This window comes from Brachionichthys hirsutus, unplaced genomic scaffold (assembly GCF_040956055.1).
Source record: "Brachionichthys hirsutus isolate HB-005 unplaced genomic scaffold, CSIRO-AGI_Bhir_v1 contig_769, whole genome shotgun sequence".
In the NCBI taxonomy this organism is placed as follows: domain Eukaryota; kingdom Metazoa; phylum Chordata; class Actinopteri; order Lophiiformes; family Brachionichthyidae; genus Brachionichthys; species Brachionichthys hirsutus.
Genome location: NW_027180320.1, coordinates 455,184 through 599,362, shown reverse-complemented (window position 1 = coordinate 599,362; position 144,179 = coordinate 455,184). Strand labels below are relative to the sequence as shown.

Below are 144,179 nucleotides of genomic sequence, written 5' to 3'. Positions count from 1 at the left end.
TCTTAAGCATATCCTAGCATGCTACAGTAACATGGAGGTATTAAACCTTCTAAACATTGCCATTCTTTTATTTATGACAAACAAAAATGTACATTCAGGCTGTATTCTCATCTGCGATGTAGATTGGAGAGGGATTCTTCCTCAGCTATTCCACATATTCTCAGTTCATATTAACTTCAACTTGCCCACTTAGAAATTAATAGTGATTAATTCCCATGATTGATTCTATTAGATCCTTTCTATGCTGTTATTCATTCACTATCTCTCTTTCCCTCAGTTTAGTATTTTTGCAGTCATGCATGCATCCTCTCATTGTCTTTCAGGATAGGCTCCCCAAACTTCATGGCCAGCAGGCCCAGTGTCGATTCCCCCTCCTACAGCAAAGCGCTCCTTGTGCGTTTTTGCGTTTTCACTTTCTTTTCCCTTCTGCTCCAATTAATCTCATTTCCACGCGTCCCTCTTTTTTTTGTTGACTCCTCTCTGAACTGTGGGCAAAACACTTGCATCTTCGTTATCCGCTGCCGCCGCTTCCACAGGCCTCGCCGCTTCCACAGGCCTCGCCGCTTCCCCTCAGCTTGAGAGGGGACCCCCTCTTTTTACTGGCTGCCACGCGTTACACACTGTGACACGGGATTGTGCATATAGATTTACGCACACACGCCGGCGCGCCGACTTCGGCGTATAAAAATATTCATCTGCATGGACGTGGTTCACTGCACTTATTCAGACTCGTCTGAATTGAAATCCATCTCATTTGAATAAGTGCACAATGTGGTCTTTTAAATGAATTTGCTTTCAATATTGAGAGGAGAGAAGCACATGAAATATACTCTCGTCTAAAGCGTGTGTGCATTAACTCCAGCCAGATGTCACACGCTCACCATCAGCAGCGCCGCATTCTCCTCTCAGTCGCTCCTGTTTGCAGAGACACTGGTGTAATTATCCAGTTTTACAGTTGGGATTACTGAGGGCAAGACCTTAAGGCAGCCCATCACTGCATCCATTCCCTTCCTCTCCGCTAATCTCTCTGCAGGCCTCATCCTTTCTCCTCCATCGATCTCAAATGGGCTACAGTGATGGCTGAGGCCAGCTGTGGCGCTCCATCAACTAAATGACCAGCCACTTCTTGCTTCTTACGTTTGCCGCCAGGGTATCAACGGCAATCCCTTGCTGTGTAATTGGCACAGTCACCCAAACGGTTCTTGAGAGAATGCTGTATGCCCTGCTTGACCCTTCACTCGCCCGCTGTGATGGGTTATTAACTGCCTCAGTGTTTAGTCTTGTTTGGACCACTCCAGTGTGTCTATGAGTAAGTGTACATTTGTGTGTTTTCTGTTGGAGTAGTACTCATTTTGCAAGTGCATCTATTGATGTGTTGTCAATACGTGCGTGTCTGTGTGTGTGTGTGAGAGGGAGAGAGAGAGACGCCAGGGTTTTTGCATTTCGCTACAGTGTGGCGTGCTCATCTTCACGGGTTCACGCGTTTGTTGGGTGGTGTGTGACTCCGGCCTGCATGTGCGAGTGTGTGTGTGACAGGTGGGGTGCAGCGAGTGCCATTTTAATTTTAATGATGAAGTCAGTGGAGTAGAGATAGTTCTAATTTGCTGTGGCCTCCCAAGTGGCCCAGCATAATGGACTGAAAATAGGCTCCAAATTAAAGTTCGTGCTTCCAAACACACCCAGGTGGACTTGGGAGTAAAAGCCTCATGCAACACAACACGCTAACAAACAAAGACCTAACAGCACGATCTGATATGAACAATACTGCAGGAACCATCAGCACAGAGTAACGATACTGATTGATATTATAATGAGCTCTGATTTATTATCTCAAACCAGAATGGTAAACAATTTTTTTTGCATCTAACTGTAAATTCTAATTTCCATCATATAGATAAGGCGTGATCTTGCATTATACATAACTATATCTGGTTCGTCATAATTTTGCATCCATTAACCTTTAGAGTAATTAACTTTTTTAAATTGAAATTTGCAGTCCCCTCTTGAGATGTTGTTCCAAATAGTACGTAAAAACAGCTATGCAGTGTAAACCTTACACATGAAAAAAAAGATTTTATTTCTTGAGAATTGCACTTACTGCAATGAAAAATGTATCGGCAACATATTGAATTTATTCAAAAGTGACTCTTTTTTAATGGAAATCTGAACGTGTTTTATTCTGGTAAACACATGAAATGTAACTCTAAATAGGGGTACATTATCTGCTCCTGAGTGTTGTTATAGCAACAATAAAGGGATTTTATGCATAGTGTTCATGAAGAAATGCTCATTAGTCCGTGTATTGCCTTTAATAAATCAGTGGTGGTCGGTACAACCCCCCAGTTTGGAGAGTTTTAAAAGCAAGGATGCAAAGCAGCGTAATACAATAATATTTTAACAATTGATAAACTTAAAAAATCAAAATATCTGCAAATTCAGAATATTTCTAATTTATGTATCCTGCAGTCAGACTGCTGTCTGCTTTGTCACCATACATTCACACTGTTCTGGTGGAGATCAGGTGTTCAGGTGAAATGAAGATGCCTTTATGAATCAGAGTATGTATAGAAGAAGAAGCTCTACAGGACAGAATTACAAGGAAATTCTCTGGTTATACTGGTACTGGATGTATGGCAAGTTGTTTTAGTATTTGGTTAAGTCTTTACCTGTATCTAGTACCTGCATTCAAAACAGAGTGTCTGTTTTACAGCTGAGATAATACAGCGCCAAAGAAAATATATTTCTTAAAGCAAGAAAAAGCTGTGAAAGTTCTAGATGCAGCATAACCCCCCCGCCCAACTATTCATATCAAGCATGCAGCTGACTCACAGCGGTGCTGCTGAGTCATGATCAGCGTATGCCCACATTGAGGCTTTGAAATCTTATTTTCACTCGGCAGTTTGAATTCATTCCTGCATCACAAACATAAAAATGAATTGTTGCTTCCTGCAAAAGTCCACACATTTAGCTGCTTTGGAGATAAAACAGCAGGATGTTTCTTTTGTTCTTCTCATCATGCCTGTTTGTATAATTTGACCACAAATCATTTACAGACACGTACGCCGGAACGGTTTGCACTCAGTCTCCAGTCCATCTCCAGTTTGTCAAGACTCAAATTTGTTCCTGTCAGATTTTGACCAAACCTGTAATAATGTGTCACATATGCCCTTTTTGAGTCATACTGACATATTGGAGAGACTGATGGACCCTATAAGGAGACACTAGATCACATAAAACAGTTAAAGGAAGTTATTCAGCTGCAGCCTAGCGTCTCCAAACAAATAAGATTTTCCTCAGTCCCAGTCAGAGCAGAGGGAAGGCGTGTGTCCACAGCGGCTAATGATTCGAGAGAAACCGAATCGGTGGGGGTGATAGGAATGCACAAACATATATCTTTATTTGTATTTACTTTCACAAGTCATGCTTTTGCGCACTCAGGGGAATCTCAATTAAAATGTTTTTGTAATCAGTTTTCACACATGAATTCTTGCCGTCTCATTATTTCCCCGTCTTGTCCTCACTGGTTTAGAGTATCTCACATCGGATGCATCAGTGCACAATTAATCACCTTTGCTGTAATTACAGAGGCAGGGGTGGGTGGGTGGAAAGAAAAGTGACTTGTGATTACTGCTCTTGAATTAGGTTATTATTGAGACACAGTTATGTTTGAGGAAGTATGGATAGGAGGGGAAACAGAGACTTGAAAGGAAAACCGCATCAAAGACAAACAAAAACATGGATTGCTTTTCATGATGCTAACCTGCGTATCCTGGCACCCTCTGTCCTCCCTCCGACCGGATATTGCTCACCTCTGCCATCATTGCAGAGGATCTTCCAGTCCCGTAAATGTATATTAACAGGACAGGGAGGAAGAAAAGAGGAAAGTTTCTGGAAATGATGAAAAAAACATTTGCATCCTTTGTAGAATGATTCAAGGGGATGGCAAAGGCTTGTTTATTCGAATGATCTCGCTGATCAGAAGGGTGAATGATCAGGCTGTTGATGCAATACAGGAACACTGCAGCTCAGCCTCGACTCGGACCTTTCCAGACAAGCAAGACACACTAACCAGGCTTCACCTGCAGTTATTCTCAGTTCTTCCAATAAACAGTTTAAACCTCCCTCTGGGTCTGAATCTGGACGTTAGTTATTTAGGTTTTGTAGGGGGGGGAAACAATGCAATTTTTTTGGCCTCAGTAGACGAAATGTTGTGTGAATTGCCCAAAGCGCTGTCCTTCGTCACTGAACAGCGTTTCTGAGAGTGGTTGTTGTGAGACTTCACAGACTTCACAATGTGGTTCACTTCCAAAAACTATATGGGCCAAGGAGTCCATAAGCCAGAAATGTCAGCCTGTGGACAAGTAATCAGCAAACCATTTATATTGATCATCAGTCCTAGCAGCCCAAGAGACATGAAAAACATGCTGTCTTAAAGGAAAAGGGATGAATGGAGATGAGGAAAGACTGATCACGCTGCCACTCAGTCATTCTCATTTGATCTTTATTGCTCTGCAGTAACTCTTATTCAGTTTGTCAGTTTGACACTCAGGACAAGGAATGCACAGATACAGGATGACGCGTGTAGACAAACACGACACGGCAGGACGACATGAAGACTCGTCCAACTTAATGATATCCAACAGCCCTGCAGCAAAAAACAATCTCTGTAAACACACTTTCAGCGCTCCTCATCCTTGAGTTCAACAAATGTGTTGAGCACGTTTCCCCTCATTTTAAAGCAACGGCAACAACAATGTGTTAAGTGTTTTGAATCAAGGGGATTTGACAGGCATGCTTGTTTGCATTCAAAACTCTCTCTCGACTCATTTGAGAGGCAATTTCTACATTTAGTAGCATGTTACCTCCACCTGAAGGTAAATGGAAGAGTGCAAACCCGGAGCAGGAGTGTGCATCTCATCATCCGCAGGTTTGCAAGCACAATATAAGCAAGCAGGGATTCACTCAGAAAGAAAGCGTCTTTAAAACGTGTCAAACTTGTGAAAGCACATCTCAATATACAAGTATATTTCATTAAACCCTCCCTACACTCTGTTCAATTGAATATGGTTAGTAGTTTTGCAATCAGTCACATGGCTACGGTATTTTATTAGCATTTAGAATAACACTGGCAGTATTTCTTAGTCAGATGTCATTGAAATGAGGTGTAAAAAAAAAGAGATGCTATAAAAGAGCAGCTGTCAATCTTTAATCAAAACCACATAAAAATCTATCATTTATGCTTATTTTAATATGAAGAAAGTCAGTCTTCTTACCTCTCAACTCAGCTTTTTATTTGTTTAAATATATTTTTAATCACTGCAATAAAAATTCAAGTTTGCATTCTTTAGGGAAACATTTATTAAGTCTCAATTTCAAAGCACTTTGCATTTTGCCTTTATTAATGCGCAGCTTTTCCATCTTAGTCAAGAAAAAAAAACATTGAACATATTTCAAGTTTTCCTTATTAAAAGTCCATTTTCTACTCACAAAATAAGAATGTATAAAATCTTAATATTGTATGACCTGTCAGAAACGGCTTTAGATGTAACACAATAATTTAATGCTGTGTCCTCAAGAAGGTTCTAGGTTCAAACCTGGAGTCTGTTATCTCCCAATCTAGATGGGTTCCCTCTGGGTGCTTCGTGTCAGCTGGGATTTGCTCCAGCTCCCAGCGATCCTGCAAGAGGGCTCATAGACAACAGATCAGATGGATGACGTGTTTATGACTCTTCCCTGAAGTAAATTGGAGCCATCCCCATAAAGACGATTTTAACCCTGCACTTTATATTATACAAATACAAAACACAAGTAAATCAAATGTGTATCAAAGCAGAATTTTTGAAATGGGGGGGGAAAAAAGAAAAAAGTGTTATTTTGTTGTCTATACCCAGGGCTTCTGTTCAAGTTCACTTTGAGGATAGAAGATAGGTAAAGATTTAAATCAACTTCTGTTCTTGTTTCACTCTGTAATGTGTTGAGTCGGCTCTTTTCGGTCATCACTGTGTGTCAATCAAGCAGAGTGGTTGTGTTGCCTGAACTGATCTGGCAACACATGTGCATGTCAATCAACACTTCCAATCAAAGCTAATGGAAAATAGTGCTCAGATTAAACACAACGGTTTGGTGGCGTTGTGTAATTTCATGCAAACATTTTTTTCCACAAATCACAAGTAATGAATGACCTCCCACCTTCACTTCAGTTAATGCTAATTAACACATTTTACAAATTACCATACTTGCAAGGAGTTTCTGTTGAGCATCCCCCCCTAATTAACAACCTCCCCCTAATAACTTATCAACATTTAAATATTTTACGGTTGGGCCTGCAACCTTCGTCTTCATGCTAATGATGGTGGTGACGTTGAGCAACATTAAGGATGGGAAACTCCCCGTGATTCTAATAAACCTGCTCTGCAAGCTGGCAAACTGTAATCTTTAAATCCCCCACCTGTGAACAAGCATGTTTCTTTTATCATTAGTTTGGTCAAGTCCTCATCTGGCAGCACAGACTGAGTTGGTGAACAGTAATAAAGCCAGAGTGGGCTAAAAGAAACATAATGAGCCACGGGGAGTGGGAGTCAGTAAAACCTTGGAAACATTTGCTATTAAAGATGTGAGATGTGAAGTGCTCCAAGATAGAAAATAGATCATCGGTTTTTCATTCTGGGGGAAAAAAAAATGTTTATTTCCTTTTTACTGCTGACAGTCATCATTGGGTTCTTTCATTAACCATGACATTAGCAATGTCCTATTCAAAACCATGTGCTTTTTATTGTCACCATGACAACACAGGTCCTCTAGGCTTAATAACCATCTTTTTAACACAAACCAAGCCTAATCATGTTGATTGTGTGGCCGAACATAAAGTATAGAATATGGGGGAAAGTCATCATAGATGCTTTTAGACTGGGTTCTTCCTAATTGGGGCGAATCCACTGGTTGCAAAAAGACGGTGGCTTTTATGCGAGTGGAGAAATAGTGAGCCAAAGTTTGATTTGATTTATGACTTCAGTAAACTGTTTGTGTTCTCAGCCTCCATTTAGTCTTTGTCAATACAACATGATGCTCATTTTGTAAATTATATAACAAAATAGGCAATAAATTCTGTCAGTCATTACTTGGATCTATAGGTGGAGAAACCTGTTTCTCCAGCCTCTCATCCAAATATGGTCACATCTGGCTCATCATATGGTGATATTCATAATGAATTATAATAACATATCATCATGATACACACAAATTCATGATGTCACAGTGGTTTTCACTTGTACTAAACTAAGCATAACATTGATGGATAGATTTATGTCAATTTTGACCATCACAAACAAATTATGTCATCATGCCATCATTTATTTTGACTAATTTCACAAATAGTTTGGTTGAAAGTCTGAAAAGATAATGGAACAAGATTTATTTGGCTTGGATGCTGGTATACAGACAAGTGCAGGTCATAATTTAGGAGAATAGTTTTTATAGTTTTTCTTGGATGTCATTTGGTCTTTGTTGGGATAATTGCTGAAGCACATGCAAAAGCTCTCTCTCTCTCTCTCTCTCTCACACACACAGCATGGCATGTCTGCAGCTCTCTTTCAGGGCAGCTGTTCGGCTCCATAATCAATATGTGTCAGAGAAATGCCAGGGTGGCCAGAGGGTCCTCATTCATTTTCACTCTCTCCCATTCTCACCTCCCCACTGCTGTCCTCTCCTCTTCCAAATGCAAGTAGAAAGTTTGCTTTGTAATAGTTACTCTCATATTCTCGAATTCTGCAGAATTCTAGAATATGAGAGTAACTGTGCCAGGAACGTATTTCATGTATTGGCTTACTCTCTATCCTTATATGGGATATGGTGTGGATGGATGGATATCTGCAGCCAAAGACTGGCTAAGCGATGATGTTTTTATGCTCGTAGGTGCATGAGATTAATCTCTAAATTGATGCTGCAGAAAATTTGAGGGTATCTACATCTACACGAGGGTCTCTTCAATCTACAGAATCCATAGATTTATCCTCTAGGAATTATGAATGCTTACGCCAAAGTTCATGGCGTTCAAACCAGTATTCGTTGAGGTATTGTTAGCATCCCAAAGTGACGAACTGATCCTGGATACATATTAGGATTTATTTTTATGCATCAAGTTATGTTTTGGCGAAAGATACAACAACTTATCATGATATTAGAGAAATCCCCATATTGGGACGTCAGAACGGATGTATTTCCGTGCCACTGAAGGTCCTTCATGATTTTTCTCTTGCCATTCATTAACAGCTGAATTATGGATGCCCGGCTGTTGAATTCAAGTTGTTCCACGGATGAAGCTCATCTTCTGTCTGCGACACCTGAAACTTTCAAATATTAATATTTAGGTTTTCTGAGGGGTTAATATTTGGGGCAAGAGTGTGGCAGAACATTTCTAATAGAGGCAGGTTCTACTGGGAATCCACTGCAGGATGAAACACATGAAGGTCAAAGTGACTCAGGGATGAGAACGGCGGTAGGGTGAAGACAATTAGAGACTACCGATTGCTTGGGGTTCATGATTAATAATGATAGCCTGCAATTTGATTGGATTTCAATTTGCCTTCAGGACAAATGTTTGTCTTCGTTCCAAAATATGTTTTCCTGGGGTTCGCCACCACACTTTTCATGAAAATCCAGTATTTCATGACAATGACAATAAAATTATAACATCATAAAATAAATATGATGTCATGGAATAGACCCTTTCAATATCAGCTGCGGCTCACAAGAGTGCTGTGGACTTGTTTCATCACAGCCGATATGAAGGTGATCTTTTCACCTGAGTTTGCCTGTTAGGTATTTTATAGCTTTAAAAATAAAAAAACATCTAATTAGATAATTAAAGGAAACAAGCCTAGATCCTCGAGTCATACATGGGAGACCAAATTACAACAAGTTGTGTGGCTGAATCCGTCCTGTTTCTGCTACTTTTCTTTTTTCACCCCAGCAGTGGCTTCACAAATCAACACCTTTCCCTGCATGGGCTCAGCAGTAGTTTGTCACCAGTTTGTATTTTCCATGGATGAAATAATTGTTTTTTTGATCGCCTCAGGGACTGACTGCCTCACATGATCCATGGCAGGTTTCTTTGAGAACAATAAAAAGGCATTTGTAGACATTTGTGGAATATATTGATTTTCACCTCATCGACTACGCTGCAAAAACTCCATCTCAATAATCAAATCTTTGAATTAAAATTGACATGGCCAATCATTTTTATCTTTTTTAAATGTTTTGTTATAGGGTGGCACAGTGACATAGTGGTTAGCGCTGTCACCTCAAAGTAAGAAGGTACCGGGTTTGAATCCTATCTGTGCGGAGTTTGTATGTTCTCCTTGTGTCCGTGTGGGTTTTCTCCGGGTTCTTCAGTTTCCTCCAACCACCAAAAACAGTAAATTGATTACTCTCAATAGTGTGTGAGTGGTGATGCATTCAGGGTGTCCCCCGCTTCTTGCCCACAGCGAGCTGGGATAGGCGTCAGCAACCCCCTTGACATGCGAAGTGGAAAAGCTGGAGAAAATGGATGGCTGGATGGATGTTTTGTGACACATTCTTGTCCTTCAATGTTTGAACGGCATCAAATCACGATTTCTTAAGGCTATTTTCTAAAATTTGAGCAACATTTTTATAATTTTTTTGCAATGCAAAAACTGGCTTGGCAGGACACAGAGCCCTCAGAGGAAAAGTATTATTGGTAAATTTGATTTATTGATTGACAAATAAACATTTTGCTTGATCTCTCTCTCTCTCTTTCTGTCTTTGCTTCCTACTCCACCAAAAACAGCTGTCATAATAGACTGAATGCAAAGATAACTTATCCTCTAACTCACATCCGACATGCATCTATCATCCCTGAAGTAAAGATGAAACGTGGCTGATGTTTGCTTAGGTTTTGATGATGATGTCAGACGCTGGCTGCAGCCACAGCAAGCAAAGTCTGCCAAAGCTGCAAAGATTTCTGGGAAGGACAAATCCAAGCACCTTCTGCCAGAAGAGATTTCAGAAAGTTTCTTTTTCACTCTTCCTCTATTTGGAGAGTTTATAGGACAGCAACATCATTGATTTCTAGTGTGGCCCATGTAGGTTTGGGATCTGTACCAAAATCAGCAGTCTGATTAATTGTTGGGATACAGTGGAGGCCTACTTCTATATGTGTAACTACAGTAAAGAAGATATTCATTCAACATAAGGGTTTTCCCATAAGGGTATTTAACCGGTTTAAATATATTACCAACTCTGCCTGTAAAGTACACCTACTGTATACTAATGAATAGATAATATCCTGATAATCCAGCCTGCTGCTTTTACTGTAGCACTTGTTTTATGTCTTATTTTTTATCAATTTTACTATTGCATTGTGTTGTATGTTGGATTTCTTGCTGCGGGTCGGATTTTGTTCAGGGGCAATGAAGTCTTAAATCTTGAAAACCTGTTTTGTGGCCGTGTTATTAGGCTGCATGCCTAGGGCCAGGCAACCGCTTATGACACATGATATTTGCAGAGCCGCTGTACTTCCACCTTCTCTGTAAAAGTACATTCAATTTGGTCCGGACTTGCAATGGCGATTTTATGCGTGCGAAGGTTGAGGCTTACATTGAACACAGTACAAAATAGTTTCACGAATGTTTTTGGTGGTTGACCTTGCTGGCTGAAGCTCTCTATTGTATAACAATACTGCTACAATTGTCGGATTTGAGTTTTTCCTGCATCTGTATTAGCATGTGCCATTTTTAGATTTTAATAGTTCTGTAGTACTCTGTAGTAAGAACAAAAAATTCCACAAAGATATTTGGCCTCTACAATGTTATTCAGTTGAAGCATTTGGTGACCTGTGTCCTTAAAAACATGAATGCTTGGTGAAAGCATCCCTTGGGTCTATGGAGGCGACCTCTTCACCGACAGGATGCCCACATCACTCTGCAAGACAACATCTAGAACCTCTGCAGCCAGAGGCACTTATCAAAAGCCTAAAACCCTGGATTAGCTAAAGGCTCTCATGCTCTTTGGGGATGAGGAGCTCACTTTCTATTTACTTTAGCCAAGAGGGTAATAGGAAACTTGCACCTGTAATCCAACTTGTGATCCCATATACCATTTGGTGAGGTTTGAGCGAACTGACGATGAAGGGCCTGGGACAGTGTCAAAAAAATACACCTGTGCCATTCGCTCGTCAGGCTTTGTGTTTTTGAGAGGGCACCTGTGGGTCTCTGGGTGAATGCATGTGTTTGTGTTTGCAGGAAAAGTTGCCTCTTGGAAGCATTTCATTTTTCAAAAAGCTATTGGGAGCTTTAGAGATAAATAGAGGGAGCAGAGGGCCACAGGTGGAATTGAACTGGCTTCACCATGCATCAACACAGTGCTTCCTGCCTCACAGGGAAACGTCAGTGCGGAATAAAGAGTTCTGCTTCACTTCTCGGTTCCGAGCATTGTGTCTACCTACAACAAAAACAGGATTATTTATATTTGCTGGCATTTGTTTTTTTTATCATGGAAAACTTAAAGGAATCCAGCAAACATCTCGAATGGGCTCCTAAAGTAATCAAAGTGATAGCCGGAAGCACGGGAAATCTGAGCTGCCCAATAAATAACTTTTGACGCTATTTATTGGCTCACTTTCATTATTTATTCACTCTATTTACATTCTCAAAATTACCTCACTATACAGTAGTTTTCATTCTGAGGAATCCACACACACAAGGAGATACCATCCGTTTTATTTTCTGCACGGGAACTGTCAGTTTTTCTTTCCACAGAATTCAAGAAGCTGCGGTGTAAAAAACCAAACACTTCTGACCACCAGTAATCACAGGTATATTCACATTGGCAGGCAGAGAAATCACAAGGTTTCTAACTTTTTAATAGGATTTTGAATCCAGAACTTTCACCTGTAATTTAGTGTTTATTTATTTTTGTCACTTTGCGTCACACTACATTGCCTCAGCTGCCGTTACAGTGATGCAGAACCCGATGGAAATATATTTGCCCACAGTTTTCTCATTTAAAGAATAATCTGGAAAGGATTATTTCAATTCCCTGCTGAGTTCTGCCAACGTCAACTCTAGCAGTAGTTATATATAGCAGTCAATAGTTGAAACTCAAATCGGCAACTAGCGGCAGATGATGCCAACATAAGCGCACACCAAGCGTAACGCCATCCTCAGTCTATCATTTAATTCAGCTACTACAGAAATAGACATAATAAACACACGTGCATGCATGCATTATTCATCACATCTTCAATTGAAAACACACAGACGTGGTAGCAATTCATTCACATATCCGCATCATTTCACAATCCACTGGCAGTGCTTTCTGCTAGAGAAAACGCATGCATGCTCATACACACACACACACACACACACAGGGCCACGGTAATAACAGTGGGGCTGATGGAAAGACTGATGAATGCTTAGCTGCTGCAGCAAAGGGCCATCCCAGCATGATTGCTGCCACCAGCAACCCTACACCAAGACACACACACACACACACGCTGCCTGCTACACGCCAGTCCTCCCACCACTCCCAGTCTGCAGCGATTTCTCATCCTCATCAGGGAGGAGGGAGGAGATGAAGGGAGACAACAGGCTCGTATTCTCCGCAGGGAACTTTCAGTAGGAAGACGGCTGAACATGTGGAAATGAAAGATATTGTGCTAATGGTATATTAGCACAGTTTTATTTTAACCTGTTGCAGAAGGTGTGTTGCATCTGAATACAACAAATGAATGCATTCCGTCCGAACGTGCTCTCGGAGCCTGCGTTTGTGGGCCTGTGCAAGGTCGGTTGTAATGAATCACTACACAACATCGGCCTCATCCTTCAGGCGAAAGCTGTATTGACAGTTGTTGTCAACAGGGGCCCTAATCCTGTTTGTATTTTCGCCAGTGGCATTTGTACCTGTGTGCGTGTGAGAGTTTATGGATGGATTTGTGTGCATGTTCTTGTGTCATTCCATGCTGATGTTTGTAAGTAAATTTGAGGGTTTACTAGCGAGTGCGTGATGCCTGCGGCGCTGCTCCCCGATTGTCTGCATGCATCTGCCTCACCTAAAATGGAATTTACCTTTTATCTATGATTTCACAGCAACTTAGACATAAAAAAAACGAAACAATACCTGATCTGCATTATTTAGAATGGGATTAGCAGTCAATTAAAAAAATAAACCCTAGAACAAAAAATATTGGTGTTTTGGGGTTAATTAAAGCCTGAGGGAGATTTTGATGATAAGCCTGGACTGATGCTCAGCATGAAGCCGCAGAGGAAAGGCTGCCCACAGCGTTGATCACTTCTTTGGGTTTAATTGCAATAAAGTGATAGAAACAGATAGAAGAGCAACCTTTCAGAACAGAAGAAAGCAATGTGTCAACAATGAGGTGACACAAATCTTTAGGAGATCTGTTTTTATTTATTTAACTTATTTAATTCAAAACATAGGTTGTTAACATTTTAGATACATTACTAAACACATTTACATATAATCACAGTGAAGTAGCTTAAAGCACATATGAGAATGCCGACTGTCGATGCATCGGTGAGAAAATATGGAAATGACATGTGACTGACTATGATGTCTTATACAATCCTGCTTCATAACTAATCAAGGGGAGATTTTTTTTTTTATTGGTAACAAAGTGTGTCGCACAAACGCAATGCCTTGGTCCGTTACTGTTGTCATCATGCTTGCAGCCGTTTGTGACATCATTCAAAAACACAAAGCATGTTTCTGTAGTTGTGCAGATGACACGCATCTATTCTTTGCTGCACTAAGTGCTGCTCAGCTGTAACTCTCATTGCCATCTCTTTTCGGCACTAAATAAAAGTTGAACTATTTGTTTTAAGGTACGTAATGTAAATTTAAACACATATTTTCAACCAATTATTGATTTAGTTAGTACTTGATGGAAACATGAAACTCGGCTTCCTTCACCACTAGACTATCCTGACAATGCATATTTTACTTTATTTAAAGTTTCATGCATACTTTTCTTAGCTGTGAGTATGTATGCCAAACAGATGCCATCATTTACATATACATACCTAACGCAATAAACTTTCAGTGGTGTAAATGTTGATTATTATGAGAGCTTGATGTTTTGGCACAACAACAGAGAAATAACGGCCCTGGCAGAGAAGATTACACTGTATGCATCTCATTTAATATTAAGATTGAAAATCTCTCTACAAATCAATAATCTAAATATCACAGAATAAAACAAGTTGTGGACCCAGAAATAATTGTAGGCCAAGCTTCTCATTAGATTTTGAATGGATGGATGAGAAATAATAACAATGAAGGTAATTCTTTTAACTCAAAATACTTCTGATTTGATGAAAATGAGAGTTTTTTGCAATAAATTATGACTTATACAAAGATGGTCATCATTAATTCAAGCGAGAGATATTTAATTATGGGCTGTTTGTACATAATATCCCAATATTTAGCGTAAGGGCAATTTGCATCTAGCTTAACCTTAAATGAACAGATATTTTTAAGTACCTGCATGTTGTCACTATTCCTTCAACGATTTTCTTTTTCAAATATCTCAACATTTTATTCACTTTAATAAAATGTAAGTTAAGTAAATACATGATGTCAGTGCATGTTCCTCTCTAATATGCTAGCAGAAGGAGGTGTTATGGCATGTGATGCAGAACTAAAAAGTGAGAAAATTGAATGTGAGTCTTTGAGGTGCCTCCGCATTATCGAAGAAGCAATTCTAATCCAACATAATTAAGGCACAACAATGCAATAACTGTCACCTCATTACAGAGAATAATAAAATTCACATCACAGTGTCACTCTCACAAATGCCAACTTCAGGCGCCAACTGTGATCATGCAGCCAATCCTATCCTCTTTAACAGAGAAATTACAATGGAGCTTTGGGTGGGGGCCCATCTGCTTTGAATCCTCGTCTCCCAGTCCTCTCTGATGCTGAGCAGGGATCGGTGAAATGAGAGGATGAAGAAGCACTGAGTGCGTGCGCTGACTATAATTAAAAACAGCCTAGTAAATATGAACAAATTGGGACAAATGCCATCATTTTTTTCCTTCGGGTGAAGGAATATGTCTTTCTCATATTCTCTTAAACAAGTTAAAAACTATCCTAATGCTCAAAAGCGAGTCAGTTCTCAACGCAGTCCATGTTAGCAGCAAAATAAACACGATTGCCGCCTTGTACACTAAACGGTTTGGATCCCCAAAGCTAATGCATCTATCCATGACAACCCAACAACTGCATAAGAATTTACATTTACTTATGTTGTAGAATTAAAGTATATTAATTCCTTTTAGCTATGCTTAATTAGGCGTGTTTAAGTGACAGTTTGCTACTGTCTGTTAATAATGACTTCTGGGTTTGTAGTTGTGTAGTTCTCACCTATATTTTTGCTTTTCAATACTAAGAGTGACAATAATGAGCCCTTGACTTACTGTTTGAGTTTAATATAATATATTTCCACAATCCAGCTGAATCTGGTTCAGATAATTATTTGGGGACAAATGGAAAATGCTGGTTTGACCATGGCACAGCAGCAATATGACTCTCTGCTACTTCCTGTAAAAGAAACAGACCAAGGCGGGGAGGGGGAGGAGGCACGACCTCTGGGAGCACATACAATTTAATTATGGCTGAAATCAATCTGATTTATAGGCGCGCACGCACACAAACACCCACACACACAGCAACAAAGGCTCTCTTTTCTTTAGTTTAAGCTTAGTTTTAGTTATTTTCACTTTGCTTCTTGTCTTCCTACACACATACACACACACCCATTGTTCTCATCAGTAATGTAATATTGCCTCAGCCGCTGGCTTCATCATACTGATGTAATAGGAAACTGGTATTTATGTTTATCAGAGAAGATGGATCGAGCCGGGGATAGAAGGTGTGAGGAGGTTAAAGCCCTGAACTGACTGGACTCTACCTGTCAGGCCTGAGGTGGGCGGAGAGGGTTGAGAGGAGTGAGGCAGCTGGGGAGATTGGATCAGGTGAGGTGGGGAGAATGGAAGAGGAGGTTGCAGGGTGAAAAAAGAGAGAATGGAGGAGGTGTAGATTAAACCGATTAAATGTAGACTTGTTTTTTTTATTTCATTTTATGTTGGTTTTACTTGTTTTGTGTGTGTGTGTGCACATGCGTGTGCACTTGTGTGAAAATCTTGGAAGGAAGGCTGATGATTCAGCTTCGAAATTCTTGAAATTTGCATACCCATAATTTATTCACCCACTGTGTGACCTCATAAGGAGAACATAACTTTTCAAAATAAAATTCTTAAATCTGCAGTAAATGTATCCTCAAGCAGGCATTTTAGAAAATGAAAATGATGAGTAACTTTTGTGTTGTCCTCCATGGAGGAATGAATGTTCAAACATTCTCTAGGTTTCCTTTCAGTATTTTCCTTTAAATTCATCTCAGTAATGCTGAATTGAGCCGCTTGAGATAATTTGCTTCTCTTTCTCATCGCTGTCATCTCTGCAGCTCAGCCTCGGGGCTATTTCTGCTTGAAATAGTTGTATCTTTGTTCAACATGGTCAGCATTTTCCCTTTTCATGCTCTAATCTTTGAGAGCGGCATTGCCCCTGGCCCTTTTTCATATAGTCTGTTCATTACACCGTGTTCTGCTATCGACTGACCGCCTAACACGCCACTGGCGGGAGGAAATTCATTCAGCAAAAACATGGCACGGAAAGCCAGGTATGTTGCCATGGACACTGCATCATCCAAACCAATGAAGGCAGTTCTTCCAATCGTGTTTTTTGGGAGACAGGGGTCAATCTGTTTTCTGAGATAAAGTGTCTTCAGGGTTTTTGTAAATGCATTATCTCATTCCTCCTGCTTATGTTTTGACCGGCTCCACTCCCTCCCTTTGCGTTGCTCCATCTGCTACAGTCACAGGCATCAGAATTTACAATGTTGAAGTCACATTCTCTAGTACGTGAGAGGCCTCCCTGTGCCTACATGGTAGACTTTGTGGTGATGCCATGACTGACCAATAAACTGACGGAAAAGGGTTTTATTGGAACGGAGCAGGATTTTATGATTTCATCCCTAAATGGAGTTTAACCTGCAGTGAAAACTCTTATCTAAAGTACAAACCATTACCCTTGTGTTGTCATCAGGTCAGAATGAACCACCAGCTTTTTTAAACTTTTCCCAGAGTGATGAAGTGAAACTTTATATTCATATTCCCATGAATGTTGTACAAAGATTGTCTTTCGGTCATTTTAGACCCAGAAAGTTAAAATCACAGTCACAGAGTTACAGATTAAGATCTATTAAGATTGTGCTCTGATTGATCTCAGACAAAAAAATAAAACTTTCTCCTGCAGGTGCAGCTTGGCCTGTCAGTGAAAATCCCTGGACTTCTAATGTTAAGATTACAACAAGGCATCTAGTTTACCATCTCCAGGAAATTGCCCCAATATTAGATATATAGTTGGGCCGTGTGGAGCGTCTGCCATACCGCTACAACCCTGGCCTGAAGCCTGAAGCAACAGCGGGCGCCATATTCCGTGGGAGGCAGCAATAACTTGCCATATGACTATTTTAACTCTCAAATCCTATCACAATTTTCAATCTTACATTTGCTATGTACAAAAATGAGAACAAATAAGGACCTGCTCAGTCCCTTATTATGCTATTTTATTCTTCCATTGTGTTGTTTTAGTCCATGTTTTCGCCTCATCCTTCCTGTTTACCTGTTTTGCCGGCTCCCCACTCATTTGCCGCCCACGCTCCATTGTCACCAGCCTTCAGCTTCTTCAGTTCTCAGCTGGACACCATCTTCTCTACAGCTCCACCAACCTGTCCTCCGACGTCACCGAGACTCGCCCACACTCCTTCAACCATCGTTTTCTATGTAATCTACCTCTTAATCAGGTATGGCTGCATGTGTGTGGCCAGCTGGGTCCAAATCTAGAATATATTCATCACAAAACAAGCCGTGCCATCGGCCTTACTTGCAGTTACACTATTAATTTAATAAGGTGATGCACATAGAGATCTATATTTGTCAAGTGAGCCAAAATATGAACACAACAGCTGTGGCCCCAGCTTAATAATTAGGCTTAAATGCCTTTTCTGTCTATATATAGCTTGATGTAATGGTCTGCTGCTACCCTCTTCGGGACAGGTTGCTGTTTCCCCATAATTATATAGAAACTAATGAGGCATCCCTCCAAACTCAACAAGGAAAGTTACTGGGTCCATAGCCAAGTTTTACTTCTTCCTAATCATTAAATTTGTCAATTGTGTAAACAAGAGAAGCAGCCGAGCCGCTGAGCACAACCCCACCTCCGACTGAATTGATGAACCAATCAAAGATGAGGGTGAAGCTAGCGCTGCCCCAAAGTGCCTGGGAAAAAATCAATTAGTGCAGCTGTAAACTCTGGTTAAGTTTCGGTAATTTTTTTTGGAGACATACACCTTGCGCAAAACTGTGACAAACTTCCTTTCTGCTTTACCACAGATGTGCAGAGGGTGGAGGAGGTGCTGGTGGTGGTGGGAGAGGGGAGCAGAGCAGGTTAAGCCCCGCTCTGGGTCATATGCTTGTCTCACTGGGGCAAGTAGAAGCTGGAGGCTTACAGAGCCACGAGTCAGAGAGAATAAACACACACACACACTTATGCACACTTATGGTGTTGATAAGGAGTTGGGTGCTTAAGCTTTCACACTTGAGCACTTATTTATTAGCTATAAGCACACCTAGTCCTGCAGCTAGGATCACTGTGCATTGTTCAGAGAAAACACCCCTCCACACACACCCCTCCACACACACACACACATACAGTATAAATAATTACACATGACTGAATGTTACACACACAAGAGAAACTCCTTTCATAGCAGCACTTTTACCACCTCCTCATCTCCGTCCCTTAATGAGGCTGTCAGCAGAGATCTGGTTAGGCAAATTAAAACTCAATTATGTTTTCATTTCACACTATTTTATTGTGCCTGATAATAAAAAAAAGAAATGGGATAGCAGCTCAGGAGCGATGAGTGAAAGCAAAGGAGAGAGGACGGATGGAGGAGGAGAAAGGGAGAATACAGAAGGGTCTCTAACTGTTAACTCCTCCCTTATGAGTTTCTACTCCCGGCTATTATACTGTCTGCTTCTGTCTGTGTGTCTGTGTGTGTCTCATTCTCTTTAGAAAAATAGCCACGAAGCCTATACAAGGCCATTACATTGAAGTATTAAGGCCATACAGCTCTGGAACGCCCATCATAAAAATAATGTATAGCTTTATGTGGCCTCCAGTGGAGACTACATAAAAGTACTGGATATTTGGAGTATATTTTATTTTTTTATTTTAGACAATTGCACTTTCAATTTCACTTTGGATTTTTCTGGATTTTTTTCATTTTAACCTATAGACCGTATAGATTTTAAGTTTGTAGATTTATAAATCAGGAATGCATGCCAACTAATAAGTATGAATAAAGGCTGACAGCAAATTATTTCTCTCCAAACATTTGAATGTTCTCCAACAATAAATATATTTAGCTGAATATGTAACCCATGTAACATTGAATGTGATTTTCAACCATCGTTTCTGGTGTCTTTCACGTCCGAACCTCGTCACCTGCCAACCATCCCTCCATCTTGGTGCGGTCCAGAAATGTAATGTGTTACTGAGTGAAATAAACTTTATTTACAATTGTGAAATAGTTTGATTAGTGGTGTGGTTTCCAAACCAGTAGAGCTTCCATTCATTCTCACCAGATTACTCACTGGCAATGGGAGAAGCATCCCATCACTGGTTAGAGTTTACAGACACACATTGCATTGGTGACATTAATAAGTAAACACACACACTCTGCTTTCATTCTACTGTTATGAAGTGGTGATCACACACACACTCTCTCTCACACACACACGCACACGCCGCTGTTGCCCTGCAGCGGACTGTGGTAATTGATTGATTGTACAAGAGAACACAACAGACACAATTAGCTTATCCTGGTCATCTTGTTAGTAATTCCCTGAGGAGCTTTTTGACATTTTAGACATGCACTTTTTCAAACACACACACACACACACATGCATACATCTTCTTTCCTTTACCTTCCTGTTCTCCTATTTTTTTCTCTCCTGCACATCCCTCATTCCAATCAAGCTCAAGGCTCTGCGTTCTGCCCTCCCTCTGCTTTTTGTCACACATCCCTTTTGCTCCCTGCCCCACGCCAACTTGACCCCCATGCGTCAATCAATCACCCTGAACCTCGCCACCCAACACCTACTCATCCTTACCTCCCTCCCACTGCCGTTGCTGTAACACGTTTAATTAGGGCGAGTTAAACATTACGAGCTTGGAACATAGAGTCGCTGGCAGGTTGGCTTTAATTGCCTTGTCTTGTAATTCCGGACAAAGGAAGGGGGGGAGGGGAGGGAAGATTGGAGGTGGGTCATTCTTTGGTGTCAAAAAGAGCGAGAGGGAGAGGGAGAGGGAGAGAGAGATTGACCTTCATATGACCTCCTTAATCAATTGACAGTCAATAGTGAGTAGTTGTAGAGCTCCACCCCTTATGCACTGTTCCTCAACATGCGCCCACACAAAAGGTCACACACACACAAACGGCATGATTCCTCATCGCCCGTCGTCTTGCTATGCATAAGTCACAGCTGGACCAACTACTTAACTAGTATGGGTTCACCAGTACCTCTCTTGGCCCGGTAATTAAAATGAAATCTCCGTGGCAAACGCCCTTGGACACCTTCTCTTTTTGATTCCAAATGCAGAAAAGCAACCCCCCCCCCACACACCGGCTTCTACTCCCAACCATGAATTCATAATGATTTGAAGTGATTTATGGCTCCACCCTCCCTCAGGTGCGCATCCGCCACTGGAACCACTCTGATATATTAAAATGGAGCACACCCCTGTACCACAGCCCTAAGTGGTATGGTTAGCCAGCCTAAACAAGTCATAAAGCTCTTCAAGCTCCAGTAGAGCTCAGCCTGTGGACGATCTGCAGCGAGCCGACTGCTTCACTCCGCCCATCAAAATGATACAGATATATTTGTGTCCTTTGCAGCCAATGTGCATTAAGATGTAGGTCGCTGTGGGGCTAAGTGGCTGTGTGTGTGTGTGTGTGCGTAGATGGTGACAGTGACAGAGATGTAAGCAGTGGTGGCATCTGACCAAAGGATCCATATAAGGATGACATCATCCTTGGATGAAAAACGGAGGACATGAAGGAGAAGGGGGGGATGGCTAACTACGATCTCAGAATATCAATGTGGTAGGACAGCTCTAAGCGGCGCCGCCACCGAAGCTCCGACCGTCTCCTTCCGCCACCCTCGCACCTCTCAGGGTCTATAACTCCTCTCTGACTAGCCTTTCATCACGGGGCCCTGACACCTGTCATTTTTCTAACCCTACCTCATGTTCGATCGTCTGTATCTGACATTCCAACTGCTAGCAGCTGCTCTCGTCTTTTTGTTCAAATCATAACGGAGTCACTCTCACTTCAGCTCCACTCGTTTTCTTTACTTTCTCCATTTGTTTCCTGAATCTTGCCTTTAGGCAAAAGTAAAGCGATCGCAAACAGGGCGGTGACATTATCCGGGATAATTGGATCCCAAGTAGACCATTAACTCATTCTATACCGAAACGCATATACGTGCCAAAAAATGCATACCTTCACGTCCGAAACTTATATATACGTCTAAACCGTGTTTTCGAGTTTGAGTCACAAAGAAAGCAACTATTTCTGTTATTGAAAACGAAGCGGATGATCACGGTGAAATCACGGAGTTCGGCGCTACCAAAGTGGACCAACACCCGCCGTTCAACTCGAATGAATTGAAAGTGTTTAGCTGTTGAAGTCTGACATTAACATTCATCGCCGCATCCGTCTGGAGTGCGTGAATGTTGTGTTCTGTGCATCACAGGGACAAATGAACACAATATTTTTAATTATTAAAAAAAAAGAAAACAACTTACATTTTTTGTTTTTATTCTTTTAAATGTATGTATTTGTGGGTTTTTGTGAATTATTCATCAAATAAACTGTTTTTTTCAAACATTCATATGCACTGAAAATGATTTTCGAGTCATGCATTAGTGAAAGTGGGGAATAATCTTTTCCAATGGTTTTGGGGGAGAGGAGTCAACAGACAGTAGAGGCCGGGAAAAATCTTCCTTCAACGCGTTTACTTTGCCATTTTGGTCCTTTTAGTCGCGTCGCTGCTGCTGCTCGACATTCATTCGCCGACACTCCTTCATTCTCCTCCACATCGAGGTTGATGCTCTTTCACCAGTCATGTTGCTTTCTTGTCGTTTCTTTTGATTGACAGTCATGCTTTTGGTTTTAAACATCCAAATATCATTACCAAATGAATTATTACACCTTTGTATAATTACCAGTAAACAAAACAGACATGGCAGCGAGTTTCTGTTCCTTCAGAAATTACGAGCGACACCACAAAGGAATGAAGAATGGCGCTGTCTCGTTCCACGCCATGAAGCCATCACACTGGTGTTCGGCGTTGAAGTCTGGAGACCGGTCGAAGCTGCCAATCATCTGGAAAATGGATTGTTTCTAGCAATTATGCCTCCGTCTCAGAGTTAATGTGCTGCTGATTTACTGGCGACTACGCGAACACCTTCAAGCTGCTTCACGTGGCTCTCTTAAAAGTTCGCTGTGAAGCGCGTTTGTTCTGCCTCCACCACTTCATCTCGCCTCCCTCCATCCATCTCTTTCCTTCCAACCATATCTCTGGCGCTCCATGCATCCCTCCCTCCCTCCCTGGCTGTTTGAAGGGGAGCTCTTTGAGGGTTTGCTGACTTAATTACTGTAATGGGGTTTTTGACACTTGAGACTATAGGAACTAAAAACTATGGGGGAAAGGGACTGGGGAGGGGGCAAACGAAGGGACGTTATTATTGGTTTCATATAAAGGCCTTAGCACATGAGCTAAACACAAAGTTGTCCAAGGCTCCACAGAGGGACATTTATTTAAAGCACTTAGTTGCACTTTTCATTACTCCTTGATTATTGTGGACGTTTGATTGCTAGCTCGTACGTGTTGGTGTGTTTGTGTGTCAGCGTTAGCTATTTTGTGTATAGCTTTGTTTATAAGCACATTTGCACAGCAATTTGCAATGTTTGGAAGTGTTCAAAAGGGTCCCTCAGAAAACGAGTTAATTAAGAGATGACCAGTGGGACATGTTCTGGCGTGTTATACGAGATTCTGGTTTTGCAGGTTTTTTATGGCAGAAGTTCTGAAGCGTTCAAGGATTTCCAGCGATCCTTGAGGGGATCAAGGTTTTTGTTTGTTTATTTGTTTGTTTGGAAACAAGTTTCCTGATTTAATTTGTTCAAAGGTTTGCTCAAAATCTTATAATTTCTTTCTAAGGAGGAAAACGCAAATGTTTTTTTGTTCGTTCCTTCTGCATAATGAAATGCCTGCTTGAATGAGTCAAAGACATCCTCTGGAAATCTGCTTTGGTGTGTTGGACCAGAAATTGAATTGACCCACGTTGTGAAGGCTATAGAAACATGCCTGGACTTGAAAAAAAAAGAGGAGCAGGAATGGGAAACAAGCAGGAAGAAAAGGATTCATAGAAGAAAAGAGGAGATGGGAAGACACAAGCTAAGGATGAGGAAGTGACAGCCAAGTCCTTGTCCGTCTTCATTTCGGGTAATTTCAGTCCTTATCAGTTACAGACATCTGGCTTGATGCACTGGCACACATGGACACGGACATTTAAATGAGACTGAATTCCAATATTTAAAATTTTAATTATGATTCAACAGATGCGCAAAACAAATCTGTCAATAAAAAAAGTCTGAATTTATGTTGGCTGTAATTATACAACTAGGAATGTATGGGAGAAAATGAATGTAGTAAAATGACAAACCCTTTGGAGATGCATTTCAGATTAAATTGACATTACGCTTCAGAGATGTGCATGAATATACCGACACATGGCCACTTTTAAGGGTATTTGCTATTCAAAGCCCCTTTGGAAGCATAAAAGCAGAGCTGTGTGTTGGCGGTGATGGAATTTACCCTCTCAGCTCCCCATTCATCTGTTTGAGGTGGAAATGGGGCTACATGGGGTGAGGTCAGGCTCAGGTGCTCAGCAGACAGAAGACCGACCATCTCCTTGTCCTCCTCCCTTTTAACCTTATCTAAGGCAGCGGCACCTTTTTAGACGAGCCACTTCCATCCATCTTCAGTTTGGCTCATCTTGAGAGCTACCTGGAGGCTACTTCTGGAATGCTATGGTCATACTGGCTTCTGAAATCAGCAGCCATTCCAGTGTGTGCACTTCAAATCGTACCATCCCTGCCTCTGATTAAACTTGCTGTGTGTGACGTCAGCTTCATCGGGGACTCAGACAAATGACTGAAGTGAACCAGCACAAAAAAAAGGATATTTTTAGATTCCTCTGGTTTATTTTTTTTTTTACTACAAAATAGATGTGTAGTCTGTCGTAGAGGGAAAGTAATTATAAGTGAGAACAGATGTGTGTTTTCTTGTAGTGTCATTGTTTGTTGTTGTTCTTATGTGTGTGTGTGTGTGAGCAGGACGGTGCTGGAGAGGGAGCTTCCTCATCTGTCCCAAGGCAGCAGGTGTGTGTAAATAACACCATAATAAAAATGAGCCTGAATCAAAGTGCTGAGGGACCGGAATGCCACTCATCCATGCACTCCCTCCCCCTGTCTTCATCAAACTCCGACATTGATCCCGGCTCATGTGCTCATTACGGATTTCCCCCTGGCTGTACAACCCCCCCCCCCCCCCCCCCCTCTGAGGTCTACTGGGCCACTCGTTATAATTCTGAGTCTGTAGGCCGTGAGTGTGCCGGAATAATTTTACCAAGTGTCCTGCCTCTGCTTGAGCGTGAGCTGGCAGCTGAACCCAATGCCGCTGCTCCAGTGAGCCGGATTATAGACCAGTGTGCCTGGTTTGCCTCGTTTCCCTCACTCTTGTCACCTGTTAGTATAACGAGCCCAGGAATCGCCCGGGAGCGCTGGGGAAAAGATGGCTCCATGTTAAAGTTATATTAACCAAGGAAATCACATCCAAGACAAGGAAGTCAAACACAGCGACAGCGAAGCCCTCTGCGACGTAAGGATAACATCAACTTGACACTAGATCGGTTTCTGTATAGCTCACACAATTATGCATTGCTAAATCTGAGGGCATAAATAGAAATGTCTCACCAGGTTGTCTGAATTTTGGGTTCAGCATCAGAGTTCGAATTATTTTAGAAATCGCAGGTGGGCGAGATTGATGAAACTCAATCGGAACTGAACCATTAAGTTACAGACTGTTGACCAAATATAATGAGCCAAAAAAACCCCAAAACAAATAATATTTAATAGAGCTGACAGTGCTGAGTCATGTTTCGGTCCTGTTTGTGGGCAAAATGACAGGAAAACTACCAGCCTGATCGTCGTGAAACTCGGTGGATTGTGTAGAAAGAAACCATTTAAGTGTCTTTCACTTTGGATGAGAGGGATTCAGATGGCGGTCGGCGCTTTCTCCCCAGTCCAGGAGAAGAGTGCCAGAGAAAGTGAAAGGTTGTTAAAGCAAGAATAAAACGCACCAACCCAGAAGGAAGGCGCTACATTGGTGATTTGCACTTGAATTCAGATGTTGAACGCAGCTTCTCCACAATCCGTGACAAGCGGACGAGACAGTGATGTAACCTGGTTGCTCCGCTGTAGCCTGGCCTCACACCCTGCATGCTTTCATTGGCTGAGGGCTACATGCCCCCTGACTGATGCACAGATACGTCCAAACACACCAAAGTCTCCTCTCGACTTCCCTCCGTAAAAGTGAAGCAACCTAACAAACACAACCACACACGTTGTCCGTCTTTATTGTGATGTTATGCTCATCCCTTCCAACGTGATGCTTCTGGGAACAAATTACATCTCTGAGGTGAACTGCTGTCTCTGTTTTGATAGACGTTTGTGTTTATTATGCGACCTTTAACTATGAGCTGAGTAAAGTAGGAAACGGCAGAGCTTTGGCTCCTCTTTCTGTGTTGCTTTGCGTTCTTTACTGCATTCGGTATTAGACTGTATGCCGGCTCAACAGGGGATATTCACATTAAAGTACCCTCTGCTCCTGCTTGTGCAATAGAGATGACATGCTGTTAAATAAAATAAAAAAATGTTTTAAAATCAGCTGTTTGGGAAATAGTCACAGAAAAAAATTGTTTTGTTCCAAAATCGGATCTACAAGTTCAATCAGCACAAAGTTAATAATCTCTGGATGACCCGACTATCCATCAATCTTTAGGAGGAAAGAAAATCACAAGTGTTTTTATTTCTAAAACAGAGTTGTTTACTGTTAAATGCTGATTTCATTTCACTTAATTTACAATTAAATTCTTTGTTATTTGGACAATTTCATGCATTTCTAAAGTTTGTGGGCCATATCCACTTCCTCCAACCTCTGACGGGAGTCAATGCACTCTTCATCATTCCACCTGACAGTTTCACACCTTTGCTCTCGCACAACTTTCTCTTATTATTCAAAATATGTTGGAAGTCACTCCTGGCTGTTTCCTGTGAAACTGTTGCCTCCTGCTGGAATTCTCACCTGTTTTCTGTTACCTGCCTCACCTGTGAAGCTCTCACTTTATTCCATAAAAACTCTAATAAGAAATCTAATAAGTGTCTATATGTGTCATCTTCCTCCTACGGAAACCACAGGCAGAATAGAAACATCAGCATTAAGCCATTTTTTGATTGAATTCCTTTTCATCCTTTTGATTTTTTTATGCATAATTTCTTCACTAAGGCAATCATGTGCAATTTGATAAATGGCACCTTCTGCTGTTCTTTCTATTTGATCAATAAATCGACTAGGAAAGGGTGAAAAAAGGGCATATTTGTGGATACAGTCTTCAAAATCCGCACACAATCCTTCTCTCACAAGCTCTTTAGTCTCACTGAACACTCAGGGTAATGAAATAGCCAGTTAGTTACTCAACTGATTTGCATAATAATATCAGTTATCCTTTTGGTTTGATTAGTTTATTTCCATAGCAAAATGTGTAGTGGCTATTTAAATATTAATTTCAATCTGGATTATGACCGAGTGAAACAGTGCTTTTTCTTTTCCCTGTGGTTTTGCACATTAAGATGTCATCTTTTGCTGTGGATGGAAATACATGGGAATGAGTTGTGGATCTTTTTATTTTATTTTTTCCCCTCGTGGTTTTGAATTAAACATCAGGGTCTCACGTCGCTCTTATTTCAAGGCAGTTATGTCAAGAGGAAGTAGTCACTCTCAAATTATTAAAAACAACCAATTTGAGAAAAATGTCGAGCAGAGCCAGTGGCTCCAACGATCGATGCCCATCGGTGTGTGTGCGCGGCTGCGCGCCTAACCTTCTAATGACTCACTTCCCCCACTCCAACACCCCTTCTCCTCTCTCTCTCTCTCTCTCCTCCATACATTGGAGGCTGCGAAGCTGCAGCGGCAGCAGAAGGCGGTGCGGATCCCCGTGCGTGTGGCGATCTCCGGAGGGGCCCCCCGATTATCCAGTCAGTGGAGTGGATCTCCATCTAACGTGCTCACTCAGAGCAAGAGCGCGTCAGTGTCCGTACCGGATTTTCTCAGCAGAGGTAAGGTCATTTTTCACAAGTTTGATTCGCTGTGGGTCAGACTACACCTCCAACACTGATGCTGCTCTTCTACAAGCCAGGCAGACGCGAATCTAAATGTTATATCATATTATTTTGTATTATTGTTATCACGATGAGTGAGGATTATAAAAAAAAAAAAAAAAGTAAACGGCTTAATTTAGAAGTTACATCTGAACAGTCGACACGTTTCTGAAAGGTGTCCGGTCGTTTTTTACGCACATGGTGCTTCAGTCGTTGCTCTTCTCCTGTTCATGAGCGGGTCTAAAGTTCAGTTGGCCGGTACAAAATAAGATGAGATGCATTCAAATGTATTCAATGTCTATGCGCGCTTCCCTTGTCGGGTTGTAAGTGACTTAAGTTTGCAGCTGATTGTACTTTTTCCAGAAGGATTTGCGTGGTTTATTCTGATACATCTAATTCAATTCTTTTCTCACCGTTTTCATGTGACTCGTTTTTGTCCTCCGTAATACGAATTAAAATAACACAGTAAAATATGAGCTACAGTGAGACTAACTCCTTAGTGTCCTGCTCGTACATCTGTTTTTCTGCTCTCTTTTTGCGCACCAACATCACGCTCCTCTGCGTCTTTACGCACCGGGAGTTTCAGTACCAAAGTTTGATTAAAGATTATAGCCGCTCTCTATATCAGCTGTCATCGGTTTTAACTCTGTGCAAACGCTCTGTTTGCTCTGTTCAACGCCAGACGCACGCTTCTCTCATTATTAGTGCGGTTGAACGCTGATAAGCCATTCGAACTCCTTTTTATTTGAACGCAATGATCACATATATAGAATGGTTTCCTAACAAGATTCTCTTAACTAGATGAATAAATATGGGAAGGGCTAATGTTTTACACATACATAGACATAAAGTTTTTATTTTAATTTTAAACAAAACAATATTTCAACTGTCGTGGTCACGCTGCTCTATCCAGTAAAGGAGATTTGGCTGAACAACTTACAGTGTGTGAGTGGTTTCCACTTGCTGTCGTACTGTGTGTGTGTAATAGAGAGAACAGATGTACTGAACAAAGGCGAGCTCCTCAGTTCTTCAGTCTACTTCTCCTTATAATGGTTAAATCTCTCCTTCTTTATTGAGACCAAAAAATATTCCTTGAAATGTCTTTTCATACTAAAGTGGGGCACTGATGTGGGAAATATTATGCGCACATGGCACTTTAATACTATTTAATGGCTCCGCTAATGAGGTTCTGCTCAGGTATAAGTCTATGAAGCATCCTGGTTCCTCATAGGACTCCTGAGCTGCATGTCCAAATCTGTAGTCTACACAAGCGTACCGTAGCACTCTACTGCAGCCTCTGGCAACCGGTGATAAGGCTCGAGGGGGCCGGCTCCCACACTGAAACCTCTGAGTGCTGTTAAACTTCTGGGGCCACGTTGATTAGGGGATAATAAATCCATTTCCAGGGGGGGGCTTTCAGGTGCCCCAGAGGAGCTAAAAGTTTGTCGCTGTGCCTTTACTTCTGATCACCAGAAAGTATTATCATAAGCTGCAGAGGAGAAGAGTAGGCTGCAAGTAAGTGTATTTCAATGCTGTACATCTGTCTGCAAAGCAATGGTAACATTCAGAATTGGGTTTTTTAAAGTGATGTGCGATCTGCTGATAAAGGCGTGTGGTTCCCATGCAGCATCACTGCAGGAAATGCATGGTGATATCCTGCAAATTAGGCTGCACAGCAGCTTTTTCTTGCTATTGATTCAACAGTAAATAATGCTGGCAGGTTTAATGTCCATAGATATTTTTTATGGTCTTTTATTGTGCCCTCTAGCAATAGCTGACAACCTTTCAACTAGATAACGTTGATCCATAAGCCAATCAACGGAATAACAGTTGACACGATTTTTATACAAACCATGAATTTGTTCAAACGTAATCAAATATTTAAGGATATGTAAATTTTAACTGGACTAATGATACCGAGTTGTGTTTAAACACACACAACTGAAAACTCTTCTGGCGTGACATTCAGAATTCTGCTTTCAGCACCACAAAGACAGCTAAAATTGCCCCAGCGATGGTAAAAAGGAGCTGCTTTGTTGTACCGTGATCTCTTACAGACGGATTCACGAACTGCCAAAAGCACTGAACGACCCCTTTTCTACACTTCCTGTGATCGTGCTCAACACTCAGAGCTCTGTCGCCAGGGAGGGAGGGGTCAGTATGAGTTAATGAAGTGACATTTGCATTGACGAGTGTGATAAAATCACTTTCATTTCAATACACATTTTTAGTCCAAAAAAAAAAAAAAAAGAATCTAGTGTTGCTTTAAAGTTACTACTTGAAGTTATTGTTGTTCAGATGCATTTAATAAGACACTTTTGTTCGGTACCATCTCCAGGACCGCTGGCGGTGCCACTGACCACACTTTGAGAACCCCTGCTATAATTTAAGCGATTGCTTATTGCTGGAAAGATATATGGGAAATGCTTTGCAACTGACACAATGCAATGTATCACCAGGGGTGTGTTTTGATGCACGCAATGAATGTCCATGCATGGGCTAACAGAGAGAGATAGGGGTTATGTGTGTGTGTGTGTGTGTGTGTGTGTGTGCGCGCGTGTGTGCGCGCGTGTGTGCGCGCGTGTGTGCGTGCGTGCAGCAGTCTTAATATAACTTTCAGTTAGGTCTTGTCATGTTTGGTAAATACCCATTCATCACCTGTGCCTTTTTTGTGATGATAACCACGAGATCCAATCCATTAGCGATACGCTGGTTGTCCACTGTGTGTGTGTGTGAGTGTGTGAGACTCTTAATTTATTATAATGCTCAAAGATTCATGGCGTATCAGATAGCACACATCCATTTGAAAGCGCGAGAGAGAGAGAGAGAGAGAGTGGAGGAGAGGGCAATCATACGTTTTGAGCAGCAATTCAATAACGTCTACATTGTGATCCATTACATGTAATCTCTGCTCGTGCATGAAGTGAGCGGGGCTCACAGTGACCAGATTCAGTTTCACACAGATGCAGAATGTGTGTAATCTTTGTGAGTGTAACGAGGTACAGGAGTGATGGATGATATTTTGAATTGACAGTGGCACCACACAGACACACAATCCTACCACCTCCCCCCGCCACAGTTTTCTTACACTGTAGTATTGCTCTGTCCCCTTTGCACTGCACTTGTCACCACTGCTACTGCTGGCATTGAGAGAGTGCAGGCAGACATGTGCTTTCACCAGGACAGGGATTTGCTCTCTCCCCTTCAGTTCTGCTGTCCGCTGTGCACAGAGCTGCACGTAAACAGCAGGAGGCGTCGGACGCTTCGTCGATATTGGTTGCAACGAACTCCGACCTGCGAACAACGAAAATGTTGGTGATTTAAATGCCAAATGTTTGTTTGGCAAATGAAGCACTTTTAGGTTAATGATTTGGGATATTGAGAGCAATGCAGCATGAAAGGTGAACGCTAAGTAGCTAATTAGTTGCTCAGGTGAATCAACAAAGTATGTAAATGTCACTTGGGTTCCGCTTTATTCTGGTTTGGTTTTTAATCTTAAATGCTACAAACAAAACGCTATTCCTCATAGTCCTGCATTAAAGCTACAAAGGCACCATGTTCAGTAACAGTGCAGAAATGAGTGTATGTAACCCGCAGCTTACTTAGCAGCTAACATAACGGCGAGGAAGTCAACTTTACTGTTTGTGAAAGAAGCCAAGGACGGGTCTTCATTGCAGAGTCTCTTTAAAAAAACAAACGGATTACTGACTGCTGCTCCTGAAATCAAGGCTTTTCCCCCGGATCACAGCCTGTCAGTTGTTGCAGACAAACAACACATGTCTGAACATAAAAGCGGTTTTCAGCCATTTCCCAGAAGCCTTCTATGACTTTGGAAAAAAAATAAATAGATTAAAAAGAAGTTTGTGATTCAATTTGTTTTTTAAAAATTAATTGAGATGCATACAGTAGCTACTCAGTCGCAGCAGAACAACATTAATTATTTTATTTTTTTATTAGTCTTTGAAAAAGACAATGATGTCTGTGGTGGAAATCCCTGCAGTATGGTTTTGAAAACGCCCCTTGTACAGGGTGTCCCCTGCCCCTCGCCCACGGCCAGCTGGGATAGGCTCCAGCAACATCCTGTGATCTGCAAGGTGGACAAAGCGGCTGTGGACGAGACAACTCGTCTACAAGAAAATGGAATAGCTGGATGGATGCATGGTTTGAAAACATAGACAGCAAGGAGCACACCGTATTCTTAGATTGAGAGATATTCAAGCTATCATTCATTTCTGACACCGCAGACATTCTGGCATGATGACAAATGTGTGCCTGGCAGAACCTCTCAGCGACCAAATAAAGTTGAATCCAGAGTTTGGCTGCTATCAGTCCGTGTGAAGGAATTGCTACTTCCAATATTGCTGCTTAAACTTTTTACATAATTATTCAATGTGAAAATAATTTCTAGGGATGTTACGAGGAGAACTCTTCTTGGCTTCTCAATTGGACAGTTAAGCCAGATGTATCACTGCACTCTAACTACCTTGTATTGATTCCTTGACATAAATGGTTTGCTGTATGATCGCTGATCATTCTTGTTCCAGCTCTGACATATATAGCCCAAAATGCACAAAAGTTGAGACTGAACCCCCCCCCCCCAAATAAATACCCAAACATCTGACTCTCCTCTGCCCCCTGCTGTCCGACAGAGATGTCGCAGGAGAGTTTTCACAGAGGCATAGTGCATCCAGTTGTCAATACTACTACCGTGCTTTTGGCTTGTCCCGTAAGGGGTCGCCACAGCAAATCAATGATATCCGCTTCACCTTTACATCGTCCTCCCCAACACCAGCCACTCTCATGTCCTCGCTCACTACGTCCATGTATCTGGATGTATGATGTCACTAATGCCGTCAATATAAATTATTCCACACAAATATGTGGTGGTGGGAAAATGTTTTATTATTATCCGTGATGCTAAAATGGATGGATGGATTATTTTGACTTTTGTATTCGAAGAAGAAGTCAACGTTGTTTTGTTTGGTTAATTATTTTAACGAATGTTAGGAATGTTACATTTCAAAGGATAATTTTTAACCACCCATGCATGACTGTAACCCGAAAGCATAAAGCTTAAACCCATTTACAATCCACCAACTTGTTTTGCTGTTCACCTGTAAACTCAAATAATTTTATTTCTGTATTGCATTCTTATCTGCATGCAGCATGTCTATAAGGTGAAGGAACACTTGTTAATTACATCAGTGAAGTCTATCCTCACACGAGATAACAGAGATCAATTTTCACAGATCGCCTTCACAGCATTCAGCCAGTTCACTGTGCCTAGCCAGTGAAAACACACACACACACACACACACCAGAACTATTTATGGGTCAGTTTCTCTGTCTAAATGCTTGCCATATTGCTTACAGCAGGAGCATGTGATTAAAATTGCATGAAGTCCAGTAAGTCAAGCGTCCCCCTGCTGAGGTCTGAATACTTAGATATCTACAAATAGGAGCTCATCCCTTTTTACCAGACTGAAGAAATCAGTTTACTTCACATTCTTATTTAAAAAAAAGCTTAGTAAACTATACATTAATCTCTTGATGGCTACATTTGCATTGTAAATAAGTTCGTTTCTGTCCATAAAAACATTGCATGTCCAATGGAGAAGTAGATAAATGGTTGTTTTGGGCTAAACAAATCTTAACAGTCACTTAAAGTTGTATGCGCATAGTTCATATTTTGAAAAATAAATCTTTTCTCTCTGAGAATATATATATAGAAATATATCTAGTGTCCGTGCATTTGTCTTGGTGTGTTTTGTAGCATGATAGAAATAAATGAAAACACTCAGGAATATATGCGCATATGATTAATATTTGGCAGCTGCTTGTAATCTGATTTCATCTTATTCCTTTAAAGTCTCCACTGAGGAGCAGCTGATGCTGTCTATGCTGTGTTGGAGGCAGAGGACATCAATTCTCCCTGTCGTCTGTAATAATATAAAGTTTTACATCTGTTTGCCCAGACACAAGCTAAGTCACGGTAATTGCCGCACGTCTCCATGTCCAGCTGATGCCCAAATCTTCACTCCTGTCTTTACTAATTTATCCAAAGCTGTGTTTCACGGGGGGGGGGGGGGGGGGGGGGGGTTATGATCTCTCCAAAAGAAGATGAACCAATCAAGACAACTTTAACAATAATGTGCCAAAAAATACACTGTTTTTGTCACTTACTGCTTTCTGCTTTTGTAATCGGAGATAGATTTCCTATCTCTCACTTGCTTTACAGCCATCCCTTACCTCATTTTTATTGTCTTTGACAGGTGACCTGCAACTGGCTGGAGAGAGGGAGGAGATGAGAACAAATGGAAAAGGAGCAGAGAGAAAGAGGATGAGAGGGAGAGCGCATGACCCATGAGATTCCATGTGCACAATGGGAGCCCCCCGCTTTGCTGCCGTTTGATTTGTAGAGAATAGAGTGTGCTTTTACGTAAAGAGGACCAACGGGATTTTGAAATCACTATTCCAGAATAGTCCACCTATTCGTCTCAGTGGGAGAAGCCATGGCTGTGTACTGACCATCGAATATATTGTCTCTACTATCTCTACATCCTCCTGTTACTTCTCGCCGGATTGCAGAACCTTTTGCCATGGAGAAGACATACTCACTGACTGCCCACTATGATGAATTCCAGGAAGTGAAATATGGCGGTCGCTATAGCAGTGACATCCTCAGCAATGGCATGACCCTTCACCTGGGGGGCAGTCTTGATCGACATATGGGCCGCACCCGGGGAGGCACCTGGTCGAATGGCCGAAACAGAGATCTAAGCAGTGGATCCAGCAGCAGCGGAGGGCTGCCCCGATGGAGCCGGAGAGAGATCTGCCTTCTCTCGGCCCTGGTCTTTGCAGCAGGCATGTGTGTCATCTTGGGCAGCATGTTGGCACTTAAGTACATTTCCCTGGAAGCCCAGCAGGACCCACAGTGTCGACAGGACTGCCAACGCAAGCGCTCTCTGCTGCGGGCGGCACGCTTCGTTCAGGCCAATATTGACCCGACCATCCAGCCCTGCCAGGACTTTTACTCCTTTGCCTGTGGTGGCTGGCTGAGGCGCCACGGCATCCCAGAGGACAAGCTCAGCTACGGCATCATCACCGCCATAGGCGAACACAATGAGGACAAGCTGCAGCGGCTCATGCTAGAGCCCATACGTAGGCACGGGCCCGACTCAGCAGAGCGCAAGGTCAAGGAATTCTATCGATCCTGCGTCAATATCCAGGAGATCGATGAACTGGGCTCTGAACCCATGACGGAGGTGATAGAAAGCTGTGGAGGGTGGGACCTGGCCGGGGCCCCTCCCGGTTCTGCCGGGTGGGAGAGAGAGGGCGCACCCCAGAGGCCGGACTTCAATGAGCTGTTGTACAGGACCCAGGGGGTGTACAGCACCGCCGTCTTCTTTTCCCTTACCGTCAATGTGGATGACAAGAACTCCTCCAGGAATGCAATCAGGGTGCGAGAAAGTCTGTATGTGGATGGTGTGTGTGTCTGAAGGCCATAAGTGTATTTGAATTTGCTTGTGTGTGTTTCCCAGAAATTGTATGCATTTTTGCAGATTCTCTTAAAAACACAGTCACAAAGAACAGTAGAGATATTCAGTTATCAGCGCCTTCTGTTAGAATAATGTGAGATGTGACGACATGCCAGAGCGTTTAACTACTGACTCAGTGTTTGGGTCGGTGTGCTTCATGCAGGTCGATCAGGAGGGACTCACCCTGCCTGAGAGAAGTCTCTATCTGGGACAGGATGAAGACAGCGTGAAGGTAAACATGCTTCCTTAACTCCTCTCCTTCATTTGACTCCCTTCAACCTCTCCTCTCCCCTTGTCCCCTTCCTTTTCAATCCGCTCTTTTTTCCTGTATTCTTTTATCTACTTCCTTGTTTGCCTCCATTCAAATTTGTCCTCCTATCTTTACTCTTTCCAACGCTCCTCCACATCGTCTTTTCCTTCTTTTATATCATACTTGACTTCCGTCGGCCCCTCTCCCACCTAATCTCCCCTCCTACTGACCTTATTTACTCCTTTTTTGTATAATCCTTCCATTCTCTACGTCTCTCCCCTCCATCTGTTTTACTGACTTGGCGCTCCCTCCTCTTCATCAGTCCCCGTGTTTTCCTCTGTCACATGCTGTGCTTTTGTTATCCTGTCCTGCCACTTTGCCACATGTCACTCCGGTCACTGATCATTACTAATGATGCCACAGTTCCTTCTGTCCCTTACTGCTGGTGTAATTGGGCTTCTCAGATCCTGGTGGCATACAAGGCCCTGATGGAGCGCCTGCTGAGCATGCTGGGAGCGCAGAACGCCACACAGAAGTCCAAGGAGATTATACAGCTTGAGACCCGTCTGGCCAATGTGAATAGATTGTGTGTGTGTGTGTGTGTGTAGGTGTGTGCATGCGTGTGTGCGCGCGCACTGTGTTGAGTAAAATTTCTTTCCCCTTTCCTCCAGATCACTGTGTCAGAATTTGATGACCAAAGAAAGGACATCAGCACCATGTATAACCGCATCACCCTCAAGCAGCTACAGCGTATCGCTCCCAGTGTGAGTGCCACACACACACATACAATCACACACACACACACAATCACACACATATTTCATCTAAATATTTTCAATTGTTTGTCAAGCGTGTAAGAGCACAGGCATGGGATTTGCACTAAACACACAAAAGTCAACATTTGAAAAAAAACTTTATTAATATAGTTTGTTCTTAAATACAAGTCACAATGTGCTTTAGATAAAATACAAAAGTAAAAAAAAATAACAGAACGCCTAATAGATCAAAGCACATAGTCACCGCAGTGCATTATAAAGGCATCAAATCTTTCAGTCCAATTAGACTCAGCTGATCTGATGAGGACGAGGATACTTCCTGGGCTGTGATGCTTGTGACGGTTTTGAATGATCACCTTTTGTTTTGACACATTCAGAAGGTTCTAATTCTAATCTCAGTGTTCTAACAGGTCAGTAGCTGAAGGAGGCACACGAGAGCTGCATCATAAAAAGCTCTATAAGTGATCAAAAGGGCCTTAAAAAGAGTTCTGTACTTGACAGGCAGCCACTGCAGTTAATATAGGTAATATGAAATCTCTGATTGCTCCTAGTTAAAAGTCTAGCTGTTGCATTCTAGATGAGCTTGAGTCATACCAGAGTGGTTTGACTCAAGCAGGTACAAAGACAGTCGTGAAAATCAAGGTGTGAATGATGCATTCAATTCAAAGTGGAGCTCAGTTTTGTCAGCATCGAGCTGTAAAACGTCAAGTGTCAGTGAGTCCTTCAACTGAGACTACAGTTTGCACAGGCTCACAAAAATTGGACAATGATAAAAATGATGCACGGTTACCTGGTTTAATGTGCCGATGTGATGACTATGAAGATAACCTCTCTAAGGCTATTCCTGAGGTATCAATGCGTGTTTGGTCTCTGTAAATCAGGATGTTTATTAAGATGGAATGACAAACGTCACAAGAACAAGCTGTGTGTCCTGCAGGGTGAATGTGAGATGGAATAAAAGAAGCAAAAATTAGATACCACTGGGAGGGGGTGCTGGAAATGATGGTAAAACTGAAAGCTCTTCCCTAATGACTCATAAACAGAAAAGAGTTGAGGCAACACATTATGAAATGGAAGAAAATGGTCTTTAAATGTGTGTACCTGTATATTGTTTCGTAAATATAAAACACACTGTATATATGTTGAAATGATCCTTCAGACACACAACGGGAAATGCACAGTTGTAGAAGGTCTGAGTGTTTTATTGACAATCCAGATTTACTTCTTTGCACAAATAATCAGGTCGGAGCTCAAAAGTGAGTCTAAGACTGCAGTCTGAGGTTTGAGGAAGGAGCACATAGAATGTGTAACCCTAACCCTAACCCTTATTTGGGGAGAAAAATTAATGGGAAACCCATCTGTCATGATGTCAAACTCTGGATAAAACTATCTTGCACTGATAAGTTAAAAAAAATATACATTAGTGTTCCAGTCGTTTTTTCATTGGGACAGTGTGACGGAACTGACATGACATTATTCCTCCACTTGCTGCAGCTTCACTGGAAGCGCTTGCTGGACAGAATCTTCCATGACAACTTCTCAGAGGATGAAGAGATCGTCGTGCTCGCCACCGATTATATGCAGCAAGTCTCGGACATCATCAAGAACACTTCAAAGAGGTAAAGAAAAAGAGGCAAGCCAATGAAAGTAGATGGAGATATTTTGGAATACATACTGAGCTTGAATCCCTGTTTCACAAGGTGTATGGGTTTGTTTCTGAGAGCCGCTGTTCACAGATTCCATGCACACCATTTGTGCATGTGTTTTAAAGTGAAACACTGTTGGATGGGATTCTAGTTCTGCTGCAGCTGATTATTATTGATCTGCACCCACACCCTTTCTGCCCCCCTGCACACTCAGACAGGGACACATGGACTCCTGGGACATTGTATATGTTTGCATGCATTGCTTATAGGCTTACACAAGAAGTCTCAACATATACCAAAAGTAACCTTAGACACAGCAGCATGCATACACACACACACACACACACACTTTCTTTCATCCTGTGGTTGAAAGTCTCCAAGAGGGCTGCTGCACGTCGGGATGCGTGTCACAGCAGCTGACAGCTCGCCTATAGTCGCTGTGCTCTACACAAATACACAACAGCAGCACGGCTGACTGGTTAGATGACTGGCAGGTGGATTACTTGCTTGTCATTTACGTATGATGTCACGTCTCTCCGTCTGTGTGGAAGCATACCCTATTCATACATTTTGGTATGGTACATTTTACCTTCTGCCGGGAAGGTGGAACCTGAGGGCAAGTGATAGGGGATGGGGAGCTCAGGGGGTGGCCTTGTGTGCAATCCGCCATCTGACCAGGATATGGGCTGAATGACTCATCGAACCAACTTGCAGCTGGTTTCCCTGCAACGTTTCCCTCAGGAAACTGGCGCACTGACTGTCACAGTTTCATCTGGTAAATCCACTGATTAGAGGTTTTGGCGCCAAAATGATCTCAGCCTATTCTCAAGCTTTCAATGGGTAAGACGCCCGGCTCCCTTTGGAACATGGTTCAAAGTAGATCTAAAAATCGGAACATGTTGCATGTCTGCATGCATTCCTTAAACTGAGATCATTAGACAGACACTTTCTGCAAAGCTGAATTATTAGTCATTCAATCATAAGAAATCAATGAAATGAGAGTTACAAAAAAACAAAGAAAAAGAAATCCTGACCAAAGCCATATATTGTAACACAAATCTCACTCAGATAAAGGAACACTGGGTCAGACAGACCAGACTAACATGTTTTAATGTAGGGGGGGGGGAAGGAATATAACATGTCATTTGTTTATTTGTTTGGGATGAAGCTATCATCGCCGTTACCTGTAAGATTCTAACAAGATTCTAACAGTTCCTATACACCAGGTAGCGCAGTCACCAGTCTGCTCATCAGCAAAAGACCCAGACTTTTCATCCAAAATAGAATAGCTTTTCTTTATTTGCTTTTAGCCTTGATCTGTGGCCTCATAATGGAGCAAAAGCTAAAGTTATTGTTCACTTAAATTTTTCAGTGTTTATCCTACTTATTTTTATCTGCCGCTGCAAAAGATGGCATCTTTCTTTTAGCAGTGATTTAACTTTGCTCCTATCAGTGTAAACAACTCATCCATATCACATTTTCTACCCTCTTTTCTGTGCTCCATTTTTTCTTATCTCTTTTCTCTGGTCTCTTTCTGCTCTCACTTCTTTGTAAAATGTGCCTTTTAATCGCAGCACTCCAGTATGAATACGCCTTGAGTAAAGGGTCGTATCAATAAGAGATTCATATTCTTCTTTGTAGAAGTGCAGCGACCGTCCCCTGTGTCACATCCATTAGCCCAGGTTCACTTCTCCTCAGGTTCCAGGCTCTATCTTCTCCCTTGTTGTTTACCAATCTCCTCATGGTCTGTTCATCCATACCCCCCCACCCCCCAATGGCTTTCGGAATAGATTCCACATTAAATTTCAATCATCCTCCCTCCCGCTTTTATTCCGTCCACCTGCATCTATCGCACATCCCGTCTTCTCTCCCTTTTATCAAGCATTCACTTATTCAGCTATTCCATTTGCCTGATAAGGACTTGATTTCTAAGCTGCACTCTGAAAGTTAAAATCAACTGAAAATCTCGAAGTTTTATTTAGAGCAGCGTTGTTGCAGAAATAAATCCCATGGCGGTACCATCTTAACCATATGACTACAAAATAATGACTGCATTTATCTTCGCAAATATGCCTGTTCAACCTCAACCCAGAGGATAAAATACACCAACGACACTGTGAAGATGAAAATCTGAATCTTACAGTAAATTAAGTAAATTAACCTTTATCTTGAAAATTGATCTCAACCTTTTCTTCTCTTCATCTCAAAGGTGCCACTACACCAGAATTTTACATTCTGATATACAATAAAAGTATAAAAATGACAATAAATAACTGTTTCAATCCTGTAAAAAAAAAAAGAAAAATTCCAGCAGTTTGTACACCTCAGAATATTAGAGGTCTATTTAATTGCCTGCTAACCCATTTTTTGGACACTATTAGAAACAGATAATAATACTTTACATCTTTTCTCATGACCTTGTTTAATAATTTAACTAATTTTAGAAAAAAAATATGAACAAACTATAAATGTCTTTCTTTTTCTGACAATGGATGGTAACAGCGAGGACTCACAATGTCTGTCTAATTCTTTCTGATTCAGTCTTTCCTTCTCTCATCCTCTCTGCAGTCTCCTGCTTCCCAACACTCTCCATCTGCCTCCTGTCTTCCCTTTCCTCCCTTGCTATATCGCTTCTAAATTTTGCATGCTAAGCCCCTCTCCCCCCCAATTTCTTTACTCAATCCCATTACCTCGCTCTTCCTGCACTCCTTCCACTGTTCTCTAATCAGCTCTGCTTCTGTCACCTGTCTAACTCCTGTTGTCATTCTCTTCCTCAGGTGTTCCTCTTTTCTCTATGATAAAATAGATATTTTCTTGGTCGCTCCAACATTCTCATCTTCCCTCAATCTCCAGTCTGTCCCTAACTTATTATTAGCCAATACCGTCGGTGTAAAATAGACATTATTTACAGCTAATACAGAGAGTCAACTTACTGACTAACAAAAATGTACAATATTTACCATAATCTACAAGTTAGTTTAACAACTTGTGCCGAGTTCATTAAACAGGAGTTTTTCTGGGCCCTTAGTATTCAACCCAGATTATGTGGTCATATGAGTCATTTACAGATGTGGTTTTAAAACACTCAAGCACAGACTCATCCAGAAATGCAACTTCTGGGTGACTCATTTATTATTTCTTAATGTTGGATATGGAGAGTTGGTATTTTTTTACAGATGCATCATAATTAGTACCGGTAGGTTTAATCCATTCTCATCCTTTGCACATGTGAACAGCTAACCTCACAGAAGGACAACACACACAATGCCATTGTTTGGGTGCGTCATGACACCTGTGGCATAGGTGTTGACCCATTGTATTATTGTCTCTGACCTGATGGAGAGGTTTGTTTCCTCTCTCAGACACTAATGGACCAGATAAAAATGACGTACTCTTTTGAACAGCAGTTTCCGACCAAAGTGCAAACAACACTGTCCATCTTGGACCTGAACAGACTGACAATCCTAGAATGTGTGGGCCCTTGTTAAAATGGAAGCATGGTGTGGAACCGCTTTCCATCTCTTGACTTGATTTTTTTTTGGTGGTTCTTGTAGTGAATTTTCATTTCTTGTCCTTTAAACATCTTCCCTTTGCATTTTTCTCACTTTGTTGTGTCTTGTCTTTCACCAGTTTTTGCCTTCCCCATGTTAAAATCACTGATGTTTCTCTTCTTCCTTCTCCTATATCACTTCTTTCCTCCTCCTCCCTTCTTCAATGTCACTTATTTTGAAGTTGCTTTTGATTGCTCCATTCATTCATCTATTTCCACTCGCCGATGCCCCCTCTGTGGGAACACGCACTCTCCATCTTTACAAGTATCTATTGAACAACGCCTTCTTTCGTTGTTATCTTCCCTCCAAACCATGTCCCCGCACTTCTGAGTTAACAATCAAATATGTCTACTGACAAGTGCGGTCACACCTCCATCCATCCTTTTACCCTCAAATGTGCTTGTCTGTGTGTGCGCAGTCTCCACCCACTGCGATGACTGCACCCAATCCCATTAGCCAGATGAGCAGCCCTCAATGGAGGGGAAAGCATAATGACCACATCGGCGTCTGTGTCACACGCTCTGCCTGGCAGCTGCTTGCTCATTCTGTCGTGTGGGAATCTGGTGTGCTGTTTCCCGGAGTGTCTGAGCTGTGCAATCAAACGGCGAGCCGAAGACTATTATTTCAGACGGGTTCTACCGCACGATATATATGTCTGTTCACGAGAACTCCAAAGACGTGAATCAGTCAAGGATTGGCTTTCTACTGGGTCCACTGCTTCTACATTTTCAGATGAGCTGCTCGCTAAATTTCATGGTGCTGTAGTTTCCAGGGTCGGGGTTTAATTCTCAGCAAGGTCTCCAGAGCTGAAAATATATGCGGCTATGCTACTATAAGGTGCTTTGGGTAAAACTCTAAACTTACTTTGTGATTTTAGGCCAGCGGGTTGAAAGCGGTTCTGTGTAGTGCGTCCTGTTATTCCACATTCACGTCATTGTATAACAGATAATAAAACTATTAAATAGCAGTCTTCAGGTTATTCCAGGTTTCAGAGAAGAGGAGTTCCTCTGCCCTCCATTACCTGCAGGGTCATTTACCTGTGGTAATGTGTTGATGCAGTGCACAGGGACAGTGTCTTTATCTTCCTAACTAGCCCCATTAAAATCCATTCAGTTAATGAGCCTTCACTCAGTCCTCGGGTGATTAAGACCTACTGCTTGATCTGAACAGCGCTCTCATCGACAGGCCCTCTGCCTTCATTTAACACTGTTCTAACACTATTACAGCTTTAAGCACACACCGGCAGAGCCCGTATGCCCGAATTTAATATGGATGAACATGGTGATCTGAGCTTTAGGGGACTTTCTAGGGAATCAACGGCAAATTAAGCAGTAGGTCTGTTCTTTGGAGGAGTCAATTTTCGTCACCATGTAATACACAGATCTGGGTCCAATGTCAAAAAATAATCATATGTATTTGTTACTGTGGTAAAAAAAAAAAAGTCCGTTTATTGAGGACTTTGAAAAATATGAAGTTCAAACACACGGTATTCCTTTTAGTTTCAGCTGATGCTAAACTAACAAGAAAACGCATGGTATATTTCAATTTACAGAGAATGCAGTAGTTTAGACAACTTCCATACATGTAGCTGGCTTTCTGTACACACCCACAAACACATACATATAAATGTTATACCTGAAAATCAAACAAAGCAGCCAATTAAACCGGTAAAACTTGTTGATTGGTTCGAGGGACTGACGATCAAGGACAATGCCTGAGTCTCATCCTTTTTTTTTGCCCTCCACTCCCCTACCTCCGAGCTTCTTCTCCCCTTTCCGTCAATTAATTTCACTTCACAAGAGCAACGCCGGCAGGGCCTCAGGGTGCTGTTTCCAAGATACTTTTGATTTAATATCTGCCATGAATAAGAAGGGGAAAAAAAACAATGGAGAGTGACAACAGCATGCCTTTAGGTTCACATGGAGCCTCACAGTAGGAGAGTAGGGCATTTATCCCTGTAGTGCAGATTAGATGTGTGCGCCCAGTGGGGGCATGAGGACACTCCAACACTCCATCGTCCGGGGGAGAAGGCACAGCGTGAATACATAAATGAAAGATGCATTTTTCCTCACCCGTGTGCTGCTTGGCTGCTCTGCGACTCTTTGAATTGGAGAGGGGTGTTCCCTTTCTGCTGGGCCCTCTTGACTCCTCACCACCCATTATCCATCACTGTCGCCCTCTTGTTTTCTCCCTAACTTTTCAGAATGTTAAGTGGCTTGGAGGGCAGATGGAAAAACAGAACTTTGAGCCAGATGGAGCAAGATGACATTTAGACACAGAATATATCAATTTACAAAACCCAACAATAAAGGGGCTGTGCTGTTGCACCAGAGCAAGTCTATCTCAGTTTCAAGGGTAAAAGCCATGGAAGCACAAGAACGGAACCCCACATATGAGCATCCCATTTTTGGGGGATCCACTTTAACATTGATTTGGCTTTTATTTGTTACATGTTCAACCCTTCTACCAAGCGTCATCAAAAATCCATCGGCACTTTTTTTTATCCTGCTTTACTCTCAGACAAGCCGGCAACAATGAATCATCATCATGAGACGTTATGCTTGTTCAACAGTTGAGTTCTTTGAAAAATAAAATACATTTTCTGTTCAACACATCCATGTTATCTGCTCTGATACGACCGGTAGCTTAGTGGTTTACGAGTAGCTAAAATTCAAGAACGTCCTTCAAGTCAACAATCCTTTGTGAGTTTTCTGACTTTGTAACTCTTGCCACTATTGTACTCGTGTAATAGTAATAGTACTTGTGTCTGCATGGACAGGTCAGTTATAATTTGCACAAGCCTAATTTCAGGTGCATTCACAAAGGTACCGTCAAAAGCTTTTATTTGGCGGAAGCAAGGCTCTTATCTGATTTCAATGACTCTACTGGATATTATTTCTTCTTTCTACTTCCTCCATCAGTCACATCGGTTTAGCAAAGCTGCTACAGTCAGTTCAAGTAAGTGACCCGGCCTTTCTTGTTTCGCCCATGCCAGAGTTCTCCATAACTACATGCTGTGGCGCATTGTGGCGGCGCTGAGTGAACACCTGTCGACCGCCTTCCGGAGCACCATCCATGAATTTTCTCGGGAGATTGATGGAACAGAACAGCAGCTGGAGCTGGGGAGGCTTTGCCTCACTCAGGCTAATAAGCACTTCGGCATGGCCCTGGGAGCGCTCTTCGTCCAGCAGCACTTCTCCTCACAGAGCAAGGCGAAGGTATGGATGGAGCTGGGCCGGCGGATGCTTGCTTTATCCTTGGATGCATAATTTTAAAGACCTTCATTCCACTTCGCTTTGGTGTGAGGCGATAGCGCTAACCGCTACGCCACTGTGGCGCCAATGCCTCATCACTTGTTAGTCATAAATGTATGCGGTTATTTATTTGAAATGCTCATCTCCTTCATTCAGAGTCAGCAGGACTGTGATCTGCTCAACACATCATCGACCCACCCACACACCCTACTCAGACAGCGAGAGGGAGAACTGACCTTGGCATTCAGTTGTACTTTTCGTGATTACAGCTATTACTGAAGCCATTTAAAATGCCTGCGCAATCAATTGAGACATTTCTGTGTTCAGAGTTTTGTTTTTTTACTTCTTAAATTTTGGTTCTTTACTTTTTATTTTTTGTCTCCATCCCATTCCTTCATTTTGGTCCATTCCACGGGGGCAGTGTGGGGAGGTGTGCTTTCTTTTTGACAAGGCCACATGATTCTGATGGATCCCTGCAACTGGACTCTATTCAGAATCTGAATTGTCTCCTTTCACTCACTGTTTTTTGCTCTTTGAGTTGGTCAAGCACTACTAATCCCTCAGATATGCCCCTTTGTCCTCTTGTCCTTTACCTTAATCTTAATCCTTCCTCCTATGTATTATTATGTCTTATTTTATGTCCATTTTAGGACTTGTGGATTTGGTTTCCAAAGGTTTTTCTAACCTCAGTATAGCCCCTTCCTTACTTTCATCCTCTTCTCCTTAAAACTTTCAAAGTCCACCCAACATGACTTATCTTGCTGCCTTTCGTCTTCTCTTGCAAAGTTTGGAATCGCTGAGCATACAGCAAGTCTGATTCAACTCTAAGACTACTAACTTAACTACTTCCTTTGTACTGTATCATAATTAAGTTTGAGTTCCCATAGCCGAATGTTCTGTTTATGATTCCAATAAGATGCAAAGCATAGATTTCAATCAAAGTTCAAGCTAGAGTGATTGTGCAATAAAATCAAAGAGAAAGTTGACACTAATCCAATAAGCATCTAAACATTCAAGCCATCAATACTATTTGTTCTCTTTGTATCTACAGAGTGTCTAAAGTGTCCGATGTGCGTTGAAAGTGTAAAGCATGTTGTTGTTTTTTTGAGTTTTCCATGTTCACGCTAATACATCAATCTGGACTTTTGGCATGTCCACACAGGTTTGAGAGCTTGTTATCAACAGGAAATGTACTGGCCAAGATACCAATGGCGATATGTGCAGCCTTGACTGACTCACTGATGGTGCTTACCTCAGCATGAACAGGAATTAATGAGTCTCAGGAGCTCAGGCTGAGAGACGGGAGGCAGAGTGGGAGACATGTTGCTTTCTTGTTATCCTGAATTGCCAATATAATTGCCTTATAATGTGAAGGACAGCCTATGTCCCAATGTCTTAGCAGTAGGCTCGCATATTTATTATAGTAGTTTGAGAAAGAAACATAATTTGTTGTTCATGTTATCTGAAGTCTGGATGGAAAATATTCTTCTTTATATTCTGCAAATTAAATTATGGCCAACAATAATGTTTGTGTCAGAGAACCCATTTACAATATATCTAATAATTAAAAAGGCAAAAAGCACAAATGGAAAGCTTCAATAAAAATATCCTACCTATCACTGCTATGCAAACATAAGTATGGGGATCAGACTCAAGGTATAAATATGTAATATTGAAGGTCCACTGAAAATATAATTCTTCTGGATTCTGCGCTTTGCTCCTTCATTCTCCTCATGTGATTAAAACAGAATTAGAGACAATCTGACTGATTAGAACCGATAGATATCAGTTACATATTTAATATTCATTAATATTTCACTGCAGTTTAAATAAAAGCTGAATCCACTTTTGATTTCAGAGAATTTATAATATCATTTTTACACCATTGCTCCTGGTCTTTGCCTTATTTTCCTTTGGATTCTAGGCCAGTGATTCCAGTAGGTCCTTGGAGAGGACAAAATACGGGTTGTCACTTTACATTTCTAATAAAAATGTCCCACATAAAAAAAAAGATGATAATAATAACAATAAACTTGATTTATACCTTTTCAGGAGCTCCGTCATAAAATAAATAGTGACGGTTATAGCAGGAAATCGATAGACTTGACAAGGTAATCCGAGACCGAAAATACTGATCCACCTAAGCCCTCAGCACAGTCTGACAGGCCAGCATCTGAGACCACAAACAACATTAATTTTGCTCCTTTTAAAACTTCTTCCAATGCGTGATCTCCTTCCAGGTACAGGAGCTGGTAGAGGACATAAAGCATTCCCTGGACCTGCGGCTGCACGAGCTGGACTGGATGGATGATACCACCAAAGAAGCGGCCAGGGCAAAGGTTTAGAGAATAGCGTTCCTTCATCACAAACAATCACGACTCCCTGCCAGATCCGATTAGAATTAGAAAAGGATTTAATTATTTCTTTGCAATTCCCTTCTTGCCCGAGAATTTGATTGATTGCTTGGTTAGATGGAAGTGTGTGATAGAATACATCAAGGGCTTGACATTGAGAAGTGAAGATTGTCTAATCCGGATCTTTCTGTGGTGCTGATGTCGGGTCTGCACTGCACGATATCTCTTCTAATACTTTTACAATTTGAAGTTATAATCCTTTTAGAGGGGCATGCTGAATATAAAGAGCTTCACTGTAATCCTATTACACTGGGTGTGCTCGATTAGTCGAATGTGTGTGTATGCTGGCATAGCTGTGTGCCCAAAAACAACTTATAGGAGTAGGTTTTAGTTACTCAAAGTGGATGTGGGTTGATGTTGGGTCCGTTCTTCCTTTCCTACTTTCATCCTTCACCAATTTACTGTGTCTTCATCCTTTGTCCCAGTTGAAGCACATGATGGTGATGACAGGATACCCTGACTTCCTGCTCAAACCTGAGCTCATAGATCAGGAATATGGGGTGAGTCATGAGGATTTTGATTCCACTCTGCATCCACATCCACATCCGCACACGAGCACCTCCATATCAAATCATCAGATTCTAATTCTCAGCATCCCTTTCCATCTGTGTCTAGAATGTCTTGTTAGAAATAGTTAGGAATCTTAAATTAATTTGGAGTAAGATTAATTCACATGCAGGAGTGAATGAACCCAAAACACACTGGTGAGAGCAGATCTTATTCAAAGAGTATGGCGAGAAGCCAGTAGACACATGTAAAACAAACATAGTGAAAGAAAAGAATCAGAATCAGAAAGAATCTGATTCTGATTCTGATTCTTTCACTCTGGCCGTTTACACATTTTGGATTAACTGTGTTGTTTCTAAAGTGCTACTTAAATAAAGTTTGTCTGATTTGAGTTGAATTTCAAAGCACACAGACGCAAGGTGATAGAAGAAGCTCCATCAGAGGCAAATTCCCTCCATCTGCTTCCACCGCGTTCAATAATTCTCTGCAGAGATTTGTACGTTTGTCGGAAAGTGACAGAAGCGCATCTGGCCCTGTTCGACTAAACGGCTAGAAACAAAAAGGAGAAAGATGATTTACAAAAGTATGTTTGCATAAAACACTTTTGAATAGCGAATGGAAAGGCTTTTCAATATATGTCCAACAAACTACAGTACTGCTATAAGTGATACCTGCTGCTGAAGAGCAGAAGACGACGGTCACGGAACAGACAAACATTTTTGCTTCCTTCTGTCGCAGCACTTTTCTCTCATCCCTCCATCAGACTGCTCTAGCGCTCAGCCTCCTCTCACTCACTCACAGCTCTGCTTCCATCTTGTCAGTTGCCTCATTCATGCAGATGTAATAGCTCACCACAGGCTCAGGTATATTGCATTTTGTTATTGAGTCCCTTCAGATTTCATTTAAGTTGATTAAAATGCCTAAACACACTTTTTCAGCATTGCAGACGGTTTTTTTGGCAGGTGTAAAACGTGGCCGTCTTCTGATGCTGATTGTTGCTGTTGCATCCTTTATTTTCTTACTCTTCTGTCTGATTGCTATTGCAGGCATAAAATGTGCCAGCCGTGCATTAGTTATTCACCGGGAAGATTTATGCAACAGGAACATTTAAGTGTCTCCAGCATGGTTTGGCCATATGGTCAAGCCCAGCCTCACAAATGCTGGATAGCAACTAAGTTAAGCAGCTCGTCGCAGCTTGCTTCATCTCCACAGACATTGGACATTGGAAAGTGAATTGCTGCAAACATTTCTTTAATGCGCTCTGTAGAATAATGGTCTTCACACTTTCTTCACATCTGTGGTTTTGCAGTTCGATGTGGACGAGAAGACCTACTTCAAGAACATCCTCAACAGCATCAAGTTCCACATAAAGCTGTCCGTCAAGAAGATCCACGAAGAGGTTGACAAGACAACGTGAGCGTAATATTTCCTTGTGCTACGCGGGCGAGGCGAGACAGCTATCTCAGCCCCGTGACATGCAGCGCAAAGCAATTACGGAGGGTTAATTTATTTGAAATCCAGCCCAAGCTGATGCAGCCGAGTCTCACGCTGGACGCTCACTTCCCTGAATCGCTCTTGATATATTTGACGTGTCTAACACGTGTCCCCGTGAATCCGCTTCCCGTTTGACATATTTGTTGATGCGCCTCTAAATTAAACCAACAGATACCAAAAAGGACGCACACAGCTGGAGAAATCCATTTGATTTACTTATCTATAACAGCCAGGCAGCAGAAAAGGGCTCTGGGACATGGAACTCTTTCTTTTTCTTTTTTTGACATACTGCCCCGTTCCTCTGGATTGAATGATTCTCTGCTATGACAACACATTACAGTCACATCAGTATTCCAAGGTGCTCAAAACAACTGTATCATTAGCCCACGCTCAGCGCCCTGAAGAAACCACACACACTCTCTCCTTTATCACCAAAAATGATCCCTTCATCACTCACTTTGTCTCATTGCTGGGGGGAAAAGAAATAAAGGAGCCGCGTACGCTCCTCGTCCTCGCTGTGTTTGTTTCTACGCAATCTATGCATAGGCCTCGGTCTTTTTCTCCTAGCACAAGGGCATCTCACAACTTCAGAGTTAGTCATTTTGGGGGGGGGGGGGGGGGGGGGGGGTTGGTGACAATCAATTCTGGCTTTAGTGGATTACCCCAAAGGAACTGTCCGCGGTTTCACATGCAAAGAGGATCTCTGGCCGTGGGACCACACACTCTGATTATTTCTCACCGGGAGGGTTTTGGAAGAGGCAGCCAGCCAGAGGTGTTTGGCATTCTGTTCAGGAACGGGGTGCGTTCGGACTAGGCCGATTGGTAATCTGAGTGCGGGAGTTGTTGTGCGATCACACTCTTCTCGTTTGACACTGTTTTTCTCTTCAGGTGGCTCCTCCCCCCTCAAGCCCTGAACGCCTACTATCTCCCTAACAAAAACCAAATGGGTGAGTGCGTGACGCGCCGGTGTGTGCGTCATCCGTCTGCTGACACAAACACAATCCTCTCGCCGCTCCCAGTCTGTACGACACAGACCGTGCTTTAGTTACACACACAATTACACCATGTGGCCACGTGGTATCCACAGGTCGAATGTGACGGCGTCCACACCCTGATAGCATGTTCCTTCTCATCCTTCACTCCACCTCACACACTGAGGAAAAACAAGATCTGCCCCTTGTTTGAACAAATCCAGCTTTGCAATATTAAGCCTCTCTCCCTGCCTCCCACCTTTCCCTCGGCTTCTCCCAGGATCGGCCAGCTGTCTGCTTCTGGCGGCCCGCTGGATGAAAATCTCTTGCAGAAAAAAGAAAATCAATCGTATGCTCTGAAACTGATGCAAGAGAACAGGAGGCGTCAGAACAGAGCACCCTGGGTCATTTGTGATCATCTACAGACATGGATTCTCTTATTAAACACTTCTTTATTTCTCCCATTCGTTTCCATTAATGCTTACAACACTGATTGTTAAACCCTGAACACAATAACCATAACTAATTATAAGCCAAATCGTTTGCTCGAAGTAAAGACAGGGGGTTCAATCCACCCAGCTGCATTTGGATAGTGTCCATCCGATAGTTTCCAATAACAATATTTCCGCCTGGATGGTGCATTGATTAATGCACAAAGATATTTCACAATGAAGCTGCATACAGCTGCAGTCTCAGGATATCTCATATCGAGCTCTCAAGAATAAATATAAAAGGAGCACCAGCAGTTACTAAAATGAGATTCAGATGCTATAACTATTTCACCACTGCTATAAAACACTCATCAGAAAATACAGTACAAATCATGTTTCCACTCTAAGGACACCCAATGGTAGAAGTTTTAAGAACAAACTGTCCCGGAGTCCCTCCAGCAGCTTCAAGTAACATAAAATTAGACGTGGGTCAACAGAGCAAAGTCCGTCCTGCACATCCTGCAGCAGCTTAAACAGACACTTGTCTGGTGTTGTTTGCTTGTTAACTCTACTTTCAGGGGGTTCTCTTGTGCTTAAATCTAATCTGAAGCAGGGATAGAATAAATGGAAAGGGACATTCACAAGGTTCCTTGGATCGTAACAACACAGATGCTGTAAATGTTCACAGGACGAAATAATCACGCTGGTGGACCCCAGAATGCAGAGACAGGCACGAGTAAAGGTTTAACACAATCCTTTACTCATATGTGACAGTGTCCACACAAAGTTAGGCAATTCAGCTTGATATTATATATTATATATATTATAAGAATATTATTCATCGTTCAGCTAAATGCGGATTTCTTAGTTGCTTATTACCACATTATTTTTCCCACTGCTTTTTTTCATATACTGTCCAATCCAATCTTTATTTATAGAGCACATTTAGGGTTGAAACCAAAGTGCTGTACAAACAACAAACAAATGGCACGTCACAATCACACAATAAAAAACAAAATAAAGACAGACACAGTATCACAATAAAAAAAAAAAAGGTCCAACAACTCATGGTGCGAAAGCCAAAGTCAAGGCACTTAAAAACAAACAGCAGAATTTTAAAAATCAATCCTAAAATGCACTGAAAGCCATTGGAGCGAGGCCAGCATGGGGGTAATGTGCTCTCGCTCGCGTGCACCAGTCAGCTGTGTATGACATTTTACTTTCCTCTCATAAACCGTTTTTCAGTTGAAGGTTTGTGAGGATCAGAGAACATGCAGCAGATAACCTGGGACTATAAATATTGGACAAATCACTCAAAGCTCCGCATGGAAACATCAGTGATGGAAATAAACAAATGTTCAGGGAAGATAACTTTTTTGAATTATTTAAAACCAAAGGAGAAGATTTTTGTCGATAAAATGTCTTCTTTGGAGCGTATGGTAGAGCTCAAAGACTGTCCTCTGTAGCAGCTGCACTCTGGGGTTTGGAATGTTGACATTGACGTGTGTGTTTTATAGAGACATTATTGCTTGTCCCTTTTCTCCTGGACCTTGTATTGACAATAGCAATCTTTATTTTATTGACGGCTCTCCTAAAGTGTGTGATATTTAACACCTGGACTATTTCTCTTTCTTACACATTTCTCACGCTCCCAGTCTTTCCTGCTGGCATTCTCCAGCCGACTCTCTACAACCCTGAGTTCCCACAGTAAGTAGATCTCGTCCTGTTCTTGTCTTTGCCCGCCGCGTGCTTTCTAACGTAGCAACAACATCATTACAGCCGCATCACCTTACAGGTCGTTCAACGCTACGTTATTCTGAGCGAGCCTCTGGTTCGCGCAAGTCCCCGTACACCTGATTAAAGCAATTTAACTACCCAACAAGAGCTCGATTACTGAACAAGGTCCCGCTAATGGAAGACGTGTCATTGCGAGGTTGCCGCCCTAAATCTGAGTCCATCGAGTAAGTTGATGGTGCATGGAAATGGATAGCCTGCCTGTCTGCATCTCTGCTCAATCTATCTCCGTGGTTTTCATTTGGGGCTCTGAAATAAACCCTTTGTGATGAGAAACTGTCTCGAGACAGAGCGATTGTATTCCAGCATAGCTTTTAAGAACACTGATAACAGATTCAGCTATCTCCTCCTGGCTCTGTAATGGGTGATACATGAAATATTCTATGTTGTAGTGATAAAGCACTAGCTTTGCTAATGTTTTAAACACACACATACAAACCTTCCTTGTTGGATATATTGATCTGGTCTCCCGTGTAGCCAAAGCTTCATCTGATTGGTCAAATATTTACATTCAGGGGTTGAATACAAATTATCTTTCATGCATTGTGATGCAGGCCACCTTTTAGATACGTTTATCTCAGCGTCAGCCTTGCTACAAAAATAAACGTTCTTAATGAATCTATAAATGTAGAATCTAAAACTGGTAAAAATACTTGTATAAATGTTTCGGCTTGTTTTATAAAATCGTCTGAGAAACAACAATACAGGTTAAAAAAAATCTATCTAAAAAATTGTATCTACCTTTTGTTACCAAAGCTGTTTACCGGGGGGAACCCTACCGCTGCCAGTGCTGCGTATTATTCTAAGCCATTGCATACAATACAATCCAAATACCTGCTGCATAATACACACACACCTCAGTTAGCAGTTTTGTGTACTCAACATAAGCCGACACTTCTGTCTTCATTAGCGCGCCACTATTTGCACTACCAGCTGCCATGGATGCTAATCAATATTAATTAATGCTGTTATAACGCGTGTGTCTGTCCCCTTAAAGTTATTACTGCAGCAGCCCTATACCTCCATAAACCCTCGCTCTCTCTCTGACCCCCCCACACACCTCACCATGCCATGAAGAGCATAATGAAGCTTCAATCAGCCATTGAGTTTTCGAGGAGTTGGGCCGTCTATAAGGCAGCGTATCGACGAACTGTCAGAAAGTCATTTTCAGATGCAACCATGTGGATACCCCGAAGTCTGCCCTCTCATTGCTGTCGTTATCTGCATTGGCTGCAAAGACAGCAGTCCAGCCCGGTCCGGGATCAGGTGGTATAACCCAATCATAGTTCTTGAAGCAGGGGTACGCATTTGCAATCATGGCGCAATACTCTCACGGAGTTGTGTTGCTTTGCACTTTGTTTTCAACAGCTTGATAAATTACGTGATATTTATGCTCAGACGGCTCCCGAAAGGTCCCAGGGCAGATTTTCCGCTCACATGTGAACCAGATAGCTCATGTTTCCAAATCAGTGTGAACAGAAGACTGTGGCAACGAGCTTATTTTCATTCGATACCAATCCGAACCGCATGGAGCCAAAATTGGATCCCAAGTGCAGCTTGTGTTTGGTTTGGCTGGGCTGAACAGAATTAACAATGACACCCAATAAATGGAGAGAAAGCCACAGAGATGACTGTAATTAGACACCTCCTATCAGTCAAAGGGCAGATTGCTTTGTTCTAAAGTGAGTGGGCATGCATACAAACCTAACTCAATCTGTTAGGTCTCATTCAGAACAAATTATTCACTCTGGCAATTAGCACAGGGTTGTGGGAGGACACAACTGTGAGAGTATCATTGTTTGGTTCATCAACCTCACCCGGATGCTGCGTTTCCAAGACGAGAGCAGCTTCCGGTTTCGAGCCTCGGAGCAGCCGCTCTTCCAGAAATACTTTTTTTTTGCCCCTGCAGCACATTTGTAGTTCTCCCGGATGTGTGACGGTTTATGAAGCACGGGTATAAGTAATGCAAATGTGCTGTGATAGTAACATATATATATATATATATATATACCGTATATAATTTGTATTCTGAGTAAATTAAATGAGGATTCTGTGCTACACCTTTTACATCTGTTGGAAACTTGCATCCTCTCTGAGGGTCAGATGCGACGATCAATAGGACTCTCATGTTATCCATTAGTGAAACTATAGAGCCAGGAGACGCTTACAAGATTTTTGCGGATTTCTCCCGTAGCAATCGATCCGTTGGCTCTGCGCTCCAGCTTCAGCACATTGTGATGAACATTGCCCGCTGTTGCTGCAAGGGAGTCAGAATATGTATGTTTGCATATTTAAAGTTCAGTCAGTTTATCAAGGGTGTGTTTTATTTAACTTTTCATTAAAAAAATAAATTATGTCATCTTTCAAGTATTCATAGTTTGGCTTTATATTTTGAAAAGTCAAAGCTCTCCAAGGGCGTGGGGATAACGTCTTCCTTTCTTCTGCCAGGTCTCTGAACTATGGAGGAATAGGAGCCATCATTGGACACGAGCTGACACATGGATATGACGACTGGGGTAAGAATGGCGACCTGAGCCATTGCTACAATGTCCGAACACCGTTTCATCATTTCGGTGAACGTTGTTCTCCCATAAATGTATTGAGTTTACTGTAACTTCAGGCAGGATGGCCGTAAATGTGCAGGCATTGACGGTAACAAAAAAAAAGAGCAAGGTGACATTGAGTCATTTGAATTCAATAACTTTTTTCCCTTGCAACAAATATCTGGTGCTGAAAAATAAAATGTGAACATTAAAATTATTTGATTTTAATCATTTTTATATTTAATTTCTGTCTTTTTATTTTTACAATGACAGTGTTCTGCTAACATTAGCTATGCCAGTTGACGTTAGCTGTGTAATAGCTTGAACAACACACCATCCATGATGGCGCCATGGTGGCGTAGTGGTTAGCGTTGTCGCCTCAGAACAAGGAGGTACCGGTACTGGGTTCAAATCCTATTTTTTCAGAGTTTGTATGTTCTCCCCGTGTCTCGGTGGGCTCCCCCCCCCCCCCAAGAAAACATAAAATTTAGGTCAATTGATTACTCTAAATTGTCCGTAGTGTGTGAGTGTGTGAGTGTGTGTGTGTGTGTGTGTGTGTGTGTGTGTGCATGGTTGTCTGTCTCTGTGTGGGCCCGCAATGCGCTGGCGAGTGGCGACACGTCCGAGGTGTACCCCGCCTCTCAACGTGATGCGGAAAAGCGGAAGTGGATGGATGCCTCCATACTCGCTTATATTCTTCATTATTCTTTTGATTATTACACAGATATGCAAATTCTATGTTTTTATATCTGCATAAACAGAAAACGCATCAACATTTCAAAATGATAACTAAATGGAATGTATATTTTTAATGCCTGTTTTTGTCACCTATAACAGCTCTTGTTGTGTTTTCAAAGCCTGTCCTGGCCCCACAAAAGGACTATGTTAGCCACAATCTGTATCTTTCATTTCCACTCTGAAGTGCTGTCTTCTAAGATGCATTAAAATAATTAAACGAAGGTGTAACTTTTCTGCAAAACATCTACCCAATGAAATGAATGTGAGCATGACCTTTCGGGTCGTGCACCAGCAGCTACTTTGGCAGAGAGTCTTGATGTTATTCAATGAAATTGAATGGGTTAGAAAAGCAGGTCAACTGGTCCTTGACCTTTATACATCATTCTGGCATTCACAATCTTTGCCTACTAATACTTGAATTCCCACAGCTACACAAAGTAAAAAAAAAAAAAAAAAAAAAGACTGGTGAGCAGCTCTTTGGATTGCGAAGTGAAGATGTGGGTTGTGGTGTCTTCATGCTAACTCTGCCCCCCCTGCACCTTTTGCCCCTCGTCTTAGTGATGCAATGGTTCATGTCCCTAGGGGGCCAGTATGACCGCCATGGCAACCTCAAACAGTGGTGGACCGAGGAGTCCTACAGGAAGTTCCAGACAAAGGCAGAGTGCATCGTCAAGCTCTATGACAACTTCACTGTCTATAACCAGAAGGTAAGTCTGCGCATGCAAACAAGTCTCCACTTGCTGTACAGGTATGTCATTTTGGAAAGATTGTGCATGAGGACGACAACTTACAACTTGGGGAGCTGCTGTTTGTAAAGAAATAGACATAAAATGTTTGGGGAATGCAGGTTTTCATGCCTTGGTTAACCACTATTAGGAGCTAAAGCTACACACACACACACACACACATATATATAGATTTACATTTGGGAATTATGGTTGTTCACCGTGATGCTCGGGCAACGCGTCCCAGGTGATGCCCCGTCTCTCGCTCGTAGCAAAGCTGGGATATACAAATACAAAAGGCGACAAGAAGATGGATGGATGGTTGTTCACTTTGTTTTCCGGAGTGACACGTGAATAATCACACCCTCGCCAGTCTGCGCTATCTGAAGTCTCTACTAGTTGCCTGGAGAACGTGCAGAAATGGGAGTTCTGCAAAACGTGACTGTGATCATCTAAGAAATAGACAAGGCCCTGTTAAATCCCGACATGTAGTTCTTACACTCGACAAGAAGCATATCTAATGATCTATGGGGTGCTGGTAGGTGGAGTTCTCACCGCCTGGTTCCACTCATTATGCTAAGCGACAGTAACGAAGGTTTTCTGGCTCAGCCTTCATTTTTTGGGGGGTACAGACATGCGAGTGATTTTGATCTTCTCTTCCAAGTCTTGGCACAAAAGCAAAGAACTTATTTCCTTAAAACTTTCCTTATATAAGACGAGGTCAGCTGGAATCCACCCTCTAAACAAAACCTAGATTACACTGCATAATTGATGTGGATGCATAGGACATAAAGTATTTGTACTGTGTTACTATGCTTCCGTGGAGTTTTCAGGTATTTATACTTAACTCGGGTATTTAATGTTCTGACAGCTTTTTACTTGAACTCCTTACATTTCATCACAAATATCTGTGCTTTCTACTCCTCACATTTTAAAACAGATGTGCTGCTTCAGTAGATTGCTCCTTATATTTAACATAAGACTGATTACAGCCTAAATGGACAATTACACCGAGAAAAGACAATCCCTCGGAGCGTCCGTCAATGCACAACAGATGAGACAAGACAGCAGAGACAGAAAAGGCGTGATGCTTTCCTGTGGTGATTTTCTCTACCTGTGTTCTACATAATGATCATTTGAATAAACTCTTTACCTCTGCAGTGACAGAAGTAGAAATCCCAATCCTCTAAACTGATATGATGTTAATGAGGTTCAGTTCAGTTTTTGCCAAAACAGCCATTAAGATATTCCCCTCAAAGGACTGTGTTTTTTTTCCTTTTATACTCTGAGTACACTTTCGTTTTAACCTGCGTAAAGAGGTTGTGTAATTTGGCTGCTGCTCTATAGGTGAACGGTCGCCTGACGCTGGGAGAGAACATTGCCGACATGGGAGGACTAAAGCTATCATACTATGTAAGTAATACTCCACATCATTGCTGTCCAATTCCTCAGTCTTTCTAACCAGCATTCAACAAAATCTAAATGTTAAAAATCTTTATTTTTCGTAGAGCACTATTTGCATAAAGGTGAAAAAGCAGAAATGCCTCTGAAACGAGGAGAGATAAACATTCTGCTCGATTTCTTTCCTCATACCAGTGTGTGTGTGTGTGTGCGCGCGCCCGGACACCATTTGACATGCTGCATAATTCAATTCCATATTAACTGTCTTAGTGGTCTATATTAAAGTGAGCAGTGCTTTGCGCACACTGGAACAAAAATACAACGGGAATGAGTGGATGCTTTTAAATTGTATTATTAAAATGCAACAAATGTCTTTCAGTCCTGTCAATCAGTTTGACTGGCTGAGACAGACACAACATGCAAGTCAGGAGCGATTGAAAAAGACTCTTTTGGCTTCACATCATAGTTTAAACAAGGACATGAGGTGAGGGATCATTGTTTCATTTGTATTTCCCTTCTTCTATTATCATTCCTTGGCTGGCCAGGCGTATCAGAAGTGGGTGAGGGAACATGGTCCAGAGAGACCGCTGCCCGGCCTCAGATACACACACGAGCAGCTGCTCTTCATCGCCTTCGCACAGGTACAGAAGTCTTTATGTATACTTCATTTCATTACATTCACATGTTACATCCTGCCAGGTCGGTCTGTCTGTCTATCTATCTATCTATGTATATATTAAATACAGATGGTCCTCACTTGATGATGTACTCATTTAGTACATACATATGTATGTGTTTATCAAAAAGAAATCGCTGTTACGTTGAGCGGAATGCACTGCGAAGTTGTGAGTACGTATATATGTACTGTACAGTATAAATACGGTAGCCTATATGTATGCAAATATTTAAAAACATTTAATTCATTTTCATTTCCACTTTATTCGCCTTGCGGGTCACGGGTGTTGCTGGAGCATATCCCAGCTTTTCTTTGGGCGAGAGGCGGGGCACACCCCGGAAGCGTCGCCAGCGCATCGTGGGGTAGATGTTTTTTGACCAAACAAAATTGGCCAAGTTGTCAATCAAGGAGGAAATCATTTAGCGACCGGGTCTTCGGAACTTAACTCTGTCGTTAAGCCGATATACAGTAGTGCAAACCAGACCAATAAAGCATCTGTTCGGAAAAGTCACATTTAAATCATCAGGTATCGGCACGAAATTATAAATACAAAACAAAGCTCAATTGTTCTCACTGGTCACAATTCGGCTGTATCCACATTTATGTTTATTTGAAAGCAAACAGTCTGCTCTTGGAACAAACAGCAGATATAATATATACGGTAAATAAGATATTAATTTACATTAAATGTAAGTGTGGCGCTCTTGCTTTATGGGAGTAATTATACTTTGTTAATACTGTAAACGGAACCAGACTGTTATGTTCATGCTGTCTTTTCAGAACTGGTGCATGAAAAGAAGATCTCAGTCCATCTACTTGCAGCTGCTGACAGACAAACACGCACCAGAGCACTACAGGTACAGAAGTTCTGCGCTTCGACACAACTTCAGAATAATGTTTTATTCCAAGAGCATCCCGGCAGAAAAAGAGCCCGTTTCTTCACATTGCTTGTACGCCTGTGTGTTTTCTGTCCCTGCAGAGTCATTGGCAGCGTGTCACAGTTTGATGAGTTTTCCCGTGTTTTCCACTGTCCGAAGGGTTCCCCGATGAACCCTGAGGATAAATGTTCCGTATGGTGACTTCTCCGGCCCGACTGGAGACCTTGGGATCAGCATCACAACCTCCACCCAGACACTACATCCCACATCCGGAGTCAACAAGGATGACACGGATTGCATAAAACCTTTTCTCGCCTACTAAAAATACACAAAGAAAGTTTTTGTTTTCAACATTATTATAAGTACAAGTTTGTACAATTGTATGTCTGGACCAATCTAAAGCATCTATTATGCATGTACATATTGTTTGATTATATATATATTTTTCTATGTTTACATTTCTTTTCAAATTACCTATTTTTGTATTTTAGCACATACATTACATGTAGTGTAGTATTAATGAGTAATTTCGTTTTTAATTTTGTTTGGAACGATGAGGAAAACATAAACAGGAAGTTTAACAATATGCCAAATTCAGTGTTTTGAGTCCCTGATCTTAACCGGACAATGATCGATTTGAAATTATCTGAGATCAGTCGAAGTCTGGAGCCTGATTTTAAAAGCAGGCAAAATATTTTTATTTCAAATTGCAGTCTGAATTTCGTTTTTCGTTTTGTTTGCAATGCTGCCCTCTTGTGGACATAAAAAACAAAGGTCAGTATCCAACTGTTAGGACTGTCGCATCAGCTTGCAGTGGTCCTTCTTTTGCTGTCAGTCTTTGTACAGTTTTTAAAATTAGATTCATGATGGACATTTTTTTCTCAGGATTTGTAGCCAAGTTGCAGCTTCACATGGAGGCTATTTTGTGTCTGTATTAACATTCAACTCTTCAACTGTTGCATTTATAAAAACCAACAAATAAAACAAAGGAAGAAAAGGGGAAGTGGAACTCAGCACAGCATTGGAGAACTGTTGAGAGAGTCTCCCCTGCCGCAAATGGGAGAACCTCGTCTATTCTGTGTTTTCTGACTGAATGATCTCGTATTTAAACAAGACTCATTATATTCAGCTCATAAGAGAAGCCAACACTGCGGTGGCTGGAGAACCATGCATTTTAAAAGCTTACTTTTGTATGAACAATCTGTCGTTACAGAAACTATAAATCTTTGTACAGTGGAGACGTTTATCAGATGCAATGGTTGTACAGATCGCTTTGATTGATGTGCATGTTTCCCTCCCCCCCCCGCCATCTTTAAATTCTGAAAAATATATAAAAGAGGACACAAATACGTCTGAATCTACAGCTGCTATTCCACACATGGCTGCTATCTCTGGTCACCACTCAATGTGAATAAATACAAAGGATCGGTGTGTCATGTCGCTTCAGTCTGTGTTCAGGTGTGTCAGAGTGTGATACGCTGCCTCTGGATGTGTTATTATCACCGTGGTTGTGATATCAGCTGTGTGCTAGTGATGCGAGCCAGATCTCTCGTTGGCCTCCCGGAGCTGGATGTTAGAAATCAGTTCGACCTCTCTCACTCCGCTTCCTGTCTGCATGAAACCTGCAAAAACCCAAAGAGGAATCAAAGAACAGATTTACAGTGGAGCATCACCAAGCTGTGTAAACCAGAGTGACCCTTCATCAAACCATATTACAGTTAAACACTGTTTCAGCTCCAGAGTTCCTCCTCTTTTCTGCTGCAGGGCAGCAGCTGACTGACTGAACATATTTTGATCTTAAAATATTGTTTTTATTTCTGTGAATATCTGCATATTTTTGCAATCAAACGTAGCTAATACACAATTTTGACCCGTGACAGCAGCCTCACAATAAGTTAAACTATTTCAGGTCTGACAACCTTCATGCACTTTCCTTAGCTATAGGGAGTGCGATTCAAACATCAAACAGCTGGTCATCATGCCCTCGAGGTCATGCAGTTTCTCTTTTATTTTCCTAGGATTTCACACACATTGAGTGACTCTAGTATTAAAGTCTCTCAGTTTATCTGTACTCATTCTATCATTGGGCTGCTGATGGGGTTGCTTTATAACTAATGGCCAATAACTATATTTTTTAGCCTTTACTTGAATCATTGTGTGTGTGTGTGTGTGTGTATTATGTACAAGACTTTCATGAATATTGTTGAAAGGTTCTGTATCGCTTTGTTCCCTCTTTTCTGTGTGCTTTTAGACAAAGTGCCAATTCCATCGTCATCAGACATAAAAAGAAAGCTGCTTCAGACACTCTGAAGACACTCCTGTCTCTTTTGTCTATAAAAACAGACACTTTGCATTATATCTGTTTTAAGAGTTTAAAGGAATTAAAATCAACAAATGATTTATGAAGTATTTTATTTGTATGTAATTTAAAAAACATACATTAGATTTGAAGAATCGCATTAGTAAAATGTTTTATGTATATTCAAAGTGAATAAAGTAGTTTTATTTTAGAGATGGATGCCGTTGATGAGAAAAAGCACATAAAACATCTGCAGATTGAAGAAACCATCTTAAAACACACGAAAGAGAAATTCACAGATTTATTTTGAGGTGAATTTTAGAGAACTACTTCTTAAAACAAATATCGACTTGTATCAGTGGGCGTAGAGACTTCCTGCCGCTGGCTGCTCAGAACTTCCGTATGACGATTGGCTCCCTGTGCTGGGCGCAGACGACCTCATCGGTGTAGAGCGAGTCATCCTTGATCGCTATGCTCTTCTGCAGCGCCAGCTCACAACGAAGCAGAGCCCTGCGCTCTTCGTCAGACTGAGCTACCGCCTTACGCATCCTGCAAGTACAGACGAAGAAATGTCACGCGATGCTGGACAGCCAGACAACAAACCTGTGATAGAAAGTACAAAACCGATTGACTTCCTGCGAGTCATTAACATCTGCTAGCATTTGAAAGTACTTATCCCTCACATCTGAAATGGGCGTGTCCTTGGCCTTACTTGCTGATGCTAGCTGTGAGCTGCTGGACCTCGGCGAGGAGCCTGGACTGCGCCGGATCGTGGCATTGCTCTTTGGGAGGCCTCTGCTGACGTAAGGCCAACCGAGCCTGGGCCAAACTCAGAACATGTTCGGTCTCTGTCACGGCCACCATGAGATCCTCTCTGGTCTTGTGCTGGCTGGCAAGCTCAGACCGAAACTAGAGCGGATGGAGATCAGCCGCGAACATTAAATCAGAGGTAAACATATGTGAAGTAGCAGAAGAGTGAGTCTCCTCCTCAAACACATCTTCTCTCTCACACGTATTAATAGCATCGAGTTCCCGCCACCTGATTTTGCTCTACCTTGGCCAGCTGATCCTCCATCTGGCTCTTGGCAGACTTGATCCGCTGGATGTTGAGCTGAAGGGCTGCTGATGTAACCTGGTTCCGCTTGTGAATATCAGCAGCTGTCTGTTCCAGGAGAGACTCCACTAAGGCCCGGAGCGACATGGAGTTGGCCTTCTGCTGCTCCGCTTTGCCTATGTTCATATCCGAGATGTTCTCCCACTGCTTTGGAGTCACTGGCAGGCTAAGAAAGACAATATGGGAATAACAAAATGTGAGTTTCTTTTTTCTTTTCTTTTTTTCCAGATATCTCACTGTAAATTTTAATCTCTGAAGGGCTTAAAAATGTTTTTTCATAGACTTAGATCTAATATTCCAATCTTCGTGGAGCAAAGAAAAATGAGAGTCGAATCACCTCGGTGTTGCAGTTTTGCCATTTTTGGATGTATTTAGGTTGTTGATGGAATGAGTGGCTGTTAGGGTACAGGAGGTGTCGATGCACTGAGCCTCACATTTCTCCTTTAGATCTTCCTCGAGCAGATACTTGGCGCTTCTGTTCAATCTGAAGAACAAAACAGCAGGTTGCATCTCGGTTTTACTGACAACTATATGCATCGATTGCTTTTTCTTTTCCGGTTTCAAGATCACAAAAGTTTTGAATCAAAAATCCACCATTATCCTCCTGACCGTATCTGCTCCGTGATTTGCTCGTCGACACGCTGCAGTACGGAAGCCGCTGCCTCGATAGCCTCATTCTCCTTGAGCAACTCTCTTTGCACTTCATCATACAGCTTATCCGAAGATGAAGGGGAACGTTTCATCCTGCACACCGCAGAAAGAAAGAGCATGACTCCTGCTACATCTGGCAAAGACATATTTTAATTGAAGCCTATCCTGTCCTCGTTTTTTGGGTCATTTTGGATGGTTTCTTAATTAAAAGTCTCTTCTCCGTCATTTTCCAAGCTAACCTTTCCTCCAGGCAGAGAACGGTGGCTTTCAGAGGATCCTTGCAGGCATCCAGTGATTTCATTACTCTGCTCTGCAAGACAATGAGGTCATCAGTCTCCAGAGTCGTCTCCTCCAACTTCAGTTCCAACTCCCTTTTCAGAAAATGGACATCTTGAAGCCGGCGATCTGAACAAACAAACGTTAATTACAGTGCAAACAGCTTTTCAAACATTATCTTCTTTGCTAAGTGCATGTTCTTCCTCACCTAGCTGCTTGTTGGCATCCTTTTGTATGTATTTACATGCTTCATCCGTTTCTGAGATCAGCCTGGAACATTTTGCCCTGAAGCGCTCGGAATAGTTACGCACAATCTCTAAATTGTCCAGATTGATTCTACCACCCTGTTGGGGAATGCAACCTTGAGCAGCCATCCTTCTCCGCTGGAGGTCTGTTGTTGCTGATGGGACAGGTAGGAAGAAGATTAAAAAATTAAAAAGATCTAAAAAAATAGACAGAGGACATCAGGTATAGAGGAAATAGAAACATTGAAACATAATTTCTGTTAGAAATAGACAGATCTGGTGTTGATTTATTGCTGAAAAGATGAAGACTTCAGAAACGGTGTGTTCAGTATGGACTACCCGGGCGATGCCGTTTTGAGGTATGCTAATTTATGGCTAGCTGTCATAAAAGTATTGTATTTTCCAGAGAAAAATTAAATGATTGTATCTAATCTGTGACGTCATATGAGTGACACCAAAGTCAATACTTTAGCTCGCAGTCGATTCATACTTATTTACATTTAAAACGTTACTACCGTAGTAAAACTTTGACTATTAGGAGCGTCCCCCTTCGAAAACATAATCTAGGAGTACAGTACTACGAATCTCCGATACAGTATGTATTTAAAGCTAACGTGGTAATCCCGTAAAATGTTACGCTAGTGATAATAACCGTGAATAACACCAGCGCCGGAAGTAACGTAGTTACTCGTTACACATGTCGTCTCTGAACTCATATTGTGTCTAATGACGTGTTTACGGCGTTAGAACTTCACCCGCAAGGGAACGAGCATTGTCTTCGGCCATACCTCACTGGAGTCGTGCGAAGCGAACTCTTTCCTTTTGATTAATGACGTTACAAAACAAATGGTTACTGTGGCAACGGATGACATGACGAACGCGGATGGATACTTCACTTGTTGTGGTGCTGCTGCGGCGCTGTCGGAAGTTGTGGTGAGGCTCAAGGGTGGACTTCCGCCGGCCGGCCGGACATATGACACCAGGAACTGTTTCTCTATTTAATATTGTAAATACGTAGTATAATATATATTATAGATATTATAACATCATAATTGTTCCGTTTTGAGGTTCACTGACTGTCCTCTGAGTCTATACTAGTAGTGGCGACATTTCACGGATCGTTTTATTTCTTCTAATTATTGACTGATGCACATCAACACTGTATTTTAATTTTAGAATGCCATCAGATGTACGTATGTACACCAGATAATTACAACATGAAACTTTATAAATACACTTGGGAATTCTCACTATTGATGTAGTTTGTAAATTAATTCATGAAGATAAAATCTGTCTGAATGTTCTTTCTGGATTTTAAGGTCTCCAACATAAATGTGAATTTTTCACCGGAAATGGTTATAAATCGAGCCTCTACTCAACACGTCACCTTAGTTAATTAAAGTACCGCTGAATCGCTAATGATCCCCTCTACTGATGACGTCACGTTTGTCAATCTCAAACCCGCACGGAGTGCGGCGACTCCCCGCCGGGTGCAGTGGCGTGTGCCTGTAATCCAAGACACTGGGAGGCTGAGGCTGGCGGGTCGCTTGAGCTCGGGAGTTCCGAGCTGCAGCGGACTATGTCGAACGGGCGTCCGCGCTAAGTTCGGTATCGATATGGTGTTCCTGGGGGAGCCCGGGGTCACCAGGTCGTCTAAGGCGGGGTGCACCGGCCCAGGCCGGGGACGGAGCAGGTCAAAGCCCCCGTGCCGCTCAGTAGTGGGATCGCGCCCGTGAGTAGACGCTGCGGTCCGGCCTGGGCGACACAGCGGTACCCGGTCTTTTTACACTTGTTAACAAGAAGCTGACACAACACGCACACACATTTACGTACTTTTGTGTTTTTCAATGACTAGTTTAATGTTACGGGGAGCACAAAGGGACAAGCACAATGACGAAGGGTTACCAGCATTTATTACAAAATGACAGATGGGAAGTCACTCTTCACCTTATCCCGTATTGCCTGCCAGTCCCCAGTCCACCCCGAATAGCACCGCACTACAAGGCGGAAGAAACCCGCAACGTCAACACTCCAACTCACTGCAAACTTAAAAGCAACACACCACAAACCCATGCACTAATAAAACCACACGTAAAAATAGGATCGGGTGTGGTGGGTATTGGAGTGCTAACGGGATACAAGGGAGGGAAGTGACAAAACAAAAGAAAAGAATGAAACAAAAGAATAAACAAACAAAAATAAAAATAGGTAAGAGAGTTAGTCCGCTCGTACAAGCTTACACAATAAACAAAACACAGATGTACGACACTGAGCGGACTAACTCAAAACAAAACTCGAACTAAACTTAATACAAAAAGACAGCAGGCAGCGGCGACATGAACACTGAAACAACCAAAACAAATACAACATTATTATTTGTTAAAACACATTTAATAAGATATGCCTAAAACTTTAAAAGACCGCATACCTGAGGCGTCGTTCTCCCACGCCCAGTCATTCAACCCTTACGAATCCGAGCTCAAATCACTCCGGTCTTCAACAGACCCTATCAAATAAAACACACTTAAAACCTAAAACATGATATATAAAATCAACATATTAAAATATTCACCGAAGTAAAACACATTTAAAACCTAAAACATGATATATAAAATCAACATATTAAAATATTCACCGGCTTAGCTCATCAAATGCTTCGACCATGCATGTGGGCCCAGCAAACAATCTGGTCACCCGACAGGAAATTGGCATCACCTTGGCCAATAGCCGCTCCCTTTTTAAGGAGAAGCGCCCCAGGAGAGGGCGACACCCTGTGGTGGCCTCCAGCACATTCACCCTGTGGTGTCCCCTGCTACATTCCTCCCCCTCAGCGTGCATCGGCGACCCGACGATGTACTCAATCAGCAAGTTATTCAAGGCTTGACCTGCACCGACTGAGGCAGTCGATGCGGATTTGAATGCTGCCCAGCCGTTCTCCTCTCCGACCTCCTAGGCCCAGAAACTAAAGATGTGTCAGTTTCTCCCATGGGTTCTTGGTCTGAAAGAACCTGATCCGACACATTTCCAGCATTACAGTTTCCGCTCTCTGATCCAGGGAGGGATTTGAGTTCATCCTGATCTATGACAACATTGGTTGGGTCACCATCAAAGGGAGGATTCTCGTCAGAGGGAGGATTCTCTATCCCCCCGGCTCCAGTCTCCTCCGCCCCTCTACTTTCAGGCACACTCCTCATCTCAGCCCTATGTATCTGTCGCAGAGGACCGTCCTGACCTGCAGGTGCTATAGAATACACTACTCCTCGAGCCGGAGGTGGATGGACTATTTGATATGGAGCTGGGTCCCAAAAGTCCTGAATCTTATTCCGACCCCTAACAGCATGATTTCGTGTGTATACTAGATCTCCCTGCTCAAAATCCGGTGCCACAGGTACATCCTGCTTCCTTGAGTCCCTCTGAGCCACTTTATCATCCACCCTTCGTTGTACCATCTCATAGGCTGCCGCTAGAGATTTTTGGTGTTCTTCTACCCACTCTTCCATAGGAAGGTCCTCCTCCTGGTTGTTTCCAACAAGAGAGTCAATGGGCAGCTGTGGCTCCCGCCCAAACATTAAAAAATATGGTGTCCTGCCAGTAGTTTGGTGTACAGCGGTGTTGTACGCAAATGTCACTTGTGCAAGATGGCGAGGCCACCTGCGTTTCTGTTCCGGTGGCAGGGTACGCAATAAATCATGCAAAGTGCGATTGAAGCGCTCACACTGGCCATTCCCCTGGGGGTGGTATGGTGTAGTGCGGCTTTTCTCGATTTTATATAACCTGCAGAGCTGCTGAACCAAACTACTCTCAAAATTCCTTCCTTGGTCCGAATGAATGCGACCCGGGACACCAAAAACCTGAAACCAATTTTTTACTAATACCTCTGCAACTGTACTAGCCCGCTGGTCTTTAGTAGGGACAGTTTGCGTGTACTTAGAGAAAACGTCCGTCATTACAAGGACATTTTCCCTGCCGTCAGTGGAGAGCTCTAAAACTGTAAAATCTATTGCCAGAATCTCATGAGGCCGTGACGCCTTGACTGTGCCCATGTACGTTTTGACTTTTGGCTGCACAGCTTTCGACAACACGCACCTTTCACAGGTTTTACACCACCTCTCTATATCAGAGTACATATTTGGCCAGTAGTGACGAGCACGCACCAACTGAAAAGTCCTTTCTATGCCTTGATGACCTTGCCCATCGTGAAGGGAGCGAAGAATGTTTTCTTGCAAACACTGGGGCAATACAAGTTGCTCAAGCTCAGCCTGTCCATCCGGGGTGCAAACACGGCGATAGAGCACCGACTCTCTCTCTCTAAGACGACCCCACTGCCTTATCAACTCCCTGGTGCCCTTGGTAAACTTATTACGCTCCCTAGCATCAGGCATCCCACCTCTCTCCCAACACTCCAAAAAAGGGCCAATATTAGGATCCTGATGTTGGAGTGTGACAAGATCAGACCTTAATAACCCAGGCAGTGTACTGATCTCTTCCTGCAGCCCCAGGACCCCTTCAACAACATCAGAGCTAGTCTCAGACTCCCCTAAAATGGCATGTTGGCGGGACAACGCATCCGCATTAGTATTTTGTGAGCCGGGACGGTATTTCAGTGTGAGGTCAAAGACTGCCAACTCGGAGGCCCATCTCTGCTCCGTCGCCCCAAGCTTTGCTGTGGCCAAATGACTTAGTGGATTATTATCCGTGAAAACTGTACATTTATTTCCCAGCAGGTAATCCCTGAATTTTTCCGTTACAGCCCACTTCAGCGCCACCAACTCCAACTTCATGGAACTGTAATTTTTCATGTTCCGCTCCGTGGGCTTTAGGCTACGGCTCGCAAAAGCTATAGGACGACGCTTACCCTCATGCTCCTGGGAGAGAACAGCTCCTAACCCTCCGTGGCTGGCATCTACTTCCAACACAAAAGGTTTCTGGAAGTCTGCATAAGCAAGAACAGGTGTAGTGATTAATGCATTCTTAAGAGTCTGAAAACTCTGCTCACATTCTGCATCCCAAACTTCGCTCAAAGGTTTTTTTGGCGTTTTTCCTTTCCTGCCAGGAGGGAGGAGCCTAGCCACTAATCGATTTAAGGGGGAAGCCATGTTAGAAAATCCTCCCATAAATCTCCTATAGTAGCTGGCAAATCCCAAAAATGAGCGAAGCTCGGCCAGGTTAACAGGACGCTTCCAGTCACGCACCACAGCTACCTTCTCCGGATCAGTAGAAACCCCCTCAGCTGACACCACATGGCCCAGGTACTTTACACGTTTTTGGAAAAAGTGGCACTTTGAAAGCTTCACCTTCAACCCTTGTGTTTTGAGTCGAGAAAAAACCTGGTCTAATCGTTGCAGATGTTGCTCTACAGATGATGAAAAAACAATAACATCGTCCAGGTATAACAACAGAGACTGATGACGGCAGTCTCCAAACAGGCGCTCCATGAGACGCTGAAATGTACTTGGCGCATTACATAATCCAAATGGCATACGATTAAACTCAAACAATCCGAAAGGTGTACAGAATGCAGTTTTTGCCTTATCTTTCTCCGCCATCTCAACTTGACTGTACCCACTTGCCAAGTCCAGGGTTGTAAACCACTGGGCCCCGCCCAAAGCATCAAGGGATTCATCAATTCTAGGTAAGGGAAATGCATCCTTCCTAGTTCTGGCATTCAATTGCCTGTAATCGACACACATCCGTAAGGAGCCATCTTTCTTCTGTACCAACACAATTGGTGATGCATACGGACTACTACTTTCTCTAATAATGTGGCTCTGTAAAAGTTGTTGAACGTGGGAACGTGCCAAATCATATTGGGAAGGGGGAATGCGTCTATAGGGCTGCCGTACTGGTGTTTCATCCAATAGTGGGATTTCATGTTTTATTAAGTTGGTACTGCCCACATCTAGGTCATTCCTTGCAAACACTTGGTTGTACTTTAATAACAAATCGCTGGCTTGCTTTTTTGCCTTCCCTTGCAGATTTTCAAACTCTGGCCAATCCAATACAGTGTCGTCGACAGTACTCTCCTGACTGGACACATATGCCATGCAACTCTGAGAGTCAATGGAAACCTGTATATGCGGGTCGGCCGATACAACAGTGGCTGTTTGAACCGTAGCAACAACTCTTCGAGGTGTCAACCATACGTCTGTTTTACCCACATTAGTAATGGGGACAAATGCCTTGCCCTTTTCTGCCTTTACTAAAGAGGGAGAAACCAATAGCCCCTCAGGTAAACTGCCCTCTCCAGGACCAAGAGGCTCTACGAACAGGTCTATGGGTTGGTGTAGAGGCATCTGTGGACATGTTACCGGGACATAACAGAGGCTACCTGCAGGGACGCAGAATGGTTTCTTACCCTGCACTCTGATGGAATAAGGGTCCGGAGAGTTGGCCATGACCTCCATCATCTCGCAGTATCTGAGGGCCAGCCTCCATCCACGAGGGGCTGCTGTGAGCACTGGCGCCTCCCACAGGTCGGGACCATATCTTTTACACAGCTCAACATAAAGAGAGTTCAAGACATTCATTCCCACCACCCCAGGAACATGCGTCTTTTTCTCTTTCATGTAATGGTCACTCGGATCTTCAACAATCAGTACTCCCAACCGTGGAAGCGTCACACCCAGCACAGTAATATCGAACTCGATATAACCAAGGCACGGGATTCTCAACCCATTTGCAGCCCTCAGACCCAACCAGCCACAGTCTTTGAGTTCTTTATCTGACAAATGAGAAAATCTTTGCTTGAAAGAACTTTCAGTTAGAGTTGTTACCATGGATCCACTATCCAACAAAGAATTTACATTGATCCCACCAAAATCCACCTCCCCCTCCAAGCACTCACCAACCAAAGTAGATACATTTGGACATTTGGACTTGGACTTTGGACTTATACACTCACTAGAGCCCTGCAAAGCCCCCACCAATGTCTGGCTCTGAACACTGGCGGGTTCTAGTTTCCCGATGACTTTGGGAACTGGGTTCCATCTTTAGGATGGATTGTAACCGCAGGACAATTACGTGCAATATGCCCAACTTCGTTGCATCTAAAACAAATTGGTCTTCCATCTGCGGCTTTTGAGGGTCGAAAGTTACGTACTCTTGGGGGAGGTGCACTACTTGGGACCAAGGCCTTCATGACCAATTCCAACTGCGTCTGCTGTGCCTTTAACAACGACACCAGCTCACCAAACTCTGAAGGACGAGACACAGCACTTTCGCAGGAGACAGACATTTCATTTAAGACTGAAGCATTATTGCATTTGGATTTGGGGGACTGATTTTCCTGTTGTGCCATCCATCTTGTGGCTTCACCTCTAACATCTCGTATAGTCCAGTGGGGGTTAGAATTCACTAAATCTCCCAGTCTCATTCTGAGTGCCTGGTCTCTCACCCCATCACAAAACTGGTCACGTAAATCTTTAATTGCAACGTGCACATCAGCTTTGGAAACCTGATCCAGTAAGTCCATTAAAGCATGTGAATAATCAAGGAAAGACTCTCCCTCTAGCTGTTTACGGTTGTAAAATTTACGTTGTAATGTAATACGGGAGTGCATGCAACCATACACTGCCTTAAGAACATCAAAAATGAATTCGACATTCTCTCTTTGAACAGCTGGCAAGAACTTTATCTCTGTACGGGCAGCGCCCTCTAGGTGGTCAAAAACTATTTGGGCACGTTCTTTTTCAGTGCGCCCTCTCGTTTGCACAAAGTCTCTCACTTTCTCAATCCACTCGTCCAGTGTTAGCGCATCGGAACCATCCACTTTACCCGAGAACCGAGGCATTCTTCTGTCCTGCTGCACGTAAATAACAGAGTCTGTGTGTCTCACATTTCGTGCATCTCCACCCATTGCTCCAGATGAGGTGGAGGGCATTTCTGGATGCGTGGCAGCTTGTGCAGTTCTTAACGTGGCGAGTTCATTCTCCAAGTCCTTGATTCGCTGAGACATGGCCTGTCTGTCCGGCTCCTCCCGAGCCACGCCGCTGTCACTTCCTGAATCCATGCCAACGTCACAGCGCGCGAGGAATCACTGCGCTGCTGCCGCTCCTGCTGTCTTACCAAACAAAAAAAAAAAAAAATAGGTAAGAGAGTTAGTCCGCTCGTACAAGCTTACACAATAAACAAAACACAGATGTACGACACTGAGCGGACTAACTCAAAACAAAACTCGAACTAAACTTAATACAAAAAGACAGCAGGCAGCGGCGACATGAACACTGAAACAACCAAAACAAATACAACATTATTATTTGTTAAAACACATTTAATAAGATATGCCTAAAACTTTAAAAGACCGCATACCTGAGGCGTCGTTCTCCCACGCCCAGTCATTCAACCCTTACGAATCCGAGCTCAAATCACTCCGGTCTTCAACAGACCCTATCAAATAAAACACACTTAAAACCTAAAACATGATATATAAAATCAACATATTAAAATATTCACCGAAGTAAAACACATTTAAAACCTAAAACATGATATATAAAATCAACATATTAAAATATTCACCGGCTTAGCTCATCAAATGCTTCGACCATGCATGTGGGCCCAGCAAACAATCTGGTCACCCGACAGGAAATTGGCATCACCTTGGCCAATAGCCGCTCCCTTTTTAAGGAGAAGCGCCCCAGGAGAGGGCGACACCCTGTGGTGGCCTCCAGCACATTCACCCTGTGGTGTCCCCTGCTACATTAATTTTACAACTTCCACCTATAAGCCTGTACAAACCATTCAAATGTATGGCATACAGCGCCTCCACCTGGTTTATCTCTGGTTTGGCCAGATACTTAAAAAAAAAAAAAAAAATTAACACATAAACAAAACATTTTAAGATTATGCTGATTATGTTAAACTAAAAGGCTCGTTTTTGTAATTTGACTTCCGCTTCAAAAAATATATAGAAAAGTTTAAAAGAAAATAGTTTATGAAAAAAATTAAATGCATTGCGTTTCCGTAGCCCAGAACGAAAAATTATAAAATGGATTTAATTTTCTTTTTCTATTTTGAATGAGAACAAATAAAACTAATAGAAAACAGCAATAATAATAAAAAATCGTTTCCATGGACCGGATGCGATTGTAACTACAAAACAAGAGCGCATGACTCTCATTAATCTTTTTTTAAATAAAAGCATTTTAAGACGACGTTATTGTTAAACATAATTTGAACGTGTTTTCTATGTAAGATACAAACAAATATTAATCTCACTTGTATTTCGTGGCTAAATGCTACAAATTAAGGCGATTTACAAATTCCGTCTTTACTCTGAAAAGTCAACTAAAAACATCCTGTCTTTTCAAACGACAACTTTATTAACAAAAAACAAATGTACCTGTAGGCTGGCTATTATAGTACCAACGTCACTTCCTTTCTCCGCCGAAGCAGAAGAAGACGACGAAATTATCGCTTCCGTTGTGTGGCTCTTCTGGAATAATCATTTCTACCGCAGATAAGCTGTTTAAATAAAGAAGAAATACAATGACTCGCCATGGGAAGAACTGTACGGCCGGAGCTGTCTACACATACCACGAAAAAAAGAAGGATACAGCCGCATCTGGTTACGGAACGCAGAGCATCCGGCTAGGCAAAGACGCCATTAAAGACTTTGACTGTTGCTGTCTGTCCCTGCAGCCCTGTCGGGATCCCGTGGTGACTCCAGATGGCTACCTGTATGAAAAACAGGCTATTCTTGAATACATTCTGCACCAGAAGAAAGCAATTGCTCAGAAAATGAAGGCGTATGAGAAACAGAAGCAAGCCCAGAAGAGCAACAACCGACTCGAGTCCAAGTCAGAGGAAAGAGAGAGGGTGGAGAAGTTCAAGAAGAGGGAGAACAGCATTGTGTCCAAACCCATTAACCCATTTATATCTGGGACGAGCACGGTGAGCGAGAAGGGCAGGGCAGACGGCACCTCGGCTGAGTCCTCCTCTGACTCGCACGCCGGTTCCAGCAAGAGCCTGCCCAGTTTCTGGATCCCTTCCCTGACACCAGAGTCCAAGCCCACTTTAATAAAGAAACCAAGTAAGGCTGTATTGTGTCCAATGTCCGGACGAGCCATTAAGATGAATGAACTCATCACAGTGTGCTTTACCCCACTGGACTCCAGTTTGGACAGAGTGGCCTTACTTACCCGCCAAGACAGGTATGTCTGCGCGGTAACAAGAGACGTTCTGGGCAACAGTGTTCCCTGTGCTGTTCTCAGACCCTCGGGCGCCGTGGTAACACAAGAGTGTGTGGAGAAGTTGATCAAGAAGGACATGGTTGATCCCTTGAATGGGGAGAAACTCCACGACAAAGACATCATACTGATGCAGAGGGGCGGAACTGGATTTGCTGCTTCTGGAGTTGACCTGCATGCCAAGGAAGCTCGTCCAGTGATGCAGGTGTGAGACAAAGAAGGACCTGCTTCGCCATCCAAACCTAGTTCTGTATCGTAGCAACAGGTGATATATTTTTCATAGTTACCCCACAGCTGTTCATGCAACTATCTTTTATTTTCATAGTCTGTTTGCTAGCTTGTTTCCTGAACCCATATATAATGGAACTGTGATGTAATTGATGTTTTTTCTTTTATTAAAGTCTTTTTTTCCCCAAGTTATTCTTATGAAATAAAATACCCTCCTGAATGAAAATAGAGTTCCTGACTTTGTATTTGCAGATGAACAAATTGCATTGCTTTCTGGAATACACACATTTGTTTAAAAAAAGAAAAAAAATGTCCCTACCGGACTGAATAACATGTAATGTTAAAATGTAATGAAATATCCTTCACTGATTTTGAGATTATTACAGCATAAGACTTCCTAATTGATAAAACTATGATATTAAGTCCTGAACTGTAACTGCTAAATACGCAGAAGCACAAATATCCCTAAAGCCTCTGTGTGGGCTTGCATGAAATTCTGTTCAGACAGCTGCATGATTATGGTGCAAAAAACAGTACGATGAAAACAGTCAGAGGGCGGCACGGTGGCGCAGTGGCCTCACAGCGAGATGGTCGCAGGTTCGTCTCCGACTTGTGGCCATTCTGTGAGGAGTTTGCATGTTCTCCCCGTGTCTGCGTGGGTTCTCTCCGGGTTCTCCGGCTTCCTCCCGCCACCAAAAAACATGCAGCCTAGGCTGGTTGGTGACACTAAATTGCCCGTAGGTGTGAGTGCGTGTGTGGCTGATTGTCTGTCTCTGTGTTGCCCTGCGAAGAACTGGCAGCTTGTCCAGGGTGTACCCCGCCTCTCGCCCATTGACTGCTGGGATTGGCTCCAGCTTGGCCCGTGACCCGATGACGGAATAAGCAGTTGGAAAATGAATGAATGAAAACAGTCATACAAAATGTATCTTTTCAATTTTTATTTGCACCCAAGAAAAATAAAGTTACAAAAATACAATAAAATCACATTACAACGTGTTTATATTCCCACATCGCTGACTGACCCATATGTGTTCTGAAGATAATCTATTACGCCAGAGGTACTGGACAGAGAATTGAAGACTTTTCTCTCAGGTTGGGAGCTAACCCTCTCCAGCATGTAGATGAGATGGTGGTGGAAGCAGGTAAATGGAGTGCCCTGCTCTATAGCGATGTCCACCCAGTCCCACATACACTCCAAAGGAGTGTCCTCATAGCCGCTGAACATAGCAGGATTAGAAAGCAACCCCCGTGCGGCCATCACACCTAAAACGCAAACAAACGAGAGACGTGAGCAATGCGTCTATCAATAGGTGACAAGTGTTCAAAGATAAACAAACCTACCGTCAACACCAGTGAGCTGGTGAGTAGACTCAACATCACGGAGGAATTTGATGTCCCCATTGGCAATGACGGGAACAGATAGGCTGTCTTTGATCGTCTTAATGGCATCGTAATGGACCGGCTGGTGGCGTTCGTCTGACGTACGGCCGTGGACTGTTATCCACGACACGCCGGCTGATTCGGCTTTCTGGCACAAATCCACTGTCCGCCTCAGGTCTTTGTGAATTCTGTGCAATAACAGGATCCATGCCATCATTATTTGAACACATTTAATTTAAATGTTCACATTACTTTTGAAAGGTTCGTTATAACATATTTGCAAATTGAATAGCACATTTTACTGTCATAAAATTATCCCCTCAGCGTTCGCTGGTGGACAAGCCATAATAATATAGTGCTTTGTATCACTGTTTCTCAAATAATCAAAATAATATACGATTACTTCTCCTTCAACACGTATACAAATGCTAATAACAATATCGTAACACATTTCCAATAAGTTATTAACAGCTGACAAGTCTTCAACATTGTCAGAGGCCTTTACCTTATTTTGATGGAAGCTGTATAGTTTGGGTTGTCCACCTGGTTCCGGACACGTCTGACCATTTCTTGTACAAGCTCAGGCTTGTTGATGAGGCATGCACCATACCCATCTGACATAGCCCATCTGACAACAAAAGCAAATCAAACACTTTAGGTAACATCAGAAAAAAGGCCCATATTCCTAGCAGCCACACATTAATACATGATGCAGCTTTAGGAGCAGCAACAAAATAACAGATGGATGTACAGACAGACACGTTGATCCCTCTATGCTCCACGCTGTACGGGACATTTACAAGTATGTCCGTGGCACACAGGCATCAATTGCTTTTCATTATGTAAGGCCTCAAACTTTATTATAAAACTGATGTAAAAAAAAAAAAGAAGCACATGCTTTTCTAATATAATTGAATAAATCTAACTTTTAAGTGTGATCCTACAACCAAGGCATCGAATTAAAGTAATTAATAGTGCCTGGAGGCCAAAACATATCAAGAACTACGCTCAGTACTTTGTACCTTTGGGGACATCCACAGTTGAGGTCGACGCCATCTGAAAAAGGTGCAACCGCGCAGGCTGCATCAGCCAGAGTCTGAGCATCGTGAGCAGCAAACTGAACGATGAGAGGACGGTCATCTGAGAAGGAAATCAAAGACAATCTAAACCAGGGGGAGGGGGCGGCTCACGATCAATAAGAAATGAATAACGTGGTTACGTGGTCATGCAAACATGCTGTGCATACAGTTATAATTGCAATGCAGTGACTCACGCTCATTGGTGGTGAATTCACTGTCTCTGGCTTTGACAGATCGCAGGAAGTCAGAGGCGACTATCATCGGGGTGAAGCAAACATCACAGTTGTATTTCCTGACCAAGGACCTGAAGGCAAGTCTATAGTGCAACAAACACAGAGGAAATGCTACGTGGAGCTAAAGCACATCTCGTATTATTGCTCCATACTTTAACGCCTAAATGACTGGTGTTATACACATTGCAGAAAGTAAATATTCTCCGCTTACTTTGAATACCGAACCATCGGAGCACATACTTTCAGAACCCTTCCCTTTTCAAACATGTCCACGATGTTGGTAACACCGTTGATTGTCTTCATTCTTCACAACACCGGTAGCCAGCTAGCATAACAAGCTAACAGCTTGGTCTATGGACGGCATGTTTCGCCTGAAATCCATTTATTTTTTTTCCCAGATGAGATTATACGGAATAAAACCCGCGGCAGCCCACACTGCTCATTTAAATACACTGATATTAAAACAGATTAAATAAAGAGTAACATTTTACAACGACGCTTCCGCTTACAATGAAGGAAACGGAAGTGGGCGTGTGTTTTGGATCTTCCGAAATAACACGTCATTCTACGTAATGTGTGAATAATTAATTTTATGTACATTTGTATTTATCATAATACAAAAAATGCCAATCAAATTAGTTTAGCTCGAATATGACAGTATTTGTTTTCTTGTACATATTTATTTAATATATTTTTTTTTCCACAGTCTTCTTCTCGGCAACGCCAATTTGTGAGATGGTGCATTCAATTAAATCGGGAAAACGTACACTCCGTGGGCAGTATGGTGGCACAGTAGATAGCGCCGTTGCCACAGCAAGAAGGTCGCAGGTTCAAATCCGGGTTGCGGCCTTTCTGTGAGGAGTTTGCATGTTCTCTGCAGGTTCCCCGGCTTCCTCCCACCACCAAAAACATGCAACTCAGCTCGTTATTGCAAAAGAGAATTAAATCTCCATTAACTTACCTGGTTAAATATATATACTGTATATAAAAAAATAAGATGTAGAGCATGAATAGTTGGATGGACAATACGCACCTTTACCTGTTATATAATTGTGTCAGTTATTTCTCAAATCGTACTGATAATGCTTATTCCTATATATTTTGTATACATTTTATCTACTGTTTATATGTTTATATAAATTCCATCATGAAAAATACAATTAGACAGTGTTGTTCTTATTAAATGTTCACACCCGTTTTAAAAAATGAGCATAATCGGTGCAGCAGTGTATGACTGTAAATCCAGGTCAATTGCAAGATATTTGATACTGAACTGAAGCAATGCGCTCTACTGCTGCAGAATCTGTCACCACATCTTAAAGCCAATAAGCAATGTTAGAGTTTCCTCATTTTTTAAAGTCTCCGTTTTGTTGATAGGAAGGCTTTTAAAAAACAAATTAAAGATCTGATATTTTATGCTGAAAATGTTACTCGAGATGACAATTAGATTGTTCCTAAGGAACTTCACTCTACGCCCACAAGAGGGCGTTGAAGGAGTACAATTCAGGTATTAAAAAGTGACAATTCAGCCTTTACACTTGGTTTTACAAAACTTTATCCTCAGTAGGTCATCAGCTTTCATCTTGTGGCTTTTCTGCGCAGATGAACCGGCTTGCCCTGGCAAAAAGGAGAAAACATAGTTTTATAGCGATCCCTATTAAGGATCAAACATGGCAACCCTCGGGTCTATTTTTTTGTTGCATTTATCTTTTTAAATATTGGCCAAATAAACACATAAATAATGAAAACAACAGGTACTGCAATATAAAATATACCCTTGTTAAACTTTATTTAGAACTGGCACTGAAAAGGTTTAAAATAAAAGCATTAATAGAGACATCACAGCAAGGCAGAAAAAAGAGCAAGATGAAATACTCCTTATTCATGTAACAGTGGAGAAACCTGTCACCCAGCTGATCAACAGAATAAATACGGTTTCACGGCAAGCAAAGACAAAAGGAAGCAATAGCAGTGGAATGCAGCATTTTAATTTCACGAGCAAGCCAGTGAGTAGAATACTAGCCACTTGTCAGCACACGCCATACACTCCTAATCTACCCCCCCTCTACTTTATTCATGCATACGCATGTTCCCTTTATCCAACATTTGTAAAATACATTATGAATTGTAGAGATGGACAGTGACCAGGGAGAACATTGCAGAAGATGATGCTAATTGTGTGCAGAAATGCATATTCATGCACATTACCCTGTGAGGAAACAGAACAAGTGAATTACATAAACCAGTGTCCAGTGTTGATGCGATAGTGATTCGTTAGCCTGCAACCAAACTCCAGCACCTTTCCTCTCCTCTACATTCTAATCACACACACACACGTCTCATTATTCCAGTTTTAAAACCAAAGCTGGCCTTCATTGTTTAATTCTTAATACCAATCACTCTGCATATTTGATAGAGTGATTTGCAGAAGGCCAATAAATCTGCTCATGTGAGAAATACTTCATTCCTAAAAACCAATATAAATTAAATTAAATATCAGCACACCTCCGGGAACCAACAAAGATGATCGTGCTACAGCGAGAGATCTCCGCTGGCTTCGTGGACACAGCTTGAGAAGCAAAGTAAAAAGCTTAAGTGTAAAAAAAGACGTGACAGCAGGTCGATGGCCATCAGCCATGAGAAGCAACAGTACAGCCACTCCGATGTGTCCCCGGCTCCCTGTCTGCCCTCACTGAGGTCGCTCCCGCTGGCCAATCACCTCCAGTTCCACCCTGGAGAGGAACCGCCTGGATAGTCGGTGGCAGTCGTAGCTTAGCTCCGTGCTGTACACCGATCTGGCTTTCTTGGGGTAGACGATGGCGGTGCTCTTGTAGCGCTGAGGCCGAAGACGAGGCAGGAAGTCAAGCTGCGTCTTGTAGTGGCGCCAGGTACTGTGGGGCAGCGCCAGGATAGTCTGCCGGCAGCGTTCAAGGCCGTGGCCCCTCGGCTCCAGGGCCACGCTCTGGATGAAGTGCCGGTCCGAGTTGTAGTGCACGGATGAGGTGTATCTGCAGAGGAGGGAGAACCTGCTGGTTTTAGTTGCTCAACTCTCGCTCATCCATGGAAGACTCGTCCAAATTCACCGTCTCCTCGTTTGCTTATCTTGGTATGCATGCAAACGAGCCCCCAGTGTGCCATTTATCAACGCACAGCCTCTCTCCTCCAGCAGCACGACGCTGCACACAGGGACGATCAGAGCCAACCCACCTTATTTCCGTCGCCGGTAATGGATCGAGAGCGATGCCCTCGCCGAACGACAATGGGTGCAGCCGCTGGAGAGAGTCGGTGGGTAAAACCGGAACCTGCAAGGCAGAGATTCGCACCAACAGTCAACACACAAGGAGCAAAGAGAGCAGATGCTGAAGTGACCCAATTTCTGTCTGGCCTTGTTAGTCCCCCGTTCACCCTCTTTGTGTGTGTGTGTATGTGTGTGCTCTTAACAGAAACTGGCTCACAGGGAGGTTTAAAAACAACAACAACAACACAATCGACCTTTTGAGAGGCAACATCCTGACATCATGCATTTAATCAAATTCTCCGGCCTTCATGATGGGATTCCAAATCCCCAAAAGAAACGGACATCACGAATTCAAGTCATGGAAATGTACCGGCATTTCAGAGCAGAGATAACAGCCGCGTCACCTACCAGGGAGCCCCTTCCCTCGTCTGCGGGCGCGGGGCTCACGCCCGCCGGCTGCAGCCAGGCGCTGGGGCTGGGGCTGGGGGGCAGCCCGGAGTCCGGGCTGTCCAGCCCTCGGTCAGCCCCGCTGCAGCTCATCATGTCGAGCGGCTCGCCTTCACACACGTTGGGCAAATTCCAGCTGCCAACCATTTCAAAACTCGTAGGTTACGATAGAAAAAAAAAAAAAAAAAAAAATAGCTCCAGTTTGCAGTTCCTCTGAGAGCCCTCGGGTTTGGGTTTGACGCGCGGTGCCCCCCCCCCACCCGGTCAGGCTGCAACCAGCTGTCGGTTGGAAATATCAAACGGGGCGACGATTGAACGCGACTCAGACCTGGAAGCCGCGTCACACACAAAAAAGACAACTAACTCGGGTTGACAGTCAGAAACAGCCGAAGCATGACGCGCCGCCCGCGGGATGAACGTCCTGCAGCCGGAGGCCAAGTCTTCCAAGCGCGTCTCCCCTCAGAGGGCTTCTCCAAAACCCGCAAACATGAGGAGAGGAAACGCCTTTTGAAGCATTTACCGGCTCCTGATTGGATGGGGGGGTGTAAGTGGCAACAGGAGACGGGAGCTTACTACGGGAACTTTTCCAGCTCCTCACCCAAACCTGGACTCTTTTTTTTTTGCACAAGTTACACATTTTTGCAAAGTTACAAAGAGTACCTTTGCAAAAATTCTACAGGATGCATGAAGTTCACGCGTCACAGTCACCGTCAATAACGAGGGCGCGTCTGTTCTTCTCTTCCACAGACCGTGAAGTGCTGTTAACGCGAAGAATGTGGGGGAGTCAGACTTCAGCAGGTATTTTATTACTCCGCTTGCTCTTTTTCCCACACTGCCTGCACTCAAGACACTTCAAACCACACCTCTTCTTGTCCGGTCAGATTTTTAAAACAGGTTCCAGATCTGTGGCGCGCAGCAGGTTTGGAGATGCTGCGAGGTTTGACTTAAACAGGAATTTCTTTTTTTTTTTTTTAATCAGCGTTTGGACTCTAAAATTCTCACGTTGAGAGAAATAGATGCAAAGAAGAAACCTGCAGGAATGCATTGATATTGTTCTACTGGGATGCTGGAGGTGGATTTGGAGTCACCAGTGATCAATGAACGTTTGTCTGAACGCACCAAACTAAGGATTAAAGTATCAGAGCAATGAGCTCTGACTATTTGTGTACACATATCACATGTTGACTTTAACAGACAGCAGTATATGCAATTATAATTTCTATTTCGTATTCTCTCACTCAAAGTATAGACAAATAAACCCCATGGCTTTCCTTTTAATACATTTTATTCAGACGTCAATATAAATAAGGCTTATGCTGAGTGATCTCTAGTAGATTTGTTCTTCTGACTGCTCTCGTGTAAAAGGACAGACGTCTGACGACAAAGGAGCGAAAATAAATGACGTGCACAAAAGAGAGAAGCAGTGGAGCAAGTTTCTTCATGGTATGGGTCCATATTAAATCACTTCCTCTTCCTGTAAGTCTCCATGGTAGCAATGAACAGCACATAACGGAACGTCTGAGAATGAATGAGCAGCCAGAGAGGTGAAGCCCGTTCCGTTCCGTCTTCCAATCCATTTCCACATTCAAGGTGATGTTAGCCTGCGTCTGTTCACAGTCTCTTCTTGATGAGTTTCTCCAGTCTGCGGATACGGGAGGACTCCTGCTCGGGAGTCGGCGCGCTGAAGGATAGGGAGGGGCCGCCGTCGCCCCCGGAGGGTGGGGTAGGTAGCCTCTGTCTGAAGAGCTCCAGCATGCTGCTCTGTTCGCTGCGTTTCAGACCCTAAGACACAAACAGTTTAAATGAATCCCTTAGTGTCCCAAAAAAAAAGAGTCTGAAAATGCAAAGATTGTGGAAAGTGGGACCACGGTCCAGGTGTAATGGGTGGGGGGCAGAATCCCGGTGTGAAAGGGTTAATGTTGAAGGTTGCCACCTGTGCCCAAGTATGAAGCTTGTCCGGGCATTAACACTTGAAAACCGCCCACCGACCAGCACCTCTGAAGTTCTGTAATTAATACTTCATATCTCTTTGGTTTTATCTCCACAAAGAAACGTGTAAATGGTTACAGAAACATTATATTTACTGACTTTAGAAGTGTTTAGCAGATTTTATTAATGTCCAGCTGTGTGTTGAAGACACAGATTTGTGTGTGTTTCTTCTTCCATTGAATATGTAAATAATGCATTTTAACAAAATTTGAATGACTGCGGCCTTGAGAGGTAGAAAAAAACCCGAAAAAAAACTATCGACCTTCATGTCCAGAATCTTCTGGAAGGTTTCCGGATTGCCGTCAGCCAGGAGCTTAATGTAGTTATCAACAAACACAACTGGAGGTTCATGGGGGGCCATCACCACCTGCAGGAAAGTAGAGTTTAACATTAGTTGCAGCATTCCCTTCTTTCCAGCCCGAGGGATCTTTAAATGATCCCACATGGGGGCAGTTATGGCTCCAAATGTGGGTGGGTGGGTGGGGGGGCTATAACTGACAGGAACCAAGCAGTTTTAACAGCAAATACAGTCAAGTCTACGGTTCTATATTTAGGAACCCACTCCCCAGTCATAATTTTGCACAGCAATTATTCCACACATGAGTGGGCAAGAATTAGTTTCACCGGTAATTGTTTCTGGGCTGTAAGAAGTCAGGGTTAAAACCAGGATTAGTAATGAGCGGTGAGGTTGGGGGGGGGGGGGGGGGGGGGGGCAGGCACATGTCTCAATGGATCGGCCTCTCTTGTTCTGTTTTATTTAACAACAAGGTAGAAAACATGGAGGAGATGGCTTTTTCTTTTTAATGAAAGACCAAACTGCTCTTATTTTACTCATTTAAACATCATCTAATTAAAGGGAATTCCTCTCCTTCACTTTAAAATTAAAAAGTCTTTTAAGGCTTTGTATTTTGTATTTTATTTATTTTCATGTGAATGTGTGGCATGAAAGGTTCAGGATCGTGTGGAATTCTTTGCTTTCTTCCTAGTCTTGCTGATGGAGTGATTTACTTAGCAACTGTCCTGGAGCCAGGCCAACGGAAAGGCCTGCAGGGGCGCTGTGTAAAAAAAAAAAAGGGAGAGAGGGGGGGGAAGAAAAGTGGGAAATCAAGAATGAAAACAGCCGTAGAAAAGGAAAAGGAGGAGAGGGTATCGGGGCTCAACAAGTGTGGGTAGGAGGAAGGGGGGGGGGGTCTGCCTTTTGAATTCACCACAAAGAGAATGAAAGAGTGGGAGAGAGAGAAATATAGAGAGAGAAAGACAGAGAGAGGGAGCTAATGCTGGGCTGGAACAGCGTGGAAAACAGCCACGTCTCACAGGAAGGGAACCTGCCGGGAAAGGCCGCCTCAGACAGCAAGAATCCTACGGTCTTTGAACATAACCTAACACTGTGTCATAAAACAGACACCTCCAGATAAATTCACCTTCAACAGTCCAAAGCAGATACTCGACAGCTACATAAAGATATAAAGATTTAACAGATGGGATTCTCCCGGGGAAGTGCAAAAATAGAGCGATCGCTCTCGTCTGTGAACTGGAGAACCAGCCGTGCTGCGAACATTTCACAGCAGTATAAAGCTCGTTTTTGGTTCAGTATTACCTCTTTCTTGGAAGCTTTTTTTTTTTTCTTTTATTAACCAGACTCTGATACACCTACCCCACATTGCTGGCCCAGCACCAAACAGAAAAAAAAAAAGAATCTGGCTGAGATATTTCCCTTAGCAGTCAAAACCAGAAGCTGTAATTAAACCCGAGGAGGAGAGCCCGTGTGTTAAATGTGCAAAGAGGCGAATTTTCTAACGAAACAAATTTATAAGGTGATAATATGTCAATTTCCTGCTAACAGCTCGTTTTTACTGCCCCACGACGTCGCTTAAGTTCAGAACTGTCAACAAGATGGTTTTCATTAACGTGAGATCGTTCAATCAACTCTACGACCAACACAAGATGAGACGGCCTTCGATCGTCCCATCGAATGGCAGATTCGTGGTCGCAGCGAGCCAGATTTGATTTCAAGTCCCAGCATCGGTGTAATTTAATACTCGTGTTGAAGGTAGACAGAGGGATTTTTTTTGTGATGACCTTCAGAGGCGTCAGGCTCAGCCCAGGGTGAAAGCAATTACTTGTGAGGGAACTTCAGATAAGACGGCTTTAAATGTCTGCTGGAGGACTAACGCTTCATTTGACCTGAGTGGGCTTTGTCTTTCTGAGCATTAACAGAATGAGTCGTTGTGTGAATTTTTTTTTTGACAAACTCTCATACAGTATTGATATCATTTCTAAACTTCCATGTTTTCCACTGTCACAGTGACGTTCACAAATAGCTCTTTTAGCTACATCTGTGAGAACCAAATTGATCACATTCCATCGGGCAGCAGTGCACTGACATGCAGGCCCTAAACAATGAAGGTAATTTAATAAAAACCTGCTAGAGGGGTTTCTTAGGTGGTTCGAGTCCAAGGTGAACAAACGCTGGTGTGCTGGAAGGCCCACATCTAGGACAGGAAGTTACAATCTAATACCATCAATTTGAAATATTTGCCATCAACAGTCCAACCATAATAACTCCAGAAAGGAAAGAAAGCAGTCCAAGAGAAATCAAGGGACGGGCAGCTATGTGATGTGTGTGTGTGTGTGTGTGTGTGTCCGTGTGCATTTCTATACACTCCAGGGACAGTTAATGAGGGTGGAGTTAATCTACGGCATCCACATACCAGTGTCCTCTGGAGTCGCATAACAACTAGCTCAATACCGTCTCTACGTTGTCCTCACCGAAAAGCAAAAAGCCCATATATGCACGGTCATATGGCAGAGGCGTGTCTGTGCTTTCGTGAGTCTACGCATGGCTGCATGCGTTTAATTATTCACTTACTCATGCATTTCCCCGAGGCTTAAAATCAACCACACACTGGGTTTGAAGAACATGTGTGTCTTTCATTAAAAGCTTTTGTGCAGGAGTTCGATTCCTTACTCCTCGTGTTCGGTGGGATACTTTATGGAAACATGCTCATAAAGCGCTAAAGTGACCGAGGTCCGTTAAAGACACCATTAAAGGGCCAAAAAATACACTTTGAGCAGATAATCTGCTTGAGAGATGACAATAGCGGAGTATTTTAAAACAGGCTGGCCTCCAGCTCTCAGAATGAGACATGTTTGCTCAGGCTATTGTTGCTTTTAACGACAAAGCCTCAATCAGTGGAAAAAGCAGTCAGCCGCAGGTTGGGCCAGACCATTCTTGGTCAAGTGCTAGCATCAACACCAAAGCTAATGTTTAACTGGATATGTCAGCGTTCCAACACTAAATCTGTGCAATGGCAAACGAGAGATTTAGACAATTTACCCAGACTACAGTCACAGAAAGGTCTGTCAAAAGTTCCGAGCCTTTAAAGGCCAGAAGTCGAAGCGTCGCTTGAAGAAGCGTCCAGGCTGACTTTAGCCATCCAAAGGGAAATGCCGCAAACCTTAAGTGTGCCATAAAGATTGCACTGCTGTGATAATGTGCTTGAGTTGAACTATTTTGTGTCAAGAGTTGAACTCTGGCTCCCATTAAAATCCATCAGTTTAGGAAGAGATAGCTGCTTCTGAGTTTATACACGCAACATAAACTGTTTGCATTTCTCTTTGCGGGCCTGAAGCGTAAGATACGCAGTGAGGTTTCCAACATTCATCTCACTTTAACCAAACCTAAGGTCATCAAAAACCATCTGAAAAGAGCTGCTACATTTTAGATTCCCAAACGTTTTGAAATCCATAAACCCAAGAGTTCAATGTTCCAGTTCCAGGGTATATTTTGAAACACAGAGTAAAATACATATCGGAAAACTTCTAGAAGGAGACGTAGCTCACCTTAAGGATCATCTCTGCGCGGGTCATGCCTTTCACCACTATTTTGGTGTAACTGGCCGGCGCCTTGCGGAGCACCTGGGAACCTATGGAGGGCAGATCCAGCAAGACCGTCTTCAGGGAGTGCGTGTCAAGGAGGAGCTGGTGTGATCGGACACACAAGTTAGTAACTGAAATGTATATCTAATGCAATATTCATACTAACAAATGTAACATGTTTGGCTTGTGACTCACAATGCAGCTCAAAAGGACCGGCTGGCTTAAATTCCACTTACTTGCTCGGCTCCCACCATGCTGATTGGCTTACATCGGAATAGGTGGTTGATAAATTTAGGAATGAAAGAACTGAGGAGAGAAGAAATGACAAATCATGACCTGTGTGTAAAACAATGATGCATGTTTAGAGATGAAGATGTGCACTGTACTTTGTGAACTTGATGCAGAACTGCGTGAAGTATTTGCGTGTGGAGGCCAGGTTGTCTCTAATGATGGGCACGTTTTGCTTAATGTGCATGATGATTGACGTCACATACGGACTCTGGTCGCCCACATGCTCCACGCTCTGCCATGGCATCTAACAAGGGGGGCGGGGGAGGGAAAACTTTAGCTTCAGATGCTAAACACAGTAAGAGTCTATTTCTACAATGTTTGTTTGTTTGTGTGTGTGTGTGTGTGTTTGTGTGTTCAACCTTGCTCATAGCAGTGAGAGCAGGGTCGCACGCGGCATCAAGATCTTGAACAAGTAGCTGGATGCTGTTTGAGATCACACTGAGAAACATAAAAGCACACAATTAAAACCGCTTTAAATAAATGAAACCAGGCCATTATCTAAGAGGAGGAAAATTGTCCGCGTACGTGCTGAACGTATCCATCTCCCCAGTCAAATGAATCCTCTCCACCAGGACCTTATCTACTTTCTCCTTAAGCTTCTCTTCCAGCTGGAAGATATGCAAACAAAAGCACAAGCGCACAACATGAAAAGCTTTGTTATTTAGAGGGGCGTGCCTCCTTTCAGATGTGTGTTGGTGCATTAAAGAACACTGACGGCACACACAGACGGCTACGAATCAAGGTCGGGGTGTGTTTTTCTGTATTACGTGCCTGTTGTGTGGTAGCAAGGCAGTATTCTGCAGTACTGAGGATGCTACAAATCAGGCAGAGCTCATCCACGGTGAACTTTGCAGCCTCTGAAACTTCTTTCTCTTTCAGCAGACTGCTGATGGTAAGACCCCCGCTGTTAGTGCTGGATCTGGACAGAGTGATAGATGTAACAGAGGAAGAAACAGCAGTGGGGATCAGCAGAAAGAGGGGAAAACACTGATATCTAAGAGCGCTAAATAGTAGCCGTCGCAAAGAATTACTGCTCAACACGGTTTAAGCATTGCATGTTTTAATATTTGTTTAAATTAGTATCACAGATTACTGCACTGTATGCCTTATTGAGCCTTTTGGTTTAGGTTATGGTGGGAGTAGGAGGGGGGGTTGAGGGTTTGAGCTCTGAGTCGTTGTGGATTGTTTTTCATCAGAACCCCCTTTGCTACAGGGTTTAATAAAAAATAAAATAAAATAAAAAAACGACTTTTTTTTTAGACTACATATACAAATAAGGCCAATTCAGTGACTGAGACACAACAGGCATAACTACAAGCAGATGCCTACGAAGCTTCAATGGTAACCCAGCCATTAATAAATGTCATAACGCAGACATGTGGGTAAAACCACAACATAGTTCAAGCTCTTTTTCAGGGGCCCCGCACTGCATAGGACGACTGCGTCTGCATGTGTCGTGAGCGCATTTGTGCACTTGTGCACTTGCAAAAGCCTTTCATTGTATCGCTGAATCAAATATGCATACGGTACACATTAGCCAGCGAACACATGTGTGTAATAAGCGTGCAAACATATGCATGATTATACACACTGCAGGCCAGGGATGACTTCTAACGTGGTCAATGATCCAGAGATGTTTTTTGCTGCTAGGGTATTAGGCTTCGCCATAGCTTTAACCAATTCCAGATCCCGCATAGCCAGACATCGCAATCCGTCAAACGTAGCGAGGACTGAAGACACGGATTTTCAAACTGAACCTCCTAAACAGCCTCATCACCGAACAGATGAGTGAATGTGGGCGTGATAGGCTGGCAGTTTAATGATTCGTTAAAAACTAGAAACACTATTGAGTAAACCGAATATGTTACCCAGTGGCTCATTGGTGCATTTTTAGGAATAAATTGTATAGGGATACAGAATAGATTCATATGTAAAATATGTTTCAGTATAATTGTCCAAAAATGAGAAAAAAAAGGATAATTGCGACCCTTTTGTAATGAAAGTCTAAGTTTTGTAAATCTATAAAAAACAAAATTGTGTCTACTAGAAAAACTCAATTTGTGCTGATGTGGCAAGACCATGATTTAGTGATTTTACCAGGGGGGTGTAATTTACTCAATTTAAAAGCAAAGATTGACAGTGCAACTTGAGAAAGTCTTACTTTGGCAAGTTTCCAGAGAGAATCTTCCAAGCGTACTCTCTCAGGAATTTCTGGAAGATGGTTGAGAGGGCAATCATTGGTTCTCCAGTGCTCAGTTGGGAGCACTGCACCATGCACTTCTTGTAGTAGACAAAAAGGTCAGCACAGCTGGGCAGTACCGCCCCGCCCTCCTCTGTGCCCGCCTTCGGTGGGCCTTGTGCTCGGAAGTCAGCCACAAACCGGTTGATCAGTTCGCCCAGGTTCCTGCAGACGAATAAAAAAAATTGTTAAGACAAATATAGCACACACTTGGATTAGTAAGTAAATGAATCAAATAGTTAGATAAACCATGATTAGTTCATAAAATAAAACAAACAGCAAAGAAATACCCGGCATACAGACAGTCAGCCAGATAGATATAAATAGGAGAAAATACTCGTAAATCAAAATTTCCAATACTACAGTCAACAGGTTCACAGTCACAGTTGGTGTGTCCCAATCCTTCTAAATCTTGGAACTGAAGCCAAGAAAAAAAACAAGCGGGCCACTGTTCTCGCCTGTTATGTCCCATTGAGGACAAGCGGATCAGGCTGCAGCCTGTTAAAGGCCATTGGATAAGACTGAATCGAGGCTGCACTTTAAGAATAGGTCAGTCTTCTTCCCGCAAAAAGACAAATGCATTTTAACACCACAGAGAGCAAATTCAAGGGACGACATGCAAGCTTTGCAGAAAAGAACAGTTTCGGGAGTGATCACTGTGACTGTGGAATAGTCGGAGGAAGGGTCAGAGGAAGGATTCACATTGCAGGACGGTGTTGAAAAACATAGGTAGGAAACCGTAGGAAATATAAATATAAAAGCAGATAAATAGGAGGAAACAAGATTCACATAATAAACCAGGGCTAGAGAAAGGGTATGAAGGAGAAAACAAGTAAAGAGGTGGGAAAGAAAACGGGCAGATCTGCCTTGGCAGCAGTTATTTAACCTTCCCCTTTCTCTGTGAATGTGGCTGTGCCGTTAATGGGAAACATTTCTGCCACAGCGGACACAGAGGCATGTAAGGAAACAAGGGATGGAAAGATAGAAGAGGCATTGAAGTAGAATGGAAGGTGGGGGGATCTGATTGATGAGTGGGCAATGGAAAAATGATCCGTGCGCCAGCTGTGGACACAGAATCAGGATCTGTGCACCACGGCCCAGTTTGGCTGTCTGGCTTGTATAAGTGCGTGTTGCTTACTTGTCTTGGGATTCTATGTAGACGTATAGATGAGGTTCAAAGCACTTAGACACAACGCCATGGAAAGGGTTGTCTGGGGCTTTTGGCTTCCTGGGCTAAAACGAAGGGACAATGAGAATTCTTTGTCAAGCTATTGATTAATTAACATGCAGGAAATGCACTGACCCAAAATGTTTTCTGTGCTAATGCAAAAAGAGACGTTGCTTTAAGTGGAGGCAGTCCATGAAAGGGTGCCACATTGGTTTCCCATGACAACCATAAGCCTTAAGAAAGCTTTGCATTAGAGGAAACGATAGCTAACAGGCCCTTTAAGTTGTGGGACATGTCAGCTGGAGGTCAACTCACCTTGGCCAGACCCTCGTCCTTCTCTCTGCCCCCGCCCTCGCCTGGCTCATCTTCCAGGAAGGGGTTGGTGGGTTCTAGAGGGCTGTCTGGCCTCTTCTGCTGTAAAAACAACAAAAAACAGATCAAACATGGATTTGTTTCAACAGCTAAGTCATATGATGCTCTATCGTTACTGACTGTCATGGAGGGACAAGGATTCAATGCTAAAATACTCCTGAGTAACAAAAAACTACAATTTTGAAAATCAAGTCCAGGTTTCATATTTTTTGTGGGAATCTCTGATGAAAGTGCACCATCAATTATAAAATTCCACTCTACCAAATCCCTGATTGAATTAGAGAATGCTACAGGCATGTGTGTGAACTGAACAGAACACAGAGGACCTCTGTCTTCACTAAATATCACTTCTGAAAACCCTTGGCTGAGTTGTGATCCAGGTCCGTGCACCACCGTCCATGCTTCTGGGTGTGACTGAGTTACAAATACATTTGCGCACCGTGAGAACTATTTCCTGTGCATTTGGACATAATGCAGGCAATTCACCAAATCCTAAATAATTGGAAGATGTGCATATTGTGTGGGTTTGATTTTCTCACCCCGGGTTTGTCAGTCAAGGTGCATCCTGTGAAGCGTTTGGCCAGGAGACTTTCAAAGTTTGTCGTCCTCTGAATGGCAAACAGAAGCAGCTTCACCTCAATCTCTTTAGCGCGCGTCCGCATCACTTTACCCAGCTCCACCCTGACAAACACAAAATCAACATTCATATCAGTTTGAGTGTGCCCCTCTTGCTCCTATGCTTTTTGAGTATGCGCCTCACTGGCACATAATTATAGTCATAAATCTGTCCATGTAGCATTGCCAGGCTTTTTTTCCTAACGTGTAACAATTTTTGAATATTTGATTTCAGTTGCAGGCGGCAGTTTGCAGGCTGCTCTTTCTTAATGGGGACACCAGGTCACTGCTCATCTAGGCCACCAGAGCGGTTCACTTCGTGACGCACAACATTCCTTTAACCTGTATTTCAATTGCTGTTGTTTTTTGTTTTATTTACTTGTATTCAGTCTTTCATTCTTTGTCAATGAGAAAAAAACAGTATTAAATGTCCCCCATTCAAAGCGGTTTGCTCCTATATATTGTGTGTTTACCGAGTGATGTGGCAGAACTCCACTGCAATACGCTCCGTCATGCACCACTCCTCTGGAAACATGCGTCCATACTTCTCCTCATAATCTACCAGCTGCCTTTTGATCCAGGCGTAGCGGCGATCAATCTTATCCAGCCAAGCAACCTGAGAAACGGGGAGGAAGAGTTCTTGCATTAATAGTAAACCTTGTAACTAGATCTTATATATTATGGAAACCAAATACTCACATCTTGATTTTCCTGGAATAGAACCAGGTACTCTGAGAGGTGCTGCCTGATGAACTTTTTGATGATCTCCTGCTTGATGCGTGGATCCAGTACATTCGCCACCAGACAGGCATCTCTCAGCACATTACTGGGGCCACCTGGTCTCTGGATAGACGTGAAAAAAAGGTGTGATATAGTTTCATATAGGAAAGAATAAGACAAGACCATTAAAACAACACAACTTTTTACCTTTGAGCCCTGAGCGGGGAAGGCCTCTTCGAAATCTGCCAGGATCTGAGTCCCCAACTCGCTCTGTGCTGCCTTTACTCTGCAAAGGATGAATCAGGCACACAAAAATGATTTACTCTTTTCTTCCACAGCTAAAGGCCATATTGGAATGATGGCAATTCTATTTTAAAACCTCTAATATACAACAAAATCTTGTCTCCTGTAAATCATAAACAGTTTGGCTCACCAGCCACAGTGGCAAAGAGTCTTTGAACAGAAGATACCTTATTTGAAGAAAGCGAAATAAACTCCAAGGTTTTCAGCTTGCTGTAAATCCTCAAAGCAAGTGATGTTTTTTTTAAACACCCATTTTATAATAGCTCATGTAAATGATTGTAAAAACTGCAGAAACCCTTAAGCGCCATTTACTCCCCAGCATTTCATTACTACAATCCAAATATCAGCATGCAAGTTTGCTGGACAGTCTTGAGTGAGTACTGAAGGCACCCATAGCTATGGAAACTCTCCAAAGCAAAGCGAAGAGGGTGGACGGACAGCGTCTCAGATGGATGCTAGCAAGTACAGAACTTGTAGCTCTCATACTAAGCATCTGCCGCCAGCTAAATATGATTCACCTCTGTCTCCTCAACTGCTCGCCATGAGTCTGGAACGAAATCTACAGCTGTTGTATCTGACTCAGATCTAGGCATTAACTGTAGGTATAAGTGTACGTCTGACTGTAAAGTAAGAAACAAGATGAAAACCGGTCGTATTTAGTTCCTTAATCAACCATGGGTGTGTTTTAGCATCTATCACTAAAGGTTAAACAGGAAGTCCTGGCCTGGAACGTCTGCTTGTGCCATGCAAACTATCCATGTGATCCAATGCAGCAATATTTATCCGACAAGGAAGGAGCTCATGCATTCAGTAGGTTTACTGATACAGATCCCAGTCTGCAGCTCAGGGCTCATATACACAATGACTGTGATTAATGGGAGATGCAGGTGGGTCAAAGAACACACCATCAAAGAGGATACCAGTAACATTACCGGTACCTTCTGTAATCTCCCAGAGGCAGACACAATGTGTGCCCCTGAGGTCTGTGCCAACACACCCAAGGTCGCAGTGATGGGAGTGTTTGGGCACGTGAACAAAGTGAGAGCTGGATGGAAAGGGTTTATTAAAAAATAAAAACTGATTGTCTATTATCTGTTTGACTCTTCACAACTTCTTCTTGTCTTCCTATCATCTTTTCCCCTGCAGAGACATTTCTTCCACACAGCTGTTATTTGGCCTGAACATCATCTACCACACCTCGGTCAAGATAGAACAGAAGGTCATGTTTTCTTTTTGCTTTCTGGAACCTGAATGTCAACTAAACCATTGTATCACAAACTGACTGTGGAATTCTTGGAAAATAATAGCAATAATGGAAATGTAATCAGTCAGAGCGCATGGAAACACAAGCTTAACAGCACACAGAATTGCGTGGGAACAAACGACTGCATCCAGATATTGTTATGAGTCTAATCAGAGCAAAAGACTGATAGATAGATAGGAGTGGATGCACATAATGTAAAAGGTGATAAAAAGAAACCCTGAGGAAAGTACTTCTCTAATCACTAACTGTGGGAGTAATGCTGTCCTATTGGGACAGTATCGAGTGTATGTAAACACAGTATTCCTGTGTTTATTGTGGGTGACCGAATATCTGGACCAAAGGGACAGAATACACAAAACACCTTCAGCCAAATATGGCAACCACTTTCCAACAGTTCTGTTAATGAGCTGCGGAATGTTTCGGCTATAAAAGCAGATCATGCTCGGAAGTGGCAAGTGTGTGTGTGTGTGTGTGTGTGTGCGCGTGTGCGCACATTAGTTACCTCTCAGAGAGCTGTCTGATCTGGAGTATACCCATGTACTTGTGGAAATGTTCAAGCACATTGACCACTCCCTGCAGGAGGTTGGCCACCTCACCATACTGCCTCTTTCTGGTCATGGCTCTACAAAACAACACGTGGGGATTATTTATACGATCATAGAAAAAAAAATATCTTTATAGATTCAACAACCCTAAATCATGAGTGAAAAGGCGTAGCTTTAACCCCGAGGGATTGAAAAGAAAAGACTGAATTGGAATGATTCAGCAGAAGGTTTGTGATTTATATACGCTTCGATACAAGTTAATTGTCCTAAGTATTTATGCATATCTGTAATCAGAAAATATCTTAACATTCCCAAATGCTTTATTTTGGTTGAATCAACTTGGACCCACTCTAAAGAATCGACCCCTCCCGCCAGCATATGCAGGTGGTTGAGGGTGGTGATGGATGTAGTGAGGTGGCGCTTCGCGTGGTCCAACTGCTTTATGTCTCTTGTGATCTCCTTGACCTGTGAGCACGGAGCAAGACAGAAATGTTAGATGCATGGGAAAAGCAGAGGAGATTAAAGGGGGAAAAACATTTAAAACGTGGATTCACAGGATGTGGTTATGAGAAAAAGAGGAATAGAGCAAGACAAACACACCCACTGGTTAGAGAAATAACCGTTGCTACATGCCTCCTGAGGGCGGGTCTGCCCTGCCTGTCCTCGGTTGTAACAAAAGGAGGATTCAGACTGTATCTCTATTGTATCCCTGTTATGCCTCAACAAGCTGTGTGTGTGTGTGTGTGTGTGTGTATACGCACCATTTGTTCAGACTTCTCTGCCTTGTCCTTGATATCTTTGATTTTGCCAAAGAGCTGCTGGATAGCTATCTGTGCCTCTTCCAAAGCCTGCCCAAAACACACAGCAAAGACACACGTCAAGCCTCTGGTGGAAGTGAAGTGTGTGAACATTTCAACCAACCTGAAGGCCGAAGTCGAGCTTGGCCAAAAACCTGAGCGCACCAGAATGACGCCAAAAGCAGAATCAGCTCAGCAAGTTGTGGAGAATTGTTAAAGCAGAGGTGAAGGTTAATTTCCTTTGTTGAAATGTGGCTGAAAATGTTTCAGTGCACCAATGAAGCACGCCTCTGTGATGTACGAACAAACGCAACCCCCCTTTGGCAATGGCTTGAAAGCATCTTGTTGTTTGGTGCTTCTACATGAGAGGCGAGTGTGTGTTTTAGCTCATCGTTTCTTACATCTTAATCTCATACTGTATACACTGACTTACTTTAAGAATGATTCACCAAACACACATTTAATGGTCTTCTGGTTGGAAATACTGTGTATATATATTAAAAAAAGTATTCTATCCACACATTCATGGGTGGAGAACATTTAAATCCTGTCAGCAGCTGATTTATTTCTTAAACTCCTTTTGTCCAAAATGTCTCACGTGATATATAATATCAGCCTTCAGATTTCCTGTGCTACACCCAAAGTTCTAATAATATGTTGTTGTGAGAAGCAGGGCGGTGATGGAATAGCTGTGTCAGGTGTTGTGTGCCAGTCTGAGTCATGTCACACGCGCGTACACACACGCACACACACACACCTGGCTGTAGTCCACATGAAAAAGTCACCCTGCTTATCCTTGCATTCCCGGTTCTCGAGAGGGTGCAATGGCGAAACAGACTAATTGACCATATAATTGATGAGGTATGCAGATAGATACCCGACATGATGAGTTATTAAGTTGACACATGAGCCATCAGGCTAACCCCTGCCCAACTGCTGTCACTGGAAAGGATGAAGAGGTTATTAGCACTTTTAACAGCATATAAAGCCAGGCAGGATCAGACAACATTAGACCGTTATAACTGTAAGATGGTTAAAATGCTATTCTAATATTTCCCTGTCAGCTGACATGGCAGCTGTTCTTTGATGGTCCCGGACAGAGACTGTGCAGCAACATCCGATGCCAAGGTACCAGTAATTGGCTTCACTTAGTGCAATGCTGTGGCGAAACAACTCTGCCTCTCTCTCTCTCTCTCTCTCTCTCTCAAACAAACACACACGCACACGGAGTGCCAACAGCTGGCACCAGCTGTGCAAAGAATTTGAGTATTTTACAAGCACCTCTAGGAAACGTCAAGTGAGAAAACATGCACAAATTGTGCACATGCAAACAAAGACTCACAAACATATGCGTACACAAACTAGAATTATAGCTCGTCCTGCCAGTAAAAATTGGAGGATTAAATTGACGTCCTGGGTGTAGCTGAAGTGACCCCCCCCAGGCCATAAAATCACAACTCATCTATGTTGACATGATTGGGTCTTTAACCCGAATGCCACCTTTGTCTCAGTCAACATCCATTTGATACTTAAAAGATTGGCTGTGAGGTGACTGGATAAAGAAAAGAAAAACAAATGGGCATGTTTAGTGATTAGCCTTTGATCTGATGAGGAAGGGAGTGGCGATGACTCTTTAAATAGCTTCCCTGGAGGAGATCTTGAGTAAACCAAGCTCATGCACATGAGGCTTGAACCTCCAACGCTGCAGCTGACACTCTTGCAGACTCAGCTGAGTCAATCTGGCTCACTTCCTAGCTCTCATTTCCTGCATTTAGCCTTGAAGAAAGCCGAAGGAGGCAACTGCTCGAAAGGCGCCTCCGTGCCTGAGATGTTATCTCCCATCCCACAGACACGCATGCACAGTATCCCTAACATGTAGCAAGCAGCACATGTGCACCAGCACACACACGTGATATTGTCGAGAGTTATTTATAAAAGAGTACAATAAAACGTGTGCAGGCTTTGAGATCCATGTCATGTCTCTTTATGAAATATTAAACATGTTTAAAATTATTTACTAATATGCTGCTTCTTTACATATTTTGCCGCATTTGGTTGCAGATAATGCAAGTCAGATTTCACAGGCGGCACAAAAACTGGCACAAAGAAAAGCTTTGCCCAGACTGATGTGTGGAATAAGAAATCGAACCCCCAACCTCTCAATCATATGAAGACCCACTCAACCACCTGCACCACCTGTGCCCCAATAAAAGTTTAAAATGAAAAGTCTTGCTCATTCTGTAGGAAGACCACCTGAACTCTTACTAGCAAAGTGGGCATGTAAAGAGTGCAGATAATTTATGCCAGCAGGGTCAAAAATCCCACAAAATGCCCACAATCTCTGAAACTTTGACACATCATCTGTTACATCGTGGCGTTAGAGCTAAAGGACTAGTGAGCAGTTTCATGTAAACTCTAATAAATGGCAAAGTTCATGTGATTATAGTGTCTCTGCTACTCTCACAGTCAACCATACTGCAAGCACTTCAGACTTGTTGGTCTGCGTGTACATCAATCTTAATGTACTGCAAGTCATTTTAGAGTTTTCTGGGCTTTCCATGACTAAAACTGCCAATGTACAAATAATACAGACTTCCAATTATTATCATAATAAGTCATTATTTTTTTATATATATATAAAAAGTTTGTTTTTCTTGCCCAGCAACATAATAAATGTTCTCTGGTCACTAACCCCCTGACATTTCCACACTCTCAGAACTGCAGCATATTCCAGTCTGAGACCCTTCTGAAATGAAAAATCATTCCCCAGACCTCTGCTTCCACTTTCTCCCTCCTCCGATCACAAACGCTCCATATTTCTCCATAAATGCAACCATCTCAGGTTTCAATCCAGGGACTGCATCTAAATTGCTGATCTCGTTGGTTTTATTCTGTTGGCATCTTTATGTTTCACTCGGCATCTTGAAATGAACACCTCCCAATCTTTCCATCTGCAGAAAAGATTTTTCCTCTGTAGATGTTGGCATGGCATTGTGGGATTGGAAAAACAAGCTAAAAATTATTTTGTGTGTGACTGTGTAATGTTATTGGTCTGGGGGGAGGGAGTTAGAGCCAAACGGTAGCTAACTGGAAAAGACAGGGCCACCAGGCCAGACGCCCTGACGCGAACGCACACCTAATCATGTCAATTGGTCAGCGCATACAGAGCACACCAATCAAGTGTCGCATTCCCTTTAGCCACAACTGCTTGACAGAGCAAGGAGCTGGATTGAATCGGCAGGGGCTGTTCTTTTCCGTAGCGCTCCCACAAGAAAAGAAAAGAATTCAAAAAGGTTGGCTTTAAAAGAAATGTAAGTATTTACATACTGGAATCTATTTCCCAGACGCGTTTTCTATAAAGAGGAGCAGCTCGAGTAATGAAAATGGTTCTGAGTCATCTTATCCTTTTCCATGGTACTGATGAGGAGGGAGGAAAGAGCCAGTAGAGGCCAGTAGAAGGAACGTTATTCTGGGTCGGCAGAAACCTACGTCTGCATTCTAACTTCAGGAAAGGAAGCTCTTGTCTGGTGTGGATGTCAATTTTGCAAATGTGGCTGTTAATCTCTCCCAATGGGATATGTAATGGCTGCATGATATGTTTGTACAACTGTTTTCCATCTGTTTTAGATTCTCATTTGTTACTTTGAAAGTAATGAATGATTTGCATCATCACCATTACAAAACATTATGAAGGGAAATTTAGTCGCGAGTAGACATGTTGCAGGAAAAGCTGATGATTTGAAGCTGATTTAATCAAACCACTACAGTAGGTTCCTCGATGACCTGCAGCGCAACTCACCTGTCTGCCATCCTGACCCACATTGGTCTGACCTCGCACCACTGTCCTGATGTTGTCATCCAGGCGCCTATCAAAGGTGACACAAATTGGCGCTTCTTATAAATGCATTTAAAATACAAAGACAAAAAAAACGTTTTAGGAATTGACATGAACTCACCGAATCTTCAGACGGATTTTGTTTACCACATCATCAATATTAGCCAAAGACTGAAGAGAAATGCAAGACAGAAAAGATATTAGGAAATCAATGCAATCTTTCATCATACAAACAAAACACACAATGTTTGATGATAAATAAGTTCCCGCTTATGGCTATTAAGTGACCAGGAAGTTGCACAATCTGAAAATGGGAAAGGGGATGAATTAGCCAAACGCACATATACATGCTTTTTGAAAGAATAAATCATTTTCAATATCTTAAGGTTTTTTTTTTACTTTCATGAACGTTGCTGACGAGCTTGTGTTTACATAAAATAATACGTCAGGTTTCAACTTGTGCTAGTTGAAAACACAAAGTTCTCATTATAATAATTACATATATTAATGCAGGGCAGGTGTAACCACTCACCTGAATCATTGCACGAAAAAACTAAATAGGTGAAAGTGCGCATCCATCTAAAACCCTGCTTTTGTCTATAAGCTCAAACTATAGGGTAACAGTGACCCCTCATGGACAGATAGTAGACATAAACGTGAATGATTGTGTTGATTTCCAAATGCCTTTTTAAAGATAAAGTGCAAAATATTTGCATATTCAAATACACATATATAAACCCACCCAAAGACAGTATATCATCCAAGTAAAGCAAAAAAAATATTGGCCACATACATTCTAATCTATGTAACTTCCTTGGTTTATAAAGTCATGTGTTAAATAATAATTTGAAATTAAATCTTAAGATACTGTATTAATTGTAATAACTATTAATTTGGCATTGAGAAATATACACACAAATTATTTGTTTTACTCTAACAAAGGCACTAAAACAGATAGCATTCATATCTGCAGTCTAAGTCTGACTGTAGCTCTTCATTGTACCTGCTCTGTAGGAAACAGTGTGTTGATGTATTCCACAGCATTGAAATCTGCTCTGTCCAGTGGGTCTTGGCTGGGGAAAACCTTCAAAGACACGAACGTATCACAGAATGTTCAAATAGCCGAGTCTGCCTGTCATGAATACAGTATTTCATGATATATTTGGATCGCTATCATGACAGCTGTATTCAAAGATTTAATTAAATACCACGCCAGTCACTGTATACTGGATATAAATGAACTAACGCGTTATAACACAATGTGTTACAGTCACTGGTGGATGAAGGGCAAAAAAAGGGTCGAAAAGTGAACGTCATACACTTTTTCCATATAACTTTAAAATTACATCAATATATAAACTGACTGGTACGCTTGTTTGTGCGCTAAAAGTTTAACACTCTGGAAAAATAAATTTATTGTGGCTACAAGGACAACGCTGTCATACAGAGCCGGAGTGATAGTTAGCCTGCTAACAGCTGGACGTACCCAATGACCAGCAGAAATGTAAAAAACAAATAAATAAAATGTATTAATATCAAATTGAGCACGCTACCTGTTCAATAGCGAGCTGTACTTCTGGGGTTAGATGCAAAATAGCCTCCAAATCCTCCGCAAACTCAAATTCTTCATCCTCCATCATTGTCAAAACAAAACCTTATTATCGAGCATAGCACTTCCTGGTGAGGAGACTTCTGGGATACCCGATGACGTCGCCAAATGTTGCTTTCAGGGATATCGGACAAAACAGCGACGAGTTTGACGCGAAACTATATGAGCGATCTATTCTACAGGCAGGACAGGCGACCTGTTGTTGGTATTTGGAGGCGATGTATTGGCTTCCCTTGATCATTAATAAGAGCAGTTAATATATATATTAAGACAGAGCTTGTTATTACTTCAATAATAGTTGATTTTAAAATAAACCTTTAGGCTGATCATGAATTACACAACATGCCACTTTCACTTTTTATTCCACTTCCTTCCCTTAAAGCCTTCAGTGTTTCGAAGTGATGAAAATCCCTTCACAGTATTTTTAAATAAAATCTTAGACAGCCTAACAACCTCCTCCCACGCTGTCTGCCTTCCACATGCATAATTTATTTAAATATCTCCATAGCTCAGGTCTTATTATGATGATCTCTTTCTGACCTAAAGCATTAGGCAATTGGCACGCTACCATTATATATCAAAACAAAGTCTGCCATGACTGACATCTGTTCTCTCAGTTAAAGATATGTAGTGCCCCCTGCTGTTACAAAACGTTACACAAGCCCCCCCCCCCCCCCCCCCCCCCCCACACACACATACTAAACGTTTTTCCAACAAGAGATATGCGATATAACCCTTAAGAAAGCTTTTCATGCACTGTTTAAAGGATAACAGTGGAAAAAGAGATGATACAAAAGTAGAAGAGGAAAACTGTGGGGTGATGCAAAAGCTAAAAATGACAGCTGCATGAAGAGAGTATAGCTTGAGGGTTGAGGAGAAAGAAAAGACAAGAGAGGGAAATATGGACATGATGGCGTCAGTTTTTATCTGGATATTATTGTTAGGGATGGAAATCAATAAAAGAAAATGGAGACGAGTCTCAAGACAGGATGTGGAAGAAGTCCTACTTCCTCTAGAATTATCCATCCATCCATCATCCATCCATCTTCTTGTCTTCATAATGGCATATTTTTAAGCTGGAAAAAATACACATCATCAAAAGCACAGGGAAATTAGATTATGATTCACAGGACATTGCCGTAAAAGTTTTTATTTTCTAAAAAGTATTTTATTGAAATTAATTGCTACATTTAATTAATACTTGTTTGACATTCATAGAATTGTGCTAAAAAGGTAATTGAGGAAAAAATGCAAAAAAGAAATAGTAAAATAAAAGCTGTGTATGTGTGTGTGTGTGTGTGAGAGAGAGAGAGAGAGAGAGAGAGAATTAAAAAAATGCACAACCTGGCTGCATATTGTCACATAAGTGAAATTTCTGATGTAAAAATATTTATAAGTATTGATGCTCATCAAAGGATCATGCAGGTCAGGGTGAGGAGATCAATACTTCTCACCATCATGACATATCTTTCTTGGCAAGAACAAAAATATGTAAGTGCATTTCCACAAAATGTTTAACTATTCCTTTAAAAGTAATAAAGAGTTGTTTTGCAGAATGGCCCAAAATGACGCCCTTGAGGGTAATTTTCACTTCCATCTTCTACATTACTGCAATTTAATATTTATACATTAATTCATGAGCGGAACGTTATTGTTGTAGCGGGTCGGGGTGAAGCTATTGTTAATCATTTTATGCACTGTTGGGTTGTTAATTGTGTAGCCACTATGCTAGAACAATAAAGGCTTTCTATTCCTAATCCACCAACAGAAGATCACTACAGCTTTTGCATTCATGTATTTTGGGCTGTGTTCAAGACGCCAGAGACTTTGGGTGAAGATGCATTGAATATTTGAGTCCCTGTAGAAGAACAGAATGGCAGGTGAGATGAGTGCATATAAGGATGAAGTCACTACAAGGTTGCAAGCTTATCTTTGTCAATGGACAGCATGTCTTTCAGGGTCATGCGGATTTTAAGATTGGGAACACTTCTGAAAACCACTGTCCTGAGGAGATCTCTATCTAAATGTCAGCTCTGTGATACAAATCTCACCTGGATAAGAACAGTATGAACAATATGACACATCTGTATGCGTCGCCGCTCACCGCCTCCCACAAGGCTGTGTCGAAAGCCTTCCTCCCAAAATCAGCTGCTGTGAGCATAACTTGGAAGAAGAACAGGACAAGATTTGCAACGTGGAAGCAGCAGTTGGCGGCTTGGAGGGTGGTTTCAGGGTTTAACCACAGCTGTATGAAATGGGCATACAATGTAAGCAGAACCCAGTTTCGCTCATCATGTTCTGCTTGAAGAAATTTCCGAAGAATTCGACATCAGCTAAAATTGAGTCTCTTTTCGATTATGATTTTTATATATAAAATAAAATAAAAATACACTGAAGGCATGTTGACTATATGAAATTAAATGAAATGCTTATAATAAAGCTGACAAAGAGGATCACATATTTACACCCTGAAACATGCTTTCACAATGTTAAACGGAGCCTCAGATTAAATTGCTGCCTATTATCAGGTACAAAAGCACAAAAATGTTGGCTCCATCATCCGAAACTAAGCCAAGCCATGTGTTAGTGAAAAGCAAAGCGACATCTTGTTCAAGTGAACATCAGCTGTGTTCTGCTTTTGCAATCTGTCCGTTGTCAGACCTCCAAAATCCTTCCATCGGTTAAAATTCTGTAAGCTCCCAGAGGGCTGTACAACAGAAGTGTCGAGCGTGAGGACTCACTCTGGCACAGGGCATTTACTCCACGTCCGAAGAAGCAAATCTTAATCAGCTGCAAATGCCAAATGTTCCTGAGAAAAGGTTCAGTTAATGAGGCTCCATAAAGCTTGTGAGAGACTTGGCTCAGATTTGAGCGTGGCTCTGTAATTACCTCTGCGAGGCTGAAGCTACTGAGCATGAATAAAATCTATGTGGTGATCTACGCATCCATGTGTCGTAGACAACGACCCATTGACACGTGCCATCTGCAAACAGACCAGCTGAATGAGAGCGACAGTCGTCCTAAAGATGCAGCTCGGACTCTTCTTTTGATTATTTGTGAGGATATTCCAGCCTCCAATGATTTTTTTTTTTTTAACTGGGACTCACTGAAGGCTTTCGTTGAAATGTAGATGAGATTCTTTCAACTCTTCGGATCCAAACAGCTTGTCTGGCCTCTTCAGGATTATCACACTGCTTGAAGAAGTGGAAAACAACATGGAACTAACAATCCACAAACAAGCCACTATCAAAAACACTGGGTGAAGAGCTGCTGAGCAGAAAAACACTCGCGAGGCAGAGATTGAAGGCTGGCAGAGCTAGAGATGTTTTGCACTACAGCCAGTTTGCAAGCTGAACCCAGACAGCTTTCTGATCAAGCGTGAAAACTCACCAACTGAACACACATCTTGCCATGTGAGCCTTTTCCTTTTCAACTTGGTCTCCATTATCCATCTCAAAATGTTTAAAATATTTAATGAGACAGAAGCCAGATGTGGTCACATTTAGTAAGCAGACCATTAAAAAAAAAAAATCATCATCCTATTCTGACTTGCTATTTGTTGATAAAAATGATAGTTTAAGATTAAAATACTTTCTCATTTAATACAGCAGCAAACATTTAATATCAGTGAGTGAGTTGAGATAAATGTCATCCAGCCCTTAGCACGTAGCCGATCGTGATCAATCCTACTTACTCCTCATGACACTTTAAATAAGAACATGCAGTCTTAACCCTCCCCGTTTGCGTTGACATTTACCAAAAAACAACATGTGGTGGCAATAATGAGGTCAGAAAACATGACGTTAAAGCACAGGAAAGAATTCCTTCTCAATCTTTCTGCCTCAACAGTGTAATTACACACAAAAACCGTCACTGTCTGTGGGTGTATCTTTCTGTCCTATCTCTCATAGCGTCCTACGAAGCTTCTCTGAGGATTTTTTGTGTGAGATTGAGGCTCTGTGCAGATGTTCCTTTCATGGTAATAGAGACAGAGGAAATATATGAATATGAACTGGAGCGGAGGAGTGTATGGAAATCGAATGTGGAGGAAAGCAATCCATGAAAGGAGGAACCAAAAGGAAAAAAAGGAGATTAAAAGAAAGCATGAAACTTTCTCGAGTGCTGTTTGCAATGTTTTATGTCACTTTTGAAACTCATTACTGGAGATGCTTGTTCTGTATAATTTCTAGCTCATGCCTGATGTCTCCGTACCTATTGCATGCTGCTGATGGATCTGCAGTACGTTATGTGCCCCCCCTTGTCGTATTTATTGCACATATGAAAACTTCTCAGACAGCACCGATGAGCAGAATGAAGGGCCATTCCCCTCTTCTCTTCCATTCAGTCCGTTCCGTGATTACTCCTAAATATTGATGAGAGAATTACAGCTGTGTAATTAGTTCACTGATCTCATCCAGTTTTGTTACCGGATAAATTCACCCACAAGCTGCTGCATTGACACACGGGCATGTGGACACATGGCCATAACACACACTCCATCAGATATATCTGGAATCTTGAGAGGAATCTTCTTCTCGAAATTAACATCGAATGATTTAATGGCCGTTCTAACCAGTTGGAACCACTTAGAAAGTATGTTTGAAAGACTGACCATTAAACCAATGAACTGGTGGTTCTTATCTCATACCATCCATTTCCAGTGCATTCTTCATCTTTACTCAATTATCAAACATAAAATGGACACGTGTAACCTACACAGACACCTTACTATTCAATCCTTTCCTGAATTTCTTTAGTTATCAGCTAAATCTATTAATTAGCTGCCTAATTAACATCTGTGAATACCCACCTTAAACACTTAAATTAGTTAGTAAGATAAATTAACATATAATAAGGCCCGACGGTGCGTCATTTCTGGTTTCTTCTTCATCTTCTTTCAGATGAAAGTGTTTGTGGGAACAACAGGCTGTTAAATGTCAACCTCTTCTGGACTATCTGCTGCCTGCTATTCAGTGATAATCATATATGAAGTATGCATTTCTGTGTGGGTGTTAAAACCATCCATGCATGTGTGTGTGTGGCTGATTGCGTGTGTGTGTATGCACATGGTGATGAAGACAAACTATTTCTATTCTCCTGGCTCCCCGGATGATTTTCTTTTGAGCATAAAGCCTTTATTCTGCCCCTTTTATTAAATCAGAGGGAGACAGAGAGGAACCGCAATAGAGGGAAAAGGGGTGAAAGGGAAGCAGAGGGAGAGTTTAATCCCTATCCTGCTTGTTGTGGTTCCTGTCTGCGGGGCGGCAGAACCGGGACGATCCATAAAAGCCTGGCTTAGGCTCCGGCGATCTCAGCCTTTCTCTCAAAAGCGAGAGAATGCATCAATGATGCACCGAATGATTACATACTGAACCACAGAGTCAATGCAATAATTGTCTGCATGTTACACAATACACAATATTCCCGTAAATAAGCAGGCTATCTTATCAAGTCAGGTTATCAGACCTCTGTTGATTGAGTCATTCTGCAAGATAGTTAAGTTACCTTCATTTCCTCTTGCCATCATTTTTATCTTCCTCCTTTTTCTTCTTATTTCCCATTTCTTTCCATTATCATTTTTTTTCACTCAAGCCTCCATCTGACTTTGTGTACATGATCTACTTCAAGGAGACTGAGGGAAGTAATGGCTTGACTTTGGTGTAATTTGGTTATGTCACACACTCGTTATTAATGCATTTAGAATAGACTGGCTCAGTGCAGCTTAAACGCAAGTTAGGTATCAATATAATGAACGTGCATGGAAGCAAGGAAGACAAAGTGATGCACTGATCATTACTGTTCAACTCAAAGCACAATCCCTAATTGCACCATGTCCATCTCAATGCAGACAGAAAGATGCAGTCTGGCTGGGATGTTTGCTTTCAACCACAAAGTTGTTTATCTGATAAATAAGGATGCTGACTAAGACCAGCATTGTCACTGTAATGGCCAGGGCTGTGGAGTGTCTGTCTGTGTGTGTGTGTGTGTTTTCAGCCTCATATTTCTGTTGCTGAGTGTGCGGATAGTAGTTGTCTAGTGCATTCCAGGCCAGATATAAATCTTTGGAGTCTAAAGTCTTTTCCTCTCTCTCAAAAGTTTGGATGCATTTTCCCACTCGAGACATGTCTAACAAGATAAATGTATGATACATACTGTATACACACACACAGAAGCACGCACACACACATACAGTGTGTTTTGATTAGTGTTCCCTGATGGAGTCTACCCTTCAGCTGTGCACCAGATAAGACACAAAGGCCTTTTCTCCTCGTTTCCGTTCTCTACTGTTTTACTCTGATTTTATTCTCTGTCCTCTATTTGTTCCACTCTCCTCTGCTGGAGTTATTTTTTATTATTTCCATCCCATTCACATTCATTTGGTTTTCTTTGTCAATTTACTGTGTCATGGTTCTTTTGAATGCTTGTTTGCTTTTCTCCCTTCTTCGAACAACCTAATAAATGCCTTAATTTGAATTATTCAAACAATCAGAGGAATCTTCAAAACGGTTTGCGCTTCAAGATCTCATACTTCCTCCCATTTGCGATTCTTGTTTGCATTCAGCATTTAAATATTTTGTTGATAGGAAACTTGTGATCTATTAAACATTTTGTGCATATCCGATATAAAAATGTCTCACCTTGTTAAAATTCTGCTTTGATCAGGTTGATATTTCAGATATTTTATATATATTCCAATTCTTATTTCCTCCTAAATACACAGTAATTGTTTTGGATACATTGAACAGTTCTGGACATTCCTAATATATATTCAACCTATTTCCATATCAGCATAAACTGCTATGATGAAGTGAACGTTAATGCTTCATGTTCCACCCTCAAAAAAGACGCCATACCCTCGCTATTTCTCAATTTTTCCAGTCTCTGTATTTAATATCTTATGAAAAGAAAATTACCCAAAGTAAATCATGTTAATAGAAAACATTTAATTCTATATTTTTTTATTGACCTTCACTGAGTACTTAGAAGTCCCATAGGATTTGCCTCTGGTTGGTGTGCATTACAGAAACACACAGAATAATTTGTTGCTGATGTAAGTCTGTGAATGTAAGTTGAAGTGGACAGCGCAATAACACAGAGGTTAATTCAGTTAAAACACACACATAGAAATCTCTTCCCCCCCTTCCTTCTATTTCCACCCCTTCACTCTTCTTTCTTTCTGTCACTTTTTACTCCTTTCCTCTTTACCAACATCCAGCCGTCCCTCCGACCTTTAACTTTTTTTGTTTCTTGGTTGTCAGCCCGACATTTCCCCGGAGAGAATCAAATTCAGATAACAAAGATCAGCAGTCGGGAGTCATCCTGATCCTGTTCCAGTTAATTTCATTCACAATGAGTCTTCCTATTGTATTTTGGTACTTACCCTCTGCTCTTGTTTCAGAAGTCTTCACGTTCTTCCCTCCCTGCGCTTGTTATTCTACAGAGGGCTAGTCATATCAAACATATCTGACATTTACAGCCATAAAAACTTCACAGTCTTCATCTGACATGCAGCCAACACAGGCAGAGCTGGTTAAGTAACCTTTCTAGGGGTATACATTAATTTCGATTAGGCAAGTGATGTTTCAGATAATCTTCATGAATGCGATAGCTGCGCCATCCCAAATTGTTTTGTATTTATAATTAATTAACAGGCGATGACTTAAAATAAATGCTGTAGTTTGTTTGATCACAACAGATGTTTCATTATCATGATTAATACTTCATAAAATGCGATCCAGGATCCAAAGCTTGATTTATTTAAAATACATCGGCTTATTGGGTTCCATAAATCTTCAAATGGATGCCAAGTCACCGCTATCATTTTAAAATGACATTCTGTTTCCCTTCCTTGCGTAAGCATGTTACTGTGAAAAAGTGTATGTTCCATGTTTACCCTTGATTTACTTTCAAAACAAACAGTTCTTAGGCTTATACCAAGAACAATACTACACAAACAAGTTAGCCAACATAGTCACTGCTGTCAAGGGAACTGAATTTCAGTTCAATTTGCAATCTCAGTACATTCACTGTGCTGCAAGTTGAAGCAATGTCATCAGCCACCACCACCACCACCAGCACCAGTGCGTGGACTATATGGGTAGAACCATCATGCTGCTGCTGCTGCGGGCAGATGTCCCTTTTGCAGCCAGGAGATTTTCTGACATATCTAATTATCACACATCTGCTGTAGTAAACAGTTAATATCATTAACCTGTCTCATTTTTCATTGACTATTCCCCTGTTCAACTTTCATGTCTATATTGCTTTTAGGATGTCTTAAATTGTGAGTGAGTTATAAATAGTTTTGACCAGTCTGTCGTCCGTCTGCCTTGAACCCCAGTCTATCAAGTCATAGCAGCCTGACTTTTAGGAATCCTACGCCGGTGTGCCTTAAAATACCCTGCCAAATGGTACAGAAATTCCCGAGGCGTGGAAAGCATCGTTATTTCAGAAATGAACCTGGGTTATTTATCATGCAGCCAAGAAACAGAATGGCACAAAACGTAATTGTTGATGGCAAGGTGACATTTAACACAGAGGGAAGTCCTCCAAATGGATCAAAAATGAGCCACGTCCAAGAGCAAAGATTAGTGAGAGTGAAATAGAAAACACCAGTCTGATACCAATGCTGCACCAGTGCTCATTTTCATTCCAAACATAGCATCTATGCTCATAACTGTGTTGTGTTCGGCAAAACAAGGCAGTAGTTCCACACCACTTAATACACAAAGCTGGTAAAAGCCTGATTTATTGGCTTGTACAAGTTATGTTTGGGCCACTAGAGTTAATAATCTGTGTACCTCAGCATGTAAAGCTGCTGAACAGCCTCCCTACGACCACAAGCCAAGCTCATAAATCAGGTACGACTTAAATCGTGTTTCACCTTGAAAACTGTTCGTCTGTAGAGAGACCAATTTAGCAGTTATTATTTTCTCAATTATAAAGAAGTTAAAAAAAACAACAACAAAGGACTGAAGGATCTTCGGGGTGATGAATGACACCCAGCTACTAAACATTTATCATCTGAATGTTCCCAGCAGAGGGATTTGATTAAGCGTCGTCACACATTAATGAGGTCTACATGTATTCAGACATTCTAATGAAAGCTTGCTTTTTATAGCTGAGATGATTAACACCTTAACGTGCGTGTCATTGTGTTCTTATCTAAGGAAATATCCACAGTTGTTTTTGTGCATCTCTTGAAAGAGAGAGTGAAAGAGGCATCTAGAGAAAGAGAATGATATCCATCACTGTGTAGAATATTTAAGTCCAACTGTGTAGCTGAAGGAAACACCAACAGACTTATTACCATAGTGCACACAACCTACACGCAACCTACACACAACCTAACACACACACACTCACTGCAGTGACTTATTGCTGCGACTGATGCAACATTGCTTGTTCATCCTCTGATTACTCGCCTCGCCTCTCTGGAAATCTCAGTGTGATAACTCAGTTGCTGAGATGTACTGATGTGAAAGACCTGAAAAAAAATATTCAGAACATCCAGACGATAAAACACACCAGAGTTCTTTAATGAACTTGTGAAAGCTGCCAACCTCATGTTGTCATTTCCCAACATCTTTATAAAAGAGAAGTTAGTGATTGGACCAAATGTCTTTGGGTAGATGAGTGTGTTAATATTATTTCCTGACTGATTTTTAATACACAAGTATAGTTACAGCTAATATCATACATGCAGTAAAGCACAACTAAAGACCCACTGTCTTGAAAAAATATTGTAAATTGCATTGTAACTCTCTAAACACCAATCAATCTTTGGAGATAAGTGACCATAAATCTCTTCAAAATTCTTTTGGCTTATCTGTTTCTCTCTGGAATGCCAGGAAGGACTCCCCCCCCCGATGCTGCTGCACGCTTTGAGGACAAGAATAGCTGTTTTCATTAACTTGTGTTCACTCATGGCAAAAGGGGAGTTGGATGGCGAGATTGTTGTGCGCTGTTGCAGTATTTATTTTCTCTGGTAACTGACAATTTTGCCTGAGCTGAATTTTAAGAGAAGAAAAATAAATGTTTCAGTCTTACGAAAGGAGTTTGTCATCTTGGTTCTTGCTCTATTGTAGGTCATGTTCTTAATAGCCCTGACATTTTGATTTAAATAAGTGCTTCACAGCTGCACACGTCAAATGGGTCATTCTACCAGCAGTGTAAACATTAATCCTCTCTGGCTTCCCTTTAGAGGATGATTCAACTAAGTTGATTGGCTTTGGTGACATTGCACTATTTTGCAAAAGGTTTGGAACAAAAGTAATAAAAGTAGAGTAATAAAAGAGATACTATTATCAAAAAGTAATATTCATCTATTCATTAATAGAGTTTGCTAATTTGTTGTTCATGTTTGCAATCTAATCTTAACAAGTAACAAGTCTTAAAAAGAAAAGAAAATATGGGGCAGTGGGTCAGTGGGTTGGACCTTGGTCTGGGAAGCGGAGAAGTCCATCGGTGCCTTGCTCAATGGCACCACCCCCCTGTTGCTCCCAGTGCACTGATCACGGCGGCGCCTTCACCCTCTCCGCATGCTCTCGGGCCCCTATGCATGATGTATGTGGTTGTTTCGAAGGGGCCCCTGTGCTAAGGTGTAAATTGAATTGTGTTGTGTGTTTGCAGTATATAGCAGTATGCAGTATGCAGTATGGAGTTAATACAACAGAAAGAGTACGGCAGAGAAAATGTGCAAATATCAAATTCTGCAACTCCAAATCTAGTACACAGATTCTAAAAGGGGAACTTTGTTTTTGGGAACAAGATGATCTGGATTTTCTTGTGTGTTCGTTTAGCCTCATTGTGTCACATCCTGGCTTGCACACAACCCTTCATAGCCGTGTCTCAACATCCAGATTATGCAAAAGATTAAGCAGCACTTTTGTCAGCCGTAATGAAATCTGATAAGTGGCTATGTCATGCTTATTTTCTGCTCTCTCTGTTGTGGGAAGTGGTAACTGAAATAGAAATAAACAAGACATTTGAAAACTACACATATTTTCTTGTATTTAAAGTCCTTAAAATTGTTCCGAGATCTGTCACAAAAAATAAACGAACAGCAAATATTTAATCAGACACTAAAGGGGACACAAGGACCACTGTGGCACAATCACTTGTTGGCATGTTGCTTCAGTCGCCATAGAGGGCGGCAAGCACAAGGTTATAAATCAAAGAAGCTTTCATGGATGCTTTTGATGAAATATATCAATGCATTCTTCATTTGGTGTCCTTAGTTTTACTTCCATTATCAATATTTTGCATCTTAATCAGAAATGTGAAGGGGAAAACAAAATAAAAACAGTAACCTTGTGGTTTTGAGTAACCGCCAAAACTCACTACTTTAACCAATGAACGATCCACCAACTGTAGCCCTTCACCGCACAGCTTAAACTTGACTTGTAAATAAAGCTTACCATGATTATGCTCAAATTCTCTAAAAGTAGATTTGCCATGTTAGAAGAAGCAGCTAAAAAATAATTATTTCATTGTCCTTCAAGAAAAGGCAAGGTGTTAGGGGCTGTTAGTGACGGAAAGCAGGAATGTCTAAACCTAAAAGAGATGAAAGTAATCTGCAGAGCTGCAGCCGCTCCACAAAGATGAGCACATGAAAGCTTTTGGCAAACTGAATGAATCTCCTCCAGTAAAACCTACTCGGAACTTTCCACTAACTGAAGTAACTCTTCTACATCTCTGCTGGTACAGATGAAGAAGGATAGTGCACACTAAATGAAACACTTACCCTTACCTGATGCAATGCGGTGTAATAGATAATAGCAGGAAAGGTCAGTTGGAGACCATGAAGGCAATGCGAGCGGTGTTTCTTACTTAAAAAATAAAATAAATATCTCACCCACACACACGCACACATACACACACGTAAAGCCGTCTCATGGGGCTGTAGTTCGGAGGTTGGATATGCACAGTTCACAGATGGGACCACACAGAGAAAGAATCAAACCAACTAGCAGCCGGTGCCTCCAGAAGTGCAACGCTCTTTTCCTCTAAATGAGCTGCATAAACCAAATGGGGCTCTTGGGCACAGCAAGGCCTTTAAGTAGATTATGGCCAGTTTGTTTTGGTCCAGAACGCAGAGAGATATGAACCAGTTTCTCACAGATGCCTGTACGAAACACAGAATGCACAATCAACGGATATGTGCACCTGCAGTAAGTTTTGAAACCATTTTAAGGGCCATTCTCCTTCTCGGTATATCTGATCAACATTTCAAGAACAAGGTCAAGATCAAACGTTCTGAACTCGGCATTGGATTCGAAGCTCTCTTTATATGTCTCAGATGTTCCCATGTTGTTTTCAGGGGTATGGATTAAGTGAGCGGTAGTGGTATCCTTGAAGGAAAACTTACTGATGAGTAGAAGGGAAAGTAAAGAAAAAACTGGTCGAAGAAGTGAGAGTTCAGCAAGAGGTGAGGAGCTTTTTCTGCAGCTTGTCTGACTTTTTTCAGAGGATCGATGCAGCCAGCCACAGCTGAAGATTTTCAGGCATCATGAGATAACAGACACATTTACTTTGTTGATACTCATGCCCATTGAAGTATATATTCTGTACTGAATACTCATTTCAGGCATTAGGGTTTCGTTCTATTCAACCACACCCACCAGCGGTATCACTACATTCAGAAGAAAGTACACAGATGCTTGTTGGGACACGCCAGCCAGCAGACACATCTGTCTTTAGGGCTCTGAGCACCACAGGCTGAGCATCAAGAAGTTACAGCCGATATGGCCAACCTCTTTAGCAACCAAAATGATTACGATGGTTGAATTGCACTACAGGTGAGATGAAAAACGGTTTTAGATTTCAAACTGTCCTCTCAGAGGAATTGATTTTGGTGTCATTGCCAAAGACGTTCCGCCTTGCGAAGACATTTTTGTCTGCGTTAGCTGACACACACCCCTGTGGTCTATTATAGTTCTAACTAATAGTAATTCTTTCTTAATTCCCTTCTGTGGCAATGACTAATAGAGGGCATTCAAAACATAAAATGAAATTGTTCTGGCCCGCTAAAAATAAGCATTACAGAATATGATTCCTGGCACGTACATGAACCAGAGGTACCGAGCGTGGAATCTTAAAATCAGATTAATGGTGAAACTCAAGCATATGCATATTATTGAGGCACCCCAGTGGATGCAGGATCTCTTCAGACTTAATGTTCTTGATAGATCACAGAGATTGACAGTTGGAGCAGATCTCTAGGTAGGGCTGCCAGACAGCTAACCTCCTGCTGTCAGCTTTTTGATAAGTAATAATACACTTTATGGAGCCTTGAGCCTCCTCCTCTTACTCTCTCTCTTCCTCAAGACACCCTCAACAGCAATGATGTTTCTGGATTCTGCACATCCTTTTTGTCCTATATTGTAGTGTCCCCCTTTCTGTGTCTTTCTTTTCATCCAGTAAAATTCAGGGGACACTAGCTGTCTCTGCCTGTCAGGACCGCTGCTGCTCAATGTGCATTTGCTGCTGCAATTTTAGCCCTACCACCACCCCGGCATCCACCTGTGTGAGATGAGGGGGCTGAAGAAGTTTTCTCATCCCTCCCAAATATATTTGTGTAAACATATTGACGGGGAGCAATGATTTTGGAGCCAAGAAGTCAAACTCAAAGTCGGTCCTGCTGAAAAGGGACACACAGTAGATAATAATCTACATAATTAGCTGAGTACACACATAAGAGATAGATAAACTGATGTGCATGTAGACATGCACACGGCAATGCTGCCTTCAGATGGGCATATAAGCAGGTACTCAGCAAACTGGGTGATACGAGAACAGAGAGAGGAATGCAGAACAAACATCCAGGTTTGGCAGGCAGGCTTGGAGGTGTGTAAATATGCAGTCAACTGGATGGGCAGACACACAAACAAACAAACAGGCAAGCAAACTTTGAAAGGCAGAACACACAGACAAGCAAGCAATGAAAGACGTGCATGCAGAGAGGAAGAGATACGAGGAATATTCACTTATCAGGCTATTGCTTTGCTCCTCTCCGTCATCAGACACACTCGCTAATGCACAAACAAAAACACACACATACACAAAAACGCACACGCAGGCATATGTCCAAGCAACTCTGTGCTTACCCAGGTATGCAAGGCTGTGTGCCATCATGAGCCAGGGAGAAGCAGCATGTAGATTTTGAGTGGCTTTACAGACACAAGTGTGCGCTCGCACACACACACACACACACACACAGTGATAGTGTGGAAGATCTGAGATCGATTACTTGCTCTGGTTTGTGCAAATGTAAGTAGAAGAACTTACACTCATGAAACATTTTATTCAGTATTTCTCTTCAACACCAAACTTCCACAACTGGAAACTGGAGTAAATATATCTCCCTGTAATGAGCAATCTTTTCATCTCACTTTTGAAAAGACATGAAATGACCATATTTACCAAAAATGTTGATTCCCATTTCAATGCTTTGGAGAACCCGAACATGAGTTTCACTCAAACTTATTCCAAGCAGCTGACAGGATGTTATACTATATATAGAGAATACTCTTATCAGGATTTATTTTGCTGCTAGAATGACAGAATTTCCTCCAGGTATCATTTAAGTTTCATCTTAAGAATCTCAAGCTAAATTTATGAACACTGGTGTATGCTTGGAACCAAAATATACGACCTGGTTAAGCCACAGCAATCATCGTGCTGCTCCAAGCTCTGAGACTTAGCATACCAATATACACATTTAAAAAGCTGTCAAGCTGCAGTGACTAATATGCTGGACAATGCCATGCTGTGCCTGAACCGTTATTCTACTTTTGCTTTTTTTTTTGTCAGGTTCAGCTTTATCTTTGTCTGTGAGATAAGGGCCTGAATTTATTCATAATAAAGTCATGCCTTCTCCTTTAATATTTCTCACTCTACAGCACCAAAAATAAAATCTCCCCCTATAGTTCTGCTCTGTAATTTAGGTGTGAACATTTTCAGCTGCTATGTTCTGCCTTGCCTTCTCCTTTTTTCCCCGTCCACCTCTTCCTACTTTTTCATTCTATTACCCCCCCAGGCAGAGAAAATGATCCAACTTAAAATGAAAGTGTGAAATTTAAATGAGCCAGAGCAAACAGAGGAGTGAAAGAAAATTTGTGTGAATGTGGAGAAAAGAAAAATGGGAGTTTAAGTAGGGAAAAGAAGTAGAAGCAGTAAAAACAAGGACAGCGGTCAAATAAAGGAACATTAAAATAGATCCATCTATAAAACAGTGGTAAGTGAGGACTCTCATTCCAAATGGAACGACAAGCAGGCAGGAATTAGTTGATGATTATGACGTGACTGTTAAATGAAAGGCTTGAGAGGGAATAAAGGTATATTTAAAATGCTTATTGGACATTTTAATGATCTTTGCATGCAAATAAGCATCTTTGAGTGTCCAGAAAAGCGTTAAATAAATCCAACACATTATTATTATTATAAATAAAGGGCTCAATGTTTTCCTCCAGTAATGAGAATATGCAAATTATAATAACAATAATGCATTACAATAAAAAAAATGGCATTCAATTATTGAACTATTGAATAACATCAACTTGACTTGTAGGAAATGCTTGAAGACATTTTGCCTCTCATCCGAGAGGCTTCTTCAGTTCAGATCCGCCGTGACCTGGATGAGAATCTCCACAGACATGCTTTATTACGGATTTATTTGAAACCCTTGACCGGCCAATACTGGAAGTAATAATGCATGTTTACCAAACAAACACGTTAATTCAATTCAATGCTGCATACATGCATTCCGCAGTGAAATGATTCTTACAGAGAGGAGAGATTTTGTTCCTCTGAATGTGTTTGGTTTACTATATATGCTCTAGCCTATCTTTCTATTAATAATCAAAAACTAAAACCATCTTAAAATAGCTTAGAAATTGCATGCAAATGTATAAAGGTTTGGATAGACATGATAAGTTTATAAATATTGTGTGGCTATTATGCACGTCTTTCTGGGCCCTAATACAAAATGCATCTCTTTTCACACACAGTTGTATATTTTATATTAATGCAAAAAGTAAATATAGATTGGAGTTAGTATAATTAATTGATGTCAAGGCTGAAACAATTTTTTTATGCTGCTTTTTATGCTGCCATCACCATGACAACTGCACACATTTCTATGTTGATAATGACCAAAATCTGTAGATAAAAGCTCTGGGAAAAGCAGGAATCTTAAGTTATGCTAATTTTAACAAATTTACATCTGCAAATTTTTTTTTTACTGGTTTTAAGTAACAATAAAAATATGTTTTCTAAAGCCATGAATAACTTCACTCATAGAAAAATAATAAAAATGTTAAAATCTATGACGGACTTGCTGGATGATTTCTTTCTATGGACTAATGTGTCCTTTGCATCGTCCTCCCTAACACCAGCCATTCTCATGTCCATGATTTTGATTACAGAACTACGCAGGATCGACTGGATGGCTTATTTAGCTGTTTTTGGGTTGATAACGACCAAAACCCACCACATTAGTTGTGTAGAAACATGGGAAAAGTGAGTTTTTCATCATATGGGACCTTTAAGAGTCTGCAGACAATTAGATTTCAGTATGAATGAGAGTGCGACTGTGTTTGTGGTGTTTGCACTATTTTAATTGCGAGGGGACAGATTTTCCTCTTCTGAAGTGTAAAAGGTTGCCAGTTTTCATCAAGAACTGCTGCTCTCATGACCACATGAGACACCGTATTATTATCATGGAAGGAAAAATCGGTTATGTTATTTATTTTCTCAGTGGAGTTTCCCTTTTCCTTCCCTGTGACTAAAGCCTGCTACACATGTTACTGTTAACTGGCACTGATGCTTTTCTTCTTTCTTTTCTTTTTATTTTCTCCACCAATGGCCATTATGAATGACAAGAGTTTAATTCACGTGTCTTAAACTTATGGTGGATGATGCAATTCTTAATCTAGGAATTATTTTTAGAAATGTAATTAATTGTATCAATACTATTCCTTTGATCCTGTCTCTCAGAATAACACTCACTGTTAGGGCCTTAGGTATTAAAAAGCAGCTCAATGGATTGGCTCATTTAAATCTGTACCACAGGTGATGGAACAGATTTATTTAATGTGTAAATTATCCTGCCGCCATTATGTCTCAATAGCACTGCATTAAAATTATTTCATGCTTTGATAATAATAAAAAGAAGAATTCTGATAAATAATAAATAATTTATGATTCTTAAGATGTCTGACCTCAGAAAAGGACTTTGTGATGTATTTGATGATTGATGTAATCTTAAAACCCATGCACAGGGATACGGCATCCAGGAAGACATTTAGAAGCTTTAAGATATACGAGCGCAGATTGAATCTCAGAAATATACATATCTGTCACACAGGCTGTCATCTGGTATTGTCAAATCCCGTTCACAGAATACTAAAGATGTGTTATCCACACAGACAGACAGAGGATGGAATTGTTTTCAGTCTAGGCTGTCGAAGCAGGAGAGGTAGAAAATAAACCACCCAGAAATGGTCAGGTGTCATTAACTTAGGGGGCGGGGCTTAGTGAAAAGAAAGACACAGCTGACCGAATCTCTTAGTTGAGAGATTCGGTCAACAATGAGAAGAATCTGTGACATTTAACTCAAGCTGTTTCAGTTTTGAAATAATATAGCCTTCACTCATTCTGTAGCTGCAGGGTGAAAGTGTGTGTTACTTACAATACACAAAATTGTGACAATTTTCATCATAGTGAGTAGGCAGATTTGGCGAGAGCAAAGAGGAAATCTGTTTGCTTGAAGACTTTCAAATGCCCCCCCTCATGTTTCTTTTCCTTTATTTAGAACTTAATGCCACCGAATCATTCTTATGATTATCTGATTGCATGCAGCGCATTTAGCAGCGCCCTGTGAGAATACCCTCCCTCTATTCCTGGAAGAGTCATTAAAAACATGAAGCGTTGTGTTCTAAAAATAAACATCAATCATTTAACTGAATCTTAATAACACATACACACACAAAAAAGCAAACAAGGAAACACCGTAGGAAATCACACTGATAGGATGCCAGGGACTTGTAGTTTTTACTAGAAAAAAAATCGGAAGGAGTTATCATTGTAGATAAAACATACGAACAGAAAAGACATCTTGCATGACTGATAACATGATTATGAGCTCCAGAACCATAATGATTGCTAAAAAATACCTCACAGTGGTGACTGCATGGCTCCCTGTTTTTAATCACATGGTAAGTCTTCATCTTCATCGATCCTGTCTTAGATGAAGGCATGTTCTGAAGCACTAAAACCAAATTTGTCTACAGCTCTCAAAGGAAAAACTCACCCTTCCAGTGTTGCAGTACCATGAATTGGCATCTCCTCTTTCCCCTGGTTCCTGCCTTCCTCTTCCTTGTGTTTGAGTATGTGTGTCAGTTTATGCCCCGGGCGTGGCTGATCCTGGCGCCGTGGTTGGCAGCAGGTACACAAATGAGACTCTTCCATTAATCGAGCTGCAGCTGTATTTAAAGCCGGTCTCTTCCTCCCCTGTTTGCCAGATCTTTCCTCTAGCTACAGTGGTTATCTCCCTGCCGAGGACTGTTTTCTCCTTTCAGATCTCAGCTTTGCTTACCAACCAATCTCTCCCGCTGCCTTCAGTCATTTGTTGTTGTTTTTTTTTGCTTGGTACAAATCTATAAGGCTCTCAGCTTTAAAGCTGAAGAACAAAGACATATGCAAGGCATCCTGACCTCTGGAAGCGACTGGTATCTTAAACTGCAGCTGTGACCAGATTTTATTCTGGTGTCTGCCTCCACCAGGTAAGGACTCCCGCAGGATTACATGGCCAAGGCATATGAGAATAAACTCCCTCAGTGTGCAGGACTGGTCAGCAGAAGGCAGCAGGTGGAATGGGAGAGTTAGGTGCCTCTCAGTGAAGGATGATGCAGAGGATTTGCAGGCGCCTCTTTAGCTTCTGACAGATGAGAATTGAAGGAGAAAGGACGATGAGAGCCATCTGTAGTTCCACTGAAGAGGCAGAGAGAGCTTCTAGATGGCTGTGGCTCATAGGAGAGGAGAGCTTCGAGTCATTGCAGGTAGGGAGCTGGACGTGGGCTGGAAAAGGATTCGCCTGGCTCAACGGGATTTTAAACATATCTACCGGTCTCTTATAAGAAACCACGGTCAGGCTATAAAGCATTGTCAGAAGTGGGATTGGGGAAACATTGAGTTTTATGACAGTGTGTGGATGATTTCTTAAACATTCTGTCAAACTTTCAACATCCATTCACTTTATACGTTATCCTGGTCGAAGACACAGCGTTTACGTTCACCAGCTCTGCTGCTATTTTCACTAATTCAACTTGTCCACATATCCAGAAGGCTCAGAGTGGCCTCGTTCAGTCCATTAGCTTAGCAAATTTGCAATTTGTTAGGTTTTCAAATGAGCCAATTGGCAGAACCTCACTGACGACAACCAAGACATCCAGCATGGTTTTTATCTACTTTCCTTTCAACTTTGTGTCTCAGTAATTGTCTTAATAATGGTTTTCATTTATATCTTTGTTATCTCCTCATTTCAGCATGCCTCCAGGCAACGCACGATGCCTCACCAACACAATCTCCCAACTCAAACTATTTAGTAAGTATTTCCCATGAAAGGGAGTTAGTATGCAGTCCTTCTTTACAGGCTGCTCTCACCAACATATGGATGAATCAGAAAACATAGCTGTAGCTGCTACCCTTTCTGAAGCCTATACTCACAAATTGCACTTGGTTCACAGTGATTAGACCATTTTCTAATAGCAGACATGCTGCCACAATCATTTATGGCTGTTGTTGATATGACCAGCTGTAAAATGTAAATTACACAGCAAAGAGAAAAGGAATTTCCACAGCCTGCTGAGCTGCTGTGCATGTACGTTGCAAAACTTGCAAATCAGAGGGCAGCAGAGTTAAAAAAAAGTGCCCTGCAAATTGTTCTGTGCTTTTAAAATTTAACATTTTAGAATTTGATTAATGATTCTGTTTTAAAAGTTGTAATTTTGATGATCTGCAACCTACCTTTTATCTATACTTTTTACAGCAGCCCTGAAATGCATCACAATCTCATGGATGAAGACAGAACCACCGTCGCTTCGGAAGTTTGGAAAGTAAAACTGAAAGAACTTTACAAAATGGAAAAGATAACTTACTCACTACGACTGCAGTTACACATTTTTATGGGGCGATGGCGACCAGCAGAGGGCTTTTTGATGTAGAGGCTAATCAAAAGGATAATGGGGTCATGTATACCTGGGTGTGCCGCCACTGTGGTTAAGATTTGTTTTTCATTGTACAGGAAGAGTGGACTTGGGGTCTTGATGCTGTGTTGTATTGTGTATCATGTGGAAAATAATATTAGTATTAAATGCTCTGTTGCTGTTAAAAAGTTTTTAAGTGAAAAAAAAAAAAAGTTGTAATTTTGTAAATCTAGTATACCTCTAATATAATTTGAAGAAAGGAAAAAGGTGACAAGACATGCTGGAGAGTTAGTTAATGGCAGCATTCTGCTGGCAGGCTGCACCGTTCAGCGACATGACATATGCAGCACTTTGTGAGGTGACCCGTGATGCAGACGAGAACTGTAGCAGCTGCTGAAAGTCCAAGCAGTTGGTTGTCAGATTACGAGTTGAGATGTCCTTCTTACTCCTAGGGTTTAAATCCACTTGTGGTCTTGAAGTGTATATAAAGAGTGAATGAACAGGATTAAGATTTAGTAATGATATTGCAAACCATCCACTTCCACTTATGGTGTTTATCCCACCAATCCATCTAAATTATTATTTTTTCTATTTTTTCTAATTTTTCATATTTCTTTTCATTCAATGTTTATCTTTCTAATGAGATGCCGGTTAGTCTTTGAATGATTTGATGTTGAATGTTTATACAATATTTTTTTTAAATGAAATCAATTTGGGATTGAGGAATTACAAAATATAAAAATCATTCTGCTGCTTTTATCCCAGTGCCAACGGGGAGAAAACTGACTTCATTTAACTCCAATCAGTTCAATATAAACACATTTAAATGAACTGGAAGTTCCTTAAAAAGAAACAGGAGTAATGTGATAAAAATATACTTGGACAGATCCTTTTGTGCTGGAGGCTTGTTGAAGCTTTGCAGCAAGCTCCTGCATCAAACGCAGACACTGTTCTGACCAAACGTTGAGCATACGACCTGACAATTCTAAGTTAAAATGAAACGAGTATAAGGCATTACTGGCTTGAAAATATAAGTTAATTTCCTCTCAAAGAATTCTCCACCATGAATGTATGAGAAATAATGTGTATGTTTTTTTTATTTAAGTGAACATTTCAAATTTTCTTAAAATTGTATATTTCACAAATGTCCGTCATTTCTCTCTCTCAGAAAAAAATGCCCATGATCTAGTGGCACTCATTAGAACTGCAATGAGGCTTGACTGGAAGAAAATGAGGTTTCAAAGGAGTAAGTTTGAACATAGAAATGAAAATGATTCTAAAATTTATATATTTCTTATTTTGTCTGATGTCATGCAAAAGCTAGACAGTCCTTCAGTGACACTAGATGGGAGTTTTGCGACTACTTTTAATTGAAATAATACCAATTAGAGTATACGTGCTACTCTTCAACATACAATGCATACATGTTGTCTATGTACTGTTTTGATGTGGTACATTTCCTCTATATTAAGTATTTGTTTTCCCTTTTAAAACCAAACGAGACTATAACCTGAACTCTAATGTGTGCCTCCTCCATATTGACAATACTCACTGGATTTTCAATTGTTGGTAATAAATCTTCTCCTCTTCATCCTCATCAGGTCATGCTGCATTAGGACACACGCACATACAAACAGAAAGAAGACAGCTTTCATGCTTTGAGAGGCATTGATAATTTGAGTTGAAATATGCTTGTCTTCATTAATGGAAGTCACTGCTAAATCCTTTATCTTCACATACCCAGGTTACTGTGAAGAATGACTCCTTCAATGGGATTCCTACTAATAGCTCTCTTTAATGTCAATACAAGTGAGAGCACAGCCCCGAGGAGAAGGCTTTTATTTTAGCTACTGATAAATTTAAAATATAGATGATGCATACATGTGAAGAAATGTCAAAAGGTAAGATTATGTCAGATACTCGTTTCTCTCCGTTCCCTAGTTGTCCCTAATAACCCAAATGGATGAAATGTGGGAGCTAATTATTGTAGTTCACTTATCTAGAATGGGTATCACAGAATCAAAAGTTCTAAATGAAATGAATAAACCTTGCTCGGCTGGGCCATGCACTGTTATTTGGCTTTGCTCAGTAAGGAAAGAGGGGAAAACATCTTTAAACATTATTTAAGATTAGGAGGCTGGTCATGCTCACACCATGAAATGCTAGGTGTAATGAAATATCTGTATGGCTGGGTGGCAAACAGTCACAGACAGGAACTGTAACTTAGAAACGTGCTGGTGAGATGGGAAAAGCACTCAAATCCCTTCTCTCTATAAAGTAGAATATTCTGAACATATCAGATCAAGGAGTTAATAAATTCTAGTGTCCTACAACCACTCTCGGATTTGTGCCCTCATTATTTTAGCTGAGGCTATCAACAAAATATACCTGTAGCACATGCCACTTATGGGACCATTGATTCCTTGAATCATGGGTTTTAGGAACAATCTCATAGTGTGTGAGTGTGTTTTGCACTCGTACAAAGTGTGTTTTTTATTTTTTATTCCATAATTTGTAATTTCAAACAGAATTTCGTGGAGGATTGTTTTTTTTTAATATTCCGCTTCTCTTCCCGACTCTCATTGCTACATATTATCCATCATGAAAAGGAAGGAAAGCATAGAAATGATGACCCATATTGCCTTAACTAATGCGTCAGCCATATTATATGAATAGTCTCACAGAGCGGTATTTGAGGACATTTTTCTATATGAAATATACAATCTCTTAGTGCTGAGCTTCTTAATCCCTGTGCAGATCAACAACAATGTGGAAAACCTCCTCAACAATTTACATGTTATTTATTCATAAAATAAATAAACTCCCATTTTAAGGGTACAACAATTGTCCTGGATCAGTGGACAGTGTCATCAACATGTAAGAGTGTAAGCATATTGGAGCAGAGGAGGCTCCCTGCTGTGTGCTGGCTCTCTAACTGACTGTAACAGACTGATGGATTCGGTTAGATCAAGAAACCCATTGATATGGGCTGGGCACATGAAATGCTACGGAATGAACATCCGATCATACTTTGATTAAATAACAGCAGTGAAAAAATTCCGTCATAAAATGATGATATCTTGGAAGTCTATGAAGTAGAAACTGCAGTAGTGAGCTGGGCCTGTGATGAAAAGCCCAAAACCTCAGATGATTTAAATGCATCAAAGGAAATTAAGGAGCACTTAACATTGATAAAAGACAGCCAAACCACCACCTGCAATAGTTTAAGTATCTGACAGCCTCCAGTAAGGCAGCAGAGTCATTAAAAGTCAGCCGCCTCTGTTGCCTTAAGAAAGTCCAGATTGCATTAATAAGAAACGAAAGGTACCGACAAATGTCATCTCGGGTGAGAATTTCAAGAGATGATAGTGGAGTAGATATCAAAGACATAAAACATAATTATCCAGTCAGTAAAAAGCTGCCTTCTCTCACACAATTAATTACAGAGGAAAAAAAAGGGGAAATAAGCACTTGGTAACGTTCACACTTGTTCAACAACCATTTGGTGGCAGAGCAATAGCCCTCTGTTTATGGTTAATGCAACCTAGTGTTGGAGCTGGGTGACCCTTGCTCCAGAAATGTAAAATGTGACCAGAACAGGAGAGTGGATTGACTCCAATGGAGAAAATAAACCGCAAAGCTCGTCAGTCTGGCCAGTTTAGGCAATGTGACTGCATGAAAATAGCTTAAAGAAAGTCGATAAAGTGAAATAAAAAACACAGCTAATCAAATCTGCTCGCAAGTTATTTCAGCCGACAAATTCAGGCACAGGTCGCTTCTCATTTAGTCAGAAATCACTCATGCCGGGTTTCTGTCGCTGTTATTACTACAAAGTCCAAGAGTCAGGGAACTGCAAGGTTGACTCGCATAGCAACGGTATCTCAGGAAGGCGGGGCATAACGAACCATGCAAAACACACATAGACATACAAACTCACACCCTACGCATTTTTTTGCTCCTCAGCTTTCAGTGCACAGATTCAAGGTCTCCACCCCTATTAAATAGCTCTGGTTAGACACAAAAAGGAGAAAAAGAGAAAGGGCGTAGGAGGAGTGGTGAGAGGATGGAAATGTGAGGGACTGATAGAGAAAGGCAAGACCTTGACAAGGATGGTTCTGCTTAAGACTGTGAAAGAATGTACTTTGAAAACACTGTGAAAAAAATGCAGGCATTCAGAGAACGTATCCAAACACACAAACACATGAACGACAATAGCTGGAACTGGCTCTCCTCTGTGTCTGCCTTTGTCTTTTTTTCTTTTTTTTTTGGAAACCATACGTACTGTTTGAGAAACACACAAAGCACCAACCTAGGAAACAACATTGGGCCCCATTTAATAAACTAGATAGAGAAGAAATCCCGTGTTTTTCTCTGTAAATGATTAAATCACACAATTTTAGTTAATTGTTAAGACGAAATGTGTCGTCGTCAAAACGTTGCATCAGATAGACTTGCTGAGATAGAATATTATATTCTCAAATATTTTCATCCCCTACTGTAATGTAAATGCGGAACATGTGGCGATGATGCCAGTAAAGAACCAGTATGAATGGACACAGCATAGAACCAGTCACACTAACCAGCTGCAATTAATAAAGGGATTGTTTAAACTTAAAATTAAAATGCTGCAGTTCATTAATGAGTGGCAGTCTGCACAGATTACCAACTTCACCGCCTTCAGTGCTTCATCAGTCACAGTAAGAGTCATCGGCCGCCACCACCACCGGTGTCTGGACTCCATAGGGGAGGTTTATTTTATAAGGTACATACCCTCCAATCACAATCTCCCCGAAGAGTATAAGTGACAAAGACCGTCTGACATACTTATAACATATCAACTGTCGTTAGAAACAACACATTTAATTTAATTCACTTGACTTTTCTGATTGCAATCTGGACAATTATACTGACATCAGCGTTACCTTTGTATATATATATATACACAAAAACACAGTCAACACACAGTGATACTACTGACAAAATAAACAAACTTAAACAGGAAATAAATGTACATTTATTGAAATCTGAGAGAGAATATTATTTACCAGAAGTAAATATCTACCGATAATTAGAGGGGGGGATAGGAGAGAACGGGGAGGAGGTCTGTGACAGTCTGAGCCATGGTGACTGAAGGGAAAGAGGCTTATGTGCTATCACAGGCTGACGTAGCATGTGTAGCTAATGCTGCAGCATATAAGCTGATACAGTGACACAATTTGACACTTGAACACGAGGCATTACACGAAGGAGGTTCAACTCAATGATCTGATCTTTAAGTGAATCCAGTGGTTCTGCAACTCGCATCAAGTCAGAGCAAGCTCACTTTCAAATCCTCAGATGTTCACGCAGGAGCAAGGAAAAGGTGAGTACTATTATTAACGGCAGAACACACAGATTTAATACTCTAAGAAGTAAGCAACCATTCGAAGCTTCAAATAGGTTTTTTTCAAGGACATTTTGTTTGAATGAATTTCTGTGCATGCAGGTGTGCATGGGACAATGTCATCTATATTTATGAGTTCAAATAGAATATTATCATTTGAACAATGCTGGAGTCCATGCCAAGGCTCTAATGCAATTTGTTTTTACTTTAGCCCAAGGCTGAAGGTGTCCGCTGTGTATAGACAATAGCAAGTTTACAGGTAGTGTTTCTCGTTTCGAGTCGATGGCAGGCCATATATCACTCGCACGAAGCTTTGGGAGTCCAGAGGCAAAGGAGTGAGCCACACATTTTAGAAACAACTCTTCATTGTCACAGAAAAAAACAAGATAAAACAAGAGTAAAGGTCCCCCCTTTCTTCTTGGCGTTGAACATCCCTTATTGTTCTTGGAAGAGGAGGAGAACCCCCCACCTACTGTATTCAAAAGAATAAAAGCAAAATAAACGCCACATGCAGAGAACAATATGGAGAGATGATTATCCTGCATCTTTGCATTTCAAAGACGACCACCATGACATCTCCTATGCTTCTATGGAATTGAAGCGGTACCTTTACCTCTTAGGGTGAAGAGACCATGATAAGCTTTGAAGGTGGCTTATTCTTGAGCTCATTAATCTGTATTATATGCACCGTTGGATTGTCCATGCGCTCTATTCTATATAACAATGATGTGATTTAGGCCTAGCACTGGAAAATAACACATTTCCAAGAGAGTTATTATTACTAAATTGGATAACAGATAATTTTATGTCGTAGTTTACAGATTTGACAAGCGAATTGACCATAAGAAACTTCATATTGACAGGTTATCAATTGCTTATACTGACTGACCTTCTCATGCTGGTTTCGGTTGGTTTGAGGTGGGTTTTTTTTGTTGGTTTTCTCCTATTAAAAATGGATTCTTTGCAGGTACTCAATGATGAGGATTGTTGCAACGCATCACTTTGCCCTTTCTGACCTATAGGCGTCTGCAGTTCAGACTCTGTTCCTCTACCCATTTATAATCAGTCAGTGTGGGAGCAGGGGAAAGCAGAGGGAGCTTTACAACTGCTATGTGGCGCACAAAGGACAAATAGCCTGATCCCAAAGGTCCACAGAACATTAGATTGCTTTCACATAGATAAGCAGTCGCTGCAGGCTTTTTATTTGCCCTTGTGCTGCCATCCTTGTGGCTTTACATGCACACTGTCAAATATTATTTTGTAATTTTTTTATTCTCATGTTGCTAACCAAGTAGGCACTGTCACTTACACCTGCATGTATTCTGGTAAACAAATAATCGGTATATTGATGTATTTGTGAAATGAAGTGGTTGTTCCTATGTTTATGTGTTGTGTGCTGTCGTTATTTTCTACCCTGCAAGCATAATGCATTGGCAACATGGTGGTTTTAGCCTCGCAAATGCTTAATGATTAGGGAATTATTACATCAAACTTATGATCAGAAACAGGATCCAATCAGCCAATGACTGACTTTTTGTTCTCTCACTGCTGGATGGTAAACTGTGGGGACTCTGGTTTAATGATGGAAATTTGTAGATAAACAAAAACAGATTTATTTCCAATGGAAAGTTTGAATTAGGCAACACAAATTATAGAAATAACATTTAAGTGAAATGTGTTTATTTTATTTTTTTGCAAAAAACATCAAGTGATAATACAATACTTCGCACTTGATCAAATGCTGAACCTAAAGCATAATCCTGGGCTCCATGGCAACTTGTTGCTATGCGCTGGTGTTGCTGTTTTGATCAGCGAGCGTTGCAGGCAGAAATGCTTCTCAGAAGATGACACTAGACCACAGGGAACATTCTGGAGAGCCCTCCGTGTCTGATCAATGCTACCACGTCTCATTTATATTCCCCCAGAGGCGTCCACTTAGATGCATTTGCTACATTGCTCATTGAGAATGTAGGTAAGTAGTTGTGTACGATGGCCGTTTGGTACTCATAGATCTGCCAACATTTTTATTCCACCTGTTTTTAAGATGTTATTTCCACTTTTGAGTGGGCAGCAATCCATAATAATTACACATCCAACCCTCAAGGCACAGTTTCTGTTGCATAACATTCTCTTCTATTTCTGTGACACCCTTGATCACAGGGTAAGCTATAATGTTTTCTTCAAATCCTGCCTTAAATGCCTGAATCGCTCTTATTTCTTTAGAGACTCTTGAGGTACGCTGGACTCAAATTTGACTTGATGCCTCTATTCTGTCACGAGGTTAGTTAAACAAGTCTGCGTAATAAAAGAAAAAAAATACTGCAAATTCATCGGAGCTCTTGTTAAGCGAGCACAGCAGCGCATGCACTTCCTGCACTGGATGAGGAGAGCACACCTCCCCCCTCCCATCCTCGTCACCTTCTACAGGCGCACCATCGAGAGTATGTGCAATAAATGTTTTACATGACAAAATAAAAGTCTAAAGTCTAAAGATTAGTTGTACCTGCAGTGTATAACAAGCTCCACCTCCTCCAGCAGCGTGCACTGGATCAGACGCCTCACCACCGATAAACAAAAACACAGATCTTTGCATTCACGCAAGTGAACTTTTGACTGGTATTGGACATGATTTAATTTTATGTTTCATAGTAGAATTTGGTTGGATTTCAAGAGGTATGATGCCTTTTTGTTAAATCTATTGTATCTACCTGGTCTGTTTTCCCAGGGTTTAACATTTCTAACAACACACTGAAATATACAGGGGTAATTGAAATGTATCTTTCAAAGCAATTTGATCGGTTCCAGTATTTTAATACTCGCGTTAAGCTTTTAGACTAAAAATTGTGATCTCCTCCTTCAAAAGCTGTGAAACCATCTGCATGTTACAGCAAATTAAATTGGAAACATAAAATATATTGTATTCTTTAGCATTTAAGTGAGAGTAACCTACTGTACTGCAAGATGAAGTACTTTGTAGGTGTACTGATCTTGAAGTGGGGAATTCCATTAACTCCCACTATCGTGTGGTCTGCCCTTTGGCACAAAGTCTCTGGGCAGCTCATTGGCCATGTGAGCAAAGATCATTTGAGGAGGAACTGGATATTAGTGTGAACTCGTGAGCAGGTCAAATGTTAAGTATTTCTTACTCAGCGGGTAAGGGGAAAACAGAGAGGATTATTGGTGGGGGCTGGGGGAGAGTAAGACGGATAGTAAAACAATGTTAAGCATGAAGAATAAACCATTTAAATTTGGAACCAGATAAGAGGGCAGTCAGGAATATTTGTTCTATTTCTTTCTTTCTCTTTTTTTTAAAAAACACTGACAGTTAGGGCTTTTTAGTCCACTTTTGTCAGTACTTGATTGATTACCATGAAATTGGGAGGGAGGTTGGGGCATGTGTAATGGAGTAAATCATTACATTTCGCACTCAATCCAAAAGAAACCCTTCATCTTTCTTCTTGAATAACTATGAAATTATTAATGATATCAATGTGCCCACATATTTCTATCCAGTCAATTAAACTGTCAAAAATGAGACTCAGAAACGTGAATAATGTGAAAGGGAGTCAAACTATTTTTTGTCCGAAATGATGATGATGCCATTCATTAAAATCCCTTTGTCTTTGCATCACTATTTGAATGCTTATTAAATAAAGTCAGAACATCGGTCGACTATTATTATTATACTATTATGTAACAGGTAAATGGAAATTAATATTAAATGGAAAGATATTTTAAAATTGTGGTAAGGTTCAATGTATATAATCTAGAAGCCTGAAATCAAGATCACCGCAAAGGATATACAGTGCTTTGTTTAATAATCTGCTTGGGACACACAGGTACTGGAATTCTTGCATGTGTGTCTGCATATGTGTCTCTGACTTTCTGCTTACACACAAAAGACAAATATTTGTAATACAGAACTACACTTAAAGAATATCAACCGTCAATGAAAAACAGACTTTATCAGAGTTACCCTTAAAAATAGGAAAATGTTGCATTTAGAAACAGTCAGAAATACACAATATTAACTTTTCTCACCCTCCCAGATAAAGAAATTATCTTCAAATTCAAATTGTGGTCTTAAGGCCAAAAGATAACAAAATACTTTTAACTGGTAAAATCTGCATCAATTGTAATCAATAAATCGATGCGTGACACAACTATGTTTGTCGGCTGCAGAATGTGTCGCCGCGTGTCCACGCTAATGCAGCCTTTTATCTTCCTGTCGTGTCCCATAGCCTTGAATGCTTTCCTTTCCTTTCTGCTCTCTCTATCTTCCCCTTTCCTTCATCTGTAGGCTGATGCTTGTCTGCTGGCACTGACAAGGTAATGGAGAGACGAGATGCGCACTGACTACTGAACAACCGTCCACACCCACAAATGCACAAGATTAAAAAGAAAAAAAAGAATCTAGGGAGGAATAAAGGAGTAGAAGTCAACAAAAAATAAAGATGAGTGTGAGATGAGGATTAATAAAAAAAAAAAAAAGAAGAGGAAATCAGCACATGCAAAGAAATTGAGACTCTCCTGGGAGGAAATACAGCTCCAAGGACAATTTCAGCAATAATGGCAGGAATCCCTCTGAGAAAAGCGAGTTGTTCTCAGTGTGAGTTGATTGATGCTGCTAATTGCTGATTTTTTACGTGTGCTGCTTCTGCATTTCCATACAGAGCAGCTGACAAGATCCAAAGCTAGCAGGAAGGAAACAAGCACTGAGGCCAGTAATTACTAAAATAGGCAATTCTTGTGGGGAGGGGGCAGCACAGCAGCAGGTGAGCAGATCACTCTTTCTAGCAATCACAGCAGGGTTTCCAGTCTGCTTTCAAAAAAACTCAGGATCTGTGTTCTTTTGGTGAGTTATGTTTTAAAGCTTCATTGGGTTCTTACTAGCCAAAGACCTGTTTAGGCAAATTTTTATTTATTTTTTAAATCATGTTACACATTTTCTTTTCTTCGTGAATTTTAGGACTGATCTGGAATTATTTGAACATTTTTATTTCCTTAATACAGCTCTTTATTTCTCTGTTATTTCCTGTTTAATAATATAGTTGCTTTGAACAGGAATCACTGTCTCTTTTGCTTGTATGTTAACTGAAATCTTAATCTGGCAAAGAAAAAATGTGCCTTTATTGCCACCAGTCATTTGGTCATTTATAGCCAAAAGCCATATATATATATAGCCAGCTTCTCGACTGCACAGTAACATATTTTAAAGCAAAGGGCCCCCAGAGCATGCAGAGAGGGCATAGGGTGAAGGCGCCGCCATGATCGGTGAACCTGGAGCAAGGGCACCTCGGCTTAGATGTAGAGATTAAGTCATGGCATGCATGAGTGAAACACAAGAGTTATAATTACTGTATCTTTATTTTCTGTCCTGTGTTGGATAATATTCATGTCAACAACTTTCAAGTTGACTACATGCTGTATCTCCTCCCTGACAAGGGTTGAAGCCATCATGTCAGTCAACTGTAGAAGCTTGAATGATGTAAAGACGGTCATCCAGTCTACTGAGGGCTTTAAGCCAGACCAGATTGTCGAGTTTTATGACAGCTGGGCCCCAACATACGAACAGGTCAGTACAAAGAAACTCTGGAAGAAACAGCCGTTCATTCAACTTATTAGGGGTTGTATTGTCGTGATAACGGCATAAAAAATGTTGCCATGACTTTGAGATGTTTTTTGACAGGATATTAAGCTGATAGGCTACAATCTACAACCTCTGCTGGTGGAATGCCTACATGCAAACTTCTCTGGGAATCGTGAGGAGGCTCAGGTTCTAGACGTTGCCTGTGGGACTGGATCTGTTGCTAAACTGGTAAGAAAACTACTTTTAAACATTCAATACTGCTTTTTTTCACAACTACTTAAAATGACATTTGGCATGAAACAATTCTAGAGCAATTTTGGAAAAATAAAAAATGTTGCAATGGCAAATCCACCCCTTATCTTTGCCAGTCATTCATTTATTCTACATGTTACAGTTCAGAACTGAACTCTTGGATGAGAGGTGAAATGTCTTCAAGCAAACTTCAAGAAGTCCAGTCAATTCTTCGTTTTTGCTCATCGTGGTTATTTTACCATGGAACACTGAGCTGTTCCTGTTTGGATTACCAGAACGTGTCCCTGCTGTTTCACATAGTCACCATTAATGCTGCTCATTTTCCTGTCTGTGTGCAGATGGTGGAATTGGGCTTCAAGAACTTTGTGGGCGTTGACTGCAGTAAAGGCATGCTCGAGCAAGCGGCCAAGTCGGGCCTCTATCAGGACCTCAAACTCGCCTTACTGGGAACCCAACCTTTGCCTGCAGAGACTGGTTTGTGAATTATAAGAATTCCTATGAATATAAGTGCATACTATTTCAAGACTACCACCCTAACATTGCAATTATCGATAGTCCTGCAGTAGACCATTGCCTTCCATCTTTCCCTTCAAGTGAGAGAGGATTTCCTCAGAATGAGTTTGTTCTTTCTTTAGAACCAACCCAGCGCATCCACATTCTTTTCAGAGCCATGGTTCTTTAATAGACCACCAAAATCAGTCTGTATTATTATGTCCGTATTTTAGTAATACATTTTGACTTTCTCCTCAATATCTTCTTTAATCATCCATCCATCCATTTTCTTAACTGCTTTAGCCGTAACCGGGTTACGGGCAGTGCTGGAGCCTATCCCACCATTCCACGGGCGAGAAGCACGGTACATCCTGGACAAGCCGCCAGTTTTAGTAATGTGATCATAATACTATTATGCCAGCAAGACATCACACCAGTTTTAAACTATGGAATATAAACTACAAATTCAAAACTGATGAAAGATGTGAGTTCCAGAAGTCCACAAAATTGCAGCAAAGCAGTGACGTGACATTAACAAGTGCATCAACAACATCAATCTGCTGGAAGCTGCTTTATTTTTCTGGTGCTCGTCAGCTCAATCTGTTGTTAATTTACTTCAGGCTGATTTCATTTTATAGTTAAACGTTCCTCCTCCTGGTTTCAGGTACATTTGATGTGGTGATTCTTGCCGGTGGTTTAGGTGAGGGATATGTGCCAGTGAGCGTCCTACATGAGCTCTGTAATGCTGCAAAACCAGGTAACCAACACCAGTCACATCTATTTATTTAGGAACAACCCTTTAGTGAACAAATCTTTAGTGTAAACTCTCTATGAACCCTCTCTCTGTGTCTCAACGAATGTCCAGCGAAACAGATTGTGTTAATTAGCTGATCAGCTCATATCAGTTTGTGTGTGTTGATATGCAGGAGGTTTGATTGGCTTGTCAAGAGGGGCTCATACAATCTCAGAGACATACACAAAGGATTTGGAGAGAGCACTGGAGCTGATGGAGGAAGAGGGACTGTGGAGTCTGGTGGTGACCAAGGAGGTGGACAGATACATCCAAAACCCCTTCGTGGATGCCAAGAAGGAGGAGGAGCTATACGTCAGGGGGACTTCATCTCTGTTCAAGAAATCTAATCAGTGAGATCAAATATTGATCATAGCTACAGAAGTAATGGCATCGATTGGCAGACCATAAAGAATGCTGCTGAACCTTTTATGCTAGTAGAGCACTTGTCTCTATATGAACACAATAATTGATTTTAAGCAATTACAAATTCTCTAATCGTATTTGTGGTAATATTACTGTATTTAAAGTATTGTACTTTGGAAGAGATCAAGCGAGAAAGAGAAACAGATATTGGGCATATATGGACAGAGAGAGAGCGAGAGCACCATTTTTATGTATTTTCTTTGAACTCTCCCACCAGCACCTTGGATTGCAGTCCTCAGCAATCCTTAGGGTGTGTTCTTTTAACACTGTTCTTCAGTCAAGAAGTTGGTGGACGTGCACATTTGGCTCCGTGCGGAGATAATCCACAATCCGATCCAGAGGTTCTTTAAACCAAAATAACCTTGCCTGCACAACAATACAGTAATGGAATTGTTGTTTACAGCTACATGAAAACTACATGAAAACTAACATCACATTCAACCATAAACAATGCAAAAATAACGAAAAGTGCTTCGTAAAATTGCTGTAAGGTAAAGTTAGAAACGGTGGATCACCCTTCCTCTTTTCAAAATAAAAGTTTTTCAAAATAATAGGGTGCCCTTATTGACCAAATAAAATTCGAGAAATAAGGCTGTTTTCTCTACCAAGTTACATTTAGCTTTATAATATGCTTCAATATCAGCTATAAATATACTTACAATGTCCTGCTATGATGATGAAACAGCAGAGTAGGCATCCACATAGAAAACAACAACATCAGAGATATATGGGCTCCCTCTGAGGCACGTTAACACAGTAAGAGAAAGAGAGAGAGGAAGCTACAGCAAGGAGAATATTCATCTCTTCTGGTAGCAGAGAGAGAAAAGAAATGCTGCAGATGTAATTAGTTTAATTCCTATCATGGGATTATGATTCCTTTTTAATCTACAGAATTATTTTGCTGCAGAGATTCAAGGCATGAGAACCTGATTTGCAGATTAATCTCAAGCTGCTTGGGTCACTTTCAGGTGAAGTGAATTACCGAACGTAAGGCAGTTCAAATGTTTTTTTTTTAATTCAACAGTTAATATTCTACTCAATACAAACTAATGAAACACAGACACACCACTTTATATAACATTACATAATTAAAATGCATCCCAAGTGTGCAATATGTTTCACAGCAGAAGGAGAAAATAATGGTTAATTTTCCATCCATCCATCTATCCTTGCCAGACGGGGCGTCTAAGACAATAATCCTACTTCTTACTGGTTTAACTATCTCAGTAAACAAATGTCTTATGTCAAGTTTCTGATCATTAGAAAGATTTCTATGTGGTACCATGTTTAATTAGCAAATTAGTTTCCCATTTTTGCAAAACATACCACAGAAAAGGGTGAACTGTACAGTGTGAAGACTTTGATAGTCTTCAAGCTCTTTGTCAGATCCTAGATGTGTAGCAAGACATGTCCTCCAGGCTTCAATCTAGCTTTCAAATGTGGTCACTTCTGGCTCCATTAAATCAAGATGTCGAAGGCCCTAATGGCAAACGTAGGACTATACATTTCTAGAACACAAACAAATCTATAAAATCCTAGCGAGTTTACATTTAAGCTGCCCAAGGTTCTCTTTCCTGTTGGACAAGCCAGAAAAACTCTCATAGAAATGTGGCCAACTGGCATTTTAATGAGATTCCCAAACCACTGAGCTTTATCAAAATGTTCTGGGAAATGCCCAAATTATTGCTGGTGCTGCACAAATCCACCTGTCAGGTTCACACAGGAAGATCCTGATCCTTTGTAGTAGGTAAAAGGTGTAGCTGGAAAGTTTCCAGTGAAAATGTGGGTGAAATATTGACAATATAAATGGGGACATAAAATAAAGTCAGTGGAAACTCTGGAATCAAATTAGTGGAGCACAATCTGAACCCCACAAAATTAAGATAACTTTGTTTGGCAACAGAAATCAATTACTGGATGATTAAATTGAATATTGGTATGTGTTATGCTAACTAAATAATTACTATTAACTAAATGGATGATTGATGTAAATTAAGAGTTGGTGATATTTTCATTGAATAATTACTCTGAATAATGAATGTATTTATTTTCTGAAAAGTAGTATTGAAGATAATTTAATGCTGTCTTATCACATTTCTTTCATGTTATTCAATACTTAGTACATAGATGTAGAAGTCCAACAGTACTTGTTAGAGCTATTGCTTAGGGTTTAAAGTTCCCTTTATGTTTGACATTTGAGATTAGATTGGAATCTGCAAGAGAGTTAAAAGGATCAGCATTTTTTATTTACATAAAAGACTAAATAACATAATTACTGGGAGCCATTGGTAGGTCTGCCAAATGTCCGAGGAGATATTATTGTTCAGAAGAGATTAGATAAAGACGGAAGGTACACAACAATGACAGGACAACAAGACTCGCCTTTAATGCAATGCCTGACTGTTAAACTGTATGAACCATGATGCAATATGAACACAATAAATCGTATTTGGAAAGGTTTAGGTGTAGCCATGCAGGAGTGAAGAATTCCGCACACACTAATTCCATGACGGTTCCCTCTCATCTGCATTACCTTCATCTGAAATGTCCTCTCTGTTATCTTGAGCCTTCCACCTCCTCATCCTCCTGCAGGATATCCCCTTCTGGAGTACGGATACTAAAGAGGATGCAGCATTCTTCTATCACCTGAGGGGGAAACAGCTGCTGGATCTTCACCACCCTCAGAATGGTGCCTGCCAGCAGACTTGGCAAAGATGCATTAAACAATGCTGCTCACTGGGTATAATGTTTTTTTAAAACATGATTCAGCTTGACTTGCTTATTAAAATGCAGGTGAATTATTAACCAGTGCACAGTGTAGCAGGTATCATGAGGTTGCTGGTGTTTGCATGTTTTGAAAGAGAGTTATTCCCACCTACAAGATGAACGTCTGTCGTGATAGAACAGAAAGAAGCAAACTCTCTGGAGAGCTCAAGTCCTTTTATTTATTCTTTTTTTTTTTTTTTTTTATAAAGCAGCATCTTATGGTCTGGTGCTGTATTGACAACATAGACACCCTGCTGGAGCAAGAAGCATTGATATAGCATGTCTTCTCTTGTGCTGCCTGAGGGAGAATCCTAATTCGGTGACCAGGATGCCCCATGGCTAGATAGGCGACTGAATCTTGCCCCCTCTTATGCCCTCTGGCCTGAGAAACTGAATTTCACCCTGGACAATAGATGACCATCATTTCCTTCCCAGAGATGCCAACTGTGAGTTTTGGCATGGCATACCATGCAATATATCCACCATCATGCTCCCTGCAATGGGTGCAGCTCTATTCACAGAACAGCAAGGTCTCACTCTGAGAGTGGATCTAAAAATGAGAACTTACATCATGAAAATGCAAGTTTCACATTAGACTTAGTTCATATTTAACTGCATGGAACTATACAGAAGCACAGGAATTCGTAAAGCATTCATATTTTAATTAACTGTCCATGTCAGCCATGTTATTCTGACAGTAAATCAGTATATGCAATGCCAGAATACTTAACATGAGCCAAAAGGCTTCCCTCATACACAACGTCATTTATCACCTGATTCTTTCTAACTTTAACACTAAAACCTTCACGTAAAATGCCTCAAAACCTATGTTGCGCTTAATCACACTATTTCCACTTGAGGTGCATTTCTTTCGTCGTATGTCATTGTGATTGTAAATTCTACATCCACCTTCCCTCTATTTATAATTCAGTCTTTACCATCTCCTGAGGAAAATACAAACTCTTCAGCCTCCATATATTCTGCTGTCCGAACATCTGCCTGGAACGTGGGCCTCATTTCTATTCGTTCTATGTGTCTGTAGATTGGATTAAAAGCATGGAGGAGGTGGAGAATGTAGAGGAGCAAACTGTCCATGACTGTCCAACAGGCCTTTCATCAGGACATCCCAGAATCCAGAATTTGCGGTGACACAGTCATCCAATGAGACAACAAGCTGAGGCGTAGTAACTTTCGATAGCGTAACGTGTCATGTTTGGGTCTTTTTGTGAAAGACAGTGTGTCTTTATGTGTGTAGCTAACAGCATATATTTGTACCTAGTCCCTGCATGTGATTTGCTTCTTGTTGAGACTTTGAAGATTTTGCATAATCTCCTGCATAGGGCTTCTTTAAAATAGCAAAACAGCCTTTGGGTCTGTTTAGTTCTGAATAAAGGATTGAACACACACACACACAGAGACAAATGAGCACAAGACAATTACAGGCAGTAACATCAATAATTTTGTCATTTTCTTTTTGCAGAGTTTCTAGAGAAGATAAATCATCGACGAAAACTTATTCATATCAACATCCTCTGCATTGTCTCACTATTGAATTATCACAAACATGTGTAATAATGCGTTGCATTGCATCCACCACCAATGACCTATGGCTAAAGCATTTGCAGTGTTGTGATATGTTAATGAAGGCACTTTTATATTTGAGTCTGACTATTTTCTTATTGAAATACCTCGTGGGGTGACTGATTCCTTCAGTGTTTCTAGAGAGAAGCTGCAGCACTTCAGTGTGTAATCACACTTTTAGTCTCAGCATATTGTTTGGAGACTCCCCAAACCCGCAATGAAATCATGAAACTCTGCGGCTCTAAGTAAAACTGGTTCTGTGGCTTTCTCAGATGGCCTCATAGTTTTATAGAATAAACTGTGTGTTGTTCTTTTTGGTTGTGATGGCCTTTCTCTCTGTTTGTGTGATCTTTATTCTGTATTCTGTAAACACCTCTGCACTTCATTCTGACTCTTCCTCTGTGACTTTACATAATGGTTCCCCGCTATAGAATTCATGTGATTGTCACTTTTTCATTGCTCATTTCCTTACATAACTCTTCACTATTATTTGATCTCAGGCCAGCCTTGACCTGCTTCACCACTGGATATCAATTCTCTTTATTAGCGTTTTGTCCTGCAGCAGCAAATCCGTTTCCAAACATGGGGACCGATGGTTTGAAGGAAACGCTGAATGTGCTGGTGGCGAGAACAAATGTTAGTGAGTTTTTATTTTTATTAGGTGGATACCGGGGGTCATCCATCACATTGCAACACGGGAACGCTTAGCGTCACTGTAACTGCAAACAAAGAGAGAAAAAGTGAAATATTACTGCGTGCCAGATTTTTACCATAAGATTATTGACAGGAGCAGGAGTGTGTGTTTTTTTAATGAGCTAAAGGTGCGTGATACAATTCTGCAAATGCAAAGAGAAGTTGTTCAATTTCTAAAAGTAAATGTTGCCAATAACAGAATAACAAGCAACAACTCAATTTATTGAAATTATGTTTACTATTATCACACATAACAAAGTTTATCTATCATGGGATCCTATTTCCGAGTGAGGGTAGGATGGAGCGTGAGATTGACAGACGGATCGGTGCAGCAGTTGCAGCGTTACAGCCGTTGTATGGGTCCGTTCTGGTGAAGAATGAGTTGAGCCGAAAGTAATCCCAGAGGGAAATTATATCAATGTATATATATACTCAATGTAGTCAGAATTACTAAATTAACAGTATTTACATAATTAATGAAAACAGAATAGAGTAGTGCTGATTCAGTTATTTTCTAATCAAAATGTGTAACACGGAGCTATTGATGCACGTCTAATTGTGTTGAACCTGTTGATTGGATTTGGCTGTCACTCTGTTGGAAAAATGGCTCATCTGCACCAACACTGGGTTTAAAAATCTTATCACGTCTGTATCGTTGTCCACACTAAGCATCTCTCTTTCTCTTCATGTTGGTAAATCAGTGTCTGGATTGCAATCTGACTGCTGCTTATTCCTTATACATACATAGACATATTCCCACAGACAGTGCCCTACTTTGACATTTTTTTGCAGCAAAGAACCTCTCATGAACCTTCAGAGTGGATGTTTGTCATGCTTTTATTATCAGCCTCCAGTTTGCAGACACAGCATATATCATGATGTTTTGTGTGTCTAAGTTTCTGTTGCTATGCAATATGTGGCTGATTGTCCTCATGGCAGCCTCCAATTTCTGTGCGTGGCTTTAATTTACTGTGATGATCCCGTCTTTTTCTCTGGGTGCGTGGTCACTATTCTGTAAGACCTCGCACCTTGTTGTCTTTGTGAATCTATTGCTCAATCATCTCGTCGGCTTTCCAACAAGCTCTCCCCTTGACTCCATCTTTCATGATTTTATACCGGGACCTTGCCTCTATTCCCAGATGTATTGCTCTTTCAGTACAGTTTTATGTTTTTTTTACATACCTGTCCTCCACTGTTATTTTCCCAGTTTATCATCTGTCGAACTTTAAGCTACATCACCGCCGCTGAATATTGTTTCTCTCTTTACATGCCAGGACCCTTTTTCCCCTGTTTCCTGCAGCGACAGGCCTGCTTTCAAAACACGGAGACCAAAGGTGTGAGCGAAACATTGATTGTTCTGGTGGTGGAGCAACAATTTTATGGATTTTCACTTGTATTCAGAGACGTGAATTCACCAGCGAGTTGGTGTTTTCATTAGGGGAGGACAAGAGGTCATCCTTCACGTTATAAACATTATAACCTCAGAAAATATAGCTACAGAAGCCCAGTGGAGCTGCACAACCGTTCAAGCCTAGAGGAACAGAAGGAAAATATATATGTGCTTTTTGGCTTAAAGGTAAATGGCTCCTGTTCAGTGCAGGTAAATGGGTTAAATATTAAACTTGCAACCCACATACTTGGCGCTAACACTAGGGCCAACAAGCATGATAGAATATACCCATTTTATATCTGATGGTTTATATCTTTTTATGCAAGTAAAACTTCAGTAGCAGATGCTGACTGTATCCATCATAAGGAGGATGGAAATACGACGCAAATGCAAGTAGAATTTTATGATAAATTGTCTGCCCTTTTATACTTTGTCTGCAATGCCGGGGGGCTTCTTCATCTTCCTCTTCTGCTTTGTTACACTTTCTCAAATTATTTCCCTCTTACTCATTTAATTTGTCTGACTTTATTTCAACATACTGGCTCATTAAGTGTTTCAAACACGGCAATGACCGTGATGAGAGTATAGGTAGGTGGATCAAAGGAGCAAGTGAGAAATGGTTGAGACAGTAATTCTAGTGATGAGGATTGTGTGTGTGTGTGTGTGTGTGTGTGTGCGTGTGTGTGCGTGTGTGTGAGGGATAAAACTCTTGTGTTCAAACGGAACACTGATTATCTTCTTAGCTCTTTCTTGTTTCTCCGTCTTGTCAGACTCTTTATTTATTAGTAAAAACATGTTTAGCTGACAAATAAATCATAAAGAATAATCATTTTGAAAAAAAAAGAAATGTGATTCATTTAACTCTTGTTACTTTAAGCAGATCAACATTAAATAATTCAAATAACAGTAGTATATGCTCAAACATTCATCCCAAAACAGCTCACTTATCATTATGGTATGAATATCTTTTGACAAAACTTTCTGATATCAGTGAGAAGTTTTTTTACTGAGAAAGAAAGACACAGAGAAAGACTCCAGACTCCAAATGCACGGTGAGAGGAATCAGGAGGATCGTGGTGGAACCCATAGAGACCCAGAGAACATGCAAAGTTCCCACTATTCAACAACAGTGAAGCAAAAAAAAATAAAAAAATCTCATTATTCATAAATGAATGGTAGATTTATCTTTGGATCTGAAGGCAGGGGCAACTTTCTGCCTACTGATGATTTTCAGGAAAAAAAAAACACATTATTAACAGCTCCAATGACGCACAGGAAAATAAATGTCTTCAATGGCGATATTGGTCACACATATCTCTCTGTATAGGGAGCAGGGAGCTCATGCCCCAGATTTTATGAGAGCAAGCAGCTGCTTATTGCCATGTATACAGTGTATACTGGGGCCAATATAGCCTTGAGGATTTTGTTCGGATTAATGACTTGAGCTTTGTGCACCGAACCAGAGTTTTTGAAGATGTTTTCAATGCAACATTTTTAATTCAATGCAAACGAGGCTTAAGGTCGGTGTGAGTCCTCAACCCTTAGACAGTGCTTTGACAAACTAGCTTTGTTTCTGATGCCCTTCCTGCCCTTCTTTCATCGCATGATACACCGTGCTCCTCTGTCGGCTGACCGGCTTTCATTCTTTATCGTGGCTTCTACGCTTCCAACCTTTGAGGGAACCTTCTGCACATACCATGGATGCAATGTCATTTGTATCTGTAAGCAGCAGTTCATATGCAAAATAAATTTGTATTTAGTTTGATCACTCCTGCCTTCTCCAGGTCAATGGAAGGCTAGAGTGTTTAATAGTCATTGCACATTGTGTTCAGATACAAAAAAGACAAAGCGGTAAATGGCCATATTGTAGTGAGTATAAAGAAGAAAATGCTGGGTGCTACGCCAAATCCCCATCTTCATGTTTGTGTAGCACAACATTTTACAATAAGAGCAGATGCTTCATGACATTATTATAGCTATCTGAACTAAATAAACCTCCTCAAGAACTGTTGTGAGTGTCTAAAATTGAACGCCTCCAAAGGACAGTTTAATATAACCAGAACTGATGTTTTGGAATAATGTTAAAAAGCACCTAAAACTGATATCAACGAAAATGATGTTCTATTTCTGAATGTCAGATCTGTTATCGGTGGGTTATCATTTGCCAGTTTTGATTCTGAGGCAAGAAGTCTTTGCAAAATTGACTTCTTTGTCAGACCAAAGCTGACATTTATTCACCCAGATTCATGTGATTCGGCGGTCAGATAGTTCACTAAGCAAAGCAATGCTATGCATCCATATTTAGGGTATTAGAGCACTGTTGTAGGGATGTCTGTGTATGTGGGCGTCTATTACTGTTCTGTTGTGTATTCGAAACAGCAGCGGGATAAACATCTTAATCCCTTATAATTATATTGGATCACACACATGCACACTCCGGTGGGACCCTTGTACACGTTCTGGTAATTACCTTGTCTGTCAAACAAACATGCGAGGAAGAAACTAACAAGGCAAAGATAAGGAAGAACGAGACAAGAGAGGAAGAGGCTGGAGTAAGGGCGATGCTACGGGGGGGAGTCTGTCGAAGCTGAATTGAGGGGAGGGTGAGGATGATACCAATGGAAAGGAGGAGTTCCGGTAAAGAATCGGAAAAGACTATCATACCTGTGTTGTTTACCAGGTGTTCTTGTCTTCGATGCCTTTGTCCCTGCTGTCAATGTTCCTTTGATTTGCTCGGCACCTGCAGCTGTTAATATTATCTCTCGCTTCACAACTTCATCTGAAAATCATCACAACCAATCCCTTGCTGCTCTGCACAATTGTCTTCTCTCAAACCCAATCATATTTAGAATTTCGTATTCTGATGTGCTTTTTCATGGCATGCAATTTCATTGATAATGAATGCACCATGCAGGATTTTTTGAAATAATTTTAGTCTTTTTTCATCAGATATTTGTCTGTCCTTTGATAGAGGAGAATATTTGGTCTGCAAAACTTGAGCCTTTTCTCTTATGGCAAAACTGTTTAAAGCCCCGTTCCTCTATTCTTCATTTTCATCGTGTGGCAACAACGAGCTGACAAACCCGACAATGTGTTGCTTTGTTAAATGACCGAATTCATAAAATACGTGCAATTTCAGGCACCCATCCCCCCAATCAGCCAGCTTCAATGAAAGGTGTTGACCAAATCATCGGGAGCAATTTGAGGTTAAGTTCTTGGCAATAGATTTGTTTCCAAATGGAGATTGAACGCATAATACAGACAAAACTCTCTGATGGTGGATGACTTGCTCCACTTCCTGAGCCCATAGAAGTGGATAAACCAAAAGCTATCACTGTAATACAAGTCACATTAGGCAAATAAAGATACAGATAAGGTGCAAACATCCAGACATTTCAAAACCTTGGCACCAGCTTTTCATAACAGCTGTCAAAGGGAGGTTCTGTTTTCCACTTTATATTAATTTGTTTTTGTGCTCTGCACATCCAGTTCAAAGGGATCCAGTGATAATTGGAAAGTCTCTTCTCATTGTGCGTCATATCAGATTACAACTCACCACAAACTGTGGCAGGCATCAGAAAATAGAGACTAGAGATGCTACACCGGCTGACGCAGCACCTGTCGTCAAGAAAAATGTTACCTGGAGAAATGTTGGACACTTGCACAAGCCAAAGAAAAGATCCCATTCGAAATAACTGGGGCAGAGCGAGGAAGTCAGCACAGTTACAGCATTTTGTGGCACTCCGATTTAGCATTTGTCTATGATGATATGATATCCCTTAGGAGCTCAAGCAGGCCTGCAGATTGTGGATGGCAGAACGCAGCGGCTGCCAGGTTTGGTGTTTACACAGAACGCACTGCTGGCACTGGAAGTAGTATTCATTTAGAATTAAAGTCAATTGAAAATAAACAGCATTAACAAAGAAATGTGGCATTGAAATGTGATCAAATCCTTAACGTTTGAATGAAAGGAGCTTAACTTTGAGCATCTACCTTTACATGATTAGGCTTTAATATTTTGTCTTTATGGAACGGCACCAACATGGCTGCGAGTTTACACACTTTACATACTTGCATACTGATGCAAAGGAAATTATGAATGAGACATTGAACAGTTTTCCCTTTTCCCTGGCGGGGTAAGACGTTTTAGGTACAATATTCCCTTCAAAAGACAAATCCAATATACCCCACGGCTCCTGAAAGGAGACAAAAATGCATATAAAGCTTCCGGCTCTCCTCAAAGATTGTGCGTTAATTCAGCAGGGTTTTATGTTACTTAAAAGATCTTACGTGGAATACATATTGTGATTTTAATCTGGTAAATCGATCTACCTTGTACCTCTTAACAGATGGTGAAT

General features: G+C 41.5%; 6 protein-coding genes and 1 pseudogene across 7 annotated transcripts; 3 read left to right on the top strand and 4 right to left on the bottom strand.

The window, feature by feature from the left end:
- The first annotated feature begins 34,263 nt into the window (after positions 1 to 34,263).
- On the top strand, positions 34,264 to 59,452 carry LOC137912659 (endothelin-converting enzyme-like 1). Its single transcript, XM_068756800.1, has 17 exons — positions 34,264 to 35,124; positions 35,366 to 35,434; positions 35,917 to 36,027; positions 36,124 to 36,216; positions 37,723 to 37,847; positions 44,421 to 44,643; positions 46,920 to 47,018; positions 47,519 to 47,593; positions 48,910 to 49,013; positions 49,983 to 50,041; positions 52,152 to 52,203; positions 54,739 to 54,806; positions 56,130 to 56,278; positions 57,644 to 57,709; positions 58,243 to 58,338; positions 59,154 to 59,230; positions 59,353 to 59,452. Exons 1-17 carry the CDS (start codon positions 34,264 to 34,266, stop codon positions 59,450 to 59,452), a joined length of 2,427 nt encoding a protein of 808 aa, XP_068612901.1.
- A 2,487-nt stretch (positions 59,453 to 61,939) lies between these two features.
- LOC137912648 (tektin-1-like) lies at positions 61,940 to 66,674 on the bottom strand. The gene is made up of 9 exons (XM_068756784.1): positions 66,536 to 66,674; positions 65,298 to 65,591; positions 63,800 to 64,033; positions 63,555 to 63,720; positions 63,274 to 63,408; positions 63,002 to 63,148; positions 62,605 to 62,830; positions 62,263 to 62,459; positions 61,940 to 62,099 (listed from the first exon to the last, which is right to left on the bottom strand). The coding sequence occupies exons 1-9, from the start codon at positions 66,672 to 66,674 to the stop codon at positions 61,940 to 61,942; spliced, it is 1,698 nt and encodes a 565-aa protein (XP_068612885.1).
- Positions 66,675 to 73,226: 6,552 nt separating this feature from the next.
- LOC137912663 (nitric oxide synthase-interacting protein pseudogene) lies at positions 73,227 to 74,453 on the top strand (annotated as a pseudogene).
- A 724-nt stretch (positions 74,454 to 75,177) lies between these two features.
- Positions 75,178 to 79,046, bottom strand: LOC137912662 (tRNA-dihydrouridine(20a/20b) synthase [NAD(P)+]-like). 2 transcript variants are annotated; one of them, XM_068756803.1, is made up of 7 exons: positions 79,029 to 79,046; positions 77,152 to 77,216; positions 76,902 to 77,023; positions 76,651 to 76,768; positions 76,134 to 76,256; positions 75,590 to 75,816; positions 75,178 to 75,511 (listed from the first exon to the last, which is right to left on the bottom strand). In XM_068756803.1, the coding sequence occupies exons 1-7, from the start codon at positions 79,044 to 79,046 to the stop codon at positions 75,246 to 75,248; spliced, it is 939 nt and encodes a 312-aa protein (XP_068612904.1). In that variant the 3' UTR covers positions 75,178 to 75,245. The 2 variants fall into 2 exon arrangements, with proteins under 2 accessions (XP_068612904.1, XP_068612903.1); XM_068756802.1 differs by lacking the exon at positions 79,029 to 79,046 and having other exon boundaries at positions 77,152 to 77,398.
- A 583-nt stretch (positions 79,047 to 79,629) lies between these two features.
- Positions 79,630 to 80,772, bottom strand: LOC137912666 (refilin-B-like). The gene is made up of 3 exons (XM_068756807.1): positions 80,587 to 80,772; positions 80,148 to 80,242; positions 79,630 to 79,948 (listed from the first exon to the last, which is right to left on the bottom strand). The coding sequence occupies exons 1-3, from the start codon at positions 80,770 to 80,772 to the stop codon at positions 79,630 to 79,632; spliced, it is 600 nt and encodes a 199-aa protein (XP_068612908.1).
- Positions 80,773 to 81,810: 1,038 nt separating this feature from the next.
- LOC137912655 (vacuolar protein sorting-associated protein 53 homolog) lies at positions 81,811 to 100,282 on the bottom strand. Its single transcript, XM_068756792.1, has 22 exons — positions 100,196 to 100,282; positions 99,646 to 99,726; positions 98,764 to 98,813; positions 98,607 to 98,673; positions 94,772 to 94,858; positions 94,360 to 94,475; positions 93,968 to 94,087; positions 92,106 to 92,184; positions 91,878 to 92,021; positions 91,652 to 91,794; positions 91,103 to 91,244; positions 90,507 to 90,602; positions 90,162 to 90,256; positions 88,946 to 89,188; positions 87,556 to 87,703; positions 87,310 to 87,392; positions 87,144 to 87,222; positions 86,880 to 87,028; positions 86,730 to 86,799; positions 86,458 to 86,595; positions 82,877 to 82,981; positions 81,811 to 82,407 (listed from the first exon to the last, which is right to left on the bottom strand). Exons 1-22 carry the CDS (start codon positions 100,280 to 100,282, stop codon positions 82,237 to 82,239), a joined length of 2,493 nt encoding a protein of 830 aa, XP_068612893.1. The 3' UTR covers positions 81,811 to 82,236.
- Positions 100,283 to 131,299: 31,017 nt separating this feature from the next.
- LOC137912667 (methyltransferase-like protein 27) lies at positions 131,300 to 133,322 on the top strand. The gene is made up of 5 exons (XM_068756808.1): positions 131,300 to 131,416; positions 131,531 to 131,659; positions 132,022 to 132,157; positions 132,840 to 132,932; positions 133,102 to 133,322. Exons 1-5 carry the CDS (start codon positions 131,300 to 131,302, stop codon positions 133,320 to 133,322), a joined length of 696 nt encoding a protein of 231 aa, XP_068612909.1.
- The last annotated feature ends 10,857 nt before the right edge of the window (positions 133,323 to 144,179 follow it).

Coding starts and splice junctions, on each gene's coding strand:
- LOC137912667 (XM_068756808.1), top strand. CDS start 131,300: ATGTCAGTCAACTGTAGAAGCTTGAATGATGTAAAGACGGTCATCCAG. Junction 132,158..132,839: donor ACCTTTGCCTGCAGAGACTG/GTTTGTGAATTA, acceptor TCCTGGTTTCAG/GTACATTTGATGTGGTGATT. Junction 132,933..133,101: donor CTGTAATGCTGCAAAACCAG/GTAACCAACACC, acceptor GTTGATATGCAG/GAGGTTTGATTGGCTTGTCA.
- LOC137912655 (XM_068756792.1), bottom strand. CDS start 100,282: ATGATGGAGGATGAAGAATTTGAGTTTGCGGAGGATTTGGAGGCTATT. Junction 98,674..98,763: donor AAAATCCGTCTGAAGATTCG/GTGAGTTCATGT, acceptor CACCTTTGATAG/GCGCCTGGATGACAACATCA. Junction 87,704..88,945: donor CTCTCTGGAAACTTGCCAAA/GTAAGACTTTCT, acceptor CACTCTGTCCAG/ATCCAGCACTAACAGCGGGG.
- LOC137912666 (XM_068756807.1), bottom strand. CDS start 80,772: ATGGTTGGCAGCTGGAATTTGCCCAACGTGTGTGAAGGCGAGCCGCTC. Junction 80,243..80,586: donor ACGAGGGAAGGGGCTCCCTG/GTAGGTGACGCG, acceptor TCTGCCTTGCAG/GTTCCGGTTTTACCCACCGA. Junction 79,949..80,147: donor TTACCGGCGACGGAAATAAG/GTGGGTTGGCTC, acceptor CCTCCTCTGCAG/ATACACCTCATCCGTGCACT.
- LOC137912659 (XM_068756800.1), top strand. CDS start 34,264: ATGGAGAAGACATACTCACTGACTGCCCACTATGATGAATTCCAGGAA. Junction 50,042..52,151: donor CCCTAACAAAAACCAAATGG/GTGAGTGCGTGA, acceptor TCACGCTCCCAG/TCTTTCCTGCTGGCATTCTC. Junction 52,204..54,738: donor TACAACCCTGAGTTCCCACA/GTAAGTAGATCT, acceptor TTCTTCTGCCAG/GTCTCTGAACTATGGAGGAA.
- LOC137912662 (XM_068756802.1), bottom strand. CDS start 77,243: ATGAAGACAATCAACGGTGTTACCAACATCGTGGACATGTTTGAAAAG. Junction 76,257..76,650: donor AACTGTGGATGTCCCCAAAG/GTACAAAGTACT, acceptor TTTTGTTGTCAG/ATGGGCTATGTCAGATGGGT. Junction 75,512..75,589: donor CCAGCTCACTGGTGTTGACG/GTAGGTTTGTTT, acceptor TTTGCGTTTTAG/GTGTGATGGCCGCACGGGGG.
- LOC137912648 (XM_068756784.1), bottom strand. CDS start 66,674: ATGCACGCTGAGGGGGAGGAATGTAGCAGGGGACACCACAGGGTGAAT. Junction 65,592..66,535: donor CAAGGTGATGCCAATTTCCT/GTCGGGTGACCA, acceptor TGTGTCGCCCAG/GCCGGACCGCAGCGTCTACT. Junction 62,100..62,262: donor CTCACAGCTAGCATCAGCAA/GTAAGGCCAAGG, acceptor CTGTACTTGCAG/GATGCGTAAGGCGGTAGCTC.